Source organism: Caloenas nicobarica, chromosome 26, assembly GCF_036013445.1.
Source record: "Caloenas nicobarica isolate bCalNic1 chromosome 26, bCalNic1.hap1, whole genome shotgun sequence".
Classification (NCBI taxonomy): domain Eukaryota; kingdom Metazoa; phylum Chordata; class Aves; order Columbiformes; family Columbidae; genus Caloenas; species Caloenas nicobarica.
This window is the reverse complement of record NC_088270.1, coordinates 5391355-5535533: the sequence shown is the minus strand read 5'-3', so window position 1 is coordinate 5535533 and position 144179 is coordinate 5391355. Positions and strand designations below refer to the sequence as shown.

At 43.1% G+C, this 144179-nt stretch overlaps 2 long non-coding RNA genes and 1 pseudogene across 9 annotated transcripts; 1 reads left to right on the top strand and 2 right to left on the bottom strand.

The window, feature by feature from the left end:
• The first annotated feature begins 37438 nt into the window (after nucleotides 1-37438).
• LOC135998907 (5S ribosomal RNA) lies at nucleotides 37439-37556 on the top strand (annotated as a pseudogene).
• Nucleotides 37557-61099: 23543 nt separating this feature from the next.
• Nucleotides 61100-97752, bottom strand: LOC135998714 (uncharacterized). Of its 8 annotated transcripts, none has more exons than XR_010607643.1 (10): nucleotides 95381-95614; nucleotides 94842-94921; nucleotides 92512-92591; nucleotides 81732-81852; nucleotides 79670-79788; nucleotides 78871-78979; nucleotides 76125-76273; nucleotides 73941-74017; nucleotides 61809-62228; nucleotides 61100-61713 (listed from the first exon to the last, which is right to left on the bottom strand). It is a non-coding gene; the product is annotated as an uncharacterized LOC135998714 (long non-coding RNA). The 8 variants fall into 8 exon arrangements; XR_010607644.1 differs by having other exon boundaries at nucleotides 61100-61946; nucleotides 62149-62228; XR_010607641.1 differs by having other exon boundaries at nucleotides 61100-62228.
• Nucleotides 97753-101086: 3334 nt separating this feature from the next.
• On the bottom strand, nucleotides 101087-112572 carry LOC135998715 (uncharacterized). The gene is made up of 3 exons (XR_010607645.1): nucleotides 112442-112572; nucleotides 109433-109493; nucleotides 101087-101118 (listed from the first exon to the last, which is right to left on the bottom strand). It is a non-coding gene; the product is annotated as an uncharacterized LOC135998715 (long non-coding RNA).
• Nucleotides 112573-144179: the final 31607 nt, after the last annotated feature.

The following is a 144179-nucleotide window of genomic DNA, read 5'->3' as shown; positions in this document are numbered from 1 at the left end:
TGTACAGCTTCCAAGTGCCCCCATCTCACCCTGAGGCTGAAAATTAAGGCCAAGGAGCCTCAGTTAGGCCTCTGAAATCACAAAAATCCACAAGCCTACGGGTCCACTTGTATCAATCAACTTCTAGGACTTTCGTTTAAGCACATTTTACAGCCAACGCCATAAAAATGGGTTTAAAAGAAGCCAGAGAGCCCTGCCTTGGGGCCGGGGTGTTGCAGTTGTAGGTGCGCAGGAGCCAGCCCGGCTCCCCTGGCCCAGCAGGCCCAGCCCCACACCTGCCGCCATGAGCCCAGCTGGGCCCCATTGCCCATCAGCGCCCCTGCCCAAACAAAGTGTCCTCCACCGGGGAGAGAAAACCCATCAAAAGGGTTCGCTCCCAGGTTTTCCACTACCTATATACTGGCTGGAAGAACAAGACAACAGTTCAGTACTTTTGTTGAATGAAATTTCCTTCTTGTCATCCTCAGGACATCACCACACCCAAACGCACCCATTGCCTCTGGACTGCAGAAGCTCAAACATCTTGGGTACTTTAAACGCCACTTTAAACCCACAATATCTCTGAAAAATAGGCCCGGGAGATCACAAACTGCAAATAGAAGCAGCATTGCAGAGAGAACTCTTGGAGACACGTCCACATGTATCTGACACTTCAGACACAGAGTCCAATTGTCCTCATACTGAATAACACACAGGATCAAAAATACAAAAGAAACTTGAATTAGAGTCATTAAAATACTGTTAACTGGTGTGTAGGTGATCTTCTATTTGAAAAGCAACACTTAGGCCATTTTTATAGGTTTGTTATACAATATTCTTTGCACATCTTTCTCTGAAAGTAAATTGCACATGGCATTGATCACACTCCCGCTGCACAAGTCAAGTCCATTTTTTGTCACAATGGTGCCAATTTCCTTGTGCCAATATTCTCGGGCAAGCAGCCATGTACAGTGACCTCGCCGGGCTTCAACTCTTCAGGTGTGCTTGAGCAATGTCCAAGTGTCCTAAAAGGAGTTGCGAGAAATCCTCTCTGTTCATTAGTACCGGCAACTTGATGGCATTTCCATGGCTCCGTGTCCTCTGGATCTCAAAGTTTCTCTTACCTGTGATTTAAAAGGGGAATCTTAACTTTTGCTTGCAATGCTATAGCCTTTTAAAACACACAATATCTAGGGTTAATTTGAGTCTAGCAGGAAGCAACACCTAGTCTGCAACAACAGCATAATTTTAGGAAAACAAAAAATAACTTGGCAAATTGAAATTTAGCCAGGGTACAAACACAATTCAGTGAAAGGGAACTGTGCATGGGACTGTGGGCTCTCAAAAGAGGTCCAGAGCTTCAGCTTATACCTTTTGCAAAATACAGGGATCTAAACCTTTAGATTCCCCATACCATGTTGGTTACGCAGGAGGGGAATGAGAAAGGCTTGTGGCTTAAATGAGGAACACCGTGTTCTTCTCCTCTGTGACTATGAGCAAATTATTTAGTCGCTTGGTGACTGTTTTCCCCATCTGTGGAAGAGAATAATATTGAATGCTCACTTAGCCCACACAGCATTAGGCAAAAACTGGTTTAAAAGGTCCATTTTCAAGCATGGTATCATCATCAGAAGTTTCATCCTGGGAGTCATTCTACCCAGATTTTCATGCAAAGAAACACTTTTCGAGAGTCAAGGGTTCTTTTTCCAGCTTTGACAGATTTTCATTATGGGTTAATTAATTTCTATCAAGGGCTTTCAGAATGTCACAGAAAAAGGCAGTGCGTAAATGGAAAGTCATTTTTAATAGTGCTGAGATGAGGCCAAGGAAAACAGATCTGGATCAGAACCTGTACAACTCTAAGCCTTGGGTTGCTCGAATCTCTCATAATAGTAATTAATGAATGAGACGGCAAACATTTGTTTTTCAAACAGAACTATTACTTGATATGAAATGCCTGAAGTCACTTCAAAGCAAAACATTTAAGTTGTAAATATGTCAGAGCACACTGAAAAGCATTTGACTTTAATCTCCCAAGTTGTGCTCCATGTTTAGCTGTTCTTGTACTGCTTTTATTATTATTATCTTGATAAAGGCACTCTGAGGTGAGAAACAGAGCTTAATAATTCACACCCGGTTGCAAAAGGCAGTACTCGGGCAAAGCTCTACTTGTGAATTATTACACCTGAAGCCAGATCCTGGAGCGCACGAGCCGCAAATTCTCATCTTGGTGGTGGGAAAGGAGGAAACGGGTAAGGAAAAAGGATGCTACAATATGCAAAATGTAAAGACATCTTAAAAAGCAGCCCACCCCTCAACCATGCCTGTTCAAGAGCCCTTCTGGCAGAAAACAACTCAGAGGGTGGGAGAGAGGGGAGAGTGCAGGTGTAAGTCATACAGGGAGAATTCAGTATCAAACTGCTGTTGGTTACATCAGCCTAGCAACTGTTTATGCAAACAATCTGGCTGACTCATTAAAGTACTGCTCTGATCAGCTATTAACTGTAACTGACAGATTAAGAGGAGAACAGCATGAGACAGATACTTCAGAAGTGAGAGCAAAACATACTGGGAGCTTAATCTATGTTTTAATTCCAGCACCCTCCTCCCCGCCCCCACCCCTCTCCTTTGTCGCGGTGGCTTCGCGTGGCGTGTTTCATATTGTTTAGTGCATATCTTGGCGCCCACCTAGACAGTTTTGCATTCTCAGCAGCACCCGGTGGCATCCACATGTTCGTTTGACATTCCAGGGAGCCCATCGCAACAGCCACACATTCTTCCTCGCCTTTCTGAGGGCTTCTTAGATCACAGATTCTCCTGGTATCACCCACTGTGCTTCAATACTTCTCATGTCCCATGCACATTCTTCAGGGTCTAATCCTTTCAAATAATAGTGCTTTCCTTCAGATGCTGCCTGATACTGATGAAAAAAGGGCTGAGATAGATGCTTGCTCTTTTTCATTTCCCTAAGCTGATAGACAGGACTTGTCAAATGCAATCAAGAAAAAATAGCTCAAAACCTGCTGCTATTCTATTACATATTTCATGTCCTCCGTGTGGCAAGGAAGCCCCAGTCCTAAAGAATTCCCACTTAGAATTAGAAAAATCTTGTAAAAGCCACACTTAGCTCTCACACAGCACACAATGAATTTGGGGAACTCGCTGTCACATATTGTTGTAAAGCCCATTGATAAAAATGGGGTTTTGGTGCGCGTAGCAGAAAAGCCCACCTGGGCTAGCAAGCACAGAAGCTCCATGTTGCCAGAAGGTGTGTGGGCATTACAGGCATTGATCTAGAACTCTGAGCATCAGCTACTGGCTCCTGCTGGAGGCTGAAGCTGAATGAGAAGGACCTTGAACCGAGAACAACACAGCTGCCCTTATGGACAAATTCTGTGCAAGCATTATACAACACTAAAACCTGCACGGTTTTTCAGGCAGCTCTCATAAAGATCAGTACATCAGGCCTGAGACTGCCTTAACCACTGACTGAAGCTTCACCCTTTCTCCTCCCCCTTTCCTAACCCACCAGGCTTGATTTCAAAAATGGAAACATCTGAACCCTCTCTTTTTTTGGGAGGGGCAGCGTGGCTCCTGAATGAGAAACAAGCCTTCAGCACGTGTACCTTTGTACTACGCAAGCCAAGCTTGGTGATATGAGTTTTGTTTCCTTTTCACGTGGGCCGTATCCTCCAAACACAGCTCGTGGAGCCCAGGTATGCTGCACAGCATCATCCTTGAACCCTGAAGCCACCACAGGTGGTGGCTGACTCCCCACCAGCCCGGCTTGAGCCCTGATCCCCTTAAACCTCTGTGACATGGAGGAGGCATCGCTAATAGGACTACGCAGCAATTAGCCACTGAGCCTGATATCCCATTAATAGTTGCCAGCAGCAGATGCCTAGTGAAGGGCACGAGAGGAGAGTAAGTGCACGCTGATATTTCCCCAATATACTCCTCTGGGTTCAAGTGGTGCCTTTGGGATGGGGGTGTGACCTTTGTACTTGGACTGTAATTTCCCTTCTTACTAGTTAGCCCCCGGTATACCTCCCCTGACTTAAATAAGAAGCTTTGTGAATGATGATGTGTACAGCCTGGTCACCATCCTGCCCATAAATACTGCCAGAAACACTTTATTTCCTCCAGAGATAAGAATATCTCCCATCTTTATAAGTTCCACGTTGAAATCAATATGGTCTGCATTTAAAATGCACACACAAACATGCATCTATCTATCTATTCATATACTATATGTCTTTCAATACACACCATATATATAGTGTATATTCCCTCATTGTGCAGGATTAAGTGCATATTTCCACTGAGAAATAAATAAATAAGCAACCAGCAATTTCTCAATTTCTTCCTGCTGCGTGGCAGTGGTGAAAATTGCTTAGAAATAGGACTATTATAAATATTCTATATATAACCACGCATTGTGGAGAAGGAGGGGAATGTATGTTTGAAAATGTGAATACAAAGGAGGGCATAGAAACGTATCCAGCCATTTCCACCTCGGTGCTATTTATAGCTATAGTGTTACGAGGTGTTTGTTTAAAGGGGCACCAGCAGAGTATGGAGGGACCTAACCCTCCTTCAAGGAGGCATGCAAACAGTATTAACTTGGCAAAAGAAAGGCGTACTAATCCAGCCTGAAAAATTGTGTCTGTTCTTGCTTTTTTTCTACCGCGTCTGTAGAGTTGAAGTTTTAAACTGTATTTGCTTCCTCATTAACACTTTTATGCCTCTAGCCTGAGGAGGCGGCTCGCTGGTTTTGGCGTTGGGGCCCAAACCGAAAAGAGAAGAACCAGGGAAATTAGCAAACATTTCTGCCAGAACCCTTCCCAAAGTTCCCTTCTTTACAGAAGGCGATGGCAAGGGAGTCAAATTTCAAAATGTTCTGGTTAGCTCCGCAGTTGGTCGAAAGTAAAAATGAAAAATATTCGCTCCAACACTGCCAATTCTTCTGTGAATGCATTTAGTTTTGAAATTCAGTAGAAATATTGAAATAATTGGGATGAAAAATTCAACCAGCTCCATAGAGAATACTTTGCTTCGGAAGAGTTATAGCACAAACCCCTGAAGAGCTCTCTATTGTTCCCTTGTGAGATGCCATATGGAGTAGGAGGGGTGGGAACTCAAGGGAAGAGTTATGACAATGAAAACAAAAACATAAATAAAATAAAGGAAGTTCTGTGTTCTCTGCGGGGACATGACTAAGGACTCACCAGTCCGGCCGCAAGAAATTTCTGCTCCTCGAGCAGTCCAGGCATAAGATGGCAACAGCACGGGAGGGTTCTTTCAGTCCTGAGTTTTTACAGAAAATGTGGAGGCCAGCAAGTGAATGAGCATTCCCAGAGCCCCTCCGGCTGATTTTTGCCATGCTCTAGTCAGCACTTTGCCAGCTCAGCCCCACTGGCCAGACAAGTTCTGTATGTTTTAATTCATAATAGGGAATTGTGGCTGCCCCGTGACAAGAATAAGATGTTCTCCCACACTCCTGCTTTGGGAAGATGTTGAATTAGGGATCCTGGTTCATGTATGTAGCCATAACCAGAGTGAAAAGCTATCGCAGAGTGTCCTGTGCTGTTCACTGTAAAGAGAAGACCTGTTTCTTGCTCTTTTGGAAGCCTACAGAGACAGTGGTGGCCACGAAGCCCCTTTGTAAGGCTGTTCTGTTGGAGCTCATCAAGAATTTCCCATTACAACGTGCTCTTCCCATGCCAGCTGTAGCGCAGGTCCTTACACGACGCTCCAGCCCGTTCACTCCTGGCTCACAGGCAGGACATTTGCTGGCAGTCCTATTGACAGCAGCAGAAAACACATTGGTAATAAGAACACCCATTCCTCCAGCAAGAACTGCAACACGGTAACGAATATCTCACTTCACTTTTAAGAGGCTCTCTGTTTTGTAATTGCAAGTGATAGCGGTTTTTTTAATAAGCTTATAAAACCCATCTGAAAGAAACCATTGGGCCTCAGTCTCCTCTCGCTTAATCCAATGCCACGAAGATGCTGAAGGGAGTGGAGCATCTCCCGTGTGAGGAAAGGCTGAGGAGCTGGGGCTCTGGAGCTGGAGAAGAGGAGACTGAGGGCTGAGCTCATTCATGGGGATCAATGTGGAAAGGGGGAGTGTCAGGAGGATGGAGCCAGGCTCTTCTGGGTGACAGCCAGTGACAGGACAAGGGGCAATGGGTGCAAACTGGAGCACAGGAGGTTCCAGTGAAAGAGGAGAAGAAACTTCTTGATGGTGAGGGTGCCAGAGCCTGGCCCAGGCTGCCCAGGGAGGTTGTGGAGTCTCCTTCTCTGCAGACATTCCAACCCGCCTGGACACCTTCCTGTGTAACCTCAGCTGGGTGTTCCTGCTCCGGCGGGGGGATGGCACTGGGTGAGCTTCCGAGGTCCCTTCCAACCCCGGACATGCTGGGATTCTGTGATTCTGAAGTGGGAGGGGACACAGGGAGATTGCGGGAGCCAGACTCGCGCCGGTCAAGTTCAGGACAGCGATATTGGGAGAGGAAATCGACACCGTCCCTGGCAGAACACAAGCGGTGCAGGAGCCAGGGGGACACCACAGCTCTGCCCCGCTCCTCGTCCCCTCCTTCCTCCCACAGCTTCAGCTTCACACTCCATTTTATTAAGGCTACTGGGCCACTAATTCTAACAGCCTTGTTTTCTGTCTCCCAATGGGCTTGTTGACACACAAAAGCTGTCCTGCCTTGGCTCTGCGATATAGGCTGAAATAAAGGCATGCCGATGGGTAGGGGACAGATTCGCAGCCGTATAAATTACTTTTACGCTGGTACACACTGTGTACTCTGCTGTGCTGCTGTTACTGTTTTGGTAAAAACAATGCTCGTGTCTATATAAAAACTGTATAGAAATCTGGTCATAAAACAAAAGCTATCAGATTCTGTGCTTAATTATATGTTTTAATTGTTTAACTGCAGGGGCATTTGGCAGTCATAAATACACACACACAAAAAAGAAAGGACTTGAAAGAAGTTGAATCAACCTGAGAAAATAAAATATCATCCTACGAAATGCTTGATATATTGTTACTTTGATAAGTTCAAACAAGTGTGACTCACTATACAACCATTCTATCAATTCTGAACAAAAAACTGCATGGGATTATTATGCTTTTAATCCAAAGAGCTGGGTATTTGGAATTCCTCAAGCCCTTTGTGGTGTCATATTAGCTAGGCCAGTCTCTCATGAAAAGAATGTATTGTTGAATAGAGTTGAGTCCGGATCTCTGCTCCATTGGGTTGATAAAATGGCAGTTGATTTAAAAAGAACCAGCTTGTCTGGAGAAAGGATTAGCAGATTAAGAGACTGCATGTAATTTTTTTTTATGTAATGTAAAGTTACATTTCATAACTAAAAGGGATTAATTAAAACGTTAATAGAAGGAGAGATGTTATTTTTCCAGGGACAAATGCCTCACCACACATATGAACATTCACTTTAGTTGCTGCTGCCTCAACAGTAGGAAATGAAATGCTGTTCTCTGCAAGTAACAGTTGACACAGAAAAGAAAGACAGGAGGCTTGTGTGGTGGCTTAGCATTTTATTTTCCTGTTGCACTGATCTGGATTTCAAAAGAGGAAAAAAAAAAATACCCTGTGCAGATATATATATATATATATATATATATACACGCGCACACGCGCATATTTTATCCCAACCCTTTTTACTTGCATTGAAGAACAGAGCAAACCTATTTTTTCTGATACATTTTCTGGTCCAATCTGATGTATGTCTGTCTGTCTGTCCTTGCTTCGTTTCTGCTTTTTGTTCGGAGGTCAGATTCTGCTTCCCTGCATGGACAATTTCAGGGAGTTAATAACAGTTTTGTAGTAGGGAAAGGTGGACAGGACTGTTAACGTCCTGTTCTGTGGCAGTAATTTGCAGGAAAGTCACAAACCTTGGCCATAAAAGCCCCACCTGAGTACAGTTTTAGCATTGTTTCTATTGAAAAATTCAAAGTTAATCAGGCCAGGAGGAGGTGGCACGAAGCTGTCGAATGTAGTGCCCGTGTCACCAAGTTTCAGCTCATCTTAAAATCCCGATTTGGGGCTTTGCTGGTTTGTTCTGGCTTCTTTTCTTTTTTCTTTGTTTTCTTTTCTTTCTTTCAAACAAGCAACCAAACAAAAACAACCCAAAAAACAACCAAACAAACCCCAAACACCCACACACAGAAAAACATAAATCAAAATTCATCTTTTTTTTCTTTTCCCGTCCTTTCACAACTGGTCAAATAATTTGAGAATTGTGCAGGAGTCTCCTCTCCCCTGTTAAGAATAACCACAAATAATCTCCCTCAGTCTGTCATTTATTGCTATCACTTAAATATACCTGTGCAATGAATTTTAATCGAGTGTTATAAACTTGTTCTGTTAACTTGTACAGATGTGCATTGATGAAAATGCATTGCAACTAGGAGAAATTTTGATTCGCTCTTAAACTACCCTTCCTTTCACAAAATTTTTGACAATGTGACGATACATTATAATAAAAACTATGTGTTGCTGTATTCATTTAGACCAATGGCTAACCTATTAAAGTGATTTGACACCGATAATAGACTTTTTTTTCGGAAGAAAGTACATATCTCCTCCTGGATCACAACAGAAAACCTTAATGAGGAAGTTTCTTCCTGATCCTTTCCTCAGTTGCTATTTAAACTATGCCCCAAAGTAGGCGGCTTTGGTGCTGGTTCTTTTCTGAGAACAGCATCCCACCCATTTCACTGCAGATGTTTCCATTCACTGTACACACGTTCAATGAATTTTTCAGACCCACCAGATTCCCGGCCTCAACCATGTCAAGAGACAAAGAACCCGACAGGTTTTTGTAAACTGTACAAAAACCCAGTTCTTTTTAACCATTTTGAATGTACTGCAATTCACCTTCTCTTCTCCTTTTATTATTTACTTCTAAGTTCTCTCATCTGAACAATCTCTTTCAAGAAATTATTCTTCTGAGAACTTTTGTAGGCATCTAATTATTTCTGTTGTCCGCCTCCCAGCTGTTTCTATTTATTCTGCATCCTACTTGTGTAGGAGTGACCAGTATCATGGGACACCGATAAAATATCTTTATATTTTCAATATCATGTTCCATATTAGTTGGTTTTTTCCTACCACTTCACTGGTGTTTTTCTCAGCCACTGCTGTAGACTGAACAGTGATACCATTGAACTGTTCAGTTCCAGACCTCTTTATTTCCCGTCAGTGATAACTTAGATAGATATGGGCTGTCCAAATGCTCTTTTGAAGAGTCCCTTGGAGTTGTCAGCCAGGAATTTCCACCCTACCCCTCAGGTTTCCTTTTTACTACGTCGAGTTCCATTAAAACCATTCAGCCACCTCCAGCTTAGCCCGAATCAGCTTTTCCTGCTTTACTTTTCACTTTTCCAACTTAACAGTAAGTATATTTAAGCATCGACAAAGCCCTGGGCTCAGCACTGATTGTTTGCCATGTTAAAAATGGACCATAGATTTCCCATCTCGGGGTGCATTGGGGCTTTTTACTCACATCTAATCCACGGTGGTGCTTTACCAGTCAGCCCTTGGGTACCTGGCTTCCTTATTAGGGACTTTGTCCAAACACTTTCTGCATGTCTATACAAATTACATCAACCGGTTCTCCTTTATTCACTAGTTTGTTGACCTGCTCCCAAGCGTCTCTTACAGAGATGTGAATTTCCTTTACAGGTGCTGCATTGGTTCACCTGTATCACATCCAATAGTTGTTACAGAATTCTATTTTAAATAACCTCTTCACTCAGCCTGCCCAGCGCTTAATTAAGCCTTACTGATTTGCAATATGTGGGATGAACATTTCCAAAGAGGCAGCCTTTTCAGGCTTCCTATAGAGCAGCTGATTTGAGCAGGATTACCGTTTTTTTTTTTTCAATAACTCAGTCATGTCTTTCACAAACCACAGGTACGCGCTTTTTGGTCCTCGTAACTTCTTGCTCTTTTTCTGTTCATATTACAGCAAAAGATAGGAGCTACACAAAAGCAAACGAAAAGATATCGTCCATGTCAAACCTCCATCCCTGTCTCTGTCACTGCCTTGCGTCTTCCCCTGCTACCCACTGTCGTAAGAGTTAATAGGTAGGTATGCCTTTTATTTGCCTGCAATAATGTTATTTTCCTTAAGTGTTCTTCTAACCTTCCTCAACTCTAACAAGTATTGCCTTTGCAGTCCCACTGTTTCTACCAAATCAATAAATTCCCTGCAAGTTGTTTGCGTCTTTATGTGCTCTTCAAATTCCCCATTAGCCTGCCTAATTTCCATCTTGTATTTTAGCCAGTATTGTTTATATCCTATTCTGCTAAAGTCAGTAGGGTTGTTTTTCCATTTTCTGGTGAGATTTGTACTGTGAAAAGCACAGTCTGATGGGATTATTACCCTTCTTTAAAGTGCTGCTGAAGTATAAGAGATGAATGGCTGACAGTATTAATGCTGCATTCAAATTGTCTAGCGCAATCCTTTGCAGATAGATGTTGAAGTGCCAAGTAACACTAAAAATCTGTGGATTATTATTAATTAGACAGGTCCTCTCTTTATCACATAACCTGTAGGAGTCAGATTTCTTCCGTCTTGGAGCCAGAATAACAGCAGTAACCTTAGGGTTAAAGCTTTCTCCAGCTCTACGTAGCACCATGATAAGGCTCCAGCATATCCTTATATCATTTTATGCACGCCAGACAAGGTGATTTATAAGTTATTCTCCCTGAGCTTCAATTAATTTCACTTAGGACGTTTTCACAGTTGTACAGTAAATGTTTAAATTAAGACATTTCCCTGCTCCCCACCCTGCCATGGAATGGAACTGAATATTAACTGGTTATTGGGTGCCATTCACGGCCTGTGCAATTACAGATAAGAACATCGATCTGGCAGGAAAACAAATTGTCTCTTAAAAGAGGGTGGTTTGGATCTGACAGGTTAGGATGATTAGGCATCTCTAATGGATTCTGTATATTACTCCTGGATACGTGCAGGACACAGAGCATCGAGCCCACTCCCGGGTACCAGACAATTACCTGCCCTCATGCAGGAAAACCCAACTTGCAAATTACCTACCAGGTTTCAGGCCAGTTGTTTGCTACCTAAATTAACCTTGATGTTGCTTATCCCACTGCAATAGAATTTTGCAGTACTGGGTAGATAAAGCAATATTTTAAGGGAAATGTAGAGCAAGTGACACTGTTGACCGGTGTTAAGAATACCGCGTTTCACACGGACATTACCATCTGGTTGGATTCTCAAGAAATGAGAAGGCTCCGCAACAATTTTTAGGCACACGGACAAACGGACAGGCCTGACAGGGGTCTGGAGGGCCTGTCACTGCCTTAGAATTCAGAGGACGTCACTACGGTTGTGAGAGAGAGAAATCAGAAGTCTTACACTTCCTCTGTCACTTCCTTGGCCGGCAGGAAATCATGTAGCCTTTTTTGGTCCCATTTCTCTTCAGGGAGTGGAAAGTCATAGGAGGGGCAGGTATTTACTTGGAAAGGTAGAGATTGTCAAAAAACAAACAAACAAACAAACAGTCTTGTGAAAACCGCAAGCTTGAAAAAAATTGAAATATTTTTCAGGAAGGGTTTGGTTTTTCTGCAGATGTGACATAACCCAGGAAACCCTCCGATTTCCAAGCATAACCCTGGAGAGACACTGAAAACTGAGAGACCCACCGGTAAAGCTTTACAGAGACCCAGCAGATTGCCTCAGATCTGTGATCTCTGGGTTTTCAAAGCAGTAAAACCGTGGAGCTGTGCTTGGGATTAATTCCAAATAGTGGAAGACACTAAACTCTAGGATTTTTATTTCCTAATAAAGTATGAAATTACCAAACCACTCAAAACAAACACAAACCAAACAAAAACCAACCAACCAAAAAAAAATCTAAACCAAACCACAACAAACAGAGACTTTTACCTTGTCTTTAGGAGAAACTCTATACTGTCCAAGCTCAAACACGGCCACCTTTGGAAACCATACCAAGGCATTGTTCTAGTTACTCAGCCATATTTTAATTTAACCAGACTAAACTATACCCACACTGAGTTTGCACTGGACAAAGATATGACTACAACAAAGACTGGTCTGAGAACAACCAATCTAGAGTTCTGCACAGCTCCACAATCAATTCCACACATTTCTTATTTTCAGAAAGGTCACTAGTCATGTTATTAAGTGCTACAAATACAGGCTACAGATTTCCTTTGCAATTGCTGGCTGGTCTAGTTTTTCATTTTCCTACAGAGCAGAGATGTCTTCTGGCTGGTAAATCTTCTGTCTTGGCAGTATGAGCCTTTTAGTGCAAGGGCTTGAGAAATTAAATGAAAATCAGCCTCGTCATCTTAGTAATATTATTCAGAAGACCCAAGAATGGTGTTTACATACAGATACCGCAGTCGCTGCTGGGGGTGGTGGTCCCATTAGTATCTGGGGTCTCACTTCAACTGGGACAGAATGATACACTGACAGATGGCTTTCTATCTAGGATAAATTTGGCCCAGACTGGCAATTATATCACATGGAGAACTGAGTTTCTTGATCATGACACTAGTCTTCAATTTGATAACTTAATGCAGGAAGATATCCTGTTCCCAACTCGGTGACTTTATCAGTGCCATGCATTCTCTCCGCCCACGCACCCACCTCTCTCTCCAGTCTCCATTGGATTAGCAATACGGTCAGCAAAAAGGTTGCTATTTTGATTTTGATGATAGCCATAGTGAAGCATGACTCGTCAGATGGGAGCGTGAATCCCTCTGACACCAGATATTCAGCCATCTCCCTACAGCCCATCAGGAATCAAACACCTTATGGGGAGAAACCTCATGGAGAAAAACAAAACAAATCAGACATCAAATATCATCAAATTGCCATTTTCTGTCACTTGAAATTCAGAACTGGGTTTATAACATTTTCACGTTATTTGCAAGGTGGCTTGCTAGATTTCCTTCGAGTATTAGCTTTTCCTATAGACTAATACATACAAAGGCTTGAATTCTTTTTCCTACATTCATACTTTTAAAATAAGAAATGCATTGAATGTTTTCTGTTAGGAAAAAGAATAAGAAGATGAAAAAGAATGAGGAAATATGAAAAATAATAATTCTCCATCCATCTCTTCTTTCATTTTATGAACAATCTTGCTTAGAGTTTTGGAAAAACTAATGAAGTTGCAAAGACAAGGATGTTCTGAATTTTCTCCAGACTCTTCCCCCATGTTGTGGGCCACCTGTAGCTACAATGAAAGACATTTTCCACTCAGTGAATCCAGAGACTAAACCTTCCAAAACTCTCTACATGTTTTTTGTTAAGAATACGTTGTGAGATTCTGTTATCGGTGCAGCTTGAGATACTGCAGTGACATAAAATCTTGCAGATAATACAAGCTGAGCTGCATTCAGAAAGCACCTGATAAAAGCAGCAGAAATTTAAAAAATCCACTTTTTTTGACTGAATGACCTCCTTGTCCCTGCCCAAATCCACGTCTAGTTCTTGACTTTTTATGAGCAGTTTGGCTTTCCGATGTGATCCAAAGCCCTCGAAATCATTTGAAAGGTTCCTATTGACCTCAACAAGCCTAACATCAATCCTGAAGAGTACAAAGGAGCTGTTGCATCTTTAAAAGGCAAAGATTAAGATTTGTGCCAAAAACATTTCTTGTTTCATAGGTACAGCTGCCACTCATCCCTTGATATTTCTGTGGTGCTCTGGATACTGACTGCAGCATTTGACCATAAATCCCTACCTTGTCCTCAGTGGTAAACTTGTCTTTAATTAGTATCTGATTCTGCTCTAGTAAAACCAGTGGCAGATTTGCCCAAGCGGTAAATGGGAGGAGGATCAAATCCTTAATGAACACCATTTTTTTAGTCTTTCAACTTAGCAACGCAGTGTGCGCCACTCTAAATAAATGGCCACTCATTCTATAGCAAAATACACAAACAAAGTAGGTTTAGTGCAGAATAATCGCAAGGAAAGACATTATAAATTCTAGCAGTGAAGTGTCATCATAATAGAAACCACAAATGAGGTTGTAGCAATTTAAGCCAGATTTAAAATGAGTGCGCAATATTAACAACTTTGGGATTGTGCTGAGCTGGGCTTTAGCTGTACAAATCATCCCATAGGGTTATACCAGGTGGGGGTTTTAGCTATTTACTGCAGTATGGAGAATTCAAAATACCTACCTGAGCACCCCGTGGTATCAGTTGGGAACCTCTCCGACCGGCATTGCCTTCACTGAGCGTCAGAACAACTTCAGCATTGCTGCCAAGAGCGTAGTTATTACTTCTGTAGATTAAGTTCAAATTGAGCCTGATAGCTACCTTTTTTTTTTTTTTTTTTTTTTTTAATTGAGCTGGACCATTTATATAAGTAGTCCAGTACTCAGGAAAGCAAGCCTATTGATCAAACCTGACCTATTTTCTTGGTCCACCCACCAATAATGTACCAGGCAGCAGCAGCAACACAAACCTACACCACTCTGCTCCATCAATATCCCTCATTTGCTCCCGCAATGGCAAGATGCACGTTCAGTGTTTGAGGCCTGTTCAGTCATTGATCTTATTAATAAAATTGCCAATGGAAATAGATGGGTGAATTATTATCAATTGCAGAGACAGGTTTTGTAACACAGACACACAGCCCAGGCTGAGCTTTCAGGGCTAAAGGCCATAGAGCAGCCAGCCAGCGATAACCCCCTTTTGTTGCAATTCTGCATATTGCAATGACGACTGTAGAAATTAAATGCAGTAATTACATTTATCTCCAGAGATCCCTGCACTGCTTAACCCCGCAGTACTTGAACATTTCAAGAGAGTTTAAAAAAAACTATCCCCAGCATCTTGATGAAGAAAAAGATTGTTAACTTCCTTTAACAGAATCAGGCAAAAACACACCAAGAGACTCGGTAACTCCACACAAAAGCCAGGGTGAGAATTCAGATATCCTAAAACATAAGCTAGAGTTCTAACGTTGTGCTCCTTGTTCCGTCCAGTGTCCTTTTTTTGAAGGGAAGCACTGGGAAAAAACAAGGCTGTTCAGTGGGAAAGCTGTACGGATTCATAGCCCTGTTCCAGGCCCCATGGTCATGCAAGCCTTCTTTAATATATTTCTTTATTGAAAACCAGCACCCGTATTCTGAGGAACTGAAGTCAACATTCTGTGTGACACTCTTTCTTCCGAAATAATATTGCAGAAATTCAGCATTTATCAGAAGAGATTAATTGAATCCCAACAGTACTGTACATCAAATGAAGGAACAGGGCCCCTATTTATCTCTTAAAGTTCTGAAAATGAAAAACATCTAATCACTAGTTCCCTTTGATGAATGCCTCATTGTTCGCCTCTACGGAGAGGCATTTCATATGGCACTGGCAATACAGTGTTGCTGTGGAGCGGGGGGTTGCAAAATTGCTTGGAGAATTTAAGTATAATTACATTTATGTCCAACCCAAACCTGTAAGTTTCCATGATACAGTAGTTTGTGTTCGGTGTATTTTTTTTTTTCCCCCCTCTTCCCTCCAAGAAAAAAATTGTTCCTCAGGCGGAGCAAACGGAAACTAATACAATTAAATACTTTGCTTTGCCTGCCAAGGACATTTGACTGCTACTGTGCTACATCAGGTATGTAATGAAAGGCAAATGACAACGAATCTTAATGTGGGGGGGAGCTTGGGTAACTGTAGTTTTATGTCAGGGATAGCTTGCTAGAGAAAAGCTGCATTGTATCTAGGATTAGCAGAACTGCAGGATTTCATTAATGATCGAACAGCTTTTGAGCAAAACAAAGATAGTTAGGGAGTAAAAAGAGAACATGACTAGAATGTGTACCACTAATTGGAAATGTGTATTATCTTCACTTTGTGAGGGAGGCAGCACTGGGGTGCTCTATATTGTCATCTGGAGAATGTCAATTTGTACAGGAGTTTTTCCCAGGTTGGAATGCTGGACGACGAGGCAGCAACAGTTGGAAACGGCCGGGTTTAAAGTAGACACATTTAACAGGAAACATCAGATGGGAAATAGGTCCCCATCCTGCCAGTGGCGGAGATTGCGAATCTCCTCCTCCTCGTCCTCCTGAACCAAGAGGAAAGGGGCAACCTCAGCAGGTTTCACACACAGATTGGATTTCTGCCCTGGGAAAAAAAAAAAAAAAAAAAAAAAAAAAAATCTTCTTTTTTCAAATTAGAAATTATATTTGCTAAAGGGAGTGGGGGCTTTCGAACCAGAACAGTAGATTTCCTCTCAGAAAGCTACGCTTTTTTCAGACTCATCAGCAACACTTTCTCACAGGCAGCTTCACTTCCAGTAAGTCATAATTTTCATTTGCAAAGCAAACGCCACTGGACAACTACAGCTCTAATTCTACACATATAGTACCTCACAAAGTCTATTAAAACCAGCAGGAATTTCTGCCCTGCTCATTCTGTGCTGAGCTTTGTATTGGCCTACATTTCTCAGTCTTCAATTCGGTCTGCTGCCACCGAACTTTTAAGAAAAAAAAAGAAAGCTACGGAAAATACAAGATGTCTATGGTCATATCCAGCAACTGTTTACTCAGGACAGTGAGAAAAATAAACATGGAAGAATAACAAAACCCCCTTTATTGCAAAACCTGAAATTATTAATGGGACAGATCCTCCTTGTATACTCAGCTCCCTTTGCAGGGCTCGGGGGTGTGAAGTTTACACCCACTCAAATGCTTTTCTACGTGGTCAAAGTGGTGTAAAATAGCTCAAGTCAAATGACAATTAAGCTTATTACTTGAGACAGCTTTTTTTTTTTAAAAAAACTGCTTGCCCTTGACCACTAAGCATAAGGGAAGGGGGGGAAAAGAAAGGGGGAGACAGGGAGGGAGGGAAGAGAGACTCCTTAAGACAATTTTGAAACAGTCCAGTTCTTTCCTGATCACTTCGCAAAGTTGAAATATGATTACAACCTTTTTGCATACAGAAAGAACCCATTTAAATGAAAAATTAGCTGCCTTAACAGGTCAAGCACATAGTTACATTAATGTTGTGTAGAACAATAAATCAACTTCGATCTCCAATTGAAAAAATGCTAATTTAGTCCAGTGATTCACTGATTGTACTTCCCATGCGCCCCAGCGATAGAAATCTTTTCTTTTTATTTAATGCGAGACAGTGATTTGACGGCCCTCCTAATGGCGCTTGCAGACTATCAGCATTTCAGTGGAATTCTGATCATGGTTTTAATATTCCATGCAGCTTTGCCCCCTCTGATTTCATGCTGAAACATTAACAAGAGCTGACACTGGAGATTAGAAGCAGACAGCTGGAATGCCAGGTCTTTGTTGCAGCATGGACATGAGCCAACATCGTTCAACCGCAGCCAAGAGGGACCTGGGAAAGTCTTCTTAAGAAGGGGAGGTAGAAAGGGGGAGACAAGGTAGTTTACTGAAGGGCATATACAAGTAGATAATTGCAGAGTCCTTTCATCTCTTAAAGCCAAATTCTAATCAATCCTGGTTTATTAAGGGGAAAGAGGGTCATTAAAGGTAAATTTTGCACTGGAAAAAAAAAAAAATCGCCATTTAAACTCGGCGAGCATAAAAGTTTGCATAGAAAGCAACTGCATGTCCACAGCCACCTCTAATTTGTCTGCCTAAAAATCACGGTTATTTGCAGTGCTTGTATTTGAAAATGCAGTGCCGGTCTCCTTTAAAAAAAAAGATTTAATCCACTTAGTTCCAGGTGAATAGATTGAGAAATAAAACTGGATTTATGTGCTGGTGCAACGTGTGAACTGTAAATTCCCAGGCAAAAAGGAGGAGGTAGTATAACATAACATTCTTGTGTCTAATAAATTGTTTCCTGAGAACAGAAACCTAATAAAGATACATAATTTCATACAAACCATGAAGCAACTCTTGTGCTTCATGCATTTTTCAGACAGAAACTTCGGGAGAAGGGATTCTCTATAGCAAAGCTGTGGGTTTTGTGCGCTATTTTGTGTTGGTTTGGGTGGATTTTTTCTTTTAAATAAGAACTTCTGAGGAAGACAAACAGAGCAGACATTCAGACGAACCCTGGCTGTGATAAATTCGAATTAATAAGCCAAGAAAGAAATTTCAAATGACGGCAGGGCTGGGGGAGAAGCTTATCTCTGAAAGTTCTATACCTGGAACAGTGCGGCAGCCCCAGAAGGGCTCCCTCAGCAAGTGATTTATCCTGTCTCGACCAAACACGTAACCTTGGGCACATCACTTAATTTCTGCTCCTCCCCTTCAAGCTTTATCCACTCTCGAGCGCGTGAACTTTCTCATTTCCTACGGTGAACCTGGATGGCTTGACTTGTCTGAGCTCAAGCACACAATAACACCGGTTATTTCCCGAAACAACATTCGCTCTCTCGCTACAGTTATCAGTTATTATGAAACACAGTCAGCTCGCCCGCCGTGCTCAGCGCTACCCGAGCACATGGGAGCCGGCGGCCTCAAAAGCGGGGACAGATGCAGGAGGACGAGATGCAGATGAAGAGGAGGACGAGATGCAGATGAAGAGGAGGATGAGATGCAGATGAAGAGGAGGACGAGATGCAGATGAAGAGGAGGACGAGATGCAGCTGAAGAGCCTGGTCCCAGTCCTCCAGCATCTCCTGCCAGAGGGCAAACGCATCCAGGCACCAGTGACTTTGCGCTCGGGGAGGGTTCCACCAGCACGGGGATCTTTAGAGAGTGGGGACTGGAGTGATTAATGTGGTGACTGGCCTTTTATTTACTTATTTAATAATTCCCATCTGCCCCTCTCGCCAGCCATTCCTAGTTCCCTTCCTTTTCAGTCTTAAAGAGACACATAATAATAAACAAAGAGCAAATATTTGCGCTAATAATCAAAAGGTGACCTACAGACTGGAAATCTTAGCGAAGAGTGTGTGAATGGAAGGCATTCAATTTGATACATTTCCCTTATATATTTCTTTCCACCAAAGGCATAAAACTACTTCCTGAAAATGATTTATAATTACCGCCCGCCTCCTTTGATTTCTGTACGAGCCTGGAACTATTCTCTGAGCTCTGTAGAGTCAGCCCAAATTTACAAATCCCACTGTTAATTATTAAGCCTCATAACAGCACCTATCAGGTCAGTAACACGAGCTTAAGGGGATCTGTGAAACAGGTGGGTAAACTGAGGCACGGGGAGGGGTAAGGGCAAGCTCACCAGCCAGGACGCAGCTCGTGCTCCAGTGATCACCTGGTGAAGCTGAGGTGGTGCAGAAGGTCCAGGGTCAGCCTGAGAAGACCAGTCTACAGGTCAGGAACAGCAGGACACCAACCCATAGCAAAGCTTAGGTGAATTTGGTGGGCACACGTCTGAGCTTAAATAGAGCTGGGGGACAGTGGGCTGCGGGGACGGAGGCCACAGGTGAGGCTGGGCAAGGCCATTAGCATCTCCTGGTGCTCTCGGGTCCCTGGCCAATTACAAGAACCAGTTTTGTTGACCTAAGAACGAGTTTCTTCCTTTGGCCGATCACCCTCACTTTTAAAACAAACAAATAACTGAGTGCACACTTCATTTCCATTTCGAATTTGCCTGGCTTGGTAACAGGCTTTTATGCTTATCTCCAGTAGATTAAATGGCCTTTCGGTATCTAGCATTTTCTTCTCGTGAATGTACCGCTGGAGTGCCAGCATCGAGTAATCAAGTCATCTCTCTCTGTTCTTTTTCCTAAATAGACAGTTTCCAGTCTATCACTGAGAGACACTTCCTTTACCCCTCAGACTACTTCTGTGGCTCTTTAGAAAAACAACGCTCGTGTCAGAATTACAGACGGCACCAGTTGCTGTAATGACTTTGCATAAGGGTGGAAATACCCTTCTTCTTGCTGCACCCTGCCTTCGCGTCTGCCTCCTTAAAGGACCACGTGAGACCTTTGGCCAGAACTGAAGCGGTGTCCAGCCTGACCCCTGCGGCCATCCCAAGCTCCTTTCCAGAACTTTGCACCCCTTTTGCAGGGCTGTTTCGTGGTCCTGTGCAAAATCAGTGTCGCACTGATGTCTATGGATTAGGCCCGTAGTCTCTGGCCAGGATCAGGGATAGGTTAGAAATCTGTCAGCACAGGCACGTTAGTGCGGATGGGATGTACCTACTTGATATTTCTATGTTAGCAAATGCCTATATAATACCAATACAAATAGTTTCTACGGCTTTACACCTTGCAGTCATACCCAAACTTTTCAGTCCAGTTCTGGCAAAGAAGCTCCATTTCTTGCTTCCCCATAGGACCCTTTACGTCTTTCTGTTTGGTCTCGCTTCTCCCTGGCATTGTCCTTTCCCCAGCCACACAATGTTTCTTGTGATATCCAGGCCCCTGGTTTGTGAACTTCTAGGGAAAGGGTTTGCTATGTAAATTGTCATTGTCATTGTCATATTGCCTCCTGTTTTATCTGCTTTCCTCCCGTTAATCGATTTGTTGTTGTCTAGACTTGAGCTCATTACAAGGAGCGCTAAGGCTCAGCACCATTTACCTCGTAGCTAAGTCAATCTGTGAATCAAGTGGTAGGGCTCCAGATTGGTTAAGGAACATGTTCTTGCAGAGGGAAATGGCCTGGGAAGAGAAAATAAAAGCCAAACTAGGTAATGAACAGAAATGGAATGGCCATCATTGAATCCACAAATACCATTGACCTTTCTCAGATTTACATCATTATCTAAAGTTCACCAGAGACCTTCCATGCTTGTTATCATTATCCCTCATTAGAAGTCACTCTAGAAACATTAACAAGCTTCTGAAATGCTTGGCTAATTGCTTTAATAAGGCAATATCAATACTCAGCGATAGTTCCCATGATTAGATATAGGTCGGAGCCCCTTCAGACTCTGTCATCTTGGGGTTTACATGCTGTGTTGGAGGCCTAAGGGAGAAAAGAAGAAGACTGGACTTGGAGAGTAAGGCACTCACACTGGACATAAAATGCACTGGTGATGCAGACTGCAGCTATGTTTTAAATAACTGGGGCTACACTATTCAAGTAAATATTTGATATGAATGTCGTCTGGAAGACGACTGCATGGTTCTTCATCTAGAAATGTTTCGGCGCATGTAAGCAGTCCAAATTTAGAAGGGGAAGGTGGGTCAGCTTCCAAAGCAAGCCATTTCTTGTTCAATTTCACAAACTAGATAAAAACCACATATCTATATTTCCCTGAGCTTGATCCTCAGCCAGCACAAACTAGCACAGCACAGTTTCACTCCAGCAGAACGTCCCTGATTCATACCATGGAAGCACCAGCCTCACAACAAGTCTGAAAAACTTGCATTAACCGTTTCTTTTAGAGACCGAGTACATTACTGGAGAACAAAGGCAGACCACACATACATGTCAACACATGCACATCAAACTGCTGTCATCCCTGAAATCACTTAGCAGTCGTGCTCAGAGCCCACCAATCAGCTAAAACACAGAACCTGAAATGCATAATTCCCCATAATCAGTAAGCGGATAAGCCAGGGGAAGGTTCCTCCTGTACTCTGCTGCTCTCATGCTGGGTTGCATGTGGGAACATATTGTGCTTCCCATGAGCTGTCAGTCCAGCTCCTTTCACCTGTTCTCAGCTTAGACATAAAAATTTTATAACAAATATATCTTTCCATATGCTCCGCCTCCACTCCCCTTGGTATGTGTCCCTGATTTCCATTAATGCTCACAGGATGCTTCCAGGGGAGGGCACGGTCCTTCAGGAGATTCTGTCACTATGAGAATGAACCACTTCTGTGCTACCTGTCACTTATTCTGTCTTCTAAAATGGAAGGATGATACAGGTAACAGGAACCAACGCACCAATATTATTTGTCTGCAAACTCCCCATCAGCTCTCATTTGCTGATTTGCATTCAGTGCACAAACTTGGAATCACATTAAACGGGGAAAAAAAGGAAAAAATACACATGCAACAAACATTAATACATATTTAATGTGTTCGATAGCTCTAAACTTACTCAGATCGATCTAAGCAGAGAAAGGCTGACTGTTCACATTTACGGTAACTTAAGTAAGATTGCATGAGGATGCACAAATACTGTTTCTGTGGACTGGGAAAGCCTCGGACTGCAACTTCTGGAATTGCGACCAGAAGCAAAGAGCTCAATTCTAAAATAATAGATGGTTTTTCTTCTGTGGAACCATGACTAAGATTAAAAGGCCGTATGAGACTTTCCATCAGCCTCAGTCCACTTGTCAGTCTGACTCTGAGTCCCCAGTTTTGGAGAGGATAGCTGTGTAAACATACGGGGAACTTGGAAAAGTCAGTAATTATTTAGAAACATATAAAAAACCAAGCCAAAAATTAAAAGAGAGCTAAAGAAAGGAGTCAATGAGACTTCTTTTAGTCATTGTCATGGGCTCAAATAAATCTCTAGCTTCTGCTGATGATCTTATAGTGTCGAATATTAATGTCTCTTTTTTCACAGTCTTAGAACTAGAGGCACAGAATGGCAAGTGAAGTGACTAGTCCGGTGCCTCATCATGCGTCAGAACATTAGTGAATGTCTGAAATATTAACATCAGCCCCCTTCATCAACCACGGGGCATTACTGCCTGCTAATAAAACCAGGCAGGGAAAATACTCTTTTACCTCTTGATATTCTCTGCTTCTCATAGCTCCACAAAATCCTTGTCTACTTCGTCTTGGCACTGCAGTTGCTCCTCGCTAAGGATCCTGTTTTCCATGGTGAAAATAAGAGTTGAAGTGAACCAGCACACGTGAGAGAGAGGTGGAGGGTGCACGGTCGGCTCACTCTCACTGCTGTATGCATCATGTTATTAACTTTAATGGCATGCCCCTGTCTTTTGTGAAAGAAAAGAGAGCAGAATCAGGCCATTAGAGAGCAGAACAGAAAAAGCGACCTCTCCTATCTAATGTCAGCAATGAGTCAGCTTCATTATGGGGACAAAAACACCTTATTTCAGGAAATGAAAGGTTCTAAGAGCCCGATATTTACATTTACTGTTTGATATCCTCCTTCAGGGACTGGTGCTAAAATGAGATATATCTCTGAGAAGTATCAAAGAAGACGAGATACCTCCAGGATACCCAGGACAGACATCGGGTGCTTCTAGAAATCATTACAAAAAGGCGACGAGCTGGAGCTGGCAGAAAGACACTGCTCCGCTCACAGTGCGACAAAACCTTCAGCTTTTTCAGCAACAGCTTCTGCAATTAGTTCCGTGTTTTCTGAGACACAAGGCTACAGCACATACAAAATGGAAACAATAGGGCCCTCCCAAAATAGACTGGATTTCATAACAAACTAAATACTGAGCTGTTGTCAAAGGGCCCCATTGTATAGGGCCATGGCAGAACATTTGGCTCCAATACCCAGGAGTGAGGGCCATGCCTGTTGCATTATAAAAAATGCTATGGCATCAGTTTTCACTTTGTGATGGTGTTTACTCATCAGATAATAGCAGATAATTCCTCCAGCCATCCCGACAGCTTCAGCTGACCGACATATCCAAGTTCAGCTTTCTATACTAATAAAGAGAGAATTTTTTTTTTCCTCTTTGTTTTTATTCGTCAAATCTCTGTTAGCACTTTCAGAGGAAAAAGAAACCATAAAAAAGATCAGGGGCTGAGGGGCATTTTTAATACTGATGAGCTTAAAAAAAAAAAAAAAAAAAAAAAAAAAAGGAAAAAAAAAAGCTGGCTTTTCAAAATGAAATAAACAAGATAAAGTCTTCTTTTTTTTCTGTTTTTGGCAAGGATCCTCTATGAATAGCTTCATTTCAGCTTCTACAACTGCTTGAGACCAAGTGGTCATAAGCCAAATAGTCAGCAATTCCCTCCTAGACAACGTATCTGCTTTGAATTCAGCCTGGTAATGAGTATTTTAAAGGTACACTTGGAGGAAATGCATCGTTTTTAAGGGAAACCCACTGAAATGAGCTGAGCGCTGAGGACAAGGTGTTGCAAAATGTGATTACACACAAAACCGATAGCAAAAGACACAAGCCTGGAACGGCATCCAAAGCCACTTGAAGTCCATCAAAAGACTCACTGGACACTGATTTTAGTGGCTTTGGGATTGACTCCTATGTTTGCAAATTACCAGAAGCAAAATAACATAATTTTACCTCTCCAATAATCCTAAACCTTGCTTGCAACAATTTAACAAAACAAAGTCTCCAAGACCTTTTGCTTCTAGATCATCCCAGCCCGTGATCCATGACGTGAACTATTCTGTTGCCGATCTACATTCTGGAAGTGAAATAGTTACCAAACTACTTAAATTATTGTGTGTGGGGAGGATCAAACCAGCATTTTTGTTCATCAGTTCAGATTAAAAATTTAATTTCATGGTACAATGAACCCATACAGAGTTATATCTATTAAGGTCACCTATTTCTTGTACTTCAGCTTACTTTAGGTATCGATGACTGCGAAACGCTTCAGAGGAATCACAGCTTCAGACTTCTCAGCTCTCACAGTTTTAATGTTAGACACAATTTTCCTGATTCTCAAATACCTTGGACTTTGTGTTTGCGAGTGAGGAGAAAAAAAAAGAAACTCCCTCACTCAGTTGCTGCCTGGAATTTTTAAATAACGGAGATCTGGCTTTAATTGAGGCTTTCATTGTTTGAAAAGGAGCTACAAGTATTTCTAAACTAAAATATTTGCGCAGTTTCTTGCTCACTCTGCTGAATCCTAAGAGGTACTGGACAACTCACTGAACTGGGCCTTCTAGAGAACACAATTACTATCCTGTTGCAGTAATAGAAAAGATTTGAAGAAAGGTCTTCTGAATACATATTTAACATCTAAATATTTTCCTTGCTGTCTTAGGGCCAAGTCCTTATTCGATTGTTACTCAAACAAAACTCCCATTCATGTCAAAGCAAGCCAGCCTTTCATTAGCTCAGGAATTTAGCAGATTTGTGGTTAGTGCGTCCAGAAATTGGTAGCATTTAATTGATCAAATAAAATAATTTTTTAAAGGGATTTTCACCACTGAAACAAAGATGCGTGGCCATTTGGAAACGGTGCAGAATAAATTCACTCTTTCAGCCGATCTATTTTTTCTCTGGCTCTCGAGTGCTTATTCCTGGGTCCTGTCAGACACATTCCCCGGGAGGAGCAGTGTGACTCCTGGAGGTGATTTTGGATATACCCATCTCGGAGGGCCTTGAAGAACAGGTCCTTGTAACGTCCTGATAGTGAAATGGAATCAAGCACAGGACAGCGTGTTTCTGGAGGCAGATATCACTATCATTTTTGCTCTGAGCCATGAAGACTACGAAGTACCTCACATCGCCTGCCTGCAGCTTTGTCTGTAACTCCTGGTTTCATCTGGATTTAGTTTTTGGTACCCCAGAACAGGAGCTTAGCCTGCTTCGGGCACAATTTACTTGAAAAATCAATGCTGTCTTATTCTCCTCCTCGTTATCCTCTAGGTGTGAACAAATACTTGGTTCAATTATTTTTTTCCAATAATTTTCCACGAGCTGGCACTGAAATGACTAGTCTGCGATTCTCCACTTCCCAGACTTCACACCTCCCCTTCACAACTCTTTTTTAGGGCTCAGCATCACGCGTGTCCTTTCGTAGTCGTTTCTTCCCTCCTCCTCCACAAGCTCTCTGATAACCGTCCCGAGACTGCACCGAGCAGTCTGTAACTATTCGAGGATGAAGTTCATCAGGCTAATCGTATGTCAGACACCCAACTTCCAACACTATCCTAAAACCAACAAAAAGAGGCACTACACTCCGATTTTTCACCATCACACCGTGTCACCCCTCCTTTTTCACTGCGCGGGAGACCAGCACCTCCCTTGGTCTTTCTCTTGTTTCGGGCGAGTTTACCGTCAAATGTTGCATGGTGTTTCCTTGAAATTAGGGAGAAATAAAAAGATTACATGACTAGACAGTCAGAACATCTCAGTTGCTTAGCAGCAAGTAAAGCAGAAAAAGCCACCAATGGACAGGACTAGTCCAACCAGGGTCACTTTCAGTTACCAGGGTCTGAAACACTGAAACTTTTCGCTGCCTCACAACCGAGTTTGTCAGGTATCAGCAACAGAAATGCAAAGTGAAAACGACCTCATCCCAAACCCGCTTTGAATAGTGACCCCAGTCTGAAAAGGGACAGTGACGACCAGTTCCGTGAGAAAAGAGCTCACTTGGTTTCAGCCTGTTATTTGAGAAATGAATAAATATACAAGCACTTGGCCATCTAGAAAATATATAAATTCTACTGCAAGGCAAAAAAAAGGTAGTGTTTTATATGGATGAAATTTAAAACATACCCTCTTTCTGAAATGTGCTGGAATCGTATGTGCGTAAGTATGCATGTATATATGCGTCTTGTATTATTTAGTTATGGCAGGAGAGAAAATACGAAGCAGACCTCAGCAAGGTTTTGGAGCTGCTGGACCTGCATTTTCTCTTGTAAATCAGAAATGACTCCACTGAAATTATGTTCTCAGAGCTAGCAGCTTTAATCTCCATCTCTAATTGCTGTCATTCCACCCTGTCTGTGACTCCGTGCTCCAAAGGAGGGGAAATCTCTGCGTACCTAAGCACTCCCCTCCCCGTACGCATGCCAGGGACCTGTCCTGTGACCAGCAAACTTGATCCTGCAGTCGATTCAGTGCAGAAACATATGCTTGTTTCATATCTAATCTGTGACAGCGTATGTGTCTTTTATCCGCTGGCCTTGGGAACTGGAGGGTGTTTGTGCCATGCCATGTATTTTGTTCAAGAATGTCTCTGAAAGAGCTCTCTTGTCTACAAATTGGGGAGATATTTTCACTGCTGAACTGGAGAAATCTCCATACTCCTTTCCCTGACCAAAGGGGAATCTACAAAGATAGCGTTTTCAAGCAGCTGGAATGACTCACGGCGAGGAGATGGAGCCATGTAGTCTCAGCTATTAATGGTCCTCCCTTGTAGTTCGTCCTGGATTCAGTAACACAATTATCCAAGCTACTATATATCAAGTTCGTCACGTGAATGGGTAACCCAAAAATGAGTTCACGCAGGGATGCCAAAGGGCATAAACAAAGTCCCCAAACGGTACAAACCGCCTGGGTTTTGCAACAGGGATGAATTCATCTGCCTGTGAGAGAAAGGTTCGTTTTCTTTTTAATTGTACTGCAGCCAGGTAAACTGAGAAGGACAAACCACCAGCAATGTGGAGGGGAAAAGACGTTTCACTATGGCACAGGATGGGTTACGCACAAACGCTGGACAATGATCGCGGAAATACCAAGTATTTGGCTGTTTTGTCGCGAACTGCCCGGGCCTGAAGCAAAACATCTTAAGATGCCAGCCAAAGGAGAGATGATTTTTCTTTTTAGTGCTCGAGTGGGGAGTGAACTCCTGCAACCTGCTTCACAAACGTAGCTGCTGAGGGCAGCTGATTAGGGAGAGGATGTCACCGCCTTGGGGCACGATTAACACAGCCTTCCACCCGCTCTCCTGAGCCTACAGTAGGGATAATTAATAAACCAGTACCTGAGCATCACAAGGTGCGGACTGGCTTAGAAGCCAAAAAAGGATCAAACCGGATAACTGAGGATCTGGCCTCGGACGCCCTGCAGGCTGAGAAAAAACGCGCCGCGTTCAACCCAGAGGTGGCATTCGGAGCCTGAGCCGGGACACGAAGAGCTTCTGCTCTAATATGTGCTATTGCAGAGGCTAGAGAGCTCCCCCCACCACCAGAGACCCGGATTCAGCCCTGTCCTTCACATCAGTGTTTCCCGAGAAGTGTCTCATCACCTGTGATTTCAGGGAGGGAACCAGTGTAGAGGCTTCTGAAATCTGGAGGACAATAGGGGGCCGGCTTGGGTTTGGGCACGTATAGGATCCTATTTTTCCCTTTCCTTCAAGCAGGAAATGGGAAGAGATTTGTGTTTCTTGCTGGGAGACGGGCGTCTGACCTTGCACAGCTCTTACAAAGGAGCTGTGCACACAACATCTGAAGGACTAACTCATCAAGCAAACTGGAGCAATCGATAGCGAGAAGCGATGAAGACCTGAGCAAGGCAAATGGTGTTGGCAGGACTAGAAGGGAGGGATTATTTCTTAGGTAATTAAAAGAGATGCTAATGCCAGAGTCCAAGGCAGCTTCCAGTTGCAGAAATAGGACAGAGATGACTGATATCACAGCAAACGAGTTATGAATGAATCAGCATCTGCTACCAAACCTTGTTCTCAGGTTTTATACCCTGCTCGGCCAGGTATTTAAAGCGAACATTCTACAGGGCTTTTAGTTTAACAAACTTCCCTGTGACTAAAAATCGTCCCTGTGGCTCTTCCCCCCCGTGAGGAATGACAAGAGGAATATTCCCTTCTTCTTTGCTGAACAAGATTCAGCTTCTCCTAGACAACAAAATATCGAAGGAATTTTTATTAGCCTGCTCTCAACATGCCTTCAAGTGGCTAATGAATGATCCCGAGAGCTTCACCTTGACCTTGGCTTGTCTTGCGTATTCTTTAATTGTAGGTAATTATTTTCTGCCCTTTGGGTTGCACCAAATCTTGTGAAGGAAACCCCTAAGAAAGGAGAGGACTGATTTCTAGCTCAATTAATGAAGATAACCAAACTGATTTGTAATAACATGAAACTTCCTCCTACATATTTTTTAGATTTTATTCTTCAACTACGGCCCTCCGTTGCTGTTAGGTATGTAAATTTGAACTAGTACCACTGTTTAAGTCCTGCAATGAATTCCAGCATCTTGACTTTGGTACAGTGATACTGTACCCTAGTATCTCCTTGCATCTGAGAAAATTGTCCTATTCTGAAGGAGGGGTAATAATAAACGTTAGATACTCGGCCATGAAATCTTCCGAAGAAAAACAGTAATTGCTCGTTGTTTCAAATCTTCAGTCCTGTAGTTCAGAGAACAGAACAAACTGCTACCCTCTCAAAACAGTCTCTCCCATTTTCCCTTCTTATCTCTTGTTGATACTGTTTCACCAATGGGAAAAGGGAGGAAGACTCACAATATTCTATTTGCTATTTTTAACAAGCTTCCTCTTGAAATACCCACCTTAATACCTTTTTTCATATTTTTGTTTAAAGGAAAATAGTAAAAAACTGAGCAGAGATGTTTGAAATTATTTTTTTGAAAGAAAATAAAAAATGCTAAAAGATTTCTAGTATTTTTCCCTGAACCTTGTCGCTTCTATCCTGCAAACAACCAGGCAGGAGATATTTTTTTTTCTGTGGTTATGAAAAATAATCATAGAACACACTAAATATGCAAGTTTACTGCCTGTCCCATAGATTAAATGGATGGTCTACTCTAATCCATAGATTAGAAAGGAACACGGGCATTAATAGGGAAAAACGTGTTTAGAGATAGACTTGTAAGACTATATGCATTTTTAAAACAGCAAATAACAAGTCTGTGGCTTTCTTTGGGCAGGGAGGGAATAGGAGAAAAAACGTAACTTTCTCCGAAGGTTAAAAACCACATCTAGTCCTGAAGTTCTGCTCCTGTATTACCTATCTGTGCATCCATCTGTTATGTATACTGGATTGCCCTGACCTTTTCGGCATTCTGTACGCTGATTATCTAGCAGCTCCATCCCTCTGATGATTACAACCTCCTCAACTTGTGGGGAAGGGCTGGGACAGCCAGTCAGTCAAACCGCAGAATAATGAAAAGGTCAGACCAGTATAGCATTAAATTTGGGTACCTCACCTTCATAAGAGAGACTGTAATGAGGTCAGAAATCAGCACTGTCGTTGCCAGACAGTGAGAAGGAAACCAAAATTCTGAGATAGGCTACAGTCCTGAAATCTTTTGGAGCTTTGATCGCAAGGGCAGAGGATCTAGTTTGTATTCCCGGTTTGTGCTGAAGATGTGATTCCTATGTAATAAAAAGCGAGGCAAAACTGAGGAAATTCTACTAGGTGTGTTAGAAAATATAAATTTTCCTATCAGGAAAAGGAACTAAAATAGAGCTTAGGGCAGGCTTAACTAACTACAGCAAGGTTCAGGGTGGCTTTTCCCTACAGGATAGGTGTTTTGCCACAAATGACAAAAATATTACTGGAATACAAACACAAGTTGCTCCACAGCTGGGAAATAAGAAAACATGCCCTCTGTGTTCGGGATAGTGGGATGTGGCTATTCACTTGAATAGGGTGGGATCTGCAGGAACCTACACCAGGCACGACAAGGAAGCGGCGTCACGAAACAGCTTATAACTGGAACATGCACGTCTTCCAAAGCTGGTATCATTTGAACATGAGTCTATAACGGGGCTACGTTCCACGTGCCTGGCTGTATTCCCTGCCTTTCACATCCACCCGCAGGCATCACATCCTCAGAGAAGGAACCGCCTATTACTTTGTGTGCTACAAGGGCTCTGAACTTGCTTTAATCCGAGATGCTGATCCTAAACATCATGTAATAACGCACACTAACAAAATGCACTGGGCCTTCCCCGCGTCAAAGAAAAATAAATTAAAATAAAAGAAAGAGAAGTGAAAAGTATAAAGGGGATTTCGTGGGATTTGAGTGCCAAACTCCAACAGGGTCTTCTGAAAATCCCGGCTTAAGGCAATAGACTTGTATGCTTGCATTTCTTTCTCCTGATGTCAGTAATAATGACTGCTGAGTTAGTTTAAAGATCTCACATACTGCTCCAGGTTTTGTTTATTCATTTATTTTCTGCATTTTATGCTCAAAAAGTTAATAAAGGGAAAATTCCCCTGCAAAAGAAGGAAGAGAAAAGATAAAATCAGCAAGAAAAGACTGAATTTTCATCGTGTTTAAATCCACAGCTGAGAATGGAAGAGGAAAGCTGTTTTAGATAAAGGATCTATTTGAAAGATTTTGTTTCTGTGTTGCAAATTATGTACCATGTATTCCAGAAACAGGTTCAAGTGTAGGGGTCTGGCAAAGGCCATGCTTAAAATTCAGCACAGGCTTAAAGTCCATTGACTCCAATGAGACTTTTCTATTTGCCATGCTCAGCAGAGTCGAAATTAAGTGTGTAGTTAAGCATCCGCTTAAGCGCTTTGCCTGGTCTGTGCGTTTATTGCTCAGCCCAGCACAGGAGAAGGCTGGGGAAGACAGTAAATATGATGAGAGATGGGATTTTCCCCACAAAAAGTTCTAAAGATCTCCCTAAATTTTGAAGTCAAATAATCACTAGGCCCATCCAAGGAAGGACTATGAGCTGTACTCTTCATTTCTTCTGAATGAGACATCCAGGATCTGCAAACTCCCTGCTGTGTCCAGAGAACCTGATTCATCATGAGGTGTCCTTCGCCCATCATTGCAGCATCCGGGCTGTTGGCACATTCATTTTTCACTTCTGAATTGCAAGCAAGCTGAAAATAAAATGTGCCATAAAACCACACAAAAGTCTTTGAACTTGGTACGTCAGGCTTTGATGCAAAGGAAGAGTTTCCAGAAAACCAGTGAGGAATTTCCCTGTGGGAGTTTTTTTAGTCCACTCTGAGAGACTCGAGACCTCGGGAGGAAGTACAATAGTCCAGCACTTAAACCACAAAACTGGCCATCATCTTGGCACTAATCTCGCCCTTTCTGAATTACTCTCTGTGACCTTCAGTCAGACCTTTCAAGCTCAGGGGCCTCCGTTTGGCCCCCAAATCCCTGTGAACCTGGAGCTTTCGAGGGAGATGTAGGCCCTTCGTACTGTGCAAGAACGTGAACGTTCAAAAATGCAGACAAGTGGTCCGAATAATATAAAAAAAAACCCGAGCGTGTTATTAGTGCTGTCAATTTAGCCAAGAATGTTATGGCATGTGTGTCACTAAGAGAGACAGAAGCTATTATTGAAATGAGATTAGAATCGTTTTGAAACATCAACAGTGGCATTATAGTTGGTAACATTTCCATCTAAAATGGATGACATTGATGCTATACAATCAACAATGCCACTGGGAATACAATATAGAACAGAAGACTAGATTGTTTTACTCTATATTGATTTTCCCTTAGTAGTTTTTGATTAACTGTCAAATCAATTAGCTTTCCCCACCCAAACATCATATCACATTGCTGTATTTTTGGTGTCCCCCTCACAAACTCCCTGTTCAATAGCAAACAAATGAGAAACCTGGGCTCAAGTGCTCAAAAGTGCTCCAAAATCGAGGTTTTACAGGCAGAGATAAGTCCCCACAGATAGTCTGCTTCTCCTCATAGTGCTGGAGTCCAGCCATGTTTTTATTGAACCAGGTTCTGAAGCTGTCTAAGGCATTAAGAGATCTGATTATAGCCTTGCCATAATGTCCTTTTAAAATAAAATGCATGGCATTTTCACGGTGACATAATGTTCTTTTGGCTCAGAAGAGACACAGTGTCTAGAAGTTTTCGACCTGCTTGGCCTTCCCATATTGCAAAGGGAGCACATCTATCTATCTATCTATCTATCTATCTATCTATCTATCTATCTATCTCTCTCTCTCTCTCTCTCTCTCTCTCTCTCTCTATCTCTCTCTATCTATCTATCTATATCTATCTATCTCTCTATCTATCTATCATCTACCTATCTACCTACCTATCTATCTACCTATCCATCTATCTATCCATCTATCTATCACAATTTCACAGTCTCTACACAGCCAAACACCTTGCTATTTTTATTATCTTTATCCCACAACTTTCCTACAGAAGCTGTAGCAAAAAATGCTATTATTACAGGTGGGGTATTAAGGGGAAGAAACGAGAGACTGGGGAGCTTGCCCAGAGTCATAGGTGGTCCCAAAGCCCACCTTGTTTACTGAGGGCTTCCCAATTACAGGGTCTTTTTCCTAACCAGTCCAGGTGAAGGGACACGTGGAACATGGAAAAGAGGGTTTCGATCTGCAAAACAGAAGCTGCTAACTCATTCAGCTCTCATGATCGCTTCACACCTGTGTAGTAGTGACTAGTAGTACAGAATCAGAAAGCTTAGTTCCAGACTAAGTCTAGATCTGAACTTTTTGGAAGTTCAGAACCTTGCTGGACCTTGTCTTTTATTGCACTCTTTATTAATTACCTGCCATCTCTCTTCTATGCCTTCTGTTTTTCTAATTCAAATTGCGTTCCCTGCAGGCATTAGGAACCTCCCAGGGATGCTGTGCTATCTACTGTATTTACCAGGACTGAAAAACTGGACGATATCTGTTCCTATTTGCATTGCACCAATGCTTACAGGTCCCAGCGGGGACCAGGCGCCTTTTCTGTCGGTTTGCACAGACACGCGGCAGAACCAGCCCCAGCTGGGATGCTCTGGCAGCCCGAACGGGGACGGCGAGGTCAAAGTCACACGGCAGGTGAGTGTCGGGGACAGATCCCCGGTGTCCCAGCTCGCAGGCCGGTGCCCTGGCCCGCCAGCCGCGCTCTTTCTCAAGAGGCTGTGGTGACAGATGCCTTGGACAGCACACAACAAATAAACACCTCTAACCAAGACTTTCGCTCTTCGACTGAAAACGGGATCAGCAGAACGACTCCGCAGGGCTGCATTTCCCTCCTGCCTGCTCCCCAGACAACTCATGAGGGTAAAGGATCTTTATCGAAGTCAAAGCTGCCCCAGCGTTAGGTGCAAAACCATCGCGAAACCAGCTGCTGCTACCACGCCGCCAGCCAAGACGCTCATTTGTTTTGGCTAGCGCTGAAGAATCAGCTTAGGCATCTTTGAGAACAAAATGGTGCGTGGAACCGGTCCAAGCTGCAAAAGATAAGAAGCAATAAGAGTCGCAACAGATTATTTGTCTGGTAAAACAGAAGGAGAATTCTATCGAATAAACCGAGAGGATCCCGGTCCAGTCCTGCGAACATAAGTTCTGTTTGTGTGGCGGCAGATGATAGCCTCTCGGGCTGCACAACAGGTGCTAAGCTGCAGCTATTTCTGGCGAACAACAAATCGCTGCTGCCGAAAAGGAATGACAGAGGAAAGTGATTTCTGCACAACTGTTGTAAAGACGAAGGCTCTTCAGCAACGCAGCAACGCTCGCAGCCACCGCGGCAAAGTCGGCGGCGGGGGGGGAAGGATTCGGCTAGAATAAACACAAGTAACAACAACTTAAACCAGCCCATTTGCTCTCCTGCGATGGTGGAAATGGAGATTTGGTTGAAGATTAGCCACAGCCTTCCCGAACTGATTTTCAGCAAGGCAATTCACCCCCCTGAAAGTGGATCGAGGATAAATCTTACCACCTCCTCATGCATTTCAGATATACTGGGCCCATTTTCACCATGTCCTTTACACGGGAGGGGAGGAGAGAATGGAATACAAGGGAGAGGGTGTGTACCAAAAGGGATCTAACCAAACAAATCCGAAAGAAAAAATAATTGAGAATGCAGTAATGAAACAGAAGCTTAATAAGCAATGGCTAAAGACCAGCATTGATTCTAGGATTAGGTTCTCACCTGACATACCTCAGTCTTGCCAAAACAGCCTTAAAGAACCTAAGGCAATTTTTATTACATGAGGATCTAGCTCCCACCCTTAGTCAAACGTAAATTTAACAGTACTCAAAAGTACTGGTTTCCTTTTTAAGAAAATATTTTTAAAATATTAATGTCTAACACCATTTTCATTACAAGCCAGGCAGTAATCTTCTGAAGTTCCCTTTCATTCAAACCCAATCGCGAAACAAAACCCATAGAGCAGATTCTGAACATGCACCAAACAACACCCACCTTCAGCCTAAACAACTGAACTTTCACATATCTTGTGCTAAAAAAAGGAGCATGTGATAGCGGTATCTGAAGGGATGTCACAACAAAACTCAGTGTGTACAGTCCTCACAGCCCAAGAGTTCTGAAGGGAAAACAGTACCGGACACAGTCCAAGCGAAGCCAAATCCAAACCTCTGCAACGAAACCACACAGACAACTGGACTCGTTTCACCCCCAGCCTGGGTTACAGTAAGAATTTCATTCCTGTGTGATTTCACATGCATTCATTCTTGCACTGGTCCAGAGAAAGGGTCTGTGTGCATGAACATTTGTTCTTTTGTATTTTGTCTTGTTCTTCAGCTCCATGAGATGATCCAATAGAAGACACTGCTCCTCCCTAGGAACCCTGACCCCCTTAGCAGTGTACAGCAGTTTTTAAAATTCACGATGTTGAAGTCTTTATGATAAAGACATCTCTGCAACCAGAGGGATTTTTAATCTCACTTGATTTACAAGCATTTCATTGCATTGGAGTATAACATATTTTAATAGCATGGTGGAAATTGCAGCAGGGGCTAATTAGAGCAACTAAGTTAGTTAGATTTCTGTGCATTTGGAAAGCAAGCAGCATCCTTTTAATTGGATAATCAAAATGAATCACCCCGACTCACAGAGTTTCTCTGTAGACACCAGGAGTACTTCTGCATGTAGTCTAAATGGACATAACTCTGTTGGAGTTAATAGGACAAAGATTATTTATCCCTGTGACTGTGCAGCCCATAATTAGGGTTAGATCCTGCAAAGTGCTGGGCACCTTCACTTCCCGCATAAGTAGCGGGAGGTCTGGGGAGCTTGAAACCTGGTAGGACGGAGCCCCGAGGATAAACCCTCTGCTTTCTCTGCCACATTATTAGTAGATGCTCAACTTGCCAGCAAGACCCACTGTTTGGGATTTTTAGCACTCACGGTCATGGTCTTAAACTGAATTACAAACCGTTTGGCCTCAACCAAATTTGACTTGCTTTGAAACCATCAGGCTGGTTTGAATTTTTCTCAACTTGCAGTCATAGCCTACAACTAATCTGAAACATATTGTGACGGTCAACAAACCTGTCCCTGGATCTCCCTCTTGCTGTCATTTCCCAAGGTAAGTTCTTTGCTCTCAGACCTAGTTGGTCATCTTGAACCTACTCTCATCCTTGGTTCCTACTACAGTCGAAGAAGAGAAACAGCCATATTTAGGGTACAACTCATCTGACCTGTTTTGTACATGCACTTCAGGATAAGATGAATCGCATCCTACAAGTAGCGTTTATTTCCTCTGCAGAGCACTGGCGAGTCTAGACAATTAGCTCAGATGCAGACGTGCCCAGCAGAGTTTACTTGCTCAAGTTCTGCCCTGGTCTCTCATACTGGGCGACCTCCAAGTGACAGAGGTCTCATCGACAGGGACCTCGGCTTTATGCTTTAGCCCAGGAAAGCACCACTTGGCTGCTCCACACTATGCACCCGGTTCTTACAGCCACAGGCTACAAGCCCTGCCACATCCACTCACTCCTGCAAGCATCCACGCAACAAGAACGGAGGAGCAAACACAGAGAAAATTAGATGTCACTATGCGCTGATTATAAGTCCCAACCGACACTGTTCTGTATCAACATGGGATGACGAACGTGTCATATCCAATGTTACAAGGATATTTCAAGCTGGTTATGTTGGCAAGATCTTCTTGCACATACACTCCTGCTCAAGGGATTGGCCACACACTCCTCCTGCCCTCTGCCACTGTCCACCTGCCTGAGCCTCGGTGGACCTGATTCTATTCTCATTTGTATTAAGTGAATTATCTGACTTGCAGCAGTCGCTTGGTTTAAGGCAAATAAGGAAAGGGAAAATTACACCTGCTTTCTGCAGAAGCACTTTTTCAGGGGTTCCCTACCTTATCACTGTAAGTGGAAAACGTTCTACCTGGGCTCAAGCAAAAGCTGGGGAGCGTCTTTGATCCTCTTTAAAATGTCCACAGAAGGATTTCATTTAATTTTCCAGGCTTCTTTGCCTTCCTCATGTAATAATAGCTGATATCATCTAGCGCAAAGCACAACAACAGCCATTAAAAATCCTTATTAGTCTGGAGCTGCTTTCTTAATAGGAAACACACATGCCGCACTCTGGGAGTTCAATGGTTTTTAATAGATTTCAAGGTAAATGCCACCGTGACCCTTATTTTTAAGGAGGGAGGGAGCGAGCGGAACATGTTTCTTGGGCTGAGATTTTGCCCTAAGGCAGAGCCTTGGGCAAGAGGTGGAGCAGCTCCACCTCCCCCCCGCTCCTCCCCGAGGAGGGCCCTGTCTCTGAACCCCTCCTCTGAGGATCAGCTCCTCCGCAGCCGCTCCTTTCTGCTGGAGGGGAGGAAGAGGCATTAGCACTTCAGCATCCTTCCTCCCGGCACCCAGCCGGTGCAGAGGAGCAGAGCCATGGCTCAGCATACTGACAGCCTTCTCCTCCCTCTGCCCACCCTCTCCCTGCTTTCTCTTTCCCGCAGGCAGAACGAGGCCTTTGCAGCAGGGGGAGCGTAGGGGAAAGGGAGCTGGGGGTGCCGGGGACAGCAGGGTGACCATGAGCCAGCACTGGGCTCTTGTTGCCAGGAAGGGCAATGGGACCTGGAGGGGATTAGAAGCGGGGTGGTCAGTAGGTCAGAGAGGTTCTCCTGCCCCTCTGCTCTGCCCTTGAAAAAAGGGTTTAGTTCAGATACTATCACGATATACTTGGAGAACATATCTATATATACATACATATATATATATAAAATATATACAGCCATACCACCCTGAGAACACCCGATGTCGTCTATCTCGGAAGCTAAGCAGGGTCGGGCCTGGTTAGTACTTGGATGGGAGACCGCTTGGGAGTCCCAGGTGCTGTGGGCTGAGCCAGCGCTGGGCCCTTGTGGCCAGGAAGGGCAATGGGACCTGGGGGGATTAGAAGGGGGGTGGTCAGTAGGTCAGAGAGGTTCTCCTGCCCCTCTGCTCTGCCCTGGGGAGGCCGCATCTGGAATATTGTGTCCAGTGCTGGGCCCCTCAGGTCCAGCAGGACAGGAAACTGCTGGAGAGAGTCCAGCGCAGCCACCAAGATGCTGAAGGGAGTGGAGCATCTCCCGTGTGAGGAAAGGCTGAGGAGCTGGGGCTCTGGAGCTGGAGAAGAGGAGACTGAGGGCTGAGCTCATTCGTGGGGATCAATATGGAAAGGGGGAGTGTCAGGAGGATGGAGCCAGGCTCTTCTGGGTGACAGCCAGTGACAGGACAAGGGGCAATGGGTGCGAACTGGAACACAGGAGGTTCCACTGAAAGAGGAGAAGAAACTTCTTGATGGTGAGGGTGCCAGAGCCTGGCCCAGGCTGCCCAGGGAGGTTGTGGCGTCTCCTTCTCTGCAGACATTCCAACCCGCCTGGACACCTTCCTGTGTAACCTCAGCTGGGTGTTCCTGCTCCGGCAGGGGGATTGCACTGGGTGAGCTTCCGAGGTCCCTTCCAACCCCTGACATTCCGGGGTTCTGTGAAGTGGGGTGCTCTTCAAGGTGACCCTGACGATCCCCAGGTAGGCAAGGAACGTGCACCTCTCGAACGGTGCCATTAAGGCTGATGGCAGCGCTGCCTTAATGCTTTCTGTGACTGGCCAAATGCCCCTTCTAGAGCAAGTGATACTAAAAATTGCTGCCCTGGGGAAGGGCAAAATAGCACACACCAGCCTTCAGCAGACTGAAATGTTTCCATGTGACATGGGACCACACGTCTAACATTTAGCAGTAACACTGGTACTTAAGATGTTTAAGAGTTTTCTTTATTTACCTTGCTTTCTCCTCCCACCCCTGAACCTGGTGTTTAAAAGCAGATCCAGAGACTTCCTAAATGAAATAGTAACAGCACTGTACCCACTGCAGAATAAGGACACAGGGGACCTGGGGGCTACTTGACCTGATGAAGAGACTCTGAATCCACAGCACGTCCACTTTTTTCAGTTCTTGACCATACCTAATAAAGATATTCCCCTTCCTTACAAGCCCATTTCGCTCACAAGGTATTCTATCTGCCCTCGCAGAGAATGTCTACTGCCTATCTGATGTTTGCATTGAGGTTTGTTGTTGGTTTTGCTCCTTTCGTCACCTTATAAAGGCCACGTGACGATTGCGTGATGTTGAGACTTTTGACAGATGTAACATATGTGCAACAATATTTATCATTTATTTAGCATGCTGGCTACAGCGGCTGGCAAGACACTGCCATGCCTGACTTAAAGGCTGCTGGCATTTCCATTAGATAAAATCCCATCGTGCAGGGGGTTAAGAATTCAGGCATTTCAAATCGCATCAGGCTGAATCGTGATTCAAATCAGAAAAGCCACTTTTTGGTTCACTAACGGCTGGCAAAGTGAGGTTAGGGGGAGGCTCAGGAGGAGCAGGAATTGGTGGCAGGTCACGAATATGTCCCTCTTTTTGAACAGATGACCAGGCTAATGCAGTATGGCTTATGTTTTTAAATAATTGGGGGAGAGGGAGGTTCTGCACAGTCCAGATGTAGCTCTCAGATACACGGTATTTCACGGTGGGATTTTCAAAGGCACTCGTATCTTGGTCTAGCTGCCTTGCTGCTACGGACAATTTCGGTGGAAGCAGACATAAGCCAGTCGTCATCTGCTTTGAAAATCCCACTGCAAAGTGTCTGACAGTTGCATTTTAAGGACCACATGCCTGCCAGCCACAGCAAGCCTCCTGCTATGTACCGAGGTCCTGCAGCTCTCGAGAACAGAGAGAAATGTCCGTGCTGACCTGTGCTGACAGCAAGATACAGCGAGAGCGAAACAGCCGGAGCCTCAGGTTGAGCTCAGGAGCTCAGCATCCCAATCCTCTGTGCCGTCTCCGTGTCTGTCAGGTGTGACAAACAAATCTACGAACGCTTCAGACCCAGATTTGGTGCTGGAAGGGTTAGCTCAGTGCAAACAGGCTTCCTTACGCCGTACTTACAAGCAAGGTGTAGCTTATGGGTTTAGTGATCATTTCAAGATTTTTTTTTTTTGTTCTCAAGAAAAAAATAAAAATTAAAAATTAATAAATAAACAACGATGGACTGAGAGTTTACCCTGAACCTGACTTGCCTGAAGAGCCATAAGAAGAGTCCTTTAACTTCTGCCCAGTTAGGGCTCTCTGTGTTCTCATGGAGCAGCAACATACCACACATTTCATAATTAGGGCGAGAGTGAGAGATAAGGCCATCGGTCTGTGCACATGAAAGGAACGTGCTGGGTGTGGGGAGATGGTGCTGAAAGGAAGAAGAGTTTTATATGGGCTGGAAAAGGCTCCGGGAGAGCAGGGTTGTGGAAGGGGGAGCTGCCCGTGTCAGTGGGAAAGCGCACGTGTGTCAGGAAAATGTGCAGTTTCCCTCCAAGTCCTGCCTTACGAGGATTTAAGAAGAGGCTGGTAAAAACACTTAAGTTCAGATTCCTCCTTATTACATAGAAATACACACATTTGCAAGGGAGGTTTGGCATTCAGGTAACAGAAACACGTTCTGACAGCAGGAACGGCAGGTCTGGGGAGAACCTCAGGTCGTTCACAGAGGTCCTGCAAACCCGCTGGTTTGGGGCGAAGGGAGAGGAGTGGTTTTTCCCTTTGACCATCTTGCACAAATCCACCTCAGAGCAATATTTACAAAGGCCCATTCTGCATTTTGGAGGGCTTTTGTGCTTGTTTGTTTTGAATAGTCTTGGTTTTGGCATCAGAGTCTAGGAAACCGCACATTTTTAGAAGCTTCCAAAGCGAAGAGAGACCCTAGCGCTGAGCACAAAAGCACAGAGGTAGAAGACATCATTATTTGCCGAATAAAAGTCAGGAAATATGAAACTGCAGCAAAATACAGAACCTGCAGATTCTGATATTTCTTCTGGTCTCTGCTACTGACGAATTACCTGACCTTTGGCAAGTCACTTGATTTCTTTGTGCAAGTCGTGCTCTTCAGACCTTGGGGTTGTTTCCTCCCGTTAAAACTCTGGGCTCTGAGCCCGCTGCACTTCTGACCTTTCTGGGGACTTACAGCTGCTTCTGAAAACATCAATAAATGCCCATACTCGATATTTCACTTTCAGCCCGTAACACCCACTGACCAAACAGGAGACTGAGACACATCTGAATACTGGAGCCTGATATTCATCATGTTAAAATTCCCAGGCGTTAGTAAACACATATTAACTATGAGCTTTAAAACCTCCTCGTGTGCTTCTTTTGTCTTGTCTTCAATATTAAAACTCAGGTCTTATAAAAACGGTATTTTTTTGCTGTGCCCGGAGCATCAGGTGCGGGAGCAGCAAGTAGCTCCTTTGTCTCAGATAAAAGAAACTACCCCGACTTACTCCACTGCAGCATCCAAGGCTTTGTTCAAAAGAGCCTCATATAGATTTGTCAGTGATAAACCCCTAAGAAATGCCCTAAAAGTAGTCCGCTGTTCTTTTCTTTTTAATATATATTTAAATGCTATGTTTCTACCTGACAGCCGTTCTTCTGGGGGTTTTCTCCTCTGGGCGATGCAATAGTGGGAGCAATACTTAAGCAGCAGGCGAACTACAAAGACGCTCGTACCAAAGCCTCGCATTTTACTAACAAAAGCAGCACATGAACCCCCTACATAAATGGTGTGGAGCATTTTCCTAAAATCAATCAGGCTCTATTATTCAGTTTAAGCCCAATCTCATTGTCTACTTCTTCCTCCGGAGGCCGATTTCTGCCAGGTAGAAAATTAAGTTTCCTTTACTTTTCTTCCCTACACAATTTTTCAGTGTTTCGGCACCGTTGTTCGGTGTGGGAAACCGACTTCCTGTCTCAATAAACAAGTGCACACAAGGCTTTTCTGGACACATAATGGGGTCTTTTTTTTTTTTTATTTTATACAAAAATCATTCCACACTTAACACATCAATGAAGCCACTTAAGCTCTACTGCATCTGAATTAAAGGGGGAATTGTGTGATCAAAGAGTGTGAAGGAACCACACATGGAGTTCTTCAGACACTTTACTTTTGTTACATTTGATACATAACAAACCCAATAAATATGCTTATCCCAGCAGTCCATTTCATTATCTCATATACTTATGTTGAAGAGCATTTCCTTTAAGAGCTTTTCTTTTTCCTTTGTTTTACAGCATCGTAGTTTTGGGGCAGTTTATTTCAAAATAAGATGCTGAAAAGACAGATAAAAGCAAAATTTTTTTCTGGGTATGTTCATATGAGACAAAAAAACCCGCTACTCTGAGTTTTTCACCGCGCTTCAACTGCACAGAATATATCCATTGTATGGCAGAATAGATACATGTGCAATAGCCTCAGAAAGGGGTTATTAGAGACAAGACTTGCACAGGACACAGGGAAGGAGGGGAATGTTTCCTAAAATTCTTTGCAATAACTATCTGCATATTCAGCACTCTTCTCTACATTATAGATCGAATTGCTTAGAAAAACAGAGATTTCAGGAACCTTCCCTGACGCTTTCAGTTCTGGGAATAATTACAGATTTGCAGCTAACAGTATTTTTCCAGAAATTTCTGTTGGAAAGTGTGCATGCTCAGAATGATGCATAATTTAGCCTATTGCAAATAACCATTGTAAAGCATCCACCAGACCCTCAAAATAACTTATTTTGAAGTAAATGACAGGCGCTTTTAGCAGGGTTGTTCATTAAAAGGCAATTTAAAATGCAGTTTTTGAAATTGCCTTTGTACAGTTTTATTTTTCCCGTCTTCCCTCCGCTTCCCCTGACAGAAATGCTTGAGACAAGCTCTTATATCCCTGGAAATACCGAGATCAGAACCCGCTTGGGCGAACCCACTTTCTGCCACACAAGACTGGTTTCTTTCTGTTCTAAAACTGGATGAGAAATTATCCCCAAAGTCACCGGTTGAATTGAATACAACTAAATGCTTCTCACGGACTGGTGTGCAGCGAAGGCAGTGGAGAGAAAGCACCTGAACTACCAGAAAAACAATCTCTTTTCTGCTCTGTTTAATCCCCATCATTAAATATCATGCTTTTGTAATGAGCGCGGCCTGGTTGTAGTTCCCTTTGTGTTTATCTCTTGTGGCTTCCCAAATCAAAACAACTAAACAGAACAACCCCCTGCCAAGAAGACGGGATCTCAGCTCCTATGTAGGACACGTCTTCGTGTCCCGACTCCAGCCGAGCTCCCGTGGCCAGCACTGAGTACGAACGAAGACTCTCAATAGTTGACCCTGTGTCCCTCAACCACCATCTCTAAATCCCTTTTACGGCACAGGGACATCCGACCCTCCAGTAACAAGAGTTTTCCTGCCACCATATTCTTACCACGAGTTTAAAAACATTTTTAAGGTGTCTGCCATGAAACACAGTTCCTGAAACCACAGCAATCTGTGACAATACCAGTTTTCGTTAAAAGGGGCTAGAAAAAATGAAGATATCTTTAACACGGTTGAGGAGGAAGGTCTTGTGAAAGGTAACCCGAAGAGAACTGACAGTTTCAAAAGCTATAAGGCAATCAGAATAAATCCCGCGTATTTTTTCCTGATCTGGTCGTTTTAAGACTCACAACGTTCGGCACCTGACGCTCGAGTCCTGAATGCTTCAGTTAGCAATACTACACCAACACTTCATTGCTACGATGTGTAAAAAGAAAAGGAAGACCAAAACCAGCAGCCTGGCTGATACTAAAAAGTAATGCTAAAATATCGACCGAAACAGCCATGGTCTCCCTTTGTTTGCGGTGCACAGGGAATCGTTTATTTATAGAAGTGGTCTCAACACACACACGTGAAATTTTCAGCATTTTTCTTCCTCCATTGTTTTTTCTATTCAAATCCATATGCTGGTCATTAAATTGAAATTTAAGAGCTATTTAGCGTCCAGCAGCTGGGTGGCAAAAACCTGCTCTAACTCCTTTAAGCTCCTGCACCCCATTTATTGGTGGTGTGAAATACCTGTCCTATGCACATCCATGTTATCAAGTCTAAAATGACCCAGTTGAAACAAATAAGAAGAACAGAATAACATTAAAGGCATTTTTTTAAATAATCTCAGGATTTTCCACAATTGAAATCCTCATCCAATTTGGACTTTTGTCTCATTTTCTAAACAGGAGCTTTTTAAAGGCGACCGTACTGGGTGTGGTAATCCAGCAGCATTAGTGGTTTTAATCACCTTTTGCCTCTGAAAATATATGCGTTGGGGGAAACTAATAGAGGAACAATCAGATATCAGCTTTTAAAACAGCCTGATTACAGGAATTTGAGGGAAAAGGTGGCGAGGCTATAAAATCTGGCTGAGGTCCTTGCCCAAACACTTAAATGATAATGAAACAAAGCAGCATTTAGTTTTTTACAGATTAAATTGAGAGAAGAGACTGCAAAGACCCACTGATGTCTCACTGAACTGCTGCAGATATTTAGTCTGGCAAGACGCTGCCCCTAACGATTAAACCGATTCCCCATTCAGAAATTTTTAATCTTGATCGAAATTGTGAGGCAAACTTCAAAAAGAAGTGCATATTTGAATGGGGCTATTTGGTTTGTCCTGCTATAAGAAATCAGGTTTCCCTAGTTGTATTAATTCAATTCAGCTTAAAAACTGCTCTAGGAGGAATATGAAAAAATTAGAAAACCCATCTTATCCGCATGTAAACTAAGGTGTTTCTATGGATTTAACAAAACAAAACCAAAAAAAGGTACTGTCCACCATGTGGACAGAGAGGATCCTTCATTGGTTTTGATGCGAGACAGGAAAATCGTTTAAAGATTTATTTCAGCTTTTAAAGCTGCTTCTGACAGTATAAAGGTATCTGCAGAGCTGCAGAACTGCAGATTTGCTATTCACGACTTAAAATGGATCATTCAAGTCCATAAGGCCAAAATCCTCAATTATGAGCCATAGCTATCACTTCTTTTGCAGGAAAAAGTACTACTATAACGAAGAATTACCGAAGAACCTCCTTTCACTAAGGCTTTGTACCTTCAGACACCTCACGGGTAGTCTTAGGCAGGATCGCTTGCCAATGAAGCACATGCAGAAAACAAATAACCCGGTTTTGGTGCCTGATGGCAACTCGGTGTCTGCTCGGCAGAAAGGGAATTCCAGCAGCTGCTTTACCCTCTTTTGCTCTAAAATAGGAGCTGCCGGGAAAACCCTCCCCACCGACCTCGGCCACCATGAAAAGTACAGCTTCCAGCCACACAGAAAGTCAGATCCGGAGTTAAAATATTGCTGCGAACCAGAAAGCAGCACGGTCCCTAGCGGGGTGGGCGACTGTCCCCTTCCACTAACGCAAAACCGTATTCTGCACCAGATGTTAACTCCCCAAAGCATGGCGCACCCATCAGACCGGGAATCTGGAGGTCGTCGTGTTGGAGACTAAAATGATCAGTTGCACGTCAGAGAGAAATACTAAAAATAGATATAAAATTAGTATTTCTGGCTGGATGCGAACAATCCCAGCAAGGTCCTGGGTTGCCCAACGAACTACCTTGCTCAGATGGTGCCTCTGGGCTATTTTCCTGGCATTCAACAGAAGCTGCTATCGCTGTCTCGTCCTGCATACATGCCCCTCAGCTCCCCAACTACACCTTTCACTTGTTTTCACTCCATTTTAACTAATTAGTGGGGGGGGGGAAATTAAAGTGTTACGTTTCAGTGCCTCTAGAGGAAGATCACAGCTCTGACGTCTGAAATAGTACTTAGAAAAGCCGGCATGTGAATCCTTCCCTCAGACCTAGGCCTTAACCTTCAGCGAAGCCACGGAAATCAGCAATTATACGTGCAAAAGCGGTACAGAAATGTATATATTTTACAAGCATGCCCCTCGCTTTCAGAAAAGCATCGGTCACCGCGAGGAAAGATTTGTGGCACAGGATGTAACTCATCACGAGCAAAAGTGAGAACCGGAGCCATAACATTTTAATTTCAGACATACTCAAAGGTAGGAGAGTCGCTCTGTTCCGACTGAACTTTAGATAAGCACGCACTGTGCCACGGTTTTGCTCCACTCGCAACATTCCTCAAATTTTCGCGGCCGTAGGAGGAAAGAAAGAGAGAGGGGAGAGGAAAGAAAAGGGGGAAAGAGCGAGAAAGAGTTGGGTTTACAGGAGGCGTTTTATTGTGTCGATACCCAAAGGCTGGATTCAATAAAACCTCCATCTGGCTCTCACACAGAGCAACCTCCTGCAAGACGGCGCAGCAGCCCTGCTCACCTCCAAAGGCCATTTTTGGAGGTTTGTGAGCGTTTGCATGGGCTTCCCTCCTCCCACGGCTTTTTATTGAGTCAGACCTACAGAAAGAAGCATCTCTCTGACTTCCACTTATTTTGGAGAACAAGGGTGGCTTCAAATCCAGAGGACGCGCTTTAAAAACTTGGTTTCGGGTAATCACGTCGCCATCCACCCAACTGAAAGTTCAGTCAAGAACTTTTGGTTTTTGGTGGCTAAACCGGAACATAGGGTTAAAAATGCCCAGAAAGACACAAAGCTCGGTCCCGCCGCCCTTATTTTCTGATCTATCGCATGCTCAGGTACCAGGGCTATGTGCACAAAATAAGAGCCTGGGAAGACAGCGAGATAAATGATACACACATCAATAGACAGAACCAATTAATGACATAGATCTGATGGATGTTTAGTCCTCTCTCAAGTAAAACAAATAGCAGCTCCCAGGGACTTGGTTTTTTCTTTGTATTGTAGGATTTGATCAATAAATCTTGGTTAAAATACTTCAAAAAAATAAGTACAATTTCAATTTTCAGGTTAATCCCTTCTTTGTTAATTCCCATACAGCCTTTTCTCCTCCTGAAAGTTCATTTTATAGCTGGCATTTTGGCTCCCATTTTGTTTCATAGCAAAGACACACAGACAATAACAGAAAAGCCTATTCCTTTCTTAACAGATAACACTCGTGTCTTGTTACAGAATTTTCAAGGCTGTAAATCAACTTGAAAAGCTAATTTAAGGATATTCACTTGCACTATTCAGGGCTGTATAAACATTCCCGATTCCAATTTTTCATAAAGATATATGCGAACATTTAAAAGGGATTTAAAGAGCCATTTTGCAGTTAAGAAGATCTAGATCTAGCGTTTTATTTTTCTTCAACGAGATTATCGTGTAATATTAATAGAGGGGAAAAAAATATTTCCAGTGCCTCTATGTATTTATGAGGTCCTAAGGGAGAGCAGAATTCCTTCGGCCGAGAGGAAGGCCGGGAGAAATCGCAAGAATAAGACCAGCCGTTGAAACATCAAATACGCCCCAGAATTCGCTCATACGCTGCGATTTCTGCGAAAGTGCCGCGGTGTTGGTTTTCACTGTATCTGCTGGTTTAATTGTTTCTGCCTGTTCATTTCTTTGTCCGCTCAAACCACTCGCCTAAGGGAGGTTTAAAAATCAAAAGGTAGGGCCGAGGCCGCACAGGAAATGAACGCTGGTGCTGCCGCGTTATTAAAGTAAAAAGTTCAGAAGTGGCTCGAGGAACCGGAGCATTAGGGCACGGTTTAAGTGGCATCTCCCTCTCTCGCTGCTCTTTTTGCTGCCGCAGATAAAACGCGGAATCCACGCGGCGAAGCGCCGTGGGCTTGCGAGCGTAAGGACGCGTCCTCGGGAGCCTTCCCCCGTTTCTATTTTGGGTGCAAAGTCCCCAAGTTCAGAGCTCCTCAGCCCTGGGTACGATTCCAGCCACACGCTTCATGAAAATAAACAGAGCTGGCATCAGAATCTATGCGAGGAATTTCCCCTCCCCTCTTCTTTTAAGTGCACTCTATCTTTTCTCCTCCACTATCTCTCTCTCTCTCTCTCTCCTTTTCCTCTGATCTCCAGGACAAAAGATTCAACAATCGGAGATTCAAACCCCAAGCAAGGAGGATATGTACTTAAAATACCACATGGCCAATAAAACCTATTTTACAACATATCTCACCTTTAACAAGCAAATTGACCAATGTAAGCAAAAACTGACCCAAAATCCTTTCATAAAATAGCCAGAAAAAAAAAAAAAAACCCAGCCTTCAGTTACAGCCATACAATTATCAGAAAAATACTCAGATTTAAAAAAAAAAAAAAAAAATCACAATACTGGGAGTTTCACTGCATAAATGTCCTCACTAACCAAAAGCTATGAGGCCATAGATTTCAGGAATTAATTTGGGTTAATTCAAATGGCAAAGATGAGGTAGGGAAAATAACAAGCAATTACCTTTTCCTGCCTTTGAAGAACAATGAATTTGGGACTGGTCCAACTTCGGAAAGACTGATTACAGATTTTACGTTCAGACAAACCTCTTACCTTTCTAATACATATAACATGTATATGTGCACGCACATGCTATATATATACTTTTTATTGATGTACACTTATCTGTATTCCATAACACTCCACACTTGAAGGATTAAAGATAAAATTCAATTATTTATTACATACCCCGCTAATTATTTTTGAAGCTCTACAAAGAGAGCAGGAAAGCTAACCAACACAAGACATAATTAAGCAGAAAGGCAGCATTTGTGTGGTCACTTGGTGAATTCAACATGCAAAACGTTTATCATGTAACTGCTTCCTTTATATTGTGCGTCAGGGTGGAAGGGTTTAAAAGCAAGGCAGAATTACAAATTTGACTTAAATATATTTTTGAGGAGGAAATATCTATTTTTATGAGTATTGGCAATCACTTTAGTGGATAATAAGCAATGTTAAGTAAAACATGTAGCTAAATAGGCATTAAAGGCCTTTTACATACTTGGAAGAAAAGAAAACAGTTTTTTCTTTTCTCCTTTTTTTTTTTTTAATGCTGCAGACTGCAGGCATTTTGGTCTATCTCTGTCAAGTGCAATTCTTTCTTGATGAATGACAAGGTACGATAATAGGCTGCCGTTACCAGGGCAACCAGACAGCAGAGCTGTGTGCCTTGAATTTTGTCATCTGAAAATGAAACCAGAAGCAAAAGAAAAGCTGAGAATCTAGCGACAGATTAACTCGGGGGGGAGGCGGGGGGAGAGAGCGCGGGAGGAAGGAGAGAGCAAGGCAGGGAGAGGGGGCTACATTACAAGCAATTAAAATTACTGTAATATGTGGTATATGTGTATCTGCGTGTGCCTATATTGCAATTTTGGACAGCACTTGTCAATAAGCTCTCATCCCTGTTTCCCCACCACCACTCTCTTTGTTCCAGAAATACATAAAAAGATTTTTAAAGTACCTTTCGGAGGGGCCCCTCCATCACATCCACCTTTCTCAGCAGCACCTCAACCAGTTCCCCCAGTTCCACTCGGTACCTAACGGGCTGCAGCTGGGAGCAAATACTCCTTAACGAGGTTTGTGCAGAGCAGCTGGCATGGACCTTGCCACGCGTGGAGTTGTTCAACCCAACTAAGACCCCCTCGGCCCATTGATTCCCCAAGGGTTCATTCGATGCCTTCACCTGGGGCCGGAAAAGTCTCTGCCAAGTTCTCCTGGGTCAGACCCAGCCACACAGGGACCAGTTTTGCTTCACAGACATGAGGCTGGGGCCATCCAGCAAAAGGCTGAAGAGCAGCCCGTTGCCAAACTCCAACCTGCGATCAACTTTTTCAACGTCCAGCTCTGGGCTTAGTTCAGACTTGGACCTTTTGGAGATGAGCTAGAACTGTAGTAGTTTGTCTTCTCCTTTGTAGCCCCAAACTTGAATAAAATAAAACCAAAACATACAGAAGTCTTGGGTTTAGAAAAAATACCTAACTTGCAAAGCTCGAACTCCTGATGCACAGTATAACATAACCACCGGCCCTCATAAACACAAATAATATACACAAATAATATTCGTAGCTGAGAAAAAACTCTGCCTGCTCAAGCCATATCAACTAAAGCTGTAGCACATTTCCTCGGCAACGTAACCTGAAAGCTCATAATATTCGCGGTTCAGAGCCACCATCTTCCGTACCCTTCACCAATTTTTACAGACGTCTTCTCTCACTAACCTCTTGGTTAGCAAATAAAACCTCGCTCCTGCCGTCTCGTGGAAGAATTGTTGGTAAAATAAACCGTCGGGAATTCCTCTGCTGTGTCTCAGGCAAAACTCCCCATGATCCTTGCCCAGTGTGGGTGAACGTCTAGGCTCCCATACCTAAGAAATAGGCATTTCTGCCAAGTTTAAAGGTGAAGAAACGGACACGGAGAAAAGCTGCTTGAGTCAGACCCTTTGAAGTCAATGGGACTCTTTCATTGTACTGGTTTTGGACCGAGCTTTAACAGCCTCCCACAGCACCGTGAAATACGACTTAGTACTCCTGGCTCACAACTTCGGGCCTCAATAAACCAAATTTCTTCCCAACAAGCTTTCTCTCAACATACTGATTTAAAACGTAGTTAATTCAATTAAATAAGAACGCAAAGCTAGAAATGTTGCTTAACCAAAATTACTCCACCTTTGCACAGGAAAATTATACTCTAAGTGTGTCAGATCTTGAAATAAAAATTCATAACCGATACATGTCTCTACATGGGGGAACCAGTTGCCTGATTTTTAAGGTATCTAAAGGAAGCGATCATCCCTAATGTTTCTCCATAGACACCCAGTATAATGGATTATAGAAGAATGACTTAATTTTTTGGCATCTTGACTCTCTTTGAATTATTTCCATGGAAAAACAAAGTGATTTTTCTCAATATCATCACTTGCATGATTAACTTTTTTGCCATAACGAGTCCAAGACATTTCAGTTACCCTGATTTATTTTTGCTTGACTAGTGTCCTATGACTGCATCCACATCAGCAGCAGTCTTAGTTGCATCAGCAGCTTCTTTCCACGCGGACTAATTAGCTTTGGTTTTCAGGCGAGAATGTTTTTTAAGTGCAGTTATGCTAAGTTTTGGTGCTGGATTAGCATCGTCTGCATGTTACATGTACCAGGAAGCCAGCGACCGCTTTTTCAGGATGAAGGGGCGATCTGCCAGTCTCTGCTCAAGCAAGTTGTCGCCAGGGCAATTACAATCTTGTTTTTGTTGTAACTTGCTTTCCAAACCCTTCATGTGAAAGCTGCCTTATTGCTTCTGCACGTCTTTTACCATGCAGTTTTCAAGAGGTAACAGGAAGCTTCATTAGAATTTGTCTGTTACCAACTGGAATTAGAAAATGTGAAGGTCTTACTCTTGATCTTGCACCTTGCAACTCCCAAATTGATTTTGTCCAATGCAAAAAGCAGTATTTATATTTTTAAATTTCCTGCATTTTCCGTCCTTTTTGCATTCTCCTATTTCTGCCTTGTGGCAAAGGAAGAAAAGAAGTTCTGCTATATTTGATTCACTAGTTCCCAAAAATCAGGAGATTTGGAGAACACAGTAAAATACATAACTTCTCCAGCTACTGCATGTTGATTCTATTTCTCCTCTATCAAATACTATCATAAAGCATAGGTGTCTTTTGCCATATGAGATATCCCGCAGCAGAATGGCAGAACCATGAAAAAAAAAATTTGGGAAATGCTCCTGTAAGCCTTGGGCATTCCTTATACCTGCCTTGGCCAAATGGAAAAGCAATCACGTTAAAAGAAAATATCTACATATCAGTCATATTGACTAATTCTCAACTACTTTTCCTCGCTCTGCCTAAACCCACAGCTGGACCAGGCACTATAGAGCACAGCCATCACGACTATGTATTATTTTAAAGATGGGAATTGAATTAAGACCTCTTTAGTTTCAGAGCCATGTCTTAACTGCTACACCATCCTACTGCCGCTTTATAATCTTCCTTCTGTGCATCTCTGCGTTAACTCAAGCTGAAGCTGAATTATGGCTCTTCTTATCCCTGATAAGCCGAGGGAGCTGTGGAAGAGCAAGTTGGAATCCATTCGGCCTCATGCATCCATCAGCGACGTGCCAGCCAGTTTCCAGTTGTGGAATCCTCGTTAGCGGTGATGATGGAAGAGGCACGTGGAAAACGGTGGGGTTTTCAAACCCCTCCGTTGAGCGTGGAGAGGTGGCGGCTCAACGAATCACCTTGAGATTTGTGCGACTCAGCAGATTGTTTCTGTAAGTTGTTGAGAGAAAATAAATACGGAAAAACCGCAATGTCGTTGCTAAGAGTCGCTTTTCAGAGCCTGACCACATTTTAAGTATCTGCTAAGTGATGTCCTTTCTCCTACCATGCTACTCGCCAAAACCAACGTTGTATCAATCCCCTGACAAAGACAAGTTTGACACTGGGATTCCAGACACCAAAATAAATAATGCCACCTACAGCCCTCATGAGTCACAGAGTTCATGCAATTTTGTTTTCAAAAAGAAAACCCAACTGATTCTTACTGTAAGAGGCTCAAAAAAGGAAATAACTTAGTTAACAAGGCTTTCCCCTTCGTGAACAACCAAGCAAGGAGAGAGAATGATTTATAAATATCCTGAAATACCACAAAGAACACATCTTTATGCACGTAGCGCATTTCATTTCTGGACCCAAACCTACCATGCACGGTTTGGGCTCTGGGAGAAGCACCTGCTCGTGGCAAGGTGCATAGCTCCGCTTGCATGGAATGTGGTGGTCCTGCATTCCTGCGCCGCGCATGTGAACCAGCTCCAGCCCTAGTTTATATCCTCTAATAAGTTACCGTGGCTTCCAGACCACAGCCAGCTCGCTTTGGCCAGCACTGGACGCGGGCAAGAGAAGCTTCGGTCTCTTTGCACCTGCCCGTGTAGACAAATCCTCCTCCCCTGCTTGCGGTTCGTGCAGAGCCAGCTCAGGTCCACCCCTTGGCTCGCCAAGCATCTCCAGAGTTTCTTCCCAAAAAACACCTCAGCGACAAATGCAGCATTTTTCAAAGAAGACTGGGGAAAACAGTTCTTTAGGAGGAACACAATGCTATGTACAAGGCATCTGGATACTCTGGTTATGGGTACATTAAAATGTCTTTAAATGCTGGTATTAAATGAGAGCCTTCCTGGTGCTTCTTACTCAGAGTGCAATTGTCCAATAAATTATTTTGGAAATGGTTTTAGGCTTCTGCAATAATAGTTTTTTGGCAAGCAACAGGACTCTTAAAAGAACCGCTTTATCATTATGAGAAGATCATAAATGAGAGTTAACTCGCAGATACAGTCGTTTGCTAACCATCAGAGGTAATAACAAAATGTGAGCCGCTTTTAAATGGACTGCCGAGGAGGAAGCCAGGGGAAAAAAACCCAACCTGTCCACGGTAGACCAACAAATGCAGGCAAAATATATTACACCCTGCAGTCCTCTCCCTATCAGATTGTATTGGCGCAGTATCTTTTTTTCTTTGAGAAGAATCACAGATAGAGAGAACTGTCTTGTGGGCCTCATCTCCAGTGGACATGGAGAGCAAAGTACCCTCTTCTCTGCCTCTTTCTTTTATTTGCAGGCAATCTTCAAGTTTCACTTTCAGCCTTCCCTTCTTTTGAATAAAAAACCCCAGGTCTCTCAGATTTTTTTCCTCCCCCTCCAAAAAAAGTCATAATTCATAAACCTCTAACCAGCCTTGCTGTTTTCCTTACAGAGTGATTGCTTCGTATCATTACCGAAGTATGGACCCAAGAGGAGATGCTGTCCTGCACCCAGGGCTCTGCTTGGGACAGAAGCACCTGTATCGTTCGTACACAACATCCCATACGGTCACTTCTCACACTGAGACAGCTACATATGCACGTTAAGGATATAGCAGCTGTTAGTCTTCGTATGTGATAAGTTGGCCCTTCAAGAATAATGTCCAGCAAAGCGGCGGGCAAAAATGGACCAGTTGTTCATGGAAACATGCTGCTCTACAGCAAATAGTTCTCAGATGGAGAAGGGGACTGTATTGACAGAGGATCGAGGGACTCAAGCTGTAGTGACAAAGGAGACCAAATATTTGGAGTATGACAAGAAACAGCCTAGCCAATGAACTTATTGGTTTTCATCACAGTTGGAGAGTCTCCTACATCTACACTGGCACGTGGGTGGGGGTAAGATCGCTGCCACACTTGGATGAGTAGGCCACTCAGTTATGAAAGATTAAGGCCAGAGATGCGGGTGCAGCTGAGTGTAAATGAGGCTTCCGAGAGTGAAGATCAAAAACCACGGGAAGGCATGAAAACCAAACTTCCTACCAGGAATGTCAACATGAAAGGGCCACGGCAACTTTGAGCTTCAAGGCCAGAGGCCGGAGGCCTCGCCGAAAGCTCTTGGAGGGCCTCTGTGCCCAGCTTAGAAAGTGCTCACGGAAAACAGGCAGAAAAACAAGGGTTTCGTCCTGCCCGATAAAAAGAGTCAATTTTGCAGGCTGGGGAAACGTGCTAACCAACTAAGACAAGATACAGCTTCGATATTTCTTGGCATTTTTCTCCCCTAAACATGAAGACAAGGCTTTTTAAAAAGCCGAGAGGGTTCCTGTCTGTTCGTAGTCGTGTGAACTGCTGCTCATCACAGAGTCTTTCTGGCCAAAGAATTAAAGCTGTTTCCTTCCTGGCCCCATTTGTTAAAGATTTTGTCTCTGCTGCCTCACTACATTACAGCTGGCGGGGACGTGGCGGGATGTGAGAGGTGTTGGAAATCTCTTCCACAACAAGGTGATATTTATGCGCTCCCATGCAGGAGCACCCGTCTAAGTTTCGTATTCTCCCTATTGCAGTAACTCTGCACACTCACTAGTCGGCTGACAAAATCCTGGCAGTTTTTTCAGTGCTGTCAATATAGCCACAGTATTGCCATTAGCCATTTCCCTCACTCTGTGAATGACTTAATGTGAAATTTAGGGCAAATCGTTCAACTTTCCCATGCCTGTAAAATGGGAGGTTTAATAATTATTGTAGTTACCCTACAAACGGTAACACAGCCATTAGATCCACCTTATCTGAACATCTGATAATCTATTGCTCATTACCACATTGTAACCATTACGTTTGTGGGAATACGGTATGTAAGTAGTAGGAGCGAGGTCTGTGCTGATGTTCTGGTCAGAGCGAACAATAAAGGGAACACTGAAGAGCTGGTTTGGCAATGGTACTTCTCACTTTTCAAATCCCAGCCTCCTTTAATTAACTTTTCTAAAGCATGCGAAGAAAGAAGGGTGGAACACGCAGCTCTGTTCATGGATGCTGTGACTGCAGCGGAGCTTCTCTCAAAGGCTGTTTCCAGCAGCTTCTGCTCACCGCAGCTTTCAGTGGAGGGGGAGCAGGGGACGTATCTCCCTCTAGAAATGCCAGCACAATTGCATGTGCTATCACTTCTTAATCTGTCTTTAAATGCCCTGTTCAAAAAGACGGCTTAATGGTGCCTCATCAGTGACCCTGCACACAATGGGCTCATACTGCCCAGCACCTTCCCTTGTACAGTCGGGGTCAGAGTTTATAATTGGACACATACCCCTTGCTGGTTTATTTCCCCCTTTCCCACATTTTTCTCCTCCGGTTTCCCGTTTCATTCACATCTTTCTTATCCAGTCACTACCTCTCTTGATCTCCTATTATATGTAATATTCCCCCTTCTTACACTTCGGCTCTACCCTCTGTGTACACCAGCATCACCCCCACGAGGGGTTTCGGCGCTGTCGTTGTAACTGCAGCAATAAATTCGGCAGAACTAGACGGGGGCTTAAGTGCCACTGCAGTTGAGAGCAGGACATGTAGCTAGGCCCGGACTAGTGAACCCCGGTAACGTTTCAGCCAAAACACGTAGCGCGCGCTTCGCCGTGATCCAGCTCTGCGCGCTCGTCCGGGTAACTGCGTCAGGCTAATTTCTGTGCCGCTGCTTTTCCACCCCACCGTTACCTGTTAGCAGCGGCATCGGCTCTGGTCGCCCGAGTCGTAACCTCATCGCACCTCCACCAAGCTCTGTGATGAATTTCCAGCACGCTGCGCATCCACGGGCACCATCACAGGTGGCGCGAGTTTGTCCCCGTCACTTTTATTCAACGCTCTCCCTCCTCTTCCCGCAGAGAGAAATCCTTGACTGGGTGCACCAAAAGATTCCATCGGCAACTTCCAGGAGAGCTCGAATGATTTACATCAGCTGGGGACCGAACCAGATTATGTTTAGCTTTAGTCCCCTGTTTCAGAAAAAACAATGTTATGAATAATCCTTTTTATGTTCATACATCTTGTATAAATATCTGAAACATGTACAAAACCAAGGAGAGGAGGGAATTCCTTAAGGTGGTCTGGGGGAATATTACTCTGAGAAATAAAGGACTGCTTAGGAGAGTTAAAATTATTTTATCCCATTACTTTTACTTCCAAAAGGGGGTAGGGAGAAACCAAATATAATTAAATCTTTCCAAACCATGGTAGGTATTAGTTTGTGGAAGCATCTTCCTGAGGAACTCATGGGAGCATCAGTGTGTTAGCCCAGCTGTCCTAAAAAATGCACTTCTATATTTTACTGCAAAATTCCCGACCAGCCAGGTCTGAAGTCTGAAATAAATTATAATCTTTTCATAGAGTTCAATGGACTTACGGGCAGGCCCCATGTGCTCACTATTTAAAGTAAATAAAGGGGCGAAATGGGGAGTAAAATACGTGAGACTGGCAGTGATTTTAAGAAAATCCCCCTAATTTTTAAGAGCTCCATTTAAGCCAACTTTTAAAGACAAAACAGTGCGTGCATTGAATTTTCAGTTCAATTACATCATGTCACACTGATTTCATCTGGTTACCGCATGTTGTTGGTGGGAATGTAACTTGATGCAGCTCAATACAGCTTGTGGCACACTGTGATTTATTACAATTTAAATGATAAAGCACCCAAGAATGTTCAGGCAATTGGATTACTCCATTGACTGAATGCTCAGACATCCATTTTTAGAAAAGAGATGTCAGTTTGTGCAATATTAGGTGGACTGGCCCATTGTTACTGAAGGGGCAGAGAAATTTCCCTTATCACACAATACCGCTTAACGTTACCTCTGTTTTATTTTTAAGTGGTTTGCGCAGATCTGGATGTGACAGGGTTTTATTCATGAAAGGTGGAACCGAGATCTCAACACGCTTCTCTGGGTCTTCTTCTGAAGGAAAGACAGACTGACTGGCAGGATAAATCAAGTCCAAATTCAAATTTTTTCTGCGCTTTGAGGAGGCTCAGGACATGGGTTCTGGTTTTGCTACATTTTTCTAAGGATGGGGCGGTAACGATCATTGCTGAGATGCGGGAATGAGACTAGAACTTGCCCAGAACACACGCAAGTCTATGATGCCAAGTTCTTGGTTCACAGCATCCCCATCTCTCCTAAATGATCAGCTCGATTCTCAGAGCTGGAAACTGGACCCACGGTTCTAGACAGACAGACGGGAAGTGGGAAAACTACGTTCCTTTCTTTTGTTTCACAAATATTTTAAAACAGGCTATAGGCCAGAACAAAAGTAACCATGAAACTGGAATAATTCATGAATAACATGGCACAACAATAAAAGGTTGGGCATTACTGCAGTGGATTCTTCAATTCGGCCAAGGAGAGAAAGTGCTAAAATCAACACAAAGGGATCCCATTAGACCATTAGTAGATGAAAGACGGGTTCCAATCGTTTCAATTTACTCAGCTGGATCTCTTTAGGAGAACTGAATGGTGAGGTGAGGTCTAGTTTTCCATTTTTTTGTGTTCCTAAACATGGGACAGGGGCTGTGGGTGTGTGAAGGTAGCAAAGGAACCTGATGTGTACGCCTGGAGAGATGGTAATAACTATTACGGCCCTCATATATCAAATTAATCCATCTCTTTGATGCACCAAGCAGAGAAAGTCTTGTGATGGCTCCAAAAATTTCTTCCTGTCCTGATAACAAACTCCTCATTTTACATGAAAGCACCAGCAACTTCTGGGAAATAGATTAAATCTAGTTCCAAACTTCCTCTTGATATGGATAAAAAGTGTCCGGGAGAACGGGCTCGACTAATCTCAGCAGGAAGAAGACGTCCTGCTGATGAGCTCTTGGTTCAGTGTTTTACCATCTGATCTTACTGTCTCTGTGTCAAAATTATTCTTGGTGCAATTCTGACAATGACGTTAGAGTCGGTTTAAGGATTTGTCCCATTGCATGTGTGGTTTTTGCATCAACTAAAGTCCAGCTCTTAGGAAGAAGGCAAGGCTCTGAAGGCAGCAGATAAGAGAGAAAAAGCCCAGACTCAGAAATAAACTCATAAAAAAGAAAAAAGGCATGTTCAAGTGCTCATTAAAAGCATCTCTACTTTTGCGTCTCCTCTAGCAGAAAAAAACCATTTGGTTTGTAGAAGAAGCAAAGATGCATCAACGATGCTGAAGATTTCAATAATTAATTGTTTAGAGATAGCCAGGGAGCGGGGCACCAGAAAGCCTATTACCTTTGTCTTCTGTTGGAGCAGCAAGCAGGGAAAAGCTGAAGCCCATAAGAAAATATATTCTGGCGTAGACAATCTAAAAAGTAGGGGCAGGTTCTGCCCAAATCAAAAGCTCTGTGAACATCCCTCCCACTTATTCCCTCAGTCACGGCTTCCAAAGCTCTCTGGGCTGGGCTACGTTGGGAAGATTTACCTTCCTGTAACCCCCCGGTCGCTCCATCAACTCCAGCAGAACGGGAGCTCATGAAATGCAAGTGATCCCAGCATCCAGTTTAAGTGAATGCTTCATATGGCAAAAAACCACGCTCTATTTTTCAGCTCCCACTTCACTAGGCTATGCAGGAACACCCTAACGAAGTGGGAGCTGAAAAATAGAGCGTGGTTTTTGCCATATGAACCATTCACAAGCCCAAACCCAAGCTTGAGCTCAGATGCCGAAGAGGGTGGAGATGGAGCCCGCGGAGGTGGCCGCAGAGGCTGCGGGTCCCCAAAACGTGCCTGGACTTCCGAGCGCAGAGAGCAAATTTCTTTTCCCCCCGAGACTCAAGCTAAAGAGCAAGCGAATGGTTCCATTTGTGTTGAAATTAGCCTAACGTGACCCAATAAATGTAAGCAAGTAGCTTTGCTGGCTAGGATGTAAAATCCTTACAGGTGTAGAAACTGTTCAGGCTGTCAATCGTAGCACGGTCGGCTCTGGCCATTCAAAACTGCTTTATGGAGGGAGGTAATGCTGGTTAGGGGTCAACAAGCACGCAGAGCTACCGAAGGAACAGCTTTATCCCTCCCCTGCCATATTACCCACCGTCGAGGCACATAGGCACAGAGGGAAAAAGGCTGTAAAGGAAACGTTTTAAAACCAAAGGTGCATCAGACAAGTGACTGCAGGTGCTGTGATTTAGAGCTGTAGTAATGGGCTGGATCTCAGTGAACTGAAATCCAATTAATTACCAGCTCAGCCATCTCGGGCAAAACGCTGGAGACAAACTTTCCAATCAGCGCTTTGAGTTGATTTTCAGAGGTGCTCTGTGTAGAATAACAGAACCCCAGGCTTCTGAAAAGCGAGCCCTCTGTATTGAAAGCCAGTCTCCCTTCCCCTGCTCCAGATTTTAAAAAGAAATATATATATATATCTATCTATCTTGAGTCCCCGTTTTCAAGGTTTTTAACCACCGTGTCCTTTCCACACTTTCATTTTGCTGATAACATGGAGTAAGACCCATTTTCAACCCAACTATCCAAAAATATATCAAAAACCAATAGAATATATATATATTTCTTTTTTAATGGATCCATTTCTTTTTTAAAAAAGAAACCAATAGAATATATATCTATATATTTCTTTTTTAATGGATCCATTTCTTTTTTAAAAAAGAAACCAATAGAATATATATATTTCTTTTTTAATGGATCCATTTCTTTTTAAAAAAGAAACCAATAGAATATATATATACTTCTTTTTAAATGGATCCATTTCTTTTTTAAAAAAGAAATTGATCCATTATATTCTATTGGTTTTCGATATATTTTTGGATAGTTGGGTTGAAAATGAGTCTTACTCCATGTTATCAGCAAAATGAAAGTGTGGAAAGGACACGGTGGTTAAAAACCTTGAAAATGGGGACTCGATTCTCTGCCCGTGGTTCCCCCCGTGTGAATAAGGAGCGGGAACGTTTCCATACCCACCTCGCAAAGGGACCTGGGGGAGTTAATCCAGCTCCCCGCAGAAAGCGCCTTGAGATCCACACACGGAACTTGCTGTAGAAGTGAGGAATTACTAAATAACGAGGTACGATCACCCGTGAACAAAACACACGCATATACTGCTCCATATGTTTTATAACGTTAACCCCTCTGTTGTTTTCCAACAGACAGATACATTCCAACCTGGAGAGGATCAAACACATCCCAGAATATTTTGTTGTTTTATTCCTGAGGTGAGGAGATAGTTCCAACAGCGTTGTTGTCTCTTTTGGGGTATTGCAAGCAAATTAGGATATTATTTAAAAAAAAAAAAAAAAAGAAAAGAAAAGAAAAAAAGAAAAAAAAGGGGGGGATAAAAAAAGAAGGAAAGTTTTCACATAGAAACAAAGGAACATAACTTCTCCCTGGATATCTGTCCCTGAACAACAGAGGAGCCCTTGGGTTTTATATCTCGACTGAAAAGATAAATGGGGACACACACCTCCCGCGCTGCCCCACTGCACTCTCCTGTATGGACTGGGAGAGATTTCTCACGAGAAATATTAATTTCGGCTTTGCTTCTGCCGCCGGAGTCTCCTTTTGCTTATCTCCAGCTCCCAGGGAATTCGCACCAAGTGCACATGCTCCAATATAGAACCCTCCACGGAAGCACAAGAGACAGGAGCTTGTGCTTTTGGGGGGCTGGAATCTGGGGAAAGTTCTTCCTAAAAACAGGGAAAGAGGGAAAAAAAGTGGAGCACTTTTCTTCGCCTTCACAATGCCAGTTTGCGTGCCACAGCTGTAAGGAAAAGAACCATTTGGCTGCCTGAGGAATATGGGGGCTTTAGATTCCTATTGAATATTTTTTGGCAATTGTACCAAATGTCGTGTGTTCCTGGGTTTTGATCACTATTTTTAACTCTTCTATTCAGATACTCCAAAAGGAACTGGATGCTGACGTAAAGACAGCAAGCGGAATACCACGAATTCAAACCCAGGGTTTCCCTCCTCCTCCAGTTGTGTTTCAGCATCTTTCAAAATCCACATTATACCCCAAAACTACACATGGGGATGTTAGGTCATATGAAAAAGATCAGAGAGGGGTGAAGGAGAATAGGAACTATGCAAAAGTTATACTGTTATTTCTGAATTACCTTTGAAAAGTACGAGAGAGAATTACAGGTTTCATGAGGTTTTGGTGTATTTTGGCCCTCGACAGTGAGATCTTTTAAATCACCTTCCCCTGCCAGGTACTTGTGAAGTGAAAACAGGCCGAACAAAAAAGACTTGAAGGCAAATTTTGACCAGCCTGTGTGTGAGGAGCCCTCCAACCCTCTTCCCACCATTGTCCCCCCATCCCAGCCCCCAAAAGGACCCAGTCCCAACCCCTGGGAACTGGGGACGCCCTGGGGGAAAGGGGTGATCAAATGAGACAAACACACTTGCAGGAACTGATTTACAGATTCACCATTTACTGGATTCCTTGTGAATAACCAAGTATACTCTTTGCAAGTTCAGACATGATACAAGCACACATGCACAGGAAAACCAAAGCCCACTGATTATTGTTTTGTTCCTGGCCACTTTTTGTCCTTTCCCGAGGAGCTGGAATCCAGGTGAGTCTCAGACTTTATCCAGAAACGAGTTCATACATTGAGAGGACTCTTCCTCAGTTCCTCAATGTCTGACGCTTCACAGCATTTCTTGCATAATTCATCTTAAAAGTGGAGTTAGCAGTCGAGTGAGAAGTATATAACGGCCTGTGATCATCAGACACGGCTTCCAGGGACCAGAAGCCACCAGTTCAGCTTCTTGGAGTAGCCAGAGGGAGCTGTTTGGAGACTTCTCACTCAGCTCATCCTCCTCTTTGCCACACAGGACACCAAAGGGCCGCCCCGTCTGTCCCGTCTTCCAAAGGTGTCCAACAAAATGCAAATAGCAGCAGGTTTTGGTCCAAATGTTGGCTGTTTGACAGGAGGAGTCAGCAGCAAGACATCAGTTCTGCCAGAGCTAATCTCCTGCCTGTTTCTGCGAAGCCCAAGCCATCCTTCAAGAGCTGCTGCTGGACACCTCCCCTTACTCAAAGGACTGCATGAGAAGCACAAGGCAAAGCTTATGTTCACCCTTTTATGTCCCTCCCCACTCCCTGCTCCTTAAAGAACATATAATTAGAGGCAGCGTACCATCAGCCCGCTGTTAAAGCACCGCTGGAGGTGTGCCAGTCAGTCCCAGATACAAGGGCCAGCAAAGAAATGATTCTACAAGTGTCAGACATTTCAGTCCAGGAGGTTGGAGATTCATTGACCACAGTGTGGGAAGAGCTGATAAAGAAAAACAATTGCTGTAGTCACAGCCTTCCACAGTCACTTTGACTACCATGCAGATCAGAGAATCATCTTTCATCATGAAAAATAGATATTTTTTTAATTAGTTGTAATGCCCTCATATATCAAATACAGTTGCCAGAACATTTCGTAAATGACACAAAAACAGAAGAGAAAAAAAAATGCAATACTTGCTCACAGAAGTAACATATTCTTTCATAATTACATCTGGGGGTACATGAGAGGGTCCCCGGGCGTATCAGTAACCTTATTCACAACCTGGAAAGTTCCACAGAGAAAGAATGCATACGATTAAGTACAGCAGCCCTGTAAACCAGGAGACATGAATTATTGCTTTGCTAATGATGCTTCCTTGGGCAAAGCATTCTTTTGGTGCCTTTTCCCCTCATATTCCATCCACTTACTTCCTAGAAATTTGCCTCCATCTCTCCTGAGCAGGTAAAAGTCTCTTTCCCTTTACTAGGGCCATCGCTACGTGATTTTAGGGTGAGCCTATAAGCTCCACCTTACGTGCGTAACAAATAATTATAAACCATAGCGTCTTACCCCACTTGTCTGGGCAGTCCATGGAGTCAATATACATCCTAACTGTAACACAGGAGTAAAGTTCGGTTCGGGGCCAAAGAACCAGCGCTGTATCTATGTCCCCTTCAATTATTTTAAGGGTGAGCCGCATGCTGACATTTTACTCCGAACAGGAGATGTTTAACTGACTGCCAAAGCCAAATTTTCAGACATTCCTTTGTTTGGCAGAGGAAAAAGTAACCTTGGATATATCGAACATTGAGGCAGTAAATTACAGTTTGTAAATGCATCACACGAACATTTAGATCAAAGGAGTATCATGAGATATTCCGAACAATACAATGAGATATTCCTAGTAATATTTGATGCACCTCATTACTGAGAACATGCCTAACAGAGTTTGCCAGTAGCAAACGCTAATGTCCCTGTTCCCCTGTATAGGATCTGTAGGTTGCCAACCTGGACTGCACTCGTGAACACCTACGGTCACTGATTCCAGCTAAAAACCTCAAGCACCTCGAGGAAAAAGTGTTTGCATAGTGTGATAGTCATAGTCCTCCTACTGAAAACCTAAACCAACTCCACCGATGAGAATGGAGCTCTCCCAGTTTGTGCCACTGGTAAATGAGATGATGCTTTAGCCTTGAAATTAGAGCCCACATTAAACCAGAGCTCCCAGACTCTGCCCTGCGTTTCTTAATTTCTAGAAAAGCTGAAAACAGGCAATCTAGGTCCCCAATTAACTCTATAAAAAGATCTTGGACTCCAGCATTCGTTCACCAACTCCACATCAAAATGAGTCAGCCTCATCACAACCAACCCAAGAATGGCTCCTAGCTGATAATTTCACCTTTCTAATGGAGCACTTAGAATAGATCTGGCTTTTCCGAAGCTATGATCTTTTTCTCTATTATTGACTAATATTGAAAATTCCAGTTGTACAGATGCACTTCCTTGCCTTATGCAGAAAATATTATCTGGAGAAACAGCCCAATTAAATGAGCAACTATTTGTAACCTTCCGTGTTATTGTATCAGGTGGTGAAACAGCAGCAACAGTGGAAAACACAGGATCTTCGGGAAATGTAGCATATTATTAGATTTGATGAGATCCATTTTCTTGATGGCTTCTGAAAGATCTTTGTGCTAATTAGCTAAGAATACCATTGAATTATTTAATTATCTCTACTTTTGTGCAATAAAATATGTTGTCATATCACACACTCTATCTTGCTGTTGCTGTTCATACTTAATGATGCCTTTATAGTTGGCGATTTCCTTTGTTCTCCCTCTGTAAGTGGTTTTTGGTGGTGCTGGAGAAGGGGGGGAGCAGAGAGGGACGGCAAAGGAAAAAAATATCTATTTAAAAATATTTTTTTATATGTGGGAAAATCTTTCCACGTGTTTATCTCCAGCTCCCTGCGCGATATGCGAAACGTGTTTCAATGCTGCAGCAGAGCCATGGACTTATTGCTAATGCAACAGAGGAGGAGAAAAGAAACTATCATTTCAAAAAATTTTAAATCAGCAAGGAATGCTTTTTAACAAGGAAGAGGTAAATTATGATAATTACTCTGACTGGTAGGGTCCTTAAGCATTACTAATTAGCATTTATTGCCCGGATTATTGAAACAATGTGTGTGTTCCCAAGAGTGAAGAAGAACTGGGATGCTCTTTCCTTCTGACTTGTGCCTTTTGTGAGCCCACGTTGGGAACTTGTTCACCTTACGGAAAAGTGAGCAAAATCAGGGCAGCACAAAAGGCAAGAGGCCACTAAAATATCCAAAATCATCTGAAAACGGTTAGAAATGAAGATTAACATTTAATTTATACTCTGGGTAGGACAGTGTCTTCTATTATTATGCATAAATGTGCTACGAATAAATGTTTCATCACTTTAAAGTATTGAAGTGTGTCCAAAGGCTTCATCACAGAGAAATTAAAGTTAACAAATTCACCAAAAAATAGGTCTATTGGTATATTATGCCATATTCAACTGGCACTTTGACTGGGTTGATATGAAGAGGCTGCAATTGCATTTCAACCTAAGCCACATTTTCATATCAAGGATTGATAATGTGAATGAAGTTTTGAATTAGAAATCAATTAGAAATGTATCAATCATGTAATCACATAGTATCTCAACTACAATTTGATATCTGTCCCAATAAATCCTAAAGTACTTCGGAAATTATTTAGGAAAGAAAGGCAGCAATTTTTTTTTTTTTTTTGAGCTGCAGTACTATGCAACTTCGGGTACTGTTAAAACCCTGGAAATAAAAGAGCAACAATGGCAAACTGCAGAATGCCTCGGACCTTTTCTACCTTTCACTGCCACCAAACCTCCCTGCCTTTCAACTTGGGAAAGCAAGTTCCAACTCAGCTACAACGAGGTCAAAGCCACAGAGCCAAATGCTACAGTCGCTGCTCAGATAAAACTCCTAAATGCTCGAGTTTGGCAAAATTAGTGTTATTTAAAAAAAAAAAAAAATTGCGAAAATATTCCTCACTCTGTTTCTTTGCCTTTTTAGTTATTTGCATGTCTTGCACAGAATACTTGGGAACGCGTTATATTAAATGTCATGATAGCATATTAGATATACTTCTAATTAAAACTAGTCCCAGTCTGGTATTCTTTCAGAGCTGAATAAGATCTTTGGTCCTTACTAAGCCTGACTTACTTATTCTATTTTTAAATTAAATTAACAACCAACATTTATTTTCTCTGCAATTTTCCTCTTAAGACAAAAAAATTGTCTTTTTGTGCACAGCTTCCTTTTATTCCAGTGAAAATGTACAACTCCAGAGACCGATGAAATTATCACTGAAGGAACTATGTAGCACTAAGCCAAGAAAACCTTACAGCTATATGCATAAAGCAAAAATAAAACCGAAATGCAATATCCCTCCTTTTGTCTGCGGAAGGTAAAAAACATTGCAGGAGCAGCTCTGGATTGATTACAAAGGAATTATTCCAACTGGATATTTATAACGCGATTAAGTTTCAATAACGCTGACATTTCTTCAGCTCACACGCGCAAATCTGGCTGAGAAACCCCCCTGAACCCGCACGCCCTGAATTATGGAGTTTGTCCTTGTGGGGTGGGCGGGGGGGGCGGGGGGGAGAGAAAATATATTCTATTTCAGTTGCTATTCCCTCTTTTTCTTCTTCGCCTTTCCCGCTAGAAAAGGAGGGTGGGGGGAGCCCAGTTTTTCCTCTTCCTCCTTATTTTAATTCCTGATTTTAAATTTTTTTTTTTCATTTAATTTCATCTTCTCCCCGCGGCCGCGCTCCCCCCCGCACCCTCTAATTGATGCGTCTGGGCCAGTCTAGACTGGGAGTGATTGAACCCGCTCCCAATTATGCGCCGGTGCGGAGCGTTGCGGGGCGGGGAGCGGGTCCGGACCCCCCTCGGGACCCCCCCGGGCCCCCCCCGGCCATTGTTTTGCCGCAGCCCCGCGCAATTCCCGCCCCCCCGCTCCGCTCCGCACCGCGCAGCCGAGGCGGAGGCAGCGCGGAGACAATAGCGGGGAGGAACTGGGGGCTCGGACACGGGGGGGCTCCCCCCCCCCAAAAAAAAAAACCCCGAGGGTGCGGGGACATTGCGGAGCCCCCCCTGCACATAAAAACTGCGTTTCTAGGGGGGAACCGCGATTAAAAGCAGGAAAAAAACCACTTTTTGCCTGGCTCTGAAGCTGGTTGGGTTCTAGCGTATCGTATTCTGATTTATAATGCAGAATAAATTCAACTCGGAGTAAGTTTCTCGCTTTGGAATGAGAGGGCGTTTGGAATAATATACGAATTCAGGAGTAAAAGGCTTTGTTGGCTTTTTTTTTTTTTCATGGAGGTAAAATAATGAAATTACAGTGTCGATAAAAAGAAGCTAAAAAAATAAAAATAAAACAAGCAACCTTTTCCAGTTCAATAAGTATTAAACCATCAAGCATATCCTACACTATTAAATACCGAAATGTCACACCAACAGTTAATTTTTGGTGCATTGTGTTTAAGTTTAAGCATTTGCATTCAAGTATCAAACAGTAATTCGGTGCCATAACAAGGTACAGTAACTTCATTATAAATTGCCTTGCAGAACAGAGATAAGAAATACAGTTCCAACCATAATTAATTTTACAGCAATATAAAAATCTAATAAAGAAAAACAGCAGGAGGAAATATTTTTAACATTTCTGATTTGTCATTTACACATAATTTTGCCTGGAAAAGCACTTCAAGTTCTAGAAAAGGACTAAAACAAAACTTCAACATGCACTCTGAGTTTCTTTTTAGCAGTTGGTACACACAACCATTTCATTCTTTAGTTTATTTTTGACCTAACGATCCATAAGACCCAACACATCTCCTGGTTTTTTCACCTTTTTTTTTTAAATTTTTTTTTTTTTTTTTTTTTTAATTTTTAGGGGGGAGTGTGTGTGTCCATAGAGCACATTTCTAAGATTAATCGTTCGCTTTGAAACTTGGAAGCATGAGGCATGCTGGGATTTCAGCTGAGGTCAAGCACCAATGTACCGAGCTGTTACTGTTACGCTCTCAGGGTACTTTGTGTTGCTCTCAAGAAGGGGGGGGAGGAAAAAATATATTAAAATAAAAAAGAAAAAGAGCGAGCGATGCTGTATGCAGTGGCCTGCAGCAAGGCAAATCTCTCTTTCAATATAAAAACACGAGGGTGTATATTAATATACCTACGTATGTAAATATATATACATATCTAGGGTTTTATTTACCTACATACATATTCATACACACGTATCATCCATATGTGTATCTATACACACACCTCAATAGCTATATTTACATGCATCTATATCGTGTATATCTTATCTACACACACATATATAATAATCACTATATGTGTACACACATACACCCCCATATCTGTATCAGCTGTAGAATTATCTCTTGAATATACACACAGAAAAAAAATATGTCATGCAAACGCTAGTTTTAATTTGAGACTGGATTTTTACAGTAAATGGCCACAACCACCGCCCTACTAACAACCGATCAACCCTAAGGAGGAAAGATACACTTTTTTTCCCTTAAAAGGTTTACTAAACACTATCCTATGTGTGTGTATACGTCTATATATATACACACACGCACACACATATACATATATGTAGAGGATATATTTATAAAATAAAAGAAAGATGTCAAAGCACAACTCACAGCTCCCAAGAGCCTAACCCGTGGATTTAAAAGCTAAACATCACAAGTTAGGGTCTCAGGGATTGAGAGGGGCGCAACAAACTATTTCTTGCAAAAAAAAAAAAAAACACCAAACAGGGATCAAAAATAAAAAGATAAAAAGGAGAAAGAGAAAAAGAATAGCAGGCAAGTTCAATTCATGGCTCAAGATTACAAAACAGGACACACAGGTGGAAAGAGAGAGCTTCTCTGTTGAGAGAATACATTCCATTTTTAATCGTTTATACAAAAATGACTAGGCACGGCAGGTTCCTTACAGCTCCCAACAAGGTCGCTTGCGACAAACGCATGAAAAAGTCTCCGCATTTAAATAACGAAGAGGAAGAAAGAAAGGGAAGCTCGGGGCAGTGACGGAATTATTTTCATTGTTTCAACGAAAAGGAATGCAGAAATAAGAGCAAGAATATGCAGGCTCTCCCTCCAGCCGCCTGGCACAAAGCGTGCAGCAGCATAAAGGCGCTGCCTCCCCGCCCCCTCCGCGGCCGGCGGGGATGGAGAAAAAACCCCCGAGTTGCGAGAAAATCAGGTAAGAAACTCACCATTTGGAAGCGGGGGAGGCTCCGATCTTCAGCGCCAAGAGCAGGGGGGAAAAGCCCGGCGGTGGGGAGGGGGGAGGCGGGCGGGACCCCCGGGCGGGTTCGGGGCTGGGGAAGGGGAAGGGGTTGGGGAAGGGGCAGAGCCCGGACCAGGTTGGGTGCCCGGCGGGTTTTGACACCCGAGCGAGCGCGGGTGAGCGAGCGAAGTGCGAGCGTGTGTGCGGTTGTGCGCAAAACGGGGGAGGGAGGCGAGAGGGTGGGTGTGTGCAGCTGGGCAAGCCGCTTGCATTTTTAAAACATCTCTCTCTCTCTTTTTTTTTTTTTTTTTAAGGGAATATATCAAGGAAAAGAAAAGGAGAAAAAGGAACCAAATTCCTCCGCAGCTCCTTGCCGCCCTCCTCCCTCCTCGCTCCCACCGTTGTTGTTGTTGTTGTTATTATTATTATTATTCTTAAGGGGGGTCTGCAAGCTGCGGCCCGCTCCCAACTCCTGCATCAGCTGGGGGCGGCTGATGCCAGAGCGAACCCCAGACTGTCAGCGGGGAGGAGGCACCGACCACCCTCCCCTGCCGGGCTTGCAAAGGAAAAACCTGGAGAAAAACCCGCTTCCCCGGGAGAGGAGGGTCCCCGAGCACCGCACACACACACACACAAAAGGGACTCCATCCTGCACCGACTCCTCTACAAGCACCTTGTGCAACCCCAGCCAATGGAAATTTACGCCGGCCATAACCGAGAGCAGGATTTCGTCCCCAGCCTGCCACCTCCTTCTCCTCTCTTCTCCCCTTCCCTCCCTTTCCTCCCTCTTCTCCCTCCCCCGCCTCTCCCCCCAAATAAATAATATGGATCTGCGCCCTTCACCCATCCCTGGAACCGCTTTAGGCCCAGCGGGAAAAGCCGGAACGTACCCGAGGGCCCGAGTTTAAAAACGCAAAATATCCGTCGCTCCTCGCCCAAAGCAGATCCCCGCCCCGGCCCCGCTCCCGCCGCCGCACAGGGGGGGCAGCGGTAACAGGCACCATTACGGAATCATCATCATTCACTCCGTCCTTTTCTCACCTCAGGAGTCTGAGCCCATTCACCAAAGTCCTTCCTCGTCCAGGATCTCAAATATTTTCTTTTTTTTTTCTTTTTTTTTTTTTTTTTTCTCCTTCTGGATCAGCCAGTCCCGACATCATTAAACTATAGTCCTCCTCTTCCTCCTCCTTCCTTCTCCCCCTCTCTGTCTCCCCCTCTCTATTTTTTTTTTTATTTCAAAAAGGGGGAGTGGGGGGGTAGCTGGGGGTTGGAGTAGACATAGCTGCATGAAGTGGCTGCCTTTTAGAAAGCACATTTAATCTTTCCTCGCTCCCCTAGGCTTCGATGAAGTAGAAGGGAAAGGAGAGGGGGAAAGAAAAAATACAGGCAAGGGAGGCTGTTGAGGGACAGCAAGCATCAGGCTCAAATCAACGACCAGATGAAAATGTACTAGACCACACTGCCCCCTCTCTTCCTCTCGCTCCGTCTCCGTCTCTCTCACACACTCTCACTCCTGGAAAGCTTCAGTGTCTGGTTACAGACTCTTTTGGATCCTTCCCCCCCCGCTCCCCACCCTCGCCCTTTGCCAACTATCCTAGAGATTCCTTGCATGCCTACTTAAATCTTTAACAGAATAAGGACTCGGCTCCCCCCGCCGCCGCCGCCAGCCTCGCACACACACACACACACACACACACACCAGCCGCACTCACCCCTCCCAATAATCCCTTAAGCTCCCGGGAAAAACCCGTCGCCGCATCCCCGGCTCGGTCGCCGCATCCCCGGCTCGGTCGCCGCGTCCCCGCCGCACCAGCCCCGGGACCCACCCGGGCACCCCCTCCCTCCCTAACGGGGTTCACGGGGCTGAGAGGGAAGGATTCGGGGATGGGGGGGAGTGGTGGGACTTCAGCCCCTTCGCCTCGCATCCCCCTGGCTGGATGTGCATTTTAAAACAATAAAATCCACCGCCGCTGTGTCGGTTTTCCCCCCGCTCCCCCCCGCCACCCTGCAGCCGCCCGTGGAAATCGCACGCCCCACGTCTGCATTGAGGTGACTTTAGAGCTCACAACCTCCTCTCCTCGCCGCCCCCCCTCTGCTCAATGGCAGCGGTGCTGCCTCTCACACCAGACTATATTTGCAATATGTGCTAATTTACCAGCTATATGCCCTTGGATTTTAAAATGAACTCATCAGTCAATGTTTCTAGGACCGATGCTCGCTCGCTCTCCCTCACGCACACCCTCCACTGCAGACATGTTACTCATTCTCCAAGCATTTCCTCTCCGAATGTCCGTCAGACGCATATACACTTCATTGATCAAACCAAATCCCTTGATAACAATAAATAATAATACAGACAGTTACCAACAGCGGGGAGCAGAGCAGGGCGGGGGGGGAAGAGACAAAGATGACGACTAAATCTGCATTGTGCTTTACGAGGCTGATCCCTGCGTTCTCCAGCGACGCGCTGCACCATGCGGAGCGCAGGTATGTGACAGAGCTCACATCTCCCCATCGGGGCCTCACCTGCCACCCCACATCTGCCCGAGCAATGGGGCTGGGATGGGGGGGCTCTTAATGCCCAACACCTGACCCTGCACAGGCTTCGAAAGGCGCTTGTGGGAACAGAAGGTGCTATAAAGGAGAGGAAGAACCTAATGCAAAATACAGAAATAAATAAAGGCGGCAGCTTCTTTGTTACGTTGTCACTGCACAGGTGCTTAGGACTTAAAGGTGTTGGGGTATCCAAAGTGGGTGCATAGTGAGATTTTCAGAAACACCTTCTTATCTCCCCCTGAACTCCAGTTCCTTTGTACTGAAGACAGAGAGCACCTATGCAAGAAACCAGGTTAGGAAGACGGTCTATTCAATATCCCTCTGTTCCACGTGCTGGGTATTTCAAGGGCTTTAAGGGTTTATTTCCTAGTTTTCTGGGGCTAAAGTGGGGGAGGCAGGAGAAGCTGCCTCTTGGGATTTTGGCTAGTTAGACATCTTGTGTGGGTCTGGCAAAGAAAAAGTGACGGCAGCGTAAGTGTTCGGGAAGTTGGGGAGGGTGGGGCTATCTAGAAATCTTTGACTCACTGGGGTAACTCCCTGAACACAGGAATTAAATTATTACTCAAAGTAAGCTGCGTTTTATGAGCAGCAGCCTTAGGATGAAATTCTGCATGCATACAGGGTTCGGAGCAACTAAAATAAACGTGCAGAAATAAATATACAATACATAATTAAATTATTGGGTGCAATGCAGAAGTCCCTGGGTGACAGAAGAGGTGGGATTATGCAGTGAAATCAGTTCAGGAATCCAGGGATACAAATTTTCTTATTTATACCGACATAATCCTGATTGACATCAGCCTAGATAGGGGAAGAATCAAACCCTGTGTACTGAAGGATCTAATCTTTGGGAAAAGTAGACTGGATTAGAGAGACACTGTATCTGCCAACCATTTTTTCACTCCCCATACAGCAGCGTGCAAGATTCTGCCATCGCGCAGAACAATTTACATCCATTGTCTTCGTTGCATTCTGTTATCTTCCTTCCAAAAAAAAAAGTTTGATTTTTTTTTTTTGCAAAGTTTTGTTGCAAACAAGTAATTTCTTTATACAATTTAACCAAGTCTTTGGAGGATACTTATTTCAAGCAGTTAACACCTGACCCCAATTTTTGTGGGTAATTAGTGAGCTAGATAACCACACAAAGTGGGTAATTATTTAGTACCCAAGGGTACTGTACAAGAGGGTAGAGGCTGGCAATGTTAACAAAAGCACATCTCCAATTATTGTAGCTATACTGGTGATGTTTTAAGAATAGTTACTCCATCTAATGATCCATGATAAATCAGTAAACTATTTTGCTTCCCTTAGCATATATGTGTGGTCTAACCAAGGGCAGCGTGTGAGGGCAAAGCAAATTGAAGCCCCAATTTTGGAATACGTGAAGAGGCAACCACTTGGAGAAGGAACCGAGACTGGAAGTGCCTGTTCTTACTGAAAATCACTTTGAAAGCTGTACGAATAAGGCGTTTTGTGTTTGCGGAAGGTCAGGGGCAAAATGCAAGAGAGTCGCACTGGGGAAAAAAAAAAAAAAAGACTAATTTCAATTATCTGACACATCTCCAATATTTACATTGCAACCCCCACATTTCTTCCACGGAAAATATTGAATCCTCAGTGGATTTCTTTCACAAATTTAAGAAGAGGGGAGAAATGGGAACTATTTTGAACTGGAAGCTAAATAAGAAAGATTCAACTACCAAGAAAATGTTTTTGATCATCAGAACCATGTGAAAAGAAATGTTAAGCTGGAAACAGATCCATAATCTTAAACACAGTGGTCACTATCCACTGACCACTATTTGCAGCATTACAGACACACTTAAAGGCATCTTCAAACCAAGACATTACGCTCCGCAGAAAAGCACTTTCCTTTTTTTTTAATTGCTTTTATGAATCATCACTAACATCCGGACACTTCATTTACTGGAGTCCAGTAACTTTGTTTTTCAAAGGCTCAAATTCCAAAATGTAAGGGCCTCCAGGCTGGCACAAAAAAACCATAGAGGCGTCATTCTCATTTGATCATCGCCATGGATTTTTGCTGCTTCGGGATCATTCAAACCAGACACTACAGAAGAAAACACCAACGGCAACGTTACCTGGCACTGTGACCACGAGGAGTTGGAAATTTACACAGAGAAAAGTGTAAAAAACAAGGAAAGAAAGAAAAAAAACCCGCCAGCATTTGGGATAAGTTCAGAGCAGCTGTGAGATGGACACTTGTTCACTCAACTGCACCAGAAGACCGAAGCTTTTTTTTTTCATAAGCTATTTAGCAATCCAGCAACTTAGTTTGGCTGCTGCCATGCTGAGGTGGGTATAAATAAATTGGTATCCCCTTCCCTAATCCTCTTAGGGACCTGGTTTGTAGGGAAAATTCTCCCAGAAATGGAGTGAGAGGAAGTTTGCAGAGAGAAGCTGGAAAACAGAATGGAAGAATGAATTAAATCATGGAGACAGGGTCAAAGGAAGAAGAGACCTTGGTAGGTGCACAGTTATAGCAGAAAGCAGCATAAAGACAAACTATTACTGGTTTGTTTTTTTTTTTTTCTGAGACGAATTGGAATTAGCGACTTAAAAGAGAAGACACATAGGAAAAAGGATGCTCAGACAGAACGAGTGCTCTAGGGACTTAAGCATTAACTATAAAAAGTTAAGGCCTTTTTGAGACAAGTCAATAACCTCACTCCAGGCAAACTATACAGAAATTATTTAGGAAATATCTTTAAAATAACAGTTATACCTCAGCTGTATGGACAGCATGTATAATAATATATGAGAATAGCTTACAAATCACTAAAATGTCTTCAGTGGAGTAAAAAGTCTTTACTAATACAAATCAATAATTCTAACCATGTCAGGAAGGGTACAAATTCATAGTGTGGGGAGCATCCATGGAAAGCAAAGTTAGGCAAAGGTATCATTATTTGAGCATTACCTGGACAGCATTCTATGAAGTGAGGAGTTCGACAACCAGAAGCTTCGAATTTGAACCCCACTGTTTTGTAGCCCATTGTCCAATCCCACACCAGGTTGGTGATAAAATCACTTCACCTCTTCCTACCTTGCTTCCCCACATATAGAACCATCACGACTATGCTTACCGTGTCCTTGGAGTGTTTTGAGGTCCTTGGAAGAAAGCTGCTGGTCCAGATTACTTTTGTTCTCCTCATTTGATACCCTGTTAGTCAACGGAGAGGAAGGAGTGTGGTTGAAGATCATGTAAATTGCCTTTCATCACCAACAATTCCTTTCAACCTGACTCACCCCCCAACTTTCACCCCCAAACCCAACAAGGCCATAAAACAATTCTATCCCAAGGTGAGCAAAGCAAATAAAAAAGCAAAATGAGGTGGTGCTATTCACCTCCTGGTGAGAGACCCCACAATACCGCACCATTCCCTGCCCTTCCTGAAAACCAAGTTTAGGGAAACGGGAAGAGTTCAACAAAAGGTCAGTCGATACAACAGAAGGATTTGAAAAGAAAGGTTACAGAGATTAATTCATCTGATATCAAAGAAAGGGTGTGAGAAGTGGGAACACAGTACCTAGAGTTATGTGCGTTTTGTCTACGGGGAGTTAATAATCTGCCCTTATCCCCGAGTTCTCCTATACATACCGGATTTAACCAAACTCTGAAAGTCAAGTGAAACTCAAATTTATGCGGATGAAGTCACGCAAAAAAGTATTACATCCACTCTTGCATGATTTGCTATTTCCATATCACATAAAGCACCTGAAAACCCTCACATTTCACATGGCTTCAGGCCCACCGAAAGTTTCAAATAAGACTCAATTCACTTAAAACATAACAAAAGCTCCAAGAACCTCACTAAAATTTCAGATAAATCTAACCTGGTTTGAGCTGGTGACATAATTTCTTAAGATCTGAGGCTTCATACTGAAAGTCTGACAAATTTTGAAATATTGCAGTTACTAAGCGATGGAGCTGTATTAATATGTCAAGCTACAAGGCTGCTGCAAAAACTTTCTGTCTGGTCAACATTTAATGCTTTTTAAAAATTTACTTGAAATTTCAATAGAATCATTGTATGAATATGACGGTGTCCCTCAATCTACTCCTTCTTCTTCTTTCTTTTTTTTTTCTGAAAAAGCCAGTATAAATAACACATGATGAGGCTGTTCAATTAGAAACTAAACTGCTGAACCTACATTCAACTTCAGACATATGCACAAAGTTTTGGGACATTTTGGGAATCTGACCTGGCAGGAAAAGTAGAAAATTAAATTAAAATTAGAGATCCGTGCGACTAAGAGCAGAGCTTAAATGAATATTTCAATAGGAAAGAAGTGCTGGGTTCACTCTGTAGAAGACAGAGTGTAATTCAGAAATTGGAGGGTTGCTGCCTGCAGGCCACAGACCTGTTCCCACCTCCCCCATGAATTCTCCAATTCTCCCCTACACAAAAACACAAATAGGTAACATAACTATTGCATATAAGAACAAGCTGCGATTCTCAGCCTTAATTAATGTTTGTAAAGAACCCTGAGAGACGATGGGGACCTGAAGAACCTCAAAGCACAGTTATCCTTAAATATCCCCCAGACCTCCTGTCAGACTCTTAGTCCTTTTCACCAGCACTGACTTTCTCTTTAAAGAGAGGGTGGAATTATTTAACAGATAAAACAAGTGTTTTTCAGTTTTCTAGTACTCCAGCTACAGCCTGCAGTTGACACGATTAAAAAAGAAAATAATGATTAAACAACATATGAGGGCTTATTTCTCTCAAGACAAAAAATACTCATCTCAGCCGCTGTTTAAGAACTAAACCAAAAGGTAGGACACCAAAATATTTTCTACAGCTGGCTGGTGGGCCAGGGCCAGGGCAGAAGCTGGCGCAGAACCAGCTGGAGGAATCCAGCATCGGTGGTGATGACAGTGGCGAGAAATCCAAGGGCCTGTTCCTATTCCCAGTGCTGCCGCTCGCCGTGCTAAGTGGCTTGGGCAAGTCTCTCCATTTCTTTGTGTTTCCTCTCCTGCCTGCCTTATCTGCTTGGACTGCAAGCTCCTGGGGACAGGAGGTATCTACGGGATGCCAAACCATTCAGGTATTGCTGTCAAAGAAATAACAGCCATGGGGAAGTCCGAACGCAGGTCTAGTCACCCTCACCTCTTGTGAAACCAGACACCGAGGTCTTCATGCACAGTAACTTGTTTTCAGCTGGTTTGCTGGTGTTGGGAGGGTATTAGAAATTAGAAAGCCACATATCAAGAGGCATGTGGCAGACAGAACGTGAGGAAGACGCAGCAACTTCTGAGGACTTACGTGTGGCCCGTCGGACGCTGCTCGGGCTCTGCAGGCCAGAAATAGCAGCAGGACACAATCTGCCCAGTCCCGGTGCCAGCCCGTCCTTCTGCACCTCTTAACCTTGTGCTGCAGGCTCTAGTACACCCTACGCTTCAATTCACCTGCTTCTATAATGCAAAACCACAGTGTAACAGTGTTATGAGATGCAAAATGAAGAAAACAAACAGAATGATCTGAATATCAGATTGCTTAACAACTTAAATGGCATTCTTTAATTAGGATTTTTAAGAACGTTTTCATGTTGATTTTGTTTGTATAAAAGTAGTATTAGATTATAAATATTGTCAATTTTAACTCTGTACAGATAATAAATATATATGTCAGCACGGAGGTAGTCCACATGAAACATTTCTTCATGGATGTATAGAGTATGCTCACTTGCAATTCCAATATGACATGCAACATGACTGTCTCTGAACAATTCACATACAGTCAGTTCCTCTGTCTTTACAATCCCCCTTATGAGGAGCAAGGACCTCTACTTTATAGACAGTGAATAAAACCAAAGAAAAATAAGTGACTCATCCAAGATCCCGTAGGAAGTAGCAGAACTTCAGGGTCTGCACCAACGGCTTAATAAAACAAAAAATAAAATTGTTCGACTATAATTGTAGAAGCTAACATAGTAACAACAAAAAGTCACTCTAGCAACAGAAATCCATTATTTGAACAACTTCTGTCTTTTCTCTTAGATGCAAACTACTGCTATATAAACCGTTCCTGATTAATATGGGGCTCCTATGGGAAAGCCACTGCCTGTCTACTGATTTCATTTCCTACATCTTCTCTTCTTAAACTGACAACTCAGGCTCCTAAAAAGTCAGGGCAAAAGATCATGTATTTTATCGTTACAAGATGACAGTGTTTTTTTCCCTTGCTATTTTCTTTCAGGAAGATATATTAGCACCACATTTGCTCCTCCATGCAGTGGGACTTCTTAAATAAAAACGTATGTTATATATGTAGGAACTTGGAACCAGAGCTGCATTAGCCTATTAACTGTCCACATTTGCTTCAGACTTGGCCAGCCACCTAGAAAACCTGCCAAGACCTTTCTGGCAGCCTTTTCCCAACAGTTCCAGGAAAACATGGAATATTCAAAGAATTTTAGGGCCTCCCGGCTTCGTTTGTCACCGCTCTCCTTGCCCACTTAAAACTAAATCACAGGCAAATTGCTCTAATGCCCTATTAAAGATTTAAAAACAGCCTTCTCCACAGTAGGGTATCTGAGGACAAATCTGCGTTAATATATAATGCAAAGCCTATGTTAATATGTAATGCAATGTGGCGGGAGGCAGACCAAGGGCTTCGCAACGCATCAGGGAGCTGCTTTACAAACTTTGAACTTCCCAAGTGAATTCTGTCCTGTTTGGAGTTTTTTAAACCTCCCTCAGATATCCAGGCAAAGGGGAGATTCCTTTTGTCCTTGTCGTTACTCTGGCAAATTACCATTGAGGTTCCAGGTGTGTGTCATAGAAGAAGCAAACAAAAATGTGAAGTTACATCAGAATTCCCCGTCTCTATGGCTCTTTGAGCAATGCTTATGTTCCATTGCCTAGAGCTTGCCTGGAACCAAACATACGGACTTCAAGATGCCCAAACGACATGATTCTATAACTAAGATTCAGAGTAGGATTCATAGAAATGGCAACTGGAAGCATTTTCTTTGCAACCTAAACCAGGATCTAACTCCTTTTAAAGCCACGGCAGGAAAAAGAGAAAAAACCTGCTGCCATTTGCGTTAACTAAGTTATTACTATCCAAGAGCAAAAACTGGCCCATCTCACTTGCACAGCTTCCCCGGGTTACAAATGCGAGAGAAGCATGCTTTAAATAATTTGAAGAGGCTTTTTTATTATACAGAAAAAGCCTCCCTGTGATTTCAGATGTCAAGTAGGCTTTCTTAATTCCTACCACTAATTTATGGATTAAACGTTTAACCCTTGGCTTCAATATAGATTGAGAGCTCCCTGGTACTGAGAGCTACTACTTCACAGGCACAATAAACTTATATACAAATATATATGTCAAATGTCAGCACCGAGTCCTATGAGATCCCCACCTTTTCTAAAATACACGGCAGTGAGCTGGTGTGCATACCTCCTCAGAGGCTCTGTGCACCTGGTAATGAGATTGTGGATGCACATTTTGCAATTAAAAATTGGAATATAAACAAACCAGGGCATCACAGAACCCCCTGCACGAGCAATTCCACCAGCAGAGTGTATGGTCCTCTATTGAAGAAGGAAGCAACTACAGTTCTTTTTCCACTGAGACCTATGCTGTTTAACTTCGCATTCAATAATTATTCAAACATACGAATGAAAGGAAACACACGACTGAAACATCTTAGGGCTCTCTAAGTTCTCCTTCCATATTTCAAAAGCTATCAGAAGGGCAACTTCCAAAATCAGCTCAAACTACAAGATCCGGAGCAGAGAGCAGCCATGTCTTGCCTGCTTCCCTTCCCATTTCCCTCCTGGTTTTCCTTCTTTTCCTCACTCTTTTTTTCAAATCCTGTCCTCCAAATCTAAGCCCCTCATTTATGAAAGGAAACGGAAAGCCAAGGGGAAGCTGTGGCACCTGACAGACTGCAAACCCCACTAGTGCAAACCACTCTCTGATGCCACAACTGCCATTTCTTGTGACAAGAGACGAGAGGCTACTTCAAACACAAGAAAAACAAACTTTAAAACAAACTCACATCAGTGACATCGATCCACGAATGAGTTTGACCCGCTGTTTACAACAATTCCTTAAATCCTTCCCACTGGTACTTCCCTGGTCTTGCATCGCTGCAGTTCATCCTACACCTTGGAACATGAAGTCTAAACTCAGTTCTAAAGTTATTATAATGAATTACCATAATACTATGCATGGCTATTAAAACTGGAAGTATCTAATCTGTTCTAGACTTGCAAACTTCCCATTAACTTCTAAAAGCAACTAGGTTCATTTTTTTAATTAAATACTGGTGGAAAAGAATTGCTTTTTAAAACATATTCGATTTGTCACCATTTAATTTCACTGCGTGTCTCCTTGTATTCACTTTGTGAAACTATGAGACTTTCTCAGTCTACCTCCTCGTTCTTTCTTTTCGTTGTAACTTCAGTTTCTTTTTCCTTTCTACCAGGAATGGTTCCAGTAGAACAACTGCAGATATCTCCATGCTTGGGACCATTTTGCTGGTACACTTTGAGGCACTTTTCCTCTCCTCAGATTTGGTAGCACAGCTCCTATGCTGCACGCTTGACTGTCTTTGGTCCCCAAAACAGGAATTTCATAGGAATTTCACATCAGTATCGCGCAGGGCTTTATCCACTCTGCATTTATAACAGGTTCAAGCCCTAAAATGTCCGTAAAAGCTTCCATTGATGGCTTGAGCTTTGTACCTGTGCTGGATCTAGGAACAACAGGCAACAAGGTCTAGTTGCCTACCAAGAATTCAATGAGGAGAAAACAAAAGGATTTAAAAAAAACATCTGTCTTTATCAACCATTTACCTGACTGGTAATGGCTTTTCTGGACATTGACAGTTGCGTTTGCAAAAAACCGGCTCAGTCACACAAATAGCTCTTTCCCCACAGGTGACTCCATCCTTTGCAGCAGCAGCAGCTCCCTCCTGCTTTAAAGAAAATAATTGCTTGGAATATTTCTAGCCAGCGGTATCGCGTTTGCAGCACACCTCAGATAATCTCGGATCACCTAACTGGAGAGGAAGGTGTTTTCCACACATTTGAGAGGAGGTGGGAAGGAGGAGCCACTGCATATAACACGGAATGCAGAATTTCAATCTCTTTCCATATCCGCCCCAGAAACCTGATTCTTCAACTTATTTAACCAAGAAACAGGGCCATGACATTGCACAAAGAGGCTAATTTCACCCTACTACATGTAAAAAATTAGTTGCTCGGGGAGAATATATTTTATATTTTGAATATATAAATCTAAATATATGCAGCTGGGGCTGCCAGGAGCATCAGTGCAGTCTGGTCAACTAGAAGTTCTGTCTTGTTTAAAAAAGGAAGGGGGAAAAAAAAAAGTTTTGTTTCGTTTTGTTTTTCCTGGATAAAACATTTTGCATTTTCCTCTACTATGGGAAATTTCCAACCATCAGGTTTCCTTTGTGTTCCAGTTTAGACTGGAAGCTTTTATTGCAAGGTGAAATCCTGGTAGCCCAATGCCACATATATACATATACTGAAGTCTTATCTCAAAACCTCACACTGAACATGTTGAACTTCACCTGGTTTCATGTCAGGCTATGAACATGGAAAAGTAAGAATGCGAAGGCAAAAGTTAGTAAAAAAATATGTGTGTGCAGACCTCTGCTCTGGCCTCAGACTGTTCATTTCCAATAGAAGAGTTTCAAATATTGAGCTGGTCTATACCAGCTAACTCTTTTATTTTAAAATTGCCCTGCGCATTGTAATCAACATCTACATCTAATTGAAAGGACACCTTTTTCCCTTACAGGTTATACTTTTTGACTCTAACACACACAAAAAGAACTCCCTCCTTCAGGAATTTACAATTTCAAAAGAAGAGAGTAGCAGCATTTCTGATGGCTGGGCTTTGAATCTGTGTAATGAAACTGTCTTATTTTTAACTGTCTGAGCAGCTTTCAAGAAGAAGCATGATAGAATTCATATTAATTTGTGCAGTACCCTATCATCATAATTTAGCTCACAAGGTTGCTGTGCTTGGAATTCCAGTTATGACATGAATTCTATACATTTTATACAGATGTATAAATCGCATCAATAGAACACTTAGGGCCTTATTCATTAAACAATGAGTCATTCTGGCATTCCATTCTATTTCACCCCAGTTCTTACAAAACTTTTATGTACAAATTTGACTGTACTTAATGCATCTGATTTAGCAGCAGAAGTGTTGCACCACAGTTTCAGCTGGGTGTGGAAATAGATGAAAGACTTTTTTTTTTGCAAAAGAAAATTTGCAATGGTGCACTATTGCAAGTATTTTCTTGCTGCTCCAGCAAACTAGAAAGCAAAAATTATGAATACAACACTGTAATAGTTATTCTTGACAGGTAATTTCAGTGGTACACTACAAGAGGCTTAAAGGCTTCCCTCAGTATGCAGTGGCACCAGAAAACTAATGATGGTGCAGCACCACAACATACATTTTCAAAATAATTTCCCTAATGACCTAGAGCTTTCATATAGACTGCTTGTGTTGTGTGGGTGTGTTTTAAACGAGAACTGAGTTGAAAATAAACAGATGAAGCCAAAATAAGACCTGTCACCTACCTTTGAGGAATGCATCTATGTCACAAATAGGGGCTCGCAGTATGCCTACGCAGCAAAATCAAAACCATCGTTTGGAAAATATAAAAATATAAATATAAATATAGCGGTGATGTCATGATGGTTATGGGTTTTAGCAGGCTCTAGCAAGCACAGTACAAAGTCTTCAGTGGGAATCGACTTGAACCATTCTCCATACTTCAATCTACTTAATCCAGGTAAACTGGCATATGCTACAAACTGCTCTTCATTTTATAGTTTGGACACCTCAGCACATATCACTCTATTTTACCTTTTCTTTGTCCTTTCCACCTTCTTCCCAACTGCACTGGATATACAGCTGTGATTTCTGTGATTTCTCTACCGCTTGCTGGAGCAGAATAGTCTCAGAAGTCACTGCTCCTCTAGCAAATCTGATCGGGATTAGAAAACAGTCTCAGAAGTTGTTGTTGACACACAAATGTACATAAAGCAAACAAGCTGTCTTTTCACTGGAAACCATTCCAAGGCCTCATCATTCCTCAGATGCTTGCAGTTTTCTTCGTTACGTATATAAGCATCAGTGCCTATTTTCAGTCTTTATCCTTAATAAGTCACAGCGAATTCAGAATTCATTTCACTACAAATTCTTGTACATTAGGACACTATCTACTGAACAGTCACCATGCCAAGAAAAGCGCAGGAATATCTGCACCCATTGTAAGGGAGAACAGGGATGTGTGCTTAAGGAAAATGTACCATCTCATTTTCCTGAATTCTCTCACCATGGTTATTTCTAGTACTTTATGTTACAGAATTACAGGGACAAAAACAAGATCCAAGTTTACATTTCATTATCGTAGGACAAACAGTTTTCTGGGAGGTGGATTGTTTCTTTTTCATTTTACATTCCAGTGGAAATATTCTCTGAAAAACAGTTGCTATCTCGCTCACTATTCGCAGTCTTAACTGAATAAAAATGGGGAATGGAACAGTAATGGAAAACAAGGAAAATAAGACACTTTGTCCGGTTATTGCCCAAGCTGAGAGGAACAAACCTGGCAATTAAAGGAACTGTTCAAGGCGAGTCACCTTCCTTTGGCTTCCTCCTTTTTTAATCTACAGCTCAGGAGTTGTTCCTTTACTCATTGCAAAAGGTCCATAATTGTAACACTGCCATATTCTCCTGAAATCTATTTAAATGGCATATGATAGAAGCCATATGATGGAAGCTTAATTACATAGAGGGCATATGGAAGGCATATGACATAAGGACATATGGAAGGCATATGATAGAAGGGCATCCGAGGACATATGATGAAGTCTAGTTAATTGACAATACATTCCTCTCATCAGGGGGAGAGCTGGAATGCTATGTTGTTCAGAGGAAAAATATGCACATTGAGTTATGTTTATTGTCAGCTTCAATGTACCACTGACCATTCTTCTTTTTAAATTATTATTCCTTGTTCTTTGGAGCAAGTGAGATCATTTGCTTTACATACCATACAAATAACTTACTTAACACAAAGTTAAGCTTGATAGCCCCAAATGTGTGCGCTAGTATAAATAACCACTATCTTTATGAAGTTCCCTTATACCTGTGCAAAACAGATCTAAAATGCTACCATCAAAGAAGAAAAGAGACTGTTCTTATTTGGGAGTTATTACCACCCATTTGTAAAGCTATTCCTAAAGAAGTACCAAACAGACTAAAAAAAAAAATCAACCCTTGTGGAACAGCTCTACACACGGCATGTGGATTTACAGCTGAAAATGTGCACTCCCATCGGAAAGAAGATTTACGGGGAGGGAAATGAGGTACTGCGTAAAATGTGCCAAAAAGATCCCTCTTTTTTAACTACCTGCATATTTTCAAGGCAGGTGCCTTCATGAAATACAAAAGCAGCGTTGTGTTAACCAAGATACTTGGCCTGTCCTAAGGAACTGTGGAGTTATAAAGCATGGTAGCGATATCTATAATTTCCTTGAAAACAAGATGAAATAAAATCCCACTCACCCCCTCTTCAACTAAATAATAATTGAGCACTGGGTAACACTTGAGGAACCAATAGCTTCTCTTTGCATTCAGTAAACAAGAATTTGCAGGTACTAAAGTTTTAATGCCATTTTACCAGGAAAAAAAAAATAAATCTGAGTTATTTAGATACCTTGAAACATTGTTATTATATTCAGGCTAATGAAATGAAGCCTGTGCCTACCCTTTACTTTTATTCGCTAATTTAGAAAGTTTGTCCACTAGCAAGCGGTCTCCCTTATTTCTGGGAACCCACTCTTGCCAGAATTAGTCATGTATATAGTCAAAAGATGCAACCCAGCTCATGTTCTGGGCCCTGCTCAAGCACTGGAACCATCAGCTGAACCCTGACCATGGCCAACGTGAAGATCCTGACCCTTGTGTTCAAGATTTACTAGATGCACACCAGAGGGTTTTTTAGGTCTCAAATACTTAGGCAAATAAAACCGTAGATTTCAATAGGTATATTTGGTATACTCCTTAATCCGAGGGAGAAGCAAACCACCTCTATTGGATGTGTCCAGAAGCATCAGCCTTTGAAACACCTAATGTCACTGTACAAGCCTAGGAAAAAAAAAAACCAAAACCCTCAAGAATTACCATTTTAGCTGACTGTAATCACTAATGGATATTCCCTAAGAACAGCTCTCCTGAGGACCATGTACATTTAGGTACTTTCACAAAAACCCTTCCAGGCTTTATCTGGAAGCACCAGCACCAGCCTCCTACGCATCCTGAGGGACAATGAGTGCGCCAGGTCTCACAGCCTCATTTAACTCCTGCTGTAGAACGAACCAAACCAGGCAAAGACTAATGGGAAGGGGAACCTGTTTACACATCTGAGTAACAGATACAACACCGGATGCTTTTCGTGTTACCTTTGGAGACTTCTGATTCCTGACCGCGAAGGCAACGCCACTGATATGTTGCCATGGTGCTTTTTAGGAATGTTACACATTGTGCTGCTTGAACGCTAATAAAGGAAGACAAGCATTACTAGTCCGCGGAATTTGCTAAATACTGAATAATATAGCACCAATCGGTAAAAAACACTGAAAGAATGAACATTTCTGAAGTTCTAGAGAGGCAGAAGAAAAGAAAAGGTTTTCCAGCCCATCTTACCTGCTCTTTCCTGTTCCATGTGTCCAGAGCAAACATTGCTGAGGAATTATGGTCGCTCATCACGCCGTTCTGTGCAAGACCCAAGGAAAGCTAGGAGGTTGTACAGTTATCTCCCTTGGTGTAATTCTAAACTATACAACCTACTACCTCAACCTGGATGCATGCAGTCAAAAATGCTGAAAGCTACCCACCACTTCACAGCCAACATAACGTCAGGGTTTCTAGTTAAAAAAAAAAATCCTCAAAATTCTCAGTGTGCTAATTTAGAAGTAATAAGTGCTTTGCTGGTCAAAAGACACCAAAACCAAATGCAGCTCCCCACACTGTGTATGTTCACAGAACAGCCACAATAAGTCATGGTTTTTACTGCTCGATATAGACAAGACCATGGTCACTTTTCACGCAAGAAGGAATTTTGTCCCTGGTCAAAAAAATACTTTTCCCTCTCCACAGCAGATGCATCTAGACTACAGCACAGAACGCATGCATACATCTTTTAAAGCACTTAAAGAAGGCTTAGGATGAAATTTGTCCTAACACGTCTTTTCCTTTTAGAACACAGACAACGTTGACCTTGGAATGCGCACCTTGGCTCCTGAATGTTTCAAGGATGATTGCAGAAGTGGGATTAGTAGAACTGCAAAAAGAGTGGAAAGTTTTAAGTAAACTTTACCCTTGTTAAGGTTAACAATTTTAGAAATGCAACACCGAGCCTCTCTCAGCAGTCAGAATAAGACGGTGTTCCCTTAACAAGGAACATATTACATTTTTAACTTGTATTAGTTCACAGTCAAACAACCAGGATGTTATCACAGTGACTCATTCCCCTTACCCACCAAGGTATTACTTAAAGCAGTACACTGCCTATTTATTGCGGCTTACAAACAGGGCTTAGCATCTTAACATATGCCAGTGCAGCCAGTGGAACTGAACCAGTCCTGAGATCCTGAACGCATCGCAGGCACAGCAGCTCTGCCCTGGAAGGGGATTACAAGGGAATCCAACCTCAGGAACAAATGCTGAGCTGTGCTGAATAGATGGCATCTGGGTTCATTCTGTTTTCTTAGGATAAAGTAGCATTGCTGACTGTGAAAAAGCCAGTGCCCTACCTTTACGTTCAAAGCCTGACTAGGAATAAAGGAGGAAGGTGAGAAATGACACCGCTCTTCAGAATGCAGCTTGCAACAGCAGGACAATATTCAAAACCCACAATCTTTCTACAAGGTTTAAACGTACATGATGTTGATAGTATCAGCGGAATTTCTAATGAGTCCATATTTGGTAAAGTTTACTTTGACCTGATAGGCTCTGTGGAAATACAACATATTATTTTAGTTAACAGCACAGTACAGTAGCCTAACAGTAGAGTAACTGTTATCCATTTTACTAGTTAGAACAGAGACCCAACCACAAATCTGGGTAAGGAATCCCTGGCTCTCTGGCCCTGTACTCTGCCCAGGAGCTTCATCACTGCATCCTGAAGCCATCCCAACTCCTTGAGGCAACATCACCACTTTTGTGCGCTCAACATCTGTCCTCGGACACGAAATGCAATGAGGTAACTAATATAGCTCTATGGAAGCCAACAAACCTGTGTGCTCACTTAGGGTGATCAAGATCTCGAATCCCACCCCATTTCTATGTGAGACCGGAGATGTAACTCCCCTTTAGGCTTTTGAAAACATCCTATTTCATATTCTGCAGCTATAAACTAAACCATTTCAGGGTCACATCGCTAGTCTACTCATTTTTTCTACAACTTATGCTTGCAAGTATTTTCTTGTGTCTCAAACTTGTCACAAATGGTAGATATTACATAATTCAAAACACTTAAATATCTCTATCTGATCAGTTTAATTAAGGAAGGTACTGTTAACATCATCATTGCATTGAGACTAATACAGGCACACATTGCAGGCCAGGTAGTTATAAGCAGAGCTGAGCAAAAACCTCTCCAATGATTTGCTCTAAAATAGAAGGTGAAGAAAATTTTCCTTCATTTGTATCCTCAACTCAGTAAAGGCCCTTTCATAGATACATTACAATAGAAAACTCCTTATGAAAAATGTCCTTACTCTCAACTTGCACTTCAATAACCTACATTTTTCTCTGGTTCGCCACCTCTCCTCCATCACAACTTTAGTCTGGACTAGGAAGTTATGCAGAAGCATCGCTCATTTTACTGCCTGTTCCCTTCATGGACTTCAGGTGAGAGAAGAATTCAGAAATCTGCTCCCCTACTCTACGGTACACAAACCAAATTTTATATTTAATTTCCCCAGGAATGAGGGCAGAATTCAAATCCAGAACTGATTTCCGGGGATTGAATGGCTGGAATATTCCATTCTTTTAAAACAAGCTTCAATGCAATTCGGCAATTTAGTCACGATCCACAGAAAAGCAAGGTTTCAGAGGGTGGAATATTCCCAAATAATGACACAAAACAGTGCCTCTTGTATTAATCCCCTGCAGCTATACCACACTTTGTGTGCATTTACCGACCACTCCTATTGACTTTACAGGTATGAACAAGACCAGCAATGGAAGTTCAGTAAAGATGTGTTCAAGAAAGCTGAATTTTATTTTGCTATTGTCATCAGCTGCGTTTTGGCTCTGAATCTTTATGGCTGTGAATGATGTAGAAGAAGGAAGAACCCACCTTCGGTTTCAGATCCCAGGGCTAGCCAAAGAGGGGGTGGAAAGCAGCAAATACTCAGGAAGCAAACACATTTCCCTAAGTCATTGAGAAAAAAATAAATACCAAAACCCGCAAATGACACTGTTCCAGTTTGAGGTCTGAAGTCTTGTTTGCTAGATTTCAGCCTGGAGTGATCTGTTTTACAGCTGACTTTCATAAAGCTCAAACAGAAGAGATTTTACAATGGAAATGCTGACATGATTCCTACTGGTCATCTCACCCACTCGGCTTTAATTGATGAAACTTCGTTATAAGAACTTGGTTGTGATGAGAAACCTCAAGAGGTTCAGCTCTCCTAGAAGTCTGGCAGACATGCTAAACGGGGCTGGAACTTCAAGAGTCTGCAAAATAAGGACAGAAGCCTCATCTGGGCTCAGCTGAAATCCAGAGTAAGTCAATATTTTGAAAGCCACCCAACATTTTTCAACGCATTACAAAAACAGTCTCTGCCTCAACTTTTAGCAAGAGTTACGGCAATCTGAAGATTTACTCAATATCACGTATTTCGATAGCTGGTGCTTTCTGGGGGAAGGGTAACCATGCTCTCACTCCTGAACCATAGAGAGCTTTTTGTTAGACAACACATGACATGGACACTCCATGGTGGGTCTAAGGGGATGCTGGTGGGCTGCTAAGTTAAGGAGCTTCCTGGCACAAGGGCAGGTGTTCTTACTTAGCCTTGGATTCCACCCCTAAGAACATCCTCTCCTTATTTTCTCCCTTACTCATTAAAAGCAAATAAACAAAGAGAGAGAGGAAAAAAAAAATCAGATTACTGAAATAGTTATTTATCTGCCTTTTAAGAGTTTAACCAGATTTGATTATCTGAATAAGAGTATTTGGATATGGTTCAAATTCCAGGGTACACAATTACATTCCGCTTATCATGAATCCCATTTGCCACTGCATATGGTTATTCTAATTACCCAAATGCTATTGTGTGCTTCTCCGCTGACAAGGGCCCGCTGTGCTCCACACCACACGAGGCTGGGAAAAGGGGGAGCACACAAATGTCATCATTTTCATACCCCCGTGGACACCACGCAATGTGCTTGTCTGCAAGGGACCTTACGGGTGCTTTCCATGAGAGATGTCGGCAACAGAAATATGTGATGGTCTTGTTATTTTGAGGGACAAAGACATGATTTACCAAATCTGGAAAAAAAAAAAAAGGCGAAGTTTCACAGAATCCCAGAATGTCAGGGATTGGAAGGGACCTCTAAAGCTCATCCAGCGCAATCCCCCCGCCAGAGCAGGAACACCCAGATGAGGTTACACAGGAAGGTGTCCAGGCGGGATTTCCTTTGGAAAAGCTTTGGTTTGCTTCTTCAGACAAGAACTACCGCTTCTGGTTTCAGCTGTAACTCTGGTGAAATGAAACACAAGCGTCATAAAGCCTCCCCAGATCCACGCAGTTCCACAAGAGGCATTTTTTTTCCTCTTGGGAGGCACTAAAGCAACAACTCTGCCTATTGCTCGAGAAAGGGACTGCAATAATTAAGCTCCCAATTTTTGGAGAGGATATTGGGACTTTTTCATTCCCCCCAGGCCTTCCTGGTACTTTCTACGTGCAGGTGCTCTGGGTTGTTTCCAGCTACAGCAACTGCCTTCTATTTATTCTTTCTTATTTTCTATTTCTTCTTTAAGTTCCCCTGCAACATCAAACTGGGTGAAGCATTCGGTGCAATTTTGCAGCACGTCTGTGCACTGTTATGCGGTCGCTGTGCCTCAGTGACAGATGAAGAGATCTTTGTGCACGCTGTATGGCACTTGGATCAAAGCTGCTGCAGAAATGTAAGCTCCTTATCAACAAAGTGAGGAAAAAAATGCATAGGAAACACATAGGTAGAAGCTCCGCAGACCTCAATTAGTTTTTTTCCATCCTAAAGGGATGACACATTTCAAGGTTCTTCGCATCGTTTTGTCAGACTCCGGTTTCACTCTAAAACTTAATGAAGTGCAGTGAAATACAACCAACAGAAAAGAAATACAAATTAACGCTGAAAACGCAATACAGCTCTTTCCAGAAGGCTGAGCTGAAAAACAAAGGGGCGAGGGAGACTATTGGAGGCTATAGTTAGAAAGAACAGGGGGTAGTTTAGCATGGAAGAAGCAAAAATGATTAAAAAAATTTAGTAAAACGTAAGAGGAGAAGGAGGGGAAGGGAAAGGCACATGAACTAGTGGCAGGAAGGCAGAAGTTGGAGCCAGGCCATCCCCAAATCTAACTTTTCTGATGGCCCATTTCTAAAGTTTGCTTTCAAAGCATCCTGCCACGTTTCCATCAAGTCTCTCGCCAAAAGGAAAAAAACCAAAAATGTTGGATATCGATTAGCAGGTCCCAACATAGTCGGTGAGAAACTACACTAAAATATTTTCCCCCCAAAATCTGTTTCCTCTTCTTTGATTCAAATACTCATTTTCTAATCCAAAAATATGCTTTCAAACCCAACTGTGGTGTCTCATTTTGCGACACATCTGCCCAGCTCCCCAGCCATGGACTTTTGGCACTTTCAGAGCAATGTCACCTGAAGTGCCAGCCTCTAGAAACGTCCGTGACAAATTCCAGGCTTTTCTTAGCGTATTTTGCCAGAAGCCTGATGTCTCCAAATGGCTTTATAGAGAAATCTCTATTATATTTGGAACTGGGTTTGACCAGATGATTTTTTTTTTGGAGGTCAGACTCAAGGAGCCAATACTTCCTTTATAGCCATAAACACAGGAATCTAATGCGGTGAATATTCACAATATTAAATAGAAAATAATAACAGAACATTAACAGCCCCTCTAGGAAACACAAATGTTACTGTCACAACCACGTCCCAAAGGAGATCTTGACTCAAGATCCATACTCCAGGTAGTGTCAATTCACAGGGAGAAAGAAGAGTAGTTAGACGGATATTTTATTAGCGGAAGCCTTCTTCGACATCATTTCATGCTTCTATAGTAAATAGAAAACACATAGAAAACCCTGGAAATTCCGCAAGGAAGAAAAAGAAAAAAACCAAACCCCTTTTTGGACTGCAGCAGTGTGCGTCAAACCAGCCAAGTTCAAAACCAGAGAAATATAAAAGTGGAAATGCAGACCAAATCTTTGGTAGAATTACTGCTGAAAGCTGCTGGAAAGAAAGAGTCAGACTTTATTTTGAGTTTACAGTCTAATTATTTTCATAGAGAATCTGTATATTGGGGTTTTGCAAAACGACTTCTTCGAAAATACTTGTTCCACTCTCACTTAAAACTTAAAAATGTTAGTTTTATACAGCAGGTTTTCTACTGCCTGCTTACGTGGTGGGGTTTTTCCTGCTCCACCAATGCTTCTGAGTTTAAAACATTATTGTTTTCCCTTTAAAACTATTTTAAAATACATAAATACCATGAAATTAGAAGGAATGGGTTTCTACAATAGAGAGCTGCAAGCCTGTAGTATACCCAGGGGTTCAAAGTTATTTGATATAAAGGCGAACAGAAGCATCTGTTGCTCTCACAAACAAATTGCTGCCACTAAGCAAAGAATGGATCCGCATCACTTTATAAATGAAACTATTATCTCTGCTTCCCAACCACCTCAGAATTATACGACCTAAGAACACCATAGCCAGACCTATGCATAACGTATCTGAGATTTAATTTCTTCCGTCTGATGTCAAATAACTCCCTCGTCCCATTTGACTCAGGCACAAATGAGTTTGCATGAGTGTATTTTAACACTAACCAAAGCTGAAAACTGATATGATAATTGCAGAACGAGATTTGCAGCTCTAATTTTATATTTCTAAAAAAAATAAATAAATAAAAAGATAGGAGGAGGGGAGAAGGCAACAGACAAAAGGTACAAACAGCAGAGTTGAACGTTGTCAGTTTAAATGCATAAACACAACACTTTGTGCACTTGCCAGACAGACACATACCTATAGATACAAGCTTGTGTGGAATATGACCACAAGTTCGGATCTACGGGTTTGTGGCAACAGGCGGGGATCTCTTCTGTAATTTGCTAGGCTTGGTTTTTGGTTTTGTTTTTAAAGAGGAAAAGCATTTCTGCAAATGAAATTTCAGAGCTGTTAGTAAGGAGCAGCCTTCATTCTCCTTTGGAGAGAGTTGCTTATTGACTTCGCTATAACATTAGCTCTGTTGCTACAGTTTCCTTCACTCCCATGTAACCCTTTGAAAAAGAATCAGCAAAATAAAACAAATTTTTAAATGGACAAAATAAAGCAGATCTGGGTTTCTTTCTCCTAAGTACTTTGCTGGACAGAATTACTGATGATTACACAGTGCTGAGGAATTAACAGCCAACATATCACTAACTCTGTAGCAAAATATCAAACAGCAAAGTTTTCATCTGTAGAGAGAGTTGCAAATACACACACAGACCCTCACCCCACAAAAAGTTGTCTTGTTTCCATTCTGGCAGCGTGGTTAAAATAGACGGACGAAACAACTGCGTAAGAGTTGGTTTAACTTTCAGAGAAGTCATTTCTGGTCTGGGATTCTATTTTAATTCTATTTTTAAATAAATAATTTTTAAAAGCCCCTTTCACTTTGCTAACCAGTCTAGAAACTTCTCCTAACTCTAGCTCTGCTGTTTCAGTGCATTTCTCCCTAAAATGACAAATATAAGAACTTCTTTAGGACTTTTCTAATATGTCTTGAAAAACAGCCATGGAGCAAAGTTTTGCCACTGCAAGCGAGAAGCGTCCTCTCCTTCCCCTGAAGTTTCCAAGTTTTGTTTCCTGCATAACTAACATTTCCCATTAATGAAATTTTATTGGGTGGGCAACTGGTGGGGAATGAGGCTGAAAAGCTGTAAGCTCCACACAGAACTGGTGAAGAAAATCAGTGAGACTAATTGTTGTCTAAAATGTCACAAAATTTTCCCTTCCTACCTCTTCTCTTTCTTCAGAAGATATACTAAATTAATGCAAGCTGAGATTATTCTCTATAAAATGAAACAGGCAACACTTGGAAAAGAATTTCACTATTTAGATGCTTTTAGAAAGTTCCCCCCACTCCTTGTGCAGGTTCTTAAAATAAATCACTTCAACCTTTCCAGCCTGGTAAGCATGCAATTAAAACATACAATTTTCCTTTATTGGAATTACTGCTTGGGCTGGGTTACAAGAAACTCCTGTTCCATCCAGCAATAGAGACGTTAAACTTTCGCCATCTGTCCAAAGGTTATCTAAATTGATCATCTAAATTTAGATTCCTACGCTTATCCTCCGATACCTACCTTAAAAGTGTCCAGCTTTTCCAAAGTTTGCAGCGCCCGAAGTTCAGACCAAGAACAGGAGCTGCAGGGGTTCAGCATCTCTGTGAAATCAAGACAAGCTTTACGTGGGAGGCTAAATGTGATTTAGGAGCACCCGGAATGCAGAAAGCTCTAACCCTGCAATAACTGGGCAGCGGTCAAGGCAATGGGTCAGGGAGCACGTGGTCCTGCAGACAGAACAGAGTCGCATCATGCACAAATACACGTATTGTGCGCTTCTTTGGAACCGAGCTGCGAACGGAATATAACAAATGTTACCCTACCGAAAATAACCCCAGCGCTCCAACTACAAAGCTCATTTATTTCAGGAACCTAAGACTAAAATTCAAATTGTCCTTTGAGCCTTAGAATAGGGCCTAATAGGCACAATTTAGGAGCCGGTGACATTGCTGCTGCCTGTACCAGTATTTCTTACAATGGCAAGGAATTTTTGCCAACTTTTGCATGTCACTCTCATGCTGTAATGCAACACTGCACAGCAGAGAAGATTTTCATTATGAGTATATTCATTTTGACCCTAATATTCTTTACATTAACGTATGTATATGAAGGTAAGCTAATTTGTATGTCTCTGTTGTCAAAGTAGTACCTTACATTTTCCTGTGAGGTAAGAAAAAAGTAATGATCTCACTGAAGTACACATACTATGTGGAGGTTAAATTTTTACTAGGTTTTCCTAGTTCTAAAACTTTTTTTCCCCCTCCTTAATAGCTCACAATCTCATTTTCTAACCACTGGGATCGTTCAAGTCCTTGAAGGAAACCAAGACGTAACATTTGGGTGGGCTGTACATCCCTCCTTGCGCTACGGGACACGTGTCCTCAATTCTGACTGGTCTGAATGGGAGTTGCAGGCACCCAACGCACTTCAGCAACTGCTCTTTATTTTTGAATTATCGCAGCTCTTCTCAGAACTGAGCCAGACCTTCGGACACACTCGGAAGGGCAGCTGCTAGGTGTCGACCCACACAGAAAATCCGCCCTTTATTTAGTTACCTCGCTACCTGATTGGTTTTTACAAAACAAAAGGGAAGAAGGAGCCTTAGGATCCATCGCCATAGCTTCAGTCGTTAAAAAAGGAAAGAGAGGAAAAGAGAAAGCAGCAAGAGCTGTCTCTAGAAAAGCACCTGCGTGTGCCAAATAAATCACTCGCGCAGGTCCCCGCTCTAAATCCGACCGGCCACTCCTGTGAGCCCCAGAGCAAGAGGGGTCATTTGGTGGCACCTGTATGCTGTAAATTACAAGTATCCAGGAACCAACCTGCTCCTTTTCCTGCATTTGGGAAAACAAACCCATGGACAATTTTTTGAGACAGTGAACTGACAAAGGCAGCAGCAAATTTTTGTTTTGTTTTCTGAAAGATACAGATTTTTTTTTTTTTTTTTAAATGAGCGCTGCTTTTTTAAAGATGAATTTCACTTTCACAATATATTCAGGGAGACTGAATGAGAGCCATAGATTACAAAAGATCTGGGGTTTGAAGCATTTCCCTACATTGATTAGTCATACAGCTATTGTACCTTTTGAAAACCTGATGAACATACACACAGTGGCAGAAAATCCATGATAGGCAAACAAATCAATCATCTTCCCACTGTATTTGTTTAGAATGCTAAGATTACAAACAAGAAGTTTCAATCTCTACATTAAGGATGACATTATTTATATTAAGGATTGCGATATCCTAAAGATACTTTGCTTTATGATTAATTTTATAATATGTCAACGACCACAGAATCAACAAGGCTTTGGTACTAGAACCTGGGACAGCCAAAAAAGTCACACACTTTCGTTAGTATTAACCTAGAATAAGACTGGCATTTTATAGATTTACAGCCAAAGGAATATAGAAGGAAACACGTAGAAATGAAGTCTCTAAAGACATAACATTGGGCTTGGTCTGTGGGTGGCATTCTTGCAAACCACAAAGTATAAATGCCTTGTCCAGGAAAATCGATCATTACGGAGTGCATTGTGTGCCTGAGTAAAAAGCTGTTTGCAGCCATATCATACTCCTGCCATGAACATAAAACAAATAAGAAACACGACCGCTATATAATTCCCATTCTTTTCCACCACCCCTTCCCCCCAGCTTTAACCCCAATCAATTTAGGCCTATAAATATATATATATAGAGAGAGAGATACATATATGTGTATATAAACACACACACATACACTCTACCTTAGGCTGAAAGACCTGTATCAATAGATTTCTGTACTTCAAATGATTTTAAGAAATGATAAGGAAAAAGAAGATACTGGCTAGAAGATGTGTGAGAAACCAAATTACCTCAGTAGCAGCATTTTACAAGATTTCTTATCGACTGTGCGCTGCCATATTGCTAGGCCCAACTCTTCAAGGAACGTATTCTGGAAGACAAAATATTTATGGATATTTTCATGGAGTATTTTCAAGAAATGGATTCTACCTTTATACACCCAGAGGCTACAGCTTTAGAAGCAAAAGGAACAGAGAAGGTCCTAGGACAGAAATTACTCCCCGCTCCTGATATCCCAATTTTTAAATCTCGTTTTTGAAGACTATTTTTCAGGTTATGCCTTGGATCAACCCGCTCCTGCCCTCCCCCATACGACGAGTTAAATCTGCGGAAATAAAACATTGCTTGTAACACACACATTTAAGAAGTTTGCCAATTCTATTCCCACCAAAGCGATGAAGAAAAAGAAAGCAACGTGGAGGTTCCAACAGTAAATGCATTCCCTGCTAGTTAGTAACACGCATCAACTTCTTAAACTGATTAGTTATCATATACAGATCCTTATCTAATTAAAGTTTGCTAAAACAGAATCAAATAGAAGGCTCGTTACCTGCTTTTGAGAAGGTTCACCAAGCAAGCATTTTAAGCTTTTTGACTCTTTTAACACTGATACAAGGAATAATTATTTCTCTCTACCGATGCGATTGTTACAAGAAGAGAAACCCCGGATTGTGGTGGCTTCGTGGATGCTATTCTTTTTGCACCACAGCAGGATTCTTGGCTGCCAGTCCAAGCTGCTTTCACTTGCCAAGTTTTAAGATGCCGGTTTTGCCTTTCATTTTATTGTTCCTTTCGCAACGTTAAAGACCGACTTAAAAAACCATGCACAGCTGCTATCGGGGAGGGGGGGGGAATTATTTGAATTTTGCACAAGAATGGAGATGAGGAAGGAGCGTGCTGTGATGTAACCACAACGACACCCACAGAAATATTTCCAATATTGGGGGGGCCGGACTCACACTCAGAATCCTGGCGTTTTCCTACGACGCTGGCGGGATCTAGTGCGAGAGAGGGAAATAATAAAAACGTCCAGATCGACGACCAACTGTAGTCACATCAGAGGTGGAGATTGATACTTCTCCCCCACCCCCCCCGCCACCACTTATTTTTTAAATCCACTTTCTGCGGCTTAAGGCTGTTCTTTCTCATTGAGGATTTCTTGCAGGGGGTGCGGGGAAGCAGAGGTTGGAGTTCGCCCCAGCCCCAAACATCACGGCCTTTCTTTTTGATGCGATGCCACCCCGAAGAGACTCAGCGTCACGGCGCAAAACCTTCTTTCATCATCGAATTCTTTCATCAAACACACTCGTTTATCGTAAGCAACCGATCTTTTTTTTTTTTTTTTAAAAGAGATTGTGTGAAAGATTTTTTTAAATCCCCAACTTCTCTGTGTATGAGTAGATTTATTTTATTTCACTTGATGTAGCAGCAAAACTATTGGGACTGGTACCGAGGCTCAAATGCATTTAAATGAATGAACAGTTGTTTGCATTCCATATCAGACTTTAACTAGCTATTAAAAGTGTTAAGGTGGCTTATACTCAATATACACTATAAAGTATAGAATGATATAACTCTTCCATCTGTGGGTGAGCATTCAGACACACACAGCGTCTGAACAACTACTGGATACAGATGTTGGAGGGACAGATACTTCATTTCTGTGGAAAGAAAATTCCCGCTCGGACACGGTTCCTTGAGTTACCCGTGCACAGACGCACACAAAACGCACAAAGGGCACTCGGAATGACTATTTTTCCCAGTCTATAGGTGACTGTTTATACAGCCTGCAAGGCAGAAAATGGAAGCTGTTTCAAACATACAATCATCGAGGGTGCAAACAGCTCTGACACCAGCTGTTATATGTGCAGAGGTTTACGGCTGGTTTTCCAGCAGAACTGCAACTGGCAGGAGGTGAATTCACCCCCGTATTTCATATTTTAAGAAAAAAAAACAGGCTACAGACAACTTAAAAGTTTCTATGAAAATTAACAGTCTTAAACAAAAGCAGTGTGAATTCAGAACGGGGAAAGAAAAACAGAAGCTTTGTTCTAACGTGGAAGCATAAGATGTGAAATTTCAAAATCAGATGGCTTGGTCTGTGATTTCTTTCATTTAAATGAATTGATCTGTTGCTAAACTGCTGCTCTTGTGCCAAGAAACTTTTAACTCCTTCAGCTCAGAACTCCCCGTGTTTTGCTATTTTCTCTCTCCTCCCGAGCATACTACAATTAAAGCAGAAATTAAAAACGAAGCGGGGAATAAAAAACAAGAGTATAAAAAGAACGGGGGAATTAAACCCACAAGCACATGCAGAACACAAAAGAGGCACGATACGGAGCGTATCGGTGCTTCCTTCGAACTTCTACTGTAGAAACAGCGTGATTCTTGTTCTTATGATGTTGCTAAAACTTGGAAAGGAGACAGAAAGGCCTTCAACCTTCGCAATTCCACGTACGGCGAGAACTCCGGGGCAAACCCAACAGCCACAGGGTTAGCAGCAAGAAAAACAACAGCATCCCTGACCTAATTCATTGCAAACATTCACTTACCGAGAATGCCTTAAGCATTTCCAATAGAACCCCCTGTCCTACACATGTTCTCGTACGTGAAAAAGAACCAAAAAAAAGCAAACTGAAAAGCTCGCAAAAATCGGTAAAATCGGTAAAATTTGGGTGAAAGTTCCTAGTGCTTTTCCATTTTGTTTTGAATTTGCTTTGCCCACTTAAAAAAAAAAAAAAAGAAAGAAAAAAATTTGAAATAGACACGTTGTAATTAGAGATAATTCCAGTGGAAAAATATTTATGTCTAGCACAAAGAAAAAAAAAACAAAAAAAGGTATAAATATCTCTATATATCCCCCACTTTCCAGCCCTGCTGCAGTTCCCCCTAAACTGCTGCTGCTTGCTCCAATCCGCTGCCTGCTTAACAACGGAATGACAGGCAACATCTGTTTGTATAGAAGCCAAGAGCACGTCTTCAACATTTTTTTGGCTCAGTTTCTTTTTTTCCTTCCCGCCCCCCCCCCCCCCGCCCCCTTTCAAAAGAAAATAGAAGTAAAAGCACCCAGCAAAATTTTGAAAGCGACTCGAGTGAGGCTGCAACTATTTTCCCTTGAGTTATTTCAAGGTGCGGGACTTCGAGGAGAACTCTCTCCTCTCTCTCCAGCCGCCGTCACCTCCTCCCCTGCTCTCCCCGTGCTATTAATAAAGTATCACACAAACTCGGTAAAAAAAAAAAAAAATAATCCAACATACCTTGATCACTAAAAGGCCACTCCCTCCTATGGGGAGGGAGGGGGTTTCTTCAGTAGGCAACTAAAAAAGAAATTGGACAGGGAGGGGAATAACGGGACGGTTCAGGGACAGTCTTGCCACAATCCTCTCTCACCCTCTTTTTTTTTTTTTTTTCCTCTTTCCTCCATTTTACAGACTGTAAAATATACCGTGCACATTTTGAAAATGAAAGAAATTGTTTGGAAATAAATAAATATGCACAAAAAAAAAATCAGCCCAGATCCAAATACAATTCAAATGACTAACAATGTCAGGCTACTGCCAATTCTGTGGTAAATCGGGAGAAAGCACAATAATTCCACATGCTGAGATGTGAACAACTGGAAAGAAACCAACTCTCTGGAAGTCACAATGAAAACTATTACGGTGCCCCCACCCCCAGCCCCACTTTCCGAGTCTCCCCCTGTACCCTCCTCCCTCCAGGGGGAAAAGGAAAAAAAAATTAAGCCACTAATTTAACAAAAGGAAAAGGAGAAGGAAAAACAACAACAAGATCATCAACCGAAGCTATTTAAAAACTCAGAGAATGTTTTATTCACTGGCGATTTGGGACGACGCTCCCGTGCACAAACACGCCCACCCCCCCGACACACACACATGGAAAAAAAAAAAAAATTAAAAAATCAGACAAGTTGCTAAGGAGACTTGTGTAAACTCAGAATCCAGGCACATTTCTGGCCTTTCCCCCGATATTCCATCTCGTATTCCAATCACGCACCACTGCGGCACGATTGCACCAATGCACTGCATTAATCTTGGCCTTAAACGGGCTGACTGGCAAAGCAAACTGTGTGTATATATCATCTTTCCAACTTAACAAGTTAAAGGGAGAGAGGGTGGCGGTGGGTGGGGAGGGCTGGGGGGGGAAGGCGGGAACCTTCGTGCTGAATATAAAATATAGGAGCCGAGCTTAGTAAGGGAATTTTAAAGAGGAAGTGTTATCCAGGCATGCATATATATATATAGATATATATATAAAGCTGCAAGCTTCCCCGAGCTTTCTTGCGTCTCTCTGGCTGTGTCTCTCTCGCTTTGCTCCTCTCTCTCCCATTGCTCCCAACAAAATCCCCGTCCCCTGGCAGATGTCTGAATCCCTGCCAGATCCAACAATGTCGGACCCACTGGCTGCCACCAGACGTTGGGGGCCGCAGACTCCCTCATTCTCTCAGCGCAGTGGGGTCATATATACATATTAAACAACCTTTTTCTTTTTTTTTTTTTTTTTTTTTTCTCCCCGGTCCCTGATGTGCGTGTTCCTAAACCATACATTTAGAGATAATATTTCTGCTTTTAGGAAGGGGCAGATGGAATCAAAGTCTGAACCGTTCATGGAAGGCGGCTGTTGCAGAGCACAATCCATTCCTCAGTAACTGACAAGCGGGACGAAATTAAGCTTGTTATTTTTTGCTCTTCCTTGTTATTTGGGTGCAGAAAATATACTTCTTTCTTTAAGCCCTCCTTCCATCTCTCACAATTTCAAATCCTCTCCCGCTGACGGACGGCGCGGTGCTATCATTCAACACCTGGCTTTTGCTTGTTTTGTGCACTGCATTTCACAAGACAAGGATTTCAATCCTCACACGAGGAATCCAGTAATCTACAAATTCAACAGCAGCACGTACAGGAAAAGCCAATTTCATGGGCTGTGCCTTGGAGCTAGTCCTAGAGCCTTCAGGTCTGGGGTTTTACTGCAGGCAGCGTATTCCAGATGGGGAACCTGAACTATCCTAATGAGCATCATTTTCCCTTTACACCCAGGCCAGCAAAAGCACAGGAGAGGTGAGTCCGTTTGCTCAGCCTCAGAGAGTTCCCGTGCAAGACCTGAGACTGGCCCCTGCCTTCATTTCAGCACAGAATCACAGAATCAATGTCAGGGGTTGGAAGGGACCTCGGAAGCTCACCCAGCGCAATCCCCCCGCCGGAGCAGGAACACCCAGCTGAGGTTACACAGGAAGGTGTCCAGGCGGGTTGGAATGTCTGCAGAGAAGGAGACTCCACAACCTCCCTGGGCAGCCTGGGCCAGGCTCTGGCACCCTCACCATCAAGAAGTTTCTTCTCCTCTTTCACTGGAACCTCCTGTGTTCCAGTTTGTTTGGGGGAGGAGAACAAGGGAGTGACCCCCAAGCTGCCTCAAAATGGCGGCACCAGAATCACCTCAGGGCTCAACATGGCGGCACCAGAATCCGCTCAGGGCTCAAAATGGTGGTCCCAGGGGAACCAATTTTGGGGTTTTTTGGCCTCGATGCAAGACTCTACACTTGCCCTTGTTATATTTCATCAAATTTTTCCCAGCACAGTCGAAGTCACACCACGGTGCCACCCCACCCAGGAGAAGCACCATCATGCAGTGGGTATGTGGGGCCAAACGCTCATTCCCTGCGCCAGCGTTGGCTGTTCACGTGAGGGATTCAAACAGGGGTGAGGGTCCCATGGGCTTTGTCTGGGCTGCAACGTAAGATGCAAATGGATAACTGTGACTCATGCTCTTGACAAGGCACAAAGGAGGGACAATATGGAAACCTGAAAGGAAATGTATAGCTGGACTCAAGACCATCATGCCGAGAAAGGAGAGGCTGGCCACCAGGAACAAATCTGCTGGTATCTTCCACTTAATGTAATGACAGTCTCACTCATAGGACTATGTTCGCGGCACCCGGTGGGACCAGTTCTGGCAGTATGCTTTCCTTTCAGCTCCAAATGACAGCGTGAGGGCATTGCTAACACAGGAGAAAATTATAAAGTTCTAATCACTAAATTTGGGCTCCGAAGCAAGTGAATCTGTGGCACTGCACATTAAATATGTATTTTTAAAATGCCTCTCAGTGGGTTAATGCTCAGGTGGCTATAGAGCCACCCCGAACCTCACTCCCTGAAATTCAGAGGTGTCCAGCATTGCCCCCACTCATCATTTGTCATTCCTCTTCCATAGATCTACTGGAAGATGAAACATTCGACTCACCTGACTGCTTATCTTTGTTTTTGAGAAAAACACCTGAAACAAAAACACCAAATGAACAAGTTAAAACCATTCGTTTTAGAAAAAGGTTTGGCTTTTGCTTTAGCAGGTAAGGAAAAAGTTGGAATCATCACGAAAATATTATTTCTCACATACTAACGAGAAATAAACTAGCACGCAAAATAAACCACCTACACCACTTCTGTCAAAGTCCGTCCTGACCACAGAGCAGACAAGGTTTTGTGCATAGCCTGGACACAACTTGAGAACTTTCCCAAGGAATATAGAATCCATAGGTCTCAGAGCACTAGACAGCTATTAAACAAACCATCAGGCCCAGTAAAGGTATTTGCAAGGCACCAATATGGATAGAAAATTGAGAAGTAATAAAGTAAGGTAGAAGAGGCAAAAATACGCTAAAACCGGGGGCATTACAAGCTTTCCCAGTTCTAGTTCCTAAGGTTTTCAGAGGAATTTCTAGTGCTGAGGTTGACTAAGTGGGGCTACATTTTTGTTTTGGTTGCAAATTGGAAGCAACTATTTTTATCCACAAGTCCCCCAAAGCATCTGTTTCTAGCTATTTAAGACGTCCTTTTATAAGACCTAGTTAGAGGTATATCATTATTTTTAAATGTTACTCTGCAGTCACACTTAACATTTTATCATCATTACGCGTGTCATTATCTGTGTGTTTGAACTGTGTAATTTGAAGATGAGGAGAAAATCCTCGCAGGGGGTCTGAGAGTTACTTCCCCTTGAGCAAATATTTGGGGATAACACCTACTGTTTGGTACAAGCTGGTGCATCCCCAATGAAAGGAAAAGCAATCTTTTTACAGGTCATGCTTTAAAGTCACCTAGAGAAAGCAACTGTTTGGAAGCATCCAAAGAGCAGGCTAAATCCCCAGCAGAGAAGGAGAATACCCCGCTTGTTCCTAGCTTGTAGTTAAGGCACAGCCGTCTAGAAAAATCTGTACAAATATTGTTTCCTTTCACTGGAAACGCCGTATTCACAATGAGTTCTATTTCTCCCAAGGAGCAAAAGGCGTGGATATATCAAACTGTTTCACGGCTGGACTGTAAGACGGACAGCAGTATGTCTTACTTAATGAGCTACATGGAGTCACAATTACTACAGACCTGACAGAGTAGTAGTTTTGGACCACTTAAGGGTTCATATAATGCGATGTAAATGCAACTCAGGCCATTTAATTGAGGAGGTTGCTTTCATTTGCTGTTTCTGTAACTGATCTACCTTGCTGCTGCTAATGGCTATGGGGATTTTTTATTGCCTCATCACCGCTCTCTCCAAGTGACAGGCAAGTAAATGAGACCTACTCCAACCTCTTCCTATAGCAGGCAAAACACACCCTCTTGTTACTCAACGGTCAAAGTACGTCACCAGGTTTCAGGAGACTGTAAGGCACCAGTAGTAGGATGCTACCACAACATGGGCAAAGCAGCAAGAAACTAAAAGTCTCAACCTCTGGGTCTAAACTGAGAGAAAGACGCATGCAGGAATGATGTCTAAAACTGCATCTCGAAAAAACCAGTCAGATTTGTCACGCAAACAGCAACAAGACACGTAGAATTTCAGTTCTTGACGAGCAACAGCCCCAATTTGACCTAAGAAGGTTTTGGACTTGAAGGTGCTACGCTGTCCAAGAGCGTGTCAAGTGCATGAAGTGGTGAACAGAGTCACACGTTATGAATGGATTGGGTTACATTTTTCACACCTGTCAAGGCCTTCTAGCAAGAAATTTTGTCCTCGATATACCCTATCTTAGAAATCCAAAAGACAAAACAATGCAGCTTCTTGCACCCCGAAGTCAAATCTGTAACAAAGAGACCAACATAAGCAAAGGCAAATTTTAGACAATAACCTACCCAAGGATTTTCAGTTTTGTTTGCCCTACCCGGAGCTGCCCCTGCCTGCCATGTGCCCCCCGGGGGGAATGTGCGCGCACACCTACGCATTCCTTCTGCATTATTCCATGGGAGGTTCATTCCCTTGGCCACCGAGCTTCAAGCAAAGCGGCCCTCTGAGAGTCAGCGCAAAGCGCTTGACTGGCACCTCATCACATTTGAAAGTCAGACATAAATCACGCAAGAAAGATGTTTTGTTAAATGCTGCTGTCGTGTTTGCGTGACTCCAAGCCTTCAAACGAGAAACACCACACCCCAAAACAAGACAATTGACTCTATGCATTATTCTAGACACACAAACCTACAAGTAGGTACAAATGAATGTAGTATGAAATAGATGTTGACGCAGCTAAAGGAAGTCTCCAGCAATTGTCGTTCCCTCTTCCCTTCCCTCATAAAATGAAGCCGTCCATATCAGCTATCCATATCCATATCAGGGGGACAAACCTTCAACCCCAGTCTTCTCCATCAGATTGTGACTGTCAGTCACGAAGCATTTCTCCAGATAAGTGGATTCCGAGAATCAGAAATTATCTATTTATAATTGAATAAAACACAGCTACGTAGCCATACAAAACTGCTTCTTCTTGATCAGCCTTTTGGTGTCGCCAATGGACATTCATCCCTTCGGCATCTAACCCAGAGAAAAATGTACCCTATTTTCATTTCCTAGTGTTGCTGCCCCTCAAGCGCTCCGAACCAGGCTGTTCCTCACTGTCATCGGCCTGGGTAAATAGCATTAATCAGTGTGTCCTTCAAACTTGCCAGCGCATTCATGCCTTTACTTTCAAATTTTAAATTGTTTCCCCCCTTGTAGGTGCACGGGCACTATTTTAACCCTCAGAAAATTACCTGTGTCATTGATCAGGAGCTTTCAGCATTGCAAGTTCTCTACTGAAATCATGAGAGCAGAGCACGATGTTTTACAGGCAGAGGAAGGAAGCCCGGAGAGAAGGAGCAATTTTCAGAAGCTGCCAGAGGAAGTGTACAGCAGAGCCTGGAATTTATCTCCCATCTCGTGGTTCCAGCCCAAATACTTCAACCACTAGATAATCCTTCAGGCCTAGAACACCAACAGTATTTTCAATATCTGATTTGGGCATTTCACACCCTGAATGTGACAGAGCACTCCACATATTTCTGCCTCAGCCGTGCTGTGACAGTTTGCTGGGATCTGAAAAGGGTGACAATTTTTCCAGACACATTATCTTACTGAGTGTCCCTCACCACTCCTTCCCTGTACAACCTCAAAGGGGGAAAAAAAAAAATAATGAAATAATCAGAACCTTAGGAAAATTGTAAAGTAGCGAGCAGAATTTCAAAATAACTTGGAAGGAGAACATTTAAGCACAAACCAGTAAGTTTCCCCGGAGAAGATTTGTAGGGAAGAAGATGGGAGGTCTTCTACTGTCCAAAACATTAGTTTTCAGTAGGTATAAAAATGCCATAGCCGCATTTCCCTTCAACAGAGAACCAGTCAGGAAACAAAGTGAAATATGTTGATTATCATAGCAAGAGTGATGGCCAGGGAGGGAAAGAAGGAGGGGTAAGAGACATGTGTCTACATGCTCAATACCAAAGCACGGAGGGTTGAAGTGAAGCAGATGTATCTCTGAAAGCAGACGGTCTTATTATGGGGAGTGGGAACCCTCATGGTCCATCACCTCTTTGGCCTGAGATAAAAGACAAGTGAAATAAATGCGGTGGCAACTTCACACGTATCATAGAGCCACCTCCTGGGGAAAAACCCTGGCTCTTTCAGCTTCGAACCACAGAAAGAGAAATTGTTCCCCCACTTGAGGTTCTGGCTGCATGTCCCCTTAGAACAGAGTGAAGTGAGCATTTTATCTCCGTCTTCTAAATCTAGGTCACCTCAATCCGTGGCTGTGCTGCTAGTCATACCTCTATGATTTGCCACAGCTCTGGCTAAAATAAGTCAGCAGCAACTTAGGAAATGTCTAACTAGCAAAAGGAGGGGGGTTTTGCAACCCAGTTTGCACAGTCACAGAAGGAGATGGATCACCTACCTCAAGCGATGGCTCACGTAAGGAGAAAAGCCTTTGGGCTCACAGCCACAAGCCAAGAAAATTCACTTATTCAGCAACAGGAGAACGCATCTTTCATTATCACCGTGGTATTCCAGTACAGCTACAAAACTTGCCTCTGGTAATAGGAAACGGGGATGAACAGACTGAGAAAGTGGCAAACTTTCTGGACGCATCCTGATGTCTCTCTGCAAGACACTTGCAGATCTAAGACCAGCATAACCGAAGGAAAAAAGCGAAATCTTAAACCAGTCCTCAAGTTCAAGAAATGTAGTCGTTTCCCTTTCCTTGCTCGTGCGGGATTGTCCCTTAAAAAGGCCCAAGGGATGAACATGTAGAAGATGGTCTCATTTGTCAGAGCAATGTTGATTGCTGGAAGATGGAGAACTGCTTCAGACCTGCTTTAGATTAGGAAGAGACAGGAGAAATAAAAAGAGCATCTGACATGAAAATAAAACTATTTTGGTCACTGTCATCTCCCTTATTTTAAACGAAGCAATTGTGGGCTACGTTTGTTTTGCATTCATAATTAGCAGACAGAACAGATGGCAAAGGCGTCACTTAAAGCCACCCGTCCGACAAAATAACCCAGGCTGCCAGTGCAATTTTTCAGTAGGAACAAGGAATACTTTCCCCTCTTCTTCCCATTGAAACGTATCCCAAAGAAATGAGGCCAGTGAATGTTTGCATCAAGTAGGGGATTCACCGCAAAAAGGAACCCATTGTGTTTTGGAGTGTGTTGATGACTGGCGGAACAAGGAAGAAAAGGGCAATAGCAAACGCATTGCTAAGAGAACAAAAAATAGGAATGGAAACTAGCGATACATTGCCAGCAACATAACAAGGGCCTCAAATAAACTATATATTCTCTCCTCCCTTTAGTCTTGCGGTTCAGGCATAGGCTGGAACTCAGGACATCTGCGTTTCATTTAAAAGACAGCTGAATAGGAAAATCTTTATCAGTGAAGGTATCAGCTGTCCCACGCCCCTACCTGACTTTTTCCATATTAAATGCTCTTATCCTTTTAATACCTAGCTCAGTTTAAGGATACTGGAAAACTCACCGACAATAAGCAAGGCACAAAGTTTAAAGCATCACCCACTGCATACGGACAGTTCATAACCGTGGCCAGGAGAGACTATTTCACCAGAAATCTGGAGCATGAAGCGCACGTATGGCGCTCCCATCCTATTTCCTCTGCCACAAGCGCAGGCAAGGAATGAGAAAAAACCAACTCAAATCACATACTACTTGCTGAAAACATTAAAGTGCTGTTCCTTGACCTGTTGGACAGTACTGTGCTGTGTTTGCCTGTGACACCCAAAATACAGGTATGTGAACATCTCCGAGGAAGAACTTATCCGGGAATTCTCTCCTGACAGTGTGAAAAAGTCCCTGATATCCCTGCTTGTTGGAAAGAAAAAGGAGAGACAGATACTAACATAGTTTCATTCCTTTTATAGCCTTGTGAGGTCCTCCAACAGCCTTGCTGATGGGCTACAAGGGGATTTGGGCATGCCGTTCTCTGAGCACTACGGATAAGCTGTTTCTAGCATGCATGACTGAGCGGTATCAGGACACAGCCTGATGGGCAATATAATAAACATCACAAGCCTCGCCTCACTCATATTGCAAATGTGCCAGCAATCATGAGCTATCGCAGCCCCAAAACCTCCTCTCTGATACTATTAAGATGCTAATAATGGTGAATACTTGTCCAGCTATTGCAGCCACGGGCCTTTTCTCTCAGATACTGCAAATGTTCTAATAATTGTGTGCCTTGATAGCGACTGCAGCATTGAACTCTGCTCTCTCTGATGTTGTAAATACACCGATAATAATGAGGTTTAGTACTACTGTAGCCAGCTCAGCTGATCCTCAGCAAAAGAACAATGCCTAGAGAAAGAGCGTAGATCTCTAGGAAAGAACACAGGCTTAGGGAAAAAGGATAGGTGTCCAGGAAAGAGCGGAGACCTAGAGAAGAAGAATAGGTCCCTACAAGAGGGTTAAGTCCCTAGAAAAGCATGTAGACCTAGGACAGACATCAGCAGGACCCAAAGCTACTATCTCCACCTCCTCCCCCAGGTCAAAGACCCTTCTCTGGGGAAGAGTACGTTGGCTGAGACCTGGATGAAGGTCTAAGACCTAAGATCTGGATGGAGATAGATGTATCTGCCAGAAATATTCAAATAATGTCAGCGCAGAGGCACTAGTGTTCATGCAACAGGACTGGTGCAATGAACAGAGACATTTCTTCCTACCAGGGAGCACAGGACCTTTCTGGGGCAATCACAGTGGAAAATCTCCCCCAAGCACTGCTGCTCCACTCACTATATCCTGGTGCAGGAAAGGGCTCAGCAAGTTCTACAATGTATTCATACATAGTGTTGAGAACATTCAACTTCAAACAGAGAAATCCCAGTCACAGTATTTTATAGGTGAAAAGACTTTAATACAAAGCAGCTATATCAAATGCAAGATACAGTTAATTTATCTTCCTAAACCAGATGTTTCTAACATTTTTGAACACCTTGTTCCTATTTCCTCTCTGATGTACAGCGGAGACTTAACTTTGTTTTTCATTCTTTCTGTGAGCACTGTGCAAGAAACAGACCCATCCAAAACATCAGTGTGACTTCCCCTCAGCTTCAGCCTCAAATGACATTTGCTTTTTGTTACCTCCACCAACTCTAAGCTGCAAAATCTCCCTGCTTTTGCCAGCTGCTCAATAACCCATGAGAAGGACCCCTATATGCTAAGCCATAAGGACACACAGCCCAGGGGCATAGCTTAGTACCCTCCAAATTTAGAGCTGGACGTTGGTCCACTGGCATCACTTTTAAACATTCAGCAACTGCTCTAAATTAGGAAACTGCTCCACAAATGCTCCCAAAGCTGTTTTGCATCTACTGGGAGCTCCCATTAGATTTGGTAGAAAAGGAATAGCTGCTACCAGGATACCGGCCTCACCATTTCTGCAGCTTCCGAAGAAGCCCATGAAAACTTCACAGGGGCTACAACTCTCTCAGGTAAAATTCACACTGCGAGAAATCTGCCCAAATGGTCTCAGGCTTATTCCCCAAAATGACTCAGATGCCTTACACAGAAATCTAAGGTGCCCAAGAGAGTGATTCTCAAAATATCAGACTCAAGTCTTAGCTACCCAGTATACCAGTATAAGCTGGTGTGCTTATTATATGAGCATGCACACAGGTTATTCTTCAGTTCGCAAGCCATATTATCATGTTATCTACCCCCATATGTGTTATCCACTATGTTATGCTATGTGCATTCAATATTTCATCTGCAATAGCACTTGGGGACATGAATTAGACATGTGTTATGTCTTTTAGAACATACTTAAGGAGAGAAGTAGAGATGAATCTCAATGCAAAGAGATTCTCACTCCCACAGTGTTAATTTTTGCCCATAGGCGAGATTCTCAGAAGCACCATTAAGTATGCAGTTACCTCATTCCTACTGTCTAATCCTAATTTCAAGAAGATGAGGTAACCAATCTCACCACCAATAAACTTATTATCACTGTTCCACCCAAATTTCCTCCTTTCTTTTCATTTATTCAATTAAACCTATTCACATCTTGTATGAATGCTATGCATTCATGGCACTTGGAATAACCTTGGTGCTGCAGGTCAGGTAGGCTGGAAGTCCCCCGGATGTGATTTTTCCACAATTTCTTTCTAAATTTGGGCAACTAGGCTGCGACACCTTAAGAATGCGTGAGCAATTCTCACAGCCTCTTGAAAATCAAGCTTTTTATTGATTTTTGCATTTCCGAGCATGCCGGAAAGCCTCAGAACTGCATATTACCAGCCACTTTTGACAATGAAACTGTGATATTGCTTGGGGCTTGCAAAATATAGATAAACATTATCCCAATGTTAAGACATGCTTGCTGATAACAAGTTTAAGGTTCCTTTGGCTTTCTTTCATCCTGTTACTATAAATTCTTGCCCAAATTTCTCAGGAGGGCACAACTCAAATCCATTTAGACGTACCCATGCAGTAATAAATAAAATAATAATTAATAGGTTACTTAGATAAAAGCTTTCCATCTTAGGGCAGAGGAAAGTATTAGTTAATTAATCACCAAGTTGGCATTAACTTATCTTTTGGCACCTACAATAAAATGTAAATCTAAAACGAGCAGTAGGGGGGGAAACAAAGAAATAAGAAGCCAACAATAGTTTTGGAAATGGATGACAAAATCCAAATGTTCTGCCTCACTGCTGCTAAATTAAGCGCAGTGTTATCAGTGCAAAGATTAAAAAAAGAGAGATTTTCCTCTGAACCTTAAGTCACACTTCTTAGCTGCACAGGACATGACAGCAGGAGTGGAGACAAGAGAATTCACTCACCCTGAAAATGAGTGGAAATAAAAAGGGATCCGAGCACTTCTTGATTTCCCCAAACACGGTTCTATAGAGCAGAAAAAGAAAGAAGGTCAGTTCCAGAAACACATGCATAATATTCAATGTATGCATCAATTTGAGTACTAAGGGATGCACCCTTCTCCCATGATTCCACTCCCTACAACCAAACTGCACTTTCTCTGCCTCTTGCTCGGTGTGCATAATGAATAGTCCATTCAGTTCTTGTTTGTTCTGTGATGATTTTCTGGGATTTTTGCAGAAGCAAGAGGGCTCTCAACGTCTCTGTCCATATGATACAGAAATGACAGCATAGAAGACACCGAAAGGGCCACTTTATCTTTCTCAGAGAAACCTGATGATATATTTCCCTCAGAAAAAAAAATGTTGAAAACAATTAGTGCTTTGTAAAATACTGCTAAAAAGAAAGATCTGGCACTTTTACCCCAAATCCAGATGAAAACCAGCAATGGAAATCATTATACACGGGGCCCACAGCTTCTCAGAGAGCCCTGACGACCCCATCCAGATGAAAACTTACTACTCCTATACATACATATACCGCCATTCATATTCTCTTTCCTTCTGTTTCCCTTTTGCCACCACAACGATATGAAATCCAGCAATTCCGCATGTTCTGAATGCACAAAACCCAGTGAGACCTGGTCTTAGCTGCTTTCAAGCCCATTCAGAGGCTGTGTTTTTTCCCCTCAACTTTTCCCATCCACGGTGACTTACAAATCCACAGCAAGCAAAGGTAAAATGTTTCTGGACCTCTAAAGAAAGAGAGGATGTTGGTTTTGTTTGTGGGGTTTTTTTTTCACTGAATCTTGCATTCATTAATTTCATTTCAAGAATGAAGTCAGATTTTTTAATTTTTTTTTTTTTTTTCACGTGGCTGGTTATTTGACGAGCGAAGCATTAGATTTGTGAGTTGTTCCGCAAGCCAAAACATGCTCCCTTTCATTCATAACACTGAGCTGCTCTGCGTTAAACAGCCGATTATCATGAATGAAGTGGGTGTAACTTCCTTGAAATCCTCCAAAGACCTGTCAAAGCAGAGCTACTGCAGCTCCGTTTTCTCCTTGAAGCGCACAGATCATTGGTTTAATTGTTCCACACTGATCTTGAAATATGCTTTCTTGGTTCAAAGCATTAGGTGGTATCATTTTTGGAGGAGGAAAAGGGGAAGGGTGGAGAACTGTGCCTCGGGATAAGAGAGAAAAGCTGGTATATGTCTCAACGATCAAATTTAGATTTTCTTCTGGAATCTAAATGGAGCTTCATCCATTTAAAAGTGTGTCAGCCAAAACCTCACAAATCAAAGCCTGTTTTGCATGGATAATCAAGAGCCTCTGGTTCTTTTTGTAAGAGGAAACATTTAACCCTAAAGAAAAGAGGACCAATCTTATGGTTAAAATTCTTGCTAGTGACTTAGAAAATTTAAATCTGACTCCAGATCTGCCGTGCCCCATCCCATTACAAACCTCTTGGTGCTGCCCCAGTGTTACCACTTTTACAGAGGAACACGCCGGTATTTGCAAACTGTGATTGAGACTGAAAGACTGCACATACACTAATAAATAAATATTCTACAATCCATGTCTATGAATGTGTTTAATATGAAGATCTTTCCAAGGAGGGCTATTATCCTTAAGAAAAAGACCTGCGGCATCTTAGCTATTCATCTTACCGCACATTAGGACACCAATGCCTGGATCTTGGCCAGTAATGAATTGTGACAGTGCCATTGACTTTGGCGGAGCCACTAAATACCTGATCCGCGTCTGATCTCTTGCCGAACATTTTTAAAGACTGGCAAGTTAGAGGTGACTACAGAAAACTCAGTAAAGTAAAACAAAACCATGACTACTAACACACAAGGGTTAGTCTCAGGGAACACTTGGGAAAGTGGAGACCCTACCAAAACACTGCTCCTGCTCCTCCAGACAACTACAGGTGCCCCCAGCGAGGCAGGTTCTCTACCAGCTCCGTCTTGTAAAAATCCACATCTCTTCCCTGCTTATCAGCAAATGGAAATCACAAGACGGTGTCCCAAGGGAATTATTCTGCTCCCATTAAAGCAAGCGAGAATTTTGACGCTGGTTTAAAAGCAGCAGGCTCTGGCTGACATACAAGCAGGTCTGACAGGTTGCGTTTTCCTTCTCATTACTATTACAGGCATGAGGATTCATTTCTATTTATCTTTAGCTGGCATTCACTCCTGGATTTAAACTGCATCTGCGGTTGCATTGCTCTGAAATGTATCACTACTTATGACTCACACGGCAAAGGACACATTTGTAAACTGACCCACCATTGACAAAATCCTCTTTTTCTTCATTTGTAGGAGGCGAGATGAGGCATAGGTTCCTTGTCTGATTCATTTCCTGAGGAAATTTTTACTCTATGCATCTTTTTCAGTCCTTATTCAGTCAGAGAGTAGTGAAGTGATTAATACGAAATCCATGCTTGACACAGAGTGGAAGGAGGATTCATTCAAATTCTTTTAAAACCGGCGCTTAATTAATTGCTTAGAAAAACAACCCATTGCCAAAAATGGGGGGGGTTGTTTTTTCGGCTTTTTTTTCTTTCTTTCTTTTTTTTTTTTTTTTTTTTTCCCAGTTGAGAAAGCTTTTTCAGTTGAGAAACTGATTACAGGCATGCAGCAAAAATGCACGAAGGACAAATCTGGCACCTTTCGAAATCAGCCTCTCGGAAGGAAGAATTAGCAACCTGGACAGAGCTCCAGGCACGTCCAGCTCTCCTGCATCTGGTGCTCGATCTAACTCACTGCCAGCCAGCTCTGGTCCTGGCTAAACACTGCAGAAATCCGAGGAGAGCTGGATATCTACCCCCTCTGACAAACACAGACAACGATCAGAACATTAAAATTGCCAGAAATAAAAGAGAACGCAAAGAGAACCCTGAGGAAGCTGCAGTAAGTTTCTTGACAATTTTTCTCTACCTGATTATTCATATCCAGACAGTACTAACCAAGTCCAGATCGGGATGGGGTTGGGAACAATCCCCGGGGCTTGGAAGGCTGTTCAGAACTTCGCGCTTGGGATCAGGCTCATTTCTCCATCCTGTTAGGGTGGACAATGTCAGCCTACAGAATTAGGGAGAAAAATGAGTGTGTCCTTCCCCTTCATTTCTTCTCCCTCTCTCCCTCTCTGCCTCCACATTCTTCTCCTCTCGTCTTTTTCCCTGCGAGCACTGAATGATGGGATTTTTGACATCAGAGGAAAGTCATCCGTTCTCCACTCCCCCAGCTCCCGTCCTCTTCCTCCTTCTACACGTCTGTTCGTTTGCATACTCATATCCCCACTCACAAAATCAGCTGATCCGACCACATCTAACTAAGCATCCTAAATCCTGCCCAAAGTAGACCAGACTGACTGGTTCATTCACCCTGCTACCAACAAGCCTTTAAAGCACATTTTGTAACTGCCACAGAGCTGGCACCGACTATAGCGAAGTCATTGTTTAGTCAAGGTAAAGTGACCTCTATTTACTCAGACAACTCAGCTGCCTCCAGGGAATAACTGGATTTGAGATAAGTGAAAATTTGCTGGGAAAGTTTCACTTTGGCTGGGCTGATGCTTACTACAATAAGCTAAATGTTTAGTCAGTTCATGCCCTTTCTCCTGCAGTTTCTTCAGCCCTTTGATTTATTATCTGCGACTAGACAGCAAATGACCCCATCCAATTTCAGCGAGCCTGTGCTAAGCCAAAGACAGAAGGGAGACTTGTTCGACTAAATATATTTTCTGATCCCAAATAAATACCCCATTGATTAGCACAAGCCGCCCGGGCACCTGCCATAAGATGTTTATATATGTATTAAAGAATAGCCGTAAGATGTTTATTCGTGTATTAAAGAATAGCATTAACGGAACTTTTTCTACATTTTCCCCCTTAAATAACTCCAGGCATCAGTGCAGGGGTGCAAGTTCATTCCAGCTGCACTTCAGGGTCAGGATAACGGCTGGAGGGGGCTGAGCAACCCCAGGAACCGCGGCTGCAGTGACTCAGGCGTGACCATGAGTCACGACACTTCTCCTGCATCCTCCTTTCTGCAGGGGGGCGGAGGGAGGAATTTCCTGCTGGCCCGTCCTTGTAAATCTCAATGTCCTGTCACAGCGACGCTGCTGGGAGGGTGAGTGAGTGGGAGAACTGGAGCTGCTGCCCAGTCCACCTGCTCTGGAGAAGGAGAGACGGCGCACGTCTGCATGGCATCCCATATACCTACGAATTCAAAACCAAGACGTTTGGTGGAGGTTCCAGAATGAATCCAACCATTAAACACCAGCCGGTGAAAGTCTTCCCAGCTGTCCTTCAAAAAAGTTGAACTTAATTGCAGTTGCAGCTGGGAGGATTTCGCTATCGCAAAAGAACTCAAAACCATGGATGAGCTGTGCCATGATAACTGTGAGAAAAGCCAAAATGTGTGAGAAACATAATTAGCAAGGGAAGGAAAAGTATTAGCCTATGAAGACCACCATCCAGAGCAGATCTAACCTATTCGCCGGTGAAAATCAGTGTTTGGAGTGAGAAACTGCGTGGCAGAAAGGAAAAGAGGGATGGCAGAGGTGGTACCAAGCAGAATTCCTCGTCATACCCCAGGAATGGTGAGACAGGACCGAGTTTAGCTTGCACCAAATACACATGCAGGAGAAAAATGACACAAGAACATTAATAGCACCTACCACACTAGGATTCCGTCCCTTCAGCTAGGCTGGTATAGTTATACAACTTGCCACCAAGTGTGGACACAGTGGGTGGGACTTCTCAGCCTCTCTCTATGCTCAATCACGCACCTTTACATTGGTTTAATTTCATCCCTTCTAGGGCTAACTTTGCTTTCTTTGCTTTCTAGGGCTAACTTCGCTATTTTAAACTTTGCAGGGAAAAATATCAGAGTGTTGAGCCAACGGAGACACAACAGCACATGCATGCAGGGAGATCACCACTTCAGACCAGGACTGTCAAAAGCATTTTAGGAAACTGATACTGAAGGGAGAGTTTGTGAACAGGGAAAACTGAATGGATTTTGGCACATTTTTTAAAAAGTATGGGTTTTGAGAGAGATCAAAGGGTTACAATCCAACTTTCACACCTTATCTGGAAGATGATGGCTCTTGGAGCGGCGTTTGGAGTATATCATATCTGGGAATCACAGACTTCTACAAAAGAATTTCATGAGAGCTCTTCCATCTATAGATCAAGGTATAACCAAATGCAGTGGCAAAGAAACAAAAGCTAAGGCGATTCTGACCAACAACAAGACACTCGTTTTTAACAGCCAAAGGCAATTAACCCCTGGAAGCGCTTCTGGAGGACAGTGGGTGGCTTTCCATCAGTCAACGTTTTAAAACCAAGGATGCATGTTTTTTATCTAGACAGATGCGGTTCAGACAGGGAAGTCTGATGGGCAGCATCACACAGAAGGTCAGAGGAGACTCTGATGAGGATCCTGGCCGCCTCTATAACTACCCAGCCGCTCACCTACTGACTCCCCAGCCCTGTTCCTGCAGTACGTCGCCTTGTTGTTCACGGTCTGTTTCCCCACGGATGACCAGACCCGACCCTGCTTAGATTACAAAAGCTAAAGGGTCCAGAAGTGAGGAAAACAGGAAACCCAAACAGTGAAAATCTCAGCAATAACGTTTCCTAACAAAGACCTTCAGATCTCACTCTCAGCCAACAGCTGTCTTCGTGACGTCCAAAAACGACAGTGTTTGGTGTGGTGAAGACTGCCTTTCTGCCATTTATTTTTACCCTGTTTATTTTTCTATACTGTGACATTTTCATCCTTGTTAAAACCTTGGTCATAAATGAGGGTGCTAATCCAGACCTAAGAAAACATACACGAACGCACGTACTCCATACGCTTCAATTACATGCAACTCTCCCTACAGAAAACCAAACCAATACCTGTGCACCACTTCAGTTCCCCTTTGGGCCACAAAATGGGATTGAATGCTGCAGAGCCTTTTTATTTCAAGCAAACTGAAATGAGATGAACTGTAGTTTGATTTATTGCACCACGAAGTCTGGGACTGCAAAGGAACGCAAAACATTAACCTTTGGGGAAGCGTGAACAAAAAGCTAAAGAGGGAGAAAAGCTTAATTTTGAAGAAAAATATCATGTTTCTTTGCTTAACTGTTTCTGCATTTTAAACCTTACCCAAATTCCCTGACCTAACATCATATACATGCAAACTACAAGTATGGCTGTGACATTCATGTGAGCCCTGTGGGCCAAATCGGTGGGTGGCACAAACTGGCGTAGCTCCCGTGCCATAAGCGAAGACCTTTTCCTAGGTCTCTACAGAGGGAATTTAAGGAGGTCAAAGAGACGTTTTAAGATCTGGATGTTTGGCATTCAAATTTTAAATTTCATCCACTTTTTAGGTGAAATTTGGCTTTTCTCCCTCCAGTACAGGCAGGGCAGTTTTTGCCATTGCACTGCCATCTAGTGATGCCAGGTCGCAAGGCAAAATAGCTGGCAAGAGATGGCTGGACCAACAGCAAGCGCCTGAGTCCTGAAAGGAGGGTCCAGAATGAAACTAAACTCAATTAAACACAAGGAATTGCAAAAGGCACACCCACTGGTGGCCCTCAACCATTTACGGGAAAGATAAGCATTATGCTACATAAGATAACAAAATGCTTACAATAGAAGCGGTTGCACAGAAGCTCATCCATTATCCAGCTCTTATCCATGGTAAGGGACTTTCAGGACGTGCAATTTTGCAACTACAAGTCTCCAAGTCCAGCTACTCAGCTGATACAAGCTGCTATTGCTCTACCTATTTGTAGCTGCATTCTAAGCAAGGCCTGCACAGAAGTTTTTCACAATAATGATACTCTTGCAAGTGCTTGAATGCCTTTGGCCGCGTTTCTTCCAGCTTTACTGGATACATTCCTTGGTATAACTCCCTCTTCCATTCGGCTCAGCTGTAGCAGAACATCTGGGCCAAATTTGTCCTCTTTGTAATTAATTTCAGTGGTTTCCACCATGGACCATCATGATAGTCCACAGCCACCAAAAAACGATTTACTAAGCAATCAGATCGTATTGCTTACAGAAAATCCTCCATGTAACTCCCCATGCTCAAGGACTGGACAGCAAAGTGAAGGCTTAACATATGAACCTGAAATGAACTGACCTTTATGAGTTAAAATCCCAGCCCGAGTGTTTTACTCATCTTGAGGATATTTGCCCTCAGTGGTATGTGTGTCAGAGGGCGTGAAAGTGAGAGTGTCTTGAGGTTAACGATTGTTCATCCTCATAGTGGATGAATCATATGATAACACCACAGCAACATCCTGTATAATTGTCGGGAGCCTCTATTTCTGGCAGCGTGTCCCTAGTCTGCCTCATGAGTAAATGTTATTTGTGCTTTACTATATAAAACCAAAACCAAACAAAACGATACGACGGGATGCTGTTCTGCAGGCACCAGCCAAAATGACAAGTGCCTAATCGAGCCTTCGGTTTTCCACTTCAGTGATGAATTATGTGATGAAGTTAATACGTCTGAGATGGATATCTCTGTTCTTCATCTGATTAGTACATGAGCAACTCTCCACATGTGAGTAACAATATTTGTGTTTCCTTAGCCACAACTGAACTCAGTGGGACTATCACATACATAAAGATCTGGGACATCACTTGTGATGGGAAAAATCAGGCCAATGGTGCAACGATCTTTTTGCATGGAATAAAACCAGCAAAACCCTTGAAATCCGGTAAAACTTTCCATTCAAAAACTTCAGAACAAATTTTTTAGTTCTCATTAGAAATAACCTTTTGCTTTGACATTTACTAGCTTTATGATTATATCTTCATAAATCAAAGAAAAATTCGGCATCAACGCAGAATCTTTTAAATCCATCTATGGTGAATACATATTATATATTTTTAAATACTAAATATTTTGATGAAATAGTAGATTCTGTTCCAATGCATTTTTTTCTGAAGAAGGAGAGGGACAGGTAGAGGAAAAGCTTCTTCCAGGGAATTTCAAAGTATGCGACTGTTTCTGAAAATAGCCAAGTTTTCATTCTTTTGCAAGAGTTATCTTGCATTTAGCTCTAAAAATATTTCGAAAACGCCACCCAAGTTCACTACGTGATTACCATTATTATTTTTTTATTTTCATTGGAAATGCTTACTTTCAGTGTTTTAACCACTACCTGCAGTAGAAATTTACAGGACATTCACACTAATAAGAACAAGCTTTTTAAAACAATCTAGGGGATTAGCCACACATCTTCCATTAATACTAAAATACTCTTGACTGCTTTACATTCTCATGAGATTAATTTTAAGAAAGTCTATTTAAAATTAACGTAGAAGTGGGCCAATATGAGAGTGTGGGATCTGAAACCCTTTTCATTGTGGTGAAAGCAGATTGGAATTTCTGCATGTGCTCTGGATTCTGAAGAGACTTTAAATTAATTAATTCTGCATCAAAAAAAAAGGAAAAGGCAAACTAAAATCAAACAAACAGGCAAATTAGAACAGCAGAAACAGAAAGCAGAAACACTTTATGAGGTCATGGGATTGGACTGGATGATCTTTCGAGGTCCCTTCATATTCTGTGATTCTGTGATGTTTATTATTTTGGCTTCAAATCTTTGGATCATCTGCTCACATTTTGCTCCTTTAAAATTCCAAGCCTTAATCTAAACCTGGGCCTAACACAAACCCGAATTCAGGCACCCCCTGGGCCAAGGGTTTAAATAAACCACCCGCCGCAGGACCAGCCGGCCTGAGCATTCCTCGCTACAAAGCAAGAAAAAAAAAAACCCTGTCAAATTCAAAAAAGAATCTCGACTGCTGCCTCCTCATTTCCTGGCTGCGGCCGAGCCCGGAAATAGCTCCATTTCCTGAGCAAAGCCGTTCTCCGGGGAACGCGGCCTGTCTGCAGCCGGCAGCCGCGGGATGCTCGGCCTGGACCGAGGCTTTAAGTCTGAGCTGAACAGCAGCACCGCAGCGTTAGACTCAGCAAGGGCAAGTGTAGGGTCTTGCATCTGGGCAGGAACAAGCCCGGGTTCCAGTATAAGTTGGGGAACGAGCTGTTGGAGAGCAGTGTAGGGGAAAGGGAGCTGGGGGTCCTGGGGACAGCAGGGTGACCATGAGCCAGCACTGGGCCCTTGTGGCCAGGAAGGGCAATGGGACCTGGGGGGGATTAGAAGGGGGATGGTCAGTAGGTCAGAGAGGTTCTCCTGCCCCTCTGCTCTGCCCTGGGGAGGCCGCATCTGGAATATTGTGTCCAGTGCTGGGCCCCTCAGGTCCAGCAGGACAGGGAACTGCTGGAGAGAGTCCAGCGCAGCCACCAAGATGCTGAAGGGAGTGGAGCATCTCCCGTGTGAGGAAAGGCTGAGGAGCTGGGGCTCTGGAGCTGGAGAAGAGGAGACTGAGGGCTGAGCTCATTCATGGGGATCAATATGGAAAGGGGGAGTGTCAGGAGGATGGAGCCAGGCTCTTCTGGGTGACAGCCAGTGCCAGGACAAGGGGCAATGGGTGCAAACTGGAACACAGGAGGTTCCACTGAAAGAGGAGAAGAAACTTCTTGATGGTGAGGGTGCCAGAGCCTGGCCCAGGCTGCCCAGGGAGGTTGTGGAGTCTCCTTCTCTGCAGACATTCCAACCCGCCTGGACACCTTCTGTGTAACCTCAGCTGGGTGTTCCTGCTCCGGTGGGGGGATGGCACTGGGTGAGCTTCCGAGGTCCCTTCCAACCCCTGACATGCTGGGATTCTGTGATACAAACCTTTGGATGTTCTGGTAAGAACACCAAATAACATCGGGCTTGCCTGAATGTTGTCTTTGCCAAGCACTTGGCATCTCAGAGAATCAGGCCTGGAGTAGCTGTGAAATTCAAGAGTTCTCACATCCTTCTACATGTTTGGTTTGGTTTTTTTTTTTCCCTTTTCACGTCCTTCTTATTTCAAATGACACACTCATCTCGTGGAAGGGGAAGATGTTTTTGTCAGATTCTTGTCTTTACCTGCAATACACTATATGCTTACCTGGGGAAACGGTGGAGTCACCGTCCCTGGAGGTGTTTAAAAGACGTGTAGATGTGGTGCTTAGGGACATGGTTTAGAGGTGGACTTGGCAGTGTTAGGTTTACGGTTGGGCTCTATGATCTTAAAGGTCTTTTCCAACCTAAATAATTCTATGAGACATAAGTTGCCAAACAAGATGGGAATATAAAAATGTGGTGTTTTTTTTTTTTTTAAAATATATATAGATATATATAGATATATATATAAAGACAGAGGAGAGCATTATCAACAGCCAGAGTCTGTGTTCAGTGAAATCAGAGGTAACTCCATAGCCCCCCATATTTAAAGGAGAGTCTCCTTAACCTGTGTTCTGCATATAGGGTACCTATTCGGTCCTATTGGCTATTTTCCTGCAAAGCACAGTCACTTCCCACAAGAAAAGCAATTTATTAAGACAACATGAAGGCTTCGTTTTAGCAGAGTGGGAAGAGATCTAATAGCCCGGAGGGAGGGGAGGAAAGATGGATGAACACAGACGACTTCTGAGAAACTCTGCAAATAGGTGGAGCGATTCACAATCCAATAAACCCCACAGGGAAAGCCTTATCTTTCCTTCCCGCACTGGAAATCCATTCTTCCTTGGCTTTTTCTGACCAGGCAAGTCTCCAATTATCCAGAGAAGTGTAAAGTCCAAAAGAATCCGTATACTTTTCAGGTATTCATCTTAGATTGCTCTTGTCAGTAGAGAAGCTAACCAGTATTGCAGAGATTTTAACAAATTACCTTCGCAATGTCTACGGGAAGAGACTGCCCATGGTTACAGTTTGAGTCATATTCAGCTTTTAGCTGTAACCATCTAAAAGTTGGCTTCCAATTCTCGTCTGATTTCTATATCACAAATAAAGAGATACAGGCACCTGTGGGGACAAATTGACCAACCCTAAAGCAGAGGGGAATGACAGATACAAATCAGCCCAACCCAAAGCAGATGGAAATGACAGACACTACCAGTTGCCCCCCTGAGTAGCAGCTTGGTCTAGACAGCCCGATTTTAGATGACTGAACTTGGTCAAGAGAAATCTCACTCACAGACGCAGTTTAAAGAAAAAAAAAGTATATATATATATATACACACACATATATATATAAAACGACCTAACTCCCAGTTGACCTCTGCATCATTCTACGAAGACGATGTCAGTTGATAAAACTGTGCGGAGCTTAATTGTTGAAAATATCACCTCAACCTGACCAATGCATGATCCAATCAATCGGCTGAGCCTTCACAATTTTCACCCACAAAACATCTTTGCTTTGGTAATTATCAATCACCCTTATGCAGAAAGGTTCCTCCAATTTTTTTAACTGCTCAGTCCTTTGAGAGACAGATGAATTTTAATGATTTGGATTATTAACCTAAAGGTTGATCCAGACTGGGAGGAACAGAATAATTTGTTTAATCATTATTATTATTTATAATTATTTAACATAGGGGAGAAAAATATCACCTTAAATGTCATCATGATGCTTTTTAATTGCCTCAGATGAAATTCAGAATAATCATTGCTCTGTAAATGTATACAGATCTAATTTTAAACACCCTAAGATGCTGGATATTTATCTGGAAAATGCAAAGAATGTATATTCATTACTGTATAGGGAGTTACAAAGACAGAAAAGAATTGATCGACCATTTATTGAAAATTAATTCTTTTCCCAATTCACAACTGGGCTGTAATTTGACATGAGGCAGAAAAACAAGCTGAGCCAGGTAATTTTTCTAATTCATTAATTCCAGGACTTTAGTAAGTGTCCTTTATGAAGAGGTATGCTTTACGGATGCGTATAACATACTTCTGTGTGGCCGTAATTTGTCATACATCTGTTGTGGAGTTATCTGCACTCAGAACGGTCACACTGAGGGATGCCCACCCTATGGGGAATTTCAGTATATAAGGAATATTGGTACCCACGCTCCCCATGCAGAAACATCATTGGCATCTCTCAGCCCACCCTACTGACTCGTGCAGGCAGCGAAGAGTCTGGGATCAGCCTGTAACCTCAGTTCTCCCGCAGCGAGACGGTCTCCAAGAACACATTGTGGTACCTAACACCGTCGTACCACCGGCTATAAGGATGCACCCCATGACAGCACCTCTGCACTTGAAGTAACAGCCTTCTTTCTGACAGGAAACCTTCTACAGTAAATAACAATTAAACAAATAAACAAAAACGGAAAGAAAGAGCTATCAAGTACTCCGGTAAGTTAGTAAAGGGTTCAATAGTCCAGTGCCAGGCGAGATGGTAATGGACCTTAGTCCAGCGCAGCCACGAAGATGCTGAAGGGAGTGGAGCATCTCCCGTGTGAGGAAAGGCTGAGGAGCTGGGGCTCTGGAGCTGGAGAAGAGGAGACTGAGGGGTGACCTCATTCATGGGGATCAATATGGAAAGGGGGAGTGTCAGGAGGATGGAGCCAGGCTCTTCTGGGTGACAGCCAGTGACAGGACAAGGGGCAATGGGTGCGAACTGGAGCACAGGAGGTTCCACTGAAAGAGGAGAAGAAACTTCTTGATGGTGAGGGTGCCAGAGCCTGGCCCAGGCTGCCCAGGGAGGTTGTGGAGTCTCCTTCTCTGCAGACATTCCAACCCGCCTGGACACCTTCCTGTGTAACCTCAGCTGGGTGTTCCTGCTCCGGCGGGGGGATTGCACTGGATGAGCTTCCGAGGTCCCTTCCAGTCCCTGACATTCTGGGATTCTGTGACTTCGCTACAGAAAAGCTCCAGCAGGGCCCCTCCATTTTGCCCTGATCTGCCTTATTCGGGCTTCGTTTTCCAAAGCCCTTTGTTTTCCAGGCTGGGTTAGATCAAGGCCTCGCCATTTCCCATCACATCCATGTCTCCGTGCCCCTGCTGCTGCTATCGGTGCTGGGGCACAGCCACCCTGAGTGCCTCATCTCAAGGAAACATTTGCATTTTCATTGGCACAGGTACAGCTTTCAGAATTCTTTCAGGCCAGGCCAATTAAAACAAGCTGAAAACTGCTGAGTGAAGCAGTTTCAGCAAGGATCTGCTTACATTCCCCCTCTGAAAAAAGCAGGGGGCCCACTTTCTGTAACTCTCTCCCTCTCTGCACAGCGTGGGTTTTGCTTTTTTTCCCCTTTTTTCTTTTTTTTTCCTTTCTTTTTAAGGTGGAATAACTTGTGCCCTTTACACAGCAGCTCTGAGAGATGGATGGCACAACCTAGGAATGCAGCTTCATTTTAAAACCAGAGCCTGGTCTCCTAATACCAAATCGAGGCATGGGAGAAAAGGGGAAAAAAAAATAAAAAAACCACCACCAACTCAAAACCTGGTAACTCTCCACAGATTAACACACTTTACCTCCTTCACAAACCTTGCACGGTATTTTCTTGAAAAGGAATAGAGCCTCATAATTAGCAATCAGTTGAAGCCTCAGGCTTTTCTACCACCGCAGAAACTATTCAATGCCTACTGGCTCTACTAACACACTCTTATTACTCTTGGGTTTCTTTTTGGGCAGCCTCTTCCAAACCTCAGATGTGTTGTAAATGCATACTGACAGGTTAAAAGATACCATTTTTATACCCCTGAGAAAGAAAAAAACCCAAATCCTACCAATGCTGCTTCATTTTATACCGACAATCCTCAAGTGCCGGAGCAAGGCACGAGGTTCTAGGAGCGATGAACCATCTCAGAGAGTCCCCGGGTAGGACGGACACACGCTCTGGAGGGTCGGGTTTCTTCTGGATCCATTTGAAGTCGATCTGGATTTGAAGGAACCACAGGACCCAGAGGAATCCGAGTCAAAATTTCTTTCTGCCCACTTCCACTTAAAATAATCTCACCTTGATAAATAAGCACTGGGTTTATACAGCAATTTATGCAATCCAGTTCTCATCAATGCCTGTAGAATGCTACAGTACAACTAGAAGCTATATCATAGTGCAACCTTGACACATAATCTGCTCACCTAATCATCACAGCATTACTAATATGTTAATAAGAGAAACATAGAAGAAAGAAAACAGGTGACAGCTGGAGTAAATAGTGAACGATTGGAGACAACAGAAATACCAGATTTCTTAGATCATCCCTGAGAGAAGACAATTCTCTTCTGTTCTTTTCTATTTGCTTTCAGAGCCCTGTTCTAGGAACAAGCTGGCCCAAGGGACTAGGAAACTAGGACATCGTGACTATTCTGGATCAAAATCCTTTCCTTTTTCAAAGGCTGCCGGGATGCCCTCTCCAGTGACCTCCAGCAGCTCAGCTTGTCACCTGCTACACAGGTGACTACAAAGGCCATTTATTGATTTAATTAGGGCGGACAAAGAAAAGACACAGTCAATCCCTGAAGTACACGGAACGTGCAATGAGCATCCTGTGATCCCAGCTCTGCTTGTTTAGAGAACGGGGGATTATTGATCTTTAAAAGTGTGAGCAGATCCCCAACTTTAATAACAATAGATAACAGTATCTGACATCCACATGGCAACTTTTATGTTGGAGAGTCCTGAAGTGCTTGAAAAAGCACCCAGATGTAAATCTCTCCTTCCTGGCCTGCTTTACAGCTCCACCTCCACAATGGCCTCTCTTCCCAAATCACCTGCAGGTTGAAACAACTCCCAACCCTTTTATCCAAAAAAACAGTAACATTTTTTATCTTTTAGAAAGATTTCTTACTTTCTTTCCCACACCAAGGAGACTCATTTTGTCCCATTTTGACTCATGACCCCACAGGAGAGAGAGAGAAAAAAAAAAAAGGGCAAAAAAAAGTGCAACACAATAACCATCAAATGTATATTAAAATATCCTCTGTGCAAAGAACTCCTCTCAAGCTATAAGACTCAAACATATATTAAAATATCCTCTGTGCAAAGAACTCCTCTCAAGCTATAAGCAAGGATTGGACTGAACAGGTGATATCCAATGGAAATCCAGGTACCACAGAAAAGAATATAAAGCACATCTTAGCGACAGAGCTATCTTGGTGGGTCAACATTACCGCCCACCTGGGACGCTTGGCTTTCTAGTGACATTTGCTCAGGGTATCACCTGTGTTGGGATTCCCCCGGTTGTGGCTTTTTTTCCTGTCCCACAGGGGAACACAAAAAGAAAAGGAGAAGGAAAAAAAAAAAAAAAAAAAGAGGGGATCAGGAAACACTCACTTGGTCACGTCCTGAGCAATTCCCAAGATGCGAATGAGCCTTGGCTTCCTACTGTCCCCTCAAATACGTTATTTTCCACTCCCACCTTTCTTCCTCCTACTTATCTCCCTCCCCGCTTGCCTTCTGAGCCTGAGTCAACCAGTGCAGATTAGATGCCAAGCAATGCAGGCTCTGTACAAAGATTCAACTCCCACAGACAGAGCGGAGAGATAAAAGCAGTCTAGTCAAACACTGCCCAGAGACCGCGCAGGGAGAGCTGGGCTCCCAGTGACCGGCTGATGTCTCGAACTGGTGACACTCCAGCAGCTGAACTGCAAGTACTGGAGGCGTGAGCACTTCTTTCTGGTGTCTGTGCTTAAATACGGGTCAGATTTTCCAAAATAACCACCCTTTGGAGATAAGATCGGCTGTTGGAAACCCTGATTCAGGCACCAAAGACGTGCTGCTCAGAGGTGCAATGAAACGGCCTTGCTCTAGACACCACTTCATAAAACCACTTCATTGTCATACACTACTTTCTACCTATACTGGAGTGCAGATAAACATCATTGACATTTTACAGATAAGAAACAACCAGAAAAGAATAGTAAAAAGTCCTGTGTAGAAATATAATACGGGATCTCCTTGCCCACACTCCATTCTTCCTTGTTTCCTTAGCTCCATATCTACTACTATCATACAAAATGTCTGAGATGCCTTGGGTCACATCTGGATAGCAGAGGACTTTAATGTCACAATCTATCTTCACTGAACACATCTTAGTATTTAGCACTTACTGTTTAGCACTCCCAGAAACGCTACGCCAGGTACAGGAACGCTCATATTCCCTTGCTATTGATCTCGTCACATGCAAACACACCTTTATCCAGTGTAGTAGTAGCTGGAGACAGAGCACACAAAAGGACCATTCAGTGCAATCCGTGATCTGAAATCCAACAGATGCGCCGTGGAAGTTCGCAAACCGGCACAGAAGGTTGGCAGATCTCTGCTCCACAACTAGGACCCATCTTCTTGGCAGCACCAGGAGCCCTTCCCGTGGCACCGCTCGTGCTGTTGACACGAAGGGCAGTCTGGAGGACGAAGCACTTCACAGGCACGCAGAACCAAACTGAGACTCCGAGCTTTTAAACACTTCCATCCATTTGGGCTGGTAAGGTAAGGTTCCTTTTGCTTTTTGCTCTGTTACTGAGCGGAATGGGAAAGCACATTGCAGCAAAATCCATCATCTGACTTGCTGATAGTTTTACTCCATGTAAAAAAACCCAAGAGGTCAAGGTGCAAAGAATGTATATATAGGTCAAATTTTGGAGACTGCAGCATGGCATGAAGCAATTTTGAAGATATAGTAAAAGAGGATACAGTAAATGGGGTATAAAATCAAGGCTTGATCTGAACAAGGTCAGTTTTCTATCTGGAAAGTGTAAAGGAAGATTCAAACGCTTTAATTGGGGAAAAAAAATAATCCCAGTTTGAAATGAATTTAGTAGCCATTTTAAGACCAATTCAAAAATGCTTTTGTTCATAGCTGGTATTTCAGGAATGAGCACAACCAAAGGCACCTGGTCTGGTTTTACGGACTGCAACACTTTTGGAAAGGAATCAGCTACGATTTGGACAAAAACAATGGAAGCCCAGATGCAGAGCCTGCCCTGGGAGAGTGTACCAGCTGTCTGCTCAGTTTCAAACCTCTAATCATGTTCTTGGAGAGAAAGCGAGGGGACCTGCTAGGGGCTGCTGAGCTCTGTGCTCGGGGCCAGGTCCAGACGGTGGAGCCAGCGAGCGTGAGGCTGCTCCATCGCCTCGGACTTCAAATTCTGGCATCGGGACAAAAGCAAACGAGACCGAGTCTCTGAACAGACACCAAGGGCTGGGAACGAGGCAGAGGGATTAAAAACAGCAGCGCGAGCAAAGACGAAATACTGGAACTCGAGAGAACAGCGGGGGGAAGGCTGGCAGCGCCCAGATGGGCAAAGCACCTCCTGGCACGCAACGGAGAGGACTTCATTTAGCAGGCAATAGGTCCCACCGTCAGGCAGCATAAATCAGCCCTGCTTCTCGCTGGCTGTGCTCAGGCACAACAGTTTGACAGCCCTGCTCCGGTGCTGATGGCTTGATCCCACAACCCTGTATGGATGCGATGTGCAGGATGGACAGCAGAAGAATTGAGGCTCGTGGTAACGACAGCGCTGCCTTAAAGCAAAACAAATCCTCGGAAAGAAACGTATAAAACCACTACCGTGCCCTCCTTCAACCCTTTAAATCCTCACCCCTGCTTGCAAACTACCCAGCAGCATTCAGCAGCTAGCAGATTGCGATGTTGCTTCTCTACAAATCATTCCAGGAGAACCTGGTATTCTGCTTTTCGGTTTACTTAGGCTATGCATTGTGTCACTTCAATAAGTGGACACCACATTTTGGCTTGCGTTCATCCCAATAAGGTGCACGCAATTAATTGAGACTCCTTGTTAAGAGCATAGTCTTCTTGGGCTCCACAGCAGATCAGCAGCATCTCCAAAGGTGATTTGGTCCACTCCATTGACTCTGAGAGCTTTCTGCTACTAACTGAGGTACTGCTGTTAAACACCAAAAAGTAGGTGGGGTGAATTAATCCAGGGCCTCTTGTTGCTGCCACTAAGTAGTAAAATGCCAAGCATGGCTCAAACCAATGCCACCTCTCACTAATACGTTTTGTCAGCTCATCATAATCTTAAAAGAAACCTTTAAGTGCTGGGAGGCATCTTGGTTTCTAATTAGGCTCGGTCAGATTTTGTGGCATCATGTGCTTATTTAGTTAAGTTAACCTGGCTCACGCTGTTGCTGACTTCAAACATATGTACTTGAGATAAGTTTTTCCACTCAGAAATGGTTAATGTCAGAACCTGTCGTTGATGAAGGGAGTTTGCACACACAGTACAAGAGAACGAGAAATGCTCTAGTGCACTCGCACTATAAAGTGTTATGCACCTACAAAGTCTCCAAGTAAGCCAAAAATACGAAGCATGAACGCTTTGCACTGGCACCTGCTCTTCTCAGCAGCTGAATATGCATAAACCATGTTGAGGTTAACTAAAGGAATGATCAAAGCACCAGGAAGCCATCATAAAACTGAGTTCTGGTTATGGGAACTGTAAAGAACTTAAACTTCTGAGCAGGAGAACCAAATCCTGACTGCCAGATTAGGGAATAACTTCTCCTGAAGCCACCCAAGACACAGGTTTGCACCAGTTGCAGATCTGGCCCTATTTGAAAATCTTTCAAAGAAACCAAATTGCATTTGATTTCTTAGGAAAGGCCCTAGATCGTAGCTGCACATTACTGGCATCCAAAGACAGAAATCAAAGTACAGGATACTTCAAGAGGTGAATCAGAGAGCAGAAGAATTCATTAATTTCTAAGCCACCACAAAAGATTTTGATAAGCTGCTGTTTCATTACCACTATCGCTACTTGTATTTTCAGAGACGTCATAGTGTTCTTAACACTTTGCAAACAACAAACCAGAACTCACAGACTTTTCCAAGCAAACTACCTTGGGTTTATGCAAAAACACAAAGGCCATCCAAAAAAGCAGAAATTTCAAAGCTGACTTAGTCTGCCTCATTAAAAAGCACTTTCTGAAACTTCTTTTCATCAACCATTTGCTTGCTGTAAAACATTCGATCTAATACCCTTTTTAAAATAATTTAAGTCTTACAACTGTGTAATTCCTTTCTGTTACAAGTGAATTTCAACTGCAGCATTTTAATCACATTTAAATCCATATGCAGGGTCTGACCGAGTTATCACAGATGGTACTCGCACCTCTGACAGTGAGTCCAGGAAAAGGTACTGACCTGTGGTGGTGGTGGAACGTGTAACACACAGCACTTGTGCTCCCTTTGGATACAACTTGTATCTCGCCTCAGTAATCCTTCCTTTGCTGTGCCATTCCTTTCTCATCCAGCTGCCAGAAGGAGATCTGAAATAAACATAATTAACATCCATCAGTTATGGCTTTTAAGCATCCAAAACCGTATCTTCGATAAACAAACAAACACAACAAAAGACTTGGCCTGGACCAAATTCTGGCTCAAAAAAAAAAAAAAAAAAACCTGGGTAAGAAATTTGTGGTTGAGACCCATCACATTAAATCCAGTGATGTAAATTTACCTCAGATGTGCCCACTACTGTGATATCTGGACCACAAACCATTTGGCAGGTGGGGTAATGTCTTCTGGCATCTTTCGGCACGCGGCCCAGGGATGCGTCTGCTCTCTGGGGTCAGGGACGCTCCACTTGGGTCAGAGGGAGCTAATCTAGACCCAGAAACACTGAGCAGTGCAGAGGAAGAGGCGCTCAGCTTGGTTTTACATGGGCAGTGTAGCTATCGGGATCAGAGCACCTCCGTGAGCCTGTCAGGACTAACTTTAGGATCTCTTTTTCCCCATGGATGTGTCCTTAGGCCTGGACACATCTCACTTACCTTGAGAGACCTGCCAAGGTACCTCAGGTGAGGGACATCCCCAAGGCACTCATGCGATCAACAGCAAGAGGTGCCTTTGGAGATGAGCTGCAATGCCTGGGGCAACTCAAGCCAAACGGTCTAAGCCAGGCAGCGCCTCAGATCCAGCTCATCCTTCGTGCTCAGTTACCCTGGCTTCTGTTTGGCTCACACCCGAAAGCGCAGCACCTTGGGGAGCCTGCATCACAACCCAGGCTTTCCAAACAGCGCTATCTGCAAAGCCGCAAGGACGTGTGAATATCTTCACGTCTCGTGTAGCACATCCTTCCTTCCCATTGACCCTCCATCACCATTGTGACTTCCAGGAAACACAAGGCCTTTGCTGTGGCATGTGGGACTTGAGGGCAAGACAGATTGCTAAAATTGAGGAGGGTGAGAGGCTGCAGAGCTCTGAATGGTCTGCCTTGTCTTTGCAGTTTCAAACTTCGCCTAAAAGGGATTAATTAACATTGGACAAGACCACAGCAATTCCTCACCAGCTCTGGAGCAGAGGAGCCTGTCACTATGGTGATACAACATTAAAGGGCTGGGTCCAGAGCGTTATTCTGGCAGAAAGACGCACACACTGGGCCAGAAACTGAGATCCTGGTTGTAACTCTGGTGGAGGTAGTCCAGGCTTACCCTGGTGTGACTGGGATCAGCCCTGGCCTGCAGCCTTTGAGGAGAGCTCCATCCCGTCGTGCAGATGGTTCGCCTTCTAATTTGGAAGGGCTGAATGACTTTTCAAACCTTTGATTCCTCACTGATGTATTCACTTCAGGAGACACAAAAGTACAAAATCTCAGCATGGAGTGACTCCCGTGCTTTCTTTTTCTTTCCTTCCCACCCCCACACACCCCCCCAGCCGCCACCCCTTGTCTTTTCTTTTCTTCTCTCCCTGGACAGTTTTATAATTTGGGCATGCAGCCAGAATGTCTGTCCTTATTAGCTTGGGCTGGCTGTGAAACACCTGCAGCCCATTACAGCAGAAAGATGAAAAAAATCAGTTGTCATAGGTAAAGTAATGACCACTTATTTCTTTGTTTTAAGACACTAAAAGGACAGTCAAGGGGTGGAAGCGAAAAATGACATAGCTTTACCATCACACCTGCCATTGACTAGACTTAACTGGAGACACCGGGTCATAATTTTATCTGATGAGTGACTCCAATAAATTGTTGTCACTTTACACCAGTTCCAGCTTATTCAATATCACGTGCACTTGCTGCATTAGAAGAGCACCTTGCGCACCTTTTTTTAAAAAATGTATGTCTTTATTATGAACTAAATAGGGACTAGGAAGAAATTTCCCTGTGGGCAGGTTATAACTAGACTGCCTACTGCAATACCCCTCTGATATCCCAGCTGGTACTGGCTGCAAACATGGCCAGACCCAGCAGAGCCTCCATAAGGGCACAGCAAAAGTGTTCCAAGATGGGACAGACCCTTCTGGGCCCCACAGGTCACTGTCTGAACCAGAAGCCGGGCTGCACATCCAAAAGACTGGGAAGGGTACAGGCAGTGATGCAGAAGTGGTGCTCAGGGCATCACTGGAGCTCTTGGCTGCGAAGCTGTGCAAAACGTGTCGTAATAAACACCGAGATTTCCATGATCTACGTAGCTGGCAACACCGGTGAGGCAGTGAGAGGCAATATTTGCAGAATATTACAGAACTCCATCTTACCTCAAACATCAGCTAATTGTACTTCTGCAGGACTACCCATCTGGAGATGAGCCCTGCTTATGATTACAAAAATCCTACTTCAGAAGGTGTATTTGTACACAAGGAAGGCTGTTAGTCGGAAGACATGCTTGGTGCCTGCTAAGATGTTGACAGTAAAGAGATCAAGACGTCCTTTAGATCCCCTACTGTTTAGTAATGTCACAACCAAAACATACCTGGACTGAAGGAAAGGCCACACTCAGACCTCCTGGTATCTATGTCTCCCTGAAGGTGCATGTATCATCGTAGGGGATGCTAGAGAGAGAGGATCTGGGAGGACAGCTAGAGGTCTAAATAATTTATCTTGAACTATGACAACAAAGTAGGCAGCTGAAATGCAGCTCCAAGAGTTTTGCTACTGAAAGCAGACTCACTCTCTAAGGACTAGATGGTATTTCGATCCCAAAAGCCCATTCAGTGAAAATGCCACAGTCAAGAGACCCCGAGTTCCTTCCAAAACTTTGCTTTGTTTTAATCAAACTTACTTGTCTAGCTGCGAGGCAGTTGAGACATTTACCCCAGCTGCTGATGTCTTTAGTTCTGCATCAAGTGGAGTGCAGCCGTTTAAAAACAAAAAGGAAAAGAAACGCTTGTCACCACAGGGGACTCTGCCAAATATTCCCACTGTCCTGGAGCATGGGAACACAAGTCTGCTGTTGCACACAGGTCTGACTATTTGCATTTTTAATAATTCAAGAGTTTAATTAGTATCACGGCCTTAATCAGAGGCTGAAAATACAGCTGAAGTCATCAGAGCTTAATTAGTTTTTTTTTTTAAAAACATGCAGTCTGAAAATGTCTCTGCTAAAATGAAGGTCTTTCTTTAGCTTGATGCTTTGGGGTTCAGCTGAACTTTCACCTGTTACTTCTGATTTTCTGTACCAGCACACCTCAGAGTAACTCAAAATCCCCAAATAACACTGAGTCAAATCAGTGGGCTTCCCTGCTTATTCTTATAAACTGCTCTTGAACCAGACTTAGAAAAAAACTGATCAGATTGAAGAGAACATCTTCATCCAGGTATATCCCACAATCTGCATGGGAATTCCACCTCTACAGGAAATACAACATTCTTAAAACACCAACAAGTACCACTGGATCTTCAGTCAAGTCAGCAGAAACACAGACCTGAGGGAAATACCTACGTACGGCCAGAAAAATCACCATGCAGTAGTGGGACTGCAGAAGCTAACGCTGGTTCATTGCAGCCCAAGTCGGGTGGCGAAGCCTGGGAGGTCTGGTGCTGCTTCCCTTCTCGAGTGCGAGGGATGGATGTGGTCTCAAGGGGAATTATCACCGATTTGGGCTGAGGGAACATGAAAGCTGGCAACAGCGACGCTTTTAGTCACTGGACAGATTGATAGCATTGTACAGGACATCCTGGATGAACTTTTTCAAACAATATGTGATTTAATGGTGGGACTCATCACCACCCAACGCTGCGGAGGCCAAATATAAAAACAGGTTCAAAAATGGATTAGTAAAAATTCATGGAATATAGGTCAGCCACGGACAATTAAATATGGTAATCCGGATGCAACTTCCAGTTCAGGAAGTTAGTTGGTCTAATGCTCTTCCACCTCCAATTTACTTGTAAAAAGGAAGCCAGAAAAATTCTTGCTATGCCAAAACTGTCCCTTGGCTCCAAGCATTAGCTGGAATCACAATAAATTCTCTTTTTTGGCAGGAGGAGGGGGATACATTTTCTTTCAGTAATGATGTTACAGCATGCTATCTATTTCCCTTTGCAGCTCCTGAACCTCTGTGTAACCTCCCATCTCCCTGTCCCCCTCGGAATATCACAAATAAATTAGCGAAACCTACTGGAAGGTGATAGCAAACACAGATACCACTAAATTCCATTTAGCAATGAATTAGGAATCCAATCACTATGTACATAGGAAGGGTCTGACTGGACCGCACTGAAAAAACATTGAGAACACAGGACCAGAGGAAGATGCTGGAAATTCAAGATGAAAAACATAAGTTGGTTTGCCCACAAGGAAATTTTCTTGTAAATCCAGGACAGTAACTGTTTGATTTCTTTCCTGACACATGCCTGTGCAGAGGCCAGTTTTATATACATAAAATACATACACACAGTACATTCACACTGCAGTGTTATGTGTCACCATCCCCTTTGGATCCTGCTAAACTCTTGCAAACTCTTGACCCAAAGAGCAGCTTATGGCACCGGTTGTTTCCTCCCTGCTCCCTTGTCTTCTTACCTGCTGCAAGCATTTCTATCCATTGTCTGGTTTTTGAAGGTGTTTAGGGGGGTCGTTGGAGAGCAGAGGACAAGATGACAAATGAGCTAACACACAGCAATGGAATGTGAGTGAGTCTCAGCTATTTTTAATTAAGAAGCGATGACAGCTGACTAAATTCCCTGACACTGCAGTTAAAGGCTCCCTGACCCAGACATTATTGGACACACTCCTAAGACCAATATATATTGGTCCCGACGGTGCTTCTATTATTGTCCCTGCCGTCTCGACAGATGCAGGACTAACAAAATCTATGTCTATTATCAGCATGCAAATAGTGAGATAAACCTATGAATGCTTATGAGCAGAAGGAGGCAGCAGGTGAGAGAAGGACAACGAAGGTCATTTTCAAGGGAGCGCTCAAAGTGCCAATGTTTGGTTTCAATAAATGTTCAAAAGGTTTGGACAAATTTAACGGCCATTTTCATTTTTGGTTGGTTAAATCAATGATAGATTGACCACGAAAGGGGCAGAGAGACAGAAAGAACGTCTCCTGCTGTACGGCAGATAAAAGATAAGAGGCAAAGCAGTATGGTGCCTTGGACTGGCTTTTCTCAGCCCACAGATCACAGGGAGGGCTCAACTGACAAAGCTTTTCTTCTGATTCCCAGACCAGAGAGCCCAGCAAACTAACAAAGTGATCTGGATTTTAAAGGACAGAGGATCACCTGGCTTCATACAAGGACTTGTTAGCAGAGATGAGAATGCAGTCAAGGTGTCCAGCTCCCACTGTCACAATAGACTGGCAAGAAAACTGTTTCAATAACAGACTGTCTTGGAAAGACGTCAAGAGGAAGATACCAACCACGAAAAGAGAATACAAAACTCACTTTTGTTCTCAGGGCTTGCACAGAAATGAATCCAGCGGCAGGTTCCTCTACCTCGAGCTCACTAGCTGGTTTTAGTAGGACAGACAAAGAAAAGATTCCCTTCCACCCTTTCCAAAGGATCATGGAGAAAAGGGGTAAACCGGCACATGCAGCAAAGTCACACAAATCACGTACAAACTTGACATGAGCGAGACAAATACATTAAGGAACATCACCAGGAACTTTCCAGCATGGTGGGAGGGGGAAAGAGTTGCTTTCTGCTGTTGCTAAGACGGTTCCCCCACCCTTGCTCTCTCCCAGCCCAATCCAGGAGCTTTCTCCTTTCATTGGCTCAGCAGCTGCATCGAACCATCATGACAGGTCTTGCTCCTCCTCGCTCCATCGGCTTCTGCCTATGGCCTATTACCAGGGGAGAGCAAATCAGACACGTAATCAATAGCTTGCGAGAAGGAACAGGGCTGTGCGGTGCTGCATTTGCATCAAATCTCTTGCTGCCTATGTCTCTGCATTCAGATAAGCGCGAATTAGCTGTATTGGCCGCGCTGGCAGAGGTGAGCGCAGACGGCAGCCTGATAGCAACACAGGGCTGCAGGGAGCTGCGAGCACAAGGCAGCAGCTGCACGTTCTAGTCCTGAACTTCAGGCTCCATCTGATGAGAAGCTCAGATTCTGACCTTGCAGGCAAACCAGGACAATTTGAGGACCATCAGCGTTCAGCTGGAGCGCTGACCTAGAGGCACAGAGCAAAGCTCCTTTCTGGTAGCCTGTCTGAACTAGTGTCCCCAGCTCGGGTCCTCACTGGGGCAGCTGGCTCTGAAAACAAGGGAAAGGTGTAGAGCAGAGGAGAAACCTTCTTTCCTGCAGTACCATAAGTGCTGTAGAGAGTCCAGCGCAGAGCCACGAAGATGCTGAAGGGAGTGGAGCATCTCCCGTGTGAGGAAAGGCTGAGGAGCTGGGGCTCTGGAGCTGGAGGAGACTGAGGGCTGACCTCGTTCATGGGGATCAATATGGAAAGGGGGAGTGTCAGGAGGATGGAGCCAGGCTCTTCTGGGTGACAGCCAGTGATAGGACAAGGGGCAATGGGTGCAAACTGGAACACAGGAGGTTCCAGTGAAAGAGGAGAAGAAACTTCTTGATGGTGAGGGTGCCAGAGCCTGGCCCAGGCTGCCCAGGGAGGTTGTGGAGTCTCCTTCTCTGCAGACATTCCAACCCGCCTGGACACCTTCCTGTGTAACCTCAGCTGGGTGTTCCTGCTCCGGCGGGGGGATTGCACTGGGTGAGCTTCCGAGGTCCCTTCCAACCCCTGACATTGATTCTGGGATTCTGTGAAGTGATGCCCTCTCCAGCGAGCTTTTAGAAAGTTGTTTGGTCTGAAGGTGTCTGGAGGCCTTCTAGGGCAGGCAGAGAGAATGGGAACACTCCACAAAGCCAGAGAAAGTTTCCCTGGCCAGTGCTGGTTAGTCGCTGCCACCGTGCAGAAGTTCAGGAACAGCGGTACCTTTGTCTTGCAGCATCCCTGTCAGGTTGGCTCCCCCCACCCCACTAAAACCCCATTACTGGGCAGTGAAACACAGCAGCGGTGGGACAACCCCCCAATCCTACCACAGACCAGGTCAAGGTCTGGAACCAGACGCAGAGAAGAGGCAAATGCGTTGGAACACGTTTCCAGCTACAAGCCAAATGGGCTTGAATTGACACCACGCATTGGTGAAACAGCAGTGCAAAAAAACTAGATGTTGCAAATGGTTTTAAAACCGACTGTGAAATAAAACTGACTTATCGGTGGTGGGGAAACCAGCACACAAGCAAGTTAAGCATGAGTAACTACTGAACTGGCCTCAGGCCTTAAAGCTTTGCAGTTTAACTTGCCCAAGTCAGGCAGCTGATGAAATATCCCCAGGCACATTGGGACACGGGTGAAATAGCAACCCTTTGGCTATTTTCTTTCACCACACAGGTGAGTCAGCATCCGGACTACGGAAGAAAAACTGGTGTTTCCTTTTCTGTTCGGGACTGCAAGTGACCGGCAGCAGAAGGAGCTCAGTCCAGTTTCTCGCCTCTTCCTAAGAGACATGTAGACAGACTACAAGAGGTCAATGAACCCAGCAGAGCCATCCGCTGTGGTTGGATACACATACATTGGACACACGCTGTCCCCTAAATACTACATCTTCCTAGCCTGGACACTCCACTTGCTTTCTGGCCTTTACATTATACAGAGGTTCAATCAGGAAGAGTTATAACTCAAACTGTTGTAAATTAATACAATTATGAGGCAAGATACAGGAAAATTTCCTATGGAAATTTCCACAGTCAATCTGTTTATTTCAGGGGTGGCTGGACAAAAAACACTGGGTCAGTTAAAAATATTCCTAAGTGTCTGACCTGAATAAATCCATTTTTTGAAATCCACGAGGATGGTTTCTTCAATATAAGATGGAACTTGAAGTTAAAAGGAGGAAAGAGAAGAAAAGAACATGCATAAAAATCAGGTTCAAATCCCTGCTTGGCCTCACACAGCAAGGACTTTGAATTAGGTCTACAGTTACTCCAACGGCTTCAAGTATTTTGGGATCTCTCTCCAGTTCATATGATCGAAGTTTCATCCTGAGGCAGAACAGTAAGAATGTCCTGAGCTCTCAGAAATGTTCATGGCTTTGGACAAATACATTATACCCAGCTTCAAAACAAATCTGTTCTCTTTTTGATCTTATGTAACCGTCTAGATGTCTGTATTTTGATTCCTCCCAATTGTGCATTCAAACTGGTACAGAGATCCATGAAAGAAAATTAATGGACTGGAAGGAACCCTACAATTTTTTTTTTTGTATCTCTAAACCATGTGCCTCTTTTTCAGATACCTTTACAGAGAAGAAAAGCATGAAATTTAGCAACAACCAAGATGATAAAAACGAACTCAAATAAGAACTCCTATCATGAGTTATGCCTCCTTCAACCACTCAAGAAGATACAGCCTATGAATGAAGTCTTTTTGATCAATAACAGACTTTTAAATAAAATGAAAGCTCTTTCAGACTAACTCAAGAAGCAACTGACAATGGAAACTATTTGGCCTCTCGTAGCCTGGCATCAAAATTGTTTTCTCCTTCCTGTTAGTGCCTACACAACAACATTTCTCTGGGCCTATTAGATTTGCTGTGATGGAAAAATAATTCGGTTATTACTATGAACATGTAGGAAATATCCAACAGAGTCGGTTTGTTATAACCTACAGTGCTGTGACTATCGCAATGGTCAGTTCACTTTGCTGGCTCCCTCCATCAGTCCCTTACCTGGCCACAGGGTCAGAACGGAATTGCCACGTCGTGCCGGTCCTCAGCAAGAAAGGCAAAAAGAGGATGAGTGTGCGCTTCTTCACCTCCAACACTGCACGGGCACAGCCTGGGGGAAGAGAAGTAAGAAATACATGAATATAAGGAATAATATGATGGATGACCTGACAGGAAACCCCAAGCAGAGGAAAAACCATGTCCGTAGCTCTGTTTCCCTACCCCAATTCTGCTTATTGTGTCGTTATCTGCTTCTGGTCCAATGGCCTGTGTGCCCAGGTTCAATTTTGTTTTCAGATTTCCAGTTTGAAAGATTTTCATGACTCGGTGTATTTCTTTTCAGATTTGCCTTGCTTTAAGAATTACTGAAATGTCAGTCATCTTGTCATTTTTATTATAGAGAGGAAACTATTTTCCATATACGTTTCAGGATTTTTCACAAGAAAAAATCCAAAGATGCACCCATGCTTACTTAACACATCGTGTAACTGTCCATGAAGGGATTTGATTTCTGTTTATCTACTTCTGGTTTGTTCCCCAAATTCACTTCATTAATACAGTTTCTCAAGAAGTTCATATCAGTAATAAAGCCAAACCACAGGAATACTTCTCATAACTCTTCTATTTCTCTGATGCCAAAGGCTAGTAAAAGTCCTCCAAAGTTCAGTTTCATCTTTAAATAGTTCTGTGCAAGGTAACTCAATGTTACTAGTCTCATTTTGCTATTAAACAGAAGCACAGAAGAGTGCCAAGAATTGTTCCAGGCCATAAAATAAGTAGAAAAAGGCAACCAGACTCTGAGTCCTGGTCCATAGCCTCTTGCTCTGGCCCAGTGGACAACATTATTTCCTATGATTACTAAAAATAAGGGAGGTCTTCTGTGAAACAGACTGGGATGCTAATTTTTGAGGTGAAATGACCAACCCAGCCTGGGAAATCGTAGAAGTGAATATAATACTCTCAACTTCCTGAACTCTTGTACAATAAACAGCTTAACAACTCGTTTCCCACAGAGACACCTGTATTTAAGCAGCAGATGAGAAACGACACACGTATATACATAGCCACATTTTCTTTTTTTCTAGCTGTACTCACATAAATCCACATATGCACAAACAAAATCCATGCATATATGTCTGTATACATCAAAGTTATTAAAATCAGAAGGAACTTTGATGTTGGACTCGGCGTGGTCTGAAAAATGCTAATTCCAGTACAGCACAGCTGTGGGAATGAACCGCCCGCTCCGCGCACAGCACTTCGGGCACAGAAAATGCAAAGACCTATTTGGATGAGAGCTCAGAGCCAAGAGACGCTTCCCTCAAGACGCTTCTTCCCACCCATCACCTGCCCACGAAAATGAGCTTCCCACGTCTCCACCGGTTAAGCCTTGACCCCTTTCCTGAGCGTGTGCCACCCCACAAGACTCGCTCGATATCACCACAACACCTGGCTACCCAACAATTACATTTTTTGTAATTGAAGTGCAAACATATCTAAATAAGCCAGGATGAGATGGCTGGATGCCTTTGGTACTAATGCCAGTGCTCTCATGAATGCTGACTCTTAAAGCAAAACAAATAAAAAAAGAATCAGTAAACTAACAAGTTTCTAGACTCATTTGTTTAGAATGACAAATTGACAAACATAGCAATTTTTTTTTTTTTTACAAACAGCTTTTTATAACTCATAATCCAAAATAAGCCCTGACCGAGCTGCGGTGCCATGTTAAACAGTAATTACTCTATGCAGGGCTGACCAAATGGGAATATTTGTGGGCCAGCGGAATGAAATTATTTTTGGACTTACACAAACTTTCTCTGGGAGTGGTGAGACCGGCTGTGGGTACTGTGGCGCACCTAAGAAACAAGAGGCACAGGAGAGGTTTTTTTCTTCTTCTTCCAAGCCTCCATTAAAACTCACTAGGTGACATTAAATGACTTTCCCAAATTTCTGCTCAAGGGGAAAGGAAAAAAATAAAGAAGTAGAAGCGAGGTTTGTTTACCCCTCTATGAAAGAGGCGTCGCTATGTCACTGTAAACATTTTGAGATTCTCTCTCAACCTGGAAAAAAAAGGAAAAAAAAAAAAATCAAGCCTCATTTCCACATCTTACCAGGTTGCTTCGCCATGGGCTACTGCGCAACATCAGCCACTGAAACGTCCATCAGGCATGTTCTGTTCTGCTGAGCCATAAATCCAAACACCTTCATCCTCTCAAATATTCGGTTCATCATTTCGAAGTGACTCTGAAGCAGGTGAGGTGGCACCGCCTGCAGAGAAAGAAACACGAGTCCTGTAAGCTGGGGCACGTCCTGCCTTGTAGGAGGGTGGGGATCTCGGTGGGGAATCCTAGAAGAAGAGCCTGACAGAGCTTTTGGAGTGGTGATGCTCAGTTCAAAAAACCTGCAAAAATTAGTGGCATGTCGTTTTGGTGCAAGTGGCGGTTTTCCAGTTTCCAAAATATCCCTCCTCCTTATGTCACAGTAAAACAGAGCGAAAACGGAAAGTGGTTTAGCAAGTAGGAACATTGCAATTCAAAATAGAATCAGAGAGGATTAAAGCAAATACCCAGACTGTTCTAACCTGTGTTTACGGCCCAAATACTGTATCAATTCCTGTTATTTTCAGGGGTTTCTTCCTGTGTTGTAACATTCTCTCTGGGATTAAACTTGGCCCATGCAACATGACTCATCTGACTACAAGTTCCTGGGCATGTCCTGCAGGTTTTGCAGATGCTTATCACTGACAATCCATCCTCCAGCCCCACATCCCAGTGCAGCACATCACACATGGGCTTTCACTGGAGGAGTAGGAAGAAAATGACAGCATCTGCCTAACACTAAATTTTCATCCTTAATTAAGGACTTCAAAAATAAGTCCATTTCTGAGCAGGATGGTGGGTGGGAAATAAAATAAAGCTAGTTTTTAATTATCTCGGTGAAACTCAAGTTCATTTTCTAGTTAATACACACCCTTGCACATGGGATTTGCAAGTTAAAAATCCATCGCTATGGAACTCACGTTATCTGCAGCACCAAGCACTGACAATGGCCAAATGAATCCTGGGTAGCATCCTCTGCCTTCACTGATGTGAAACAGATTCACTGTTTTCAGGTTTGCTTTTCACCGTACCTAACTTTCTGCATTCCAGAAGATAGCTTCTTTTTATGTCTGTCCCTGATTAGTTCTTTGAATTACCTCCACATACATGTTTGTTCAACATTGAGTCCACCCTGACACTCTTCGTTCTCTTTCAACGACCCACACAAGTGCCAGTACCATTCTGATACTCAGAGACACTGTAATGCCTTCAGAGTTAGTGTTAAGTTCACAGGTGAGATCAATTTTAGCGGCAACAAATCACAAGATGTAGCAAGAGGTAACAAAGTATAAAAATTTCACAGAATAGAAAGAGAAGAAGAAAGAGAACAAAGATAACCATGCAGAAGCAACGGATTGGAGTAGTATACCACAGTATGCAACTATTGTACAAATACAGCAATGGGCTATAAAGCTTCTGAGCTCATCTGTTCAAGTCACAATTCGTAAGGCTTTTCTAACAGAAAGGAGCAGAAAGCTCACTTTGGTTACTGGCTGCTGAACATCTCACCTATAAGCAGCTCCTCCTCAGGCTGTTTGCCAGCGGGAAGGAGCAACCACGACCTGGGACACCAGCTTCTGTTGTACGGTTCAGCTTCATCATATTGGCAGATCCTGAAAGAGAAGAAATTTCACCCTTGATAGTGGAATTAGATGTGATCTCAACATTTTACTGAGTGACTGACTGCTGGAGAGCAGATATATATGAATCTGCAGCCCCTCTTTAAGCACAATCAAGGTAAGCATGGCACGGAAATTACAAGACAACTGAAGACAACTATGGAAAACAAACAAACATACCCTTTGTTCCATTGGGTTGCTTCGAAACACAGTGCTGTGGTTTGTTTCTTCTCTCTCAATCTGTCACCAACGCTCAGCTATATGGGAGAAAATGAATTTAAATACAACTCAAACATTACGTCTTGTTCATTACTAACACCTTCTAAACAGTGCTGAACCTTTTACATAGACACTTTGTGCTGTAACCCCAAACTACAGAGCCAATAAAGCCACAAAAACTAACAGAAGTTGCAGACTTGGGCTATATTCTGAATTAAAATAAAAGAAATAAGTCATAAAACCAGCAACAAAGAAACAAAAATCTGAGTTCTGCAAAAGCTACTTGGCTTCCCAAGCCAAAATGTTTGTTGCGGTCCTTCAATCTGAGATGCGGTATGTGTAATACACCACCTTTGTACAAATATTGTATTGTACTAATACTCATCAGTTAATTTCTACAATAACTGTGTTAGGTAGGCTCATTAACACCACCCCTCACTTTCCCGATAAGTAGGCTGTGACAGAAGGGTGGAGAGGATTGTCTGAAGTGAATAAGTAACTATGAGAACTCCAAAGCATCCTTCCACCTCTGAGTCCACGTAGGCTTTTTTTCAGCTGAAAAAAACCCCCAAAAATCCTTGGCATAGTTTGACCCAATGCCAAATGAAGTTTGAAGACTTAAAAACCAATCAAACAAACAATGTTTGTTCAGCTCACACCCTGGGTCCATAGCTAACGAAGCACTTATGTTACACTAAAAAAGTGGCTTAGCTTAAGTATCCATTTTTAACTATCAACCGAAGTGAAAACATTAATTCATGCAAATCAATGTTCTCTAAACAATAATTTTCCTCTAGAACATTTCTTCTTTTTAAACATAAACTCTTATCTAGCGTAGCCCATTTAAAGTATTATATCTGCAGAGTTCAGCAATTAGCTCTGTAAATTGTTTTCCTTGAGTGTATGGAAGGTTACATTACACAGTGAAATATAAAGTGTATGCTGTAGTGAATGAAAACCTCTCTTTGAACGATGATTATCTTTCAAAAAGGCTGGGATAAGGGCCAGATTACCAAAACAAATTCAAGCCAGCTATTAGAGTTCTACTTGTACATCCAAAGTCCCCTGTTATTTTATCCAAGTATCCACTTTCAGTGCATCTCCAGTGGTTTTCAAATGTAATTGTTTATCTATAATACCCACAGACCATGTTTTCCTGAAAACACGGCCAGAAAAAACCCAATCTGAGGGAGAAACAAGCAAGCAAATAGGAGATGGTTGCAAAGAAAAGCACACAAAGAGAGAATAAAACTGGCAGATGGAGGCAGGGGAAGACACTCAGGGTACTTCAGAATGAAATGAAAGCGAGGACACGGATGGAGAGGCTACACCTTGGCTGGCCACTAGTCCCCAACAAACTCCTGAGAGCTGCAGAGATTGGTAGAAAACCAGTATTTCCTTTGTTTTCCTGGGTACATCTTTGTCAAAGAGCTGTATCCATCCATCGCAACGCTCCAGCCACGTGAACCATTCCACCACGCCTGCCATCCCAGCAAACCTTGATTAAAGCCCTTAGTACTGAGGTACTAATTAAATAAACGGACTCTGACGTCCACTAAGTGAAAGGCACAAAGATACAAAAAGGGCGAATTGCCCAGCCCCAAGTGCTAGTGACAGAGCTGTGAAGACAATATAGGAACCCAAACTCATCTTATACGGTGCCTTTTAGACTAAACAGCTTCTGATAATGCCCAAGAGGGCAAAATGAGAAGGAAAGGCCAGATGCTCAGCAGATCAAAACTGGTGAACTCCACTGCCTTCAATGCAGCTATGCCAACTTACATCAGTTGACGCTGTGACCTATATAATGAAAACTAGCTTGAGGCAGCTAAGGAATATAACCCGGATTTATTCCAAATACATTCTATTTAATGCTGTCACTTATCTTTTCCATGCCAACACACAAGCTCAGGAGACAGACACATTTGGATGCTCTCAGCTGGGAAGCGTGTTCTTGCAACACTCCTAGATGATGCACATACTGTCTCTATTTGTGTTCACCCTCTCGGATGGCATGGTGCCCATGAAACAAGCTGATTAGCACTTGCCCTGGGCTATCGAGGCAAGGCAATGGTATGTTTAGATCAGCAAACTGCATAACAATATAAATGTCATCTATTCTACGAGAAGCTCTGGCAGTATTTGCATCTTGTGCTTCATGGCATTTATGTGCCAAGAAGAAACTCAAAGGACTTGCAAAAGAAAGACAGGCATGGGATTCGCCAGCCAAACATGCTGTATAGCAGTGGGTGCCTCATTATAATCCCCAAGGACCATCGACCGGGTGTCAGGTCGTACGTAACGCGAACACCACCAGTACACATACATCCAGCCTTCTTTGCTCAGCCAGGCTCAGAAACAGAAAACGAACCTCAAACAGTGTGTCTGGCACAGATCAAGACACAATCTGTACCCTTGCCCAGAAAAGATGGCACCCAGCCTAGGCAGAATAGCCCTGGGTGGCCACTTGGTTGTGCAACATCTTTGCTGACGGGGCAAACTGGAGCAATATCTAACATACAATGGAGAACGGGCTAAGGACACCCAGTTTAGGAGGGCACGCCAGGCCTTTAATTGCCTGGCGCTCGTTAGCATTTGTTACTGGAGACCTATATGCCATGAAATGATGGTTTCGCTCCAGTTCCTGGTGAGCACATGTCAGCACCATTATCACAGCGAGCATCCATCTTCGTGGTCTTACCAAAGAAGCCAAGGGCTGAGTGGGAAGAAAGGCTGATCTGCGTCTCATTGTCAGCAGAGGGGACTTCCCAGGACAGAGCCCGGGAGAACTAGCAGGGTTCAGAATTGCTGCCGGTGCAAGCCCTGCTTAATTCTTCAGTAGATGCAGAAAGAAGAGATACAGTGCAGCAAAGATGTACCAAATGAGAGAGGAGGGTGTCGGGCAAAGGTGGGAAAGACAACTCTGCAGATAAGCAGAAAACCATGATGGCATGACCTGCTAAGAAACAAAAGCTGCATCGTGAGTACATAACTG